This window comes from Antedon mediterranea, chromosome 8, assembly GCF_964355755.1.
Source record: "Antedon mediterranea chromosome 8, ecAntMedi1.1, whole genome shotgun sequence".
NCBI classification, from domain to species: domain Eukaryota; kingdom Metazoa; phylum Echinodermata; class Crinoidea; order Comatulida; family Antedonidae; genus Antedon; species Antedon mediterranea.
Genome location: NC_092677.1, coordinates 2039733 through 2161628, shown reverse-complemented (window position 1 = coordinate 2161628; position 121896 = coordinate 2039733). Strand labels below are relative to the sequence as shown.

Here is a 121896-nt window from a genome sequence, read left to right as displayed (position 1 = left end):
CGCAACCAACAGTGCTACAAACACCGCAGGTTTGATTTCACGCAGGCGGGGCAAACACAATTATTGGAAGGGCATTTTCTTACGTTGCATAGGTTGCGTCGCTAGTGGGAATTGAAACAAGCTTTATACGCGTTTTACATTAGCCTACTACTATTTAGTTGCAGAGATGCTTAGATTTCAGCTGTGTTGTACTTACAATTTATTATAGATTATGGCTAACCGAACACAAACAGATACAACTTTCTTTGCAATTTATTTTATTTCACGATAATTTTAATCATTAAAGTTATAAATAGCATAAATATGTCTCTTTGTGCAAAAACCCTATCACATGAATATGAACAAATATTTTATAATAAAATGTCATTAACAAATTAAATAATTTATACCATTTATAAAACTGTTTTAATTGAATGCAGTAAATGTTTGCTGTCTAATTAAAAAAAATCTTCATTTCAAATTAGCAAATGTAAAATCCGTAATAAAATTCAAAATGTTTTACTTTCAATCAATTAAGTATATGTAAAATGGCTAATAAATATTGTGTTTTAATCAAGTTTGACTTTTACATAAAGCAATACATTAAATATATATAAGTGTTTACATTTATAAAATTATAATGACTAATTAACTTGTATCTTTTTAGTTGCAGTATTCAATTCTATTGCACTGACTTGTAGTGGCCACATTCCCCCTATAATCCCAGCTTGTATAGCTACACCATATGTCACTGCCAACTCAGGATCTACTGAAACATTTGGTTCTTTACCAAAAAACTCTGCTATAAGAGATCTAACCTTTGGTATACGAGTTGACCCACCGACCAGTACAATTTCGTCCACTTCTTCCAAGGTCAATCGTCCAGTTTCTAAAACCTTTTTAATCGGCACTAATACTTTAGCAAATAAATCCTCGTTCAGTTTTTCAAACTGTAAACGCGTGACGTTAATGTTGTAAACACTGCCCTCACCCATCGACGGTAGAGCGAGTGATGCATGGACAGATTGTTTGTTAGTAAGGTTAATCTTTGCTTCCTCTACAAGCAGTCGTAAGCGTTGTATATCTTCTGAGTTTGTTAGAGGCTTTTTAAATTTGCGTTCTATCAAATCTTGTAGATATTGATTCAAGCGATGGTTGAAGTCTTGCCCACCAAGATGGTTGTTACCTTTAAAAATGAAAGTTTATTTAAATTTGTTATTATTTACCTATGATTTTTTTTATTCAGCGGTTAAAAAGCTTTGAGCACTAAAGCTTGGTTTCCACTAGAACGTAACCCAAGGACGTAAACGCAACGCAAGCGTTTTAACCAATGAAAAGCGAAGTTATAGACAGTTAGCAATCACAAGCGAATAAGCCATCGCTTGTGATTGGTCAATTCACTTGCGTTGCGTTACGTCGCTAGTGGGAACCACGCTTAAGAGCTGTATAAGATTGACATTATTAATTGTTGACTGTTCAAGTGTTAGATGTGGATATCATAAGGGGGTAACGGTAGTTATAATGTGAGGATGCGCCCTCTATTTGTAAGTAAAAATGTGAGCATGGAACTCATACTTTGTAGGTATTATAGACTGTACAAAATAGGAAAGATATTAGGATGAGGAATACATTAGTCAGTTAACTGTGTGACCATCAGTTAACTGAGTGTAATGAACGTCAGCACTAAACAAATTTGTGTTGTGACAGCTTCAGTTACCTACCTGCCATAGCTATTGTTAAGAACATTCCACCTTGCACATTTAACAAGGACACATCAAGTGTGCCGCCACCAAGATCCACCACTAACACATTCTCAACGCCTTCCTTGCCGTGCAGGCCGTAAGCTAAAGCCGCCGCAGTTGGCTCATTGATAAGTCTCATTACCTCTATACCTACAGCAAAACATTTACATTATGATATATTATAGTGTGTGAACTGAAATGTATATAATTTATGATTATATAACAGGAATAGAGATATTCTGTTAGTACCTGCAAGTTTGGCTGCTTGTATAGTATAGTTTCTCTGCATCTCATTGAACTCTGCCGGCACTGACATCACAGCTTTCGTGACGCTACTTGTAAGATTCGCTTCAGCAGTTTTGCGCAATTCTGTCAAAATTCTAGAGCCGATGTACTCAGGACTGACTTCAGTCGCATTCTTACTTGAACCAACTATGAATCGAATTAATCCATTATCTTCTTTCAACTAAAATGAATTAAAAAAAATCATTTTAAGCATGATACCATAGTTAAGCATGATACCATAGTTGATACATGGTTAAGCGTGGCACCATGGTTGAGCGTAGTACCATGGTTAAATGTGATACCATAGTTAAGCATGATAGCATGGTTGAGTGTGGCACCATGGTTGAGTGTGGCACCATGGTTGAACGCGGTAGCATGGTTGAGCGTGGTACCATGGTTGAACGTGGTAGCATGGTTGAACGTGGTAGCATGGTTGAGCGTGGTACCATGGTTGAGCGTGGTACCATGGTTGAACGTGGCACCATGGTTGAACGTGGCAGCATGGTTGAACGTGGTAGCATGGTTGAGCGTGGTAGCATGGTTGAGCGTGGTACCATGGTTAAATGTGATACTGTGGTTAAGCACAGTGACAATGTCATCGTCAATTTCTCACCTTAAAATTATATCTCTCTGCTTCTTTTATAAATTCTTCTGGTGAGAACTTCTTACCAATAAATCGTTTAGCATCATAGATTGTGTTGGCCGGATTATGTTCCGCTTGGGCTAGGGCTGCATAGCCCACAAGCTCAGTGACCCCAGTGAAGGCTACCATACTTGGTATTGTCTTGTGTTGAGCAGAATCTAATATTACCTGAAGAAAATAACAATATACCATGAACTCTCATGCTTTATGAGATGAAGTTCCAAAAATGATTTCATTAAAATTTGAAATCCAACTTACCTCTACATCACCTGTAACAGCATGGTACACTCCAATACACGAGAAGGTCGTTCCAAGGTCGATGCCAACTATCCTAGGCTTTGGTGGCGGTAGGTATTGCTGGCCCAGGTAACCAGCTAATAATAAAGCTAAAACAGATGCCCCTAAAAACATAATAATGTAATGTGAAATTAGAAATACTTCAATTGTGGTGGATAATCTTAAATTAAAACACAGTCACAAGTGACAAAAAGGGAATTGCGTCAATAGAATTTAAAATTACAATTATTAATATTACCTACTACTCTATCCAAGTAAAATATAAGTATGTTCCAATCATGGAGCTTTAATATGAATTTTGTACCTCCGTGTTCAAATACACCAAGCAAACTCAGCAATCACCATTCAGCGGGAAAACGGATTATTCCCGTTGGCTATTTTCCGTCGGAGGACGGCCTAGCCTAGCTAGGCTACTATAATAAGACTTCTTTCCGTCGGGTTTTTAGACTTTCAAATGGAAAAAAATCCAGCTTACAGAGAATACTTACCAAGAATAGATACTGAAGTACTCATTTTGTTTTTAATTCATTATTTTTATAAAAACATACGGTTGTCTTGCTAGTGTTTCCGGGATGTTGATTGTGTGTCGTCGTAGATCGAGTGTTGTGAGAAGGCGTTTTGGATTTATTTGAGAGTGCGCCACCATACGATGTGTTGACTCTAAAAAAAGAATGTGTGTTTTTGTTTTCACATCACGTGTTGGTGGCGGTGGTGCACGTGGTGGGGAAATTTAAAATGTACACAAAACTTATCTTTGTGCACAAGATGATATATGCAAGTATGATATATTTATCTTCATGTTTTCAACGGTTAGATTTCGGTAGACCAACGTATGCTGGTAAGTAGGCTAATAAGTACTCTTTCTAAGCTTGGATATTTTTTACACCAGCCAGGCCCAGGCCCACATCGACAGGCGACATCGCGAGAGGAAGTTTAGGTATGGAGGAGGGCGGCCCGGAGGGCGGGACATTTGAACAGTATACGCAGCTTGTGCCACACCGCCCATCATGATGATTGAGCAATATTTAAGTTTAAAAAGTTATACCTTCATGAGTGAATGATATAGAATGGCAAAATGCGGTTCATGTGACAGTTTGAGCTAAAGTGGGACATTTTTAAAAATTGAATTCAGTCCAATCGATAGATGGGCCATATTCCCTTCCCTAGACCCGACTGCGATTTTTTTTTTCGTACATAAGTTGGGGACCCCCTCATGAAACGTCACAAAATAAACATGAATAATTCATCAGTTAAATTTGTTGTTCCGTGTGCACCCAAGCGTATAGCAACAAGAAGTGATTACACAACTGCGATACGATACTTTCTACAGTAGGCCTAGGATAAGTAAATTCACGTGATTGCCTTCGCGCACTCTTCTTCACACAAAATGTGTCGAGTCGAGGCTAATCGACAGCTAGGCAAGACATTAAACTAAGTAGTAATTCATTGGACATAGCCCAAAGAAAGCTTAGACCCACAAGAATAAAGAATGTGTAGCCTATAATTTGTGTACTGTATTTTTTTAATTCTGCTATTTTATTATCAAACAATATGCATGATGTACTCAAAGGAACTTTAAAAATGCGCGTATATGAACACATGAGATGGGAAGATTTCACCCACGAGAATAAAAAATGTATTTTTGTGTAATTTATTGTTTAATTTTGCTGACTTATTACTCGGATTGTATCATACCAAAGATAACTATCTTTGGTCATACCTAACACACACGTCACACACACCCACAGCTACTACTAGAATAGACATGGGTTTAGAGATCTATCTTCTATGAAATCGCACGTCGCAACAACAGCGGAGATAGGCCTAGAATCGTACCGCACTTGTGTAATCACTTCTTGTTGCTATACGCTTGGGTGCACACGGAACAAGAAAATTTAACTAATGAATTATTCATGTTTATTTTGTGACGTTTCATGAGGGGGTCCCCAACTTATGTACGAAAAAAAAAATCGCGACCCGGCTAGGCTATTATCTAGTATTGAATCCCGTATTGAATACTCAAGGCGTCATATAATATCAAAACTAGATTTCTCTGTATGGTTTGCTGAGTAGGCCTAGCTAGTCCTGGCCAGTGGTCCAGGCCTAGCTAGCTGAACCTGGACCCTAGTTTGCTGCAGTTCACTGTGACTGTTGCAGTCAATGAAACAAAAACTCCTTGCTAGGCCTATTGTACAGAAGCAAAGGTATAAAATTGATTGATTTACAACACACAACTTTTAATGCTTTTCAGTATTTTCTTTTTTGTATCAATACAGTAGAATGTTTATAATATTAATAAATACAATACAATTTATAATTATATAATTACAGAAACAGGTATTCTTATATTGTTATATTGTTTACCATCTTTGGCGAAAAAATCCGTCAACGTCTGCGGCAGTTGAAAAATGATGAATATTCATACAGTATTTAAATATTAAAATAACTCCAATAACATGATTAGCCTAACGTTGTCCATGGCAGAAGAAATGGCAAAAATAGTGGAAAGTAATATTATTATAAATGACAAGGATCTACTTTTGTAAAGACACCGCCCTCTATCTTTCAAGACATTATCTCGTATAATAACAATCATACGTATGTGGAATTCATTTTGCCGGTGGATCTCATCATTTCAATTTTGACAATTTTTGGTACTTCATGAATTTGTGGTGGGATTAAATGGTCTTGTTGAGGTGCAATATATCGCGGCAATTTTAGCTTTCTGGATACTGAAGACGAGCGACTTTTATCTGTAAAATCAGACGCAAAACTCGCAATGGAACGAAAACTCGAATGTCTACTCGTACGACTAGTATAATAACTACTCCCACTAAGGCGAAAATCACTGCCTCTCATAAACACTGGGTTGTCGTATGTAAAAACACTACCTGAGCTTATTACGGATAAAACGTCCTCATTTTCAAAATTATAGCTTTGCTGAAACGCATGCGCAATGTCTCTTTCAGTGCTTGCTATCTCGTGATACATAGGCCGTTTTCGGCACGAGTTTAACTCCTCGGCTATTGAACTTCTGAGCGTAGAAGATAACGTATGCGCGACGTGTAGATTTTTCGCAATTGAATGTTTTAATTCTGCAAAATTGTTCGTGGTGTTATTGTTATTACCGCTTACCGCACTATTAATACTCCTCAAACTGTTCCTATCATGTGACACCCGTTTTTTTACGTTGCTAAACCTATCTAAACTTTCAGTTCTTGCAAGTCCATTTAATATTAACGATGAACCTGGTTCAGGTTGATCACGGTGCTGGTTTTCATGACCACCAGTGCCAGTCTGCCCTATTACGTCATCGTTTCCAGTTGAAGATGACGACATATCTACGTCACATCCGCTGTCTTGGCGAACGTCATCAACCTGTAGTTGTTTTAGTTTATCTCGAGCGTTCTCTACGTGTTCTTGCATCATTTTTATCCTTTCTTCTTTCTGTTAAAGAAAAATCCATTTTATCATTATTAATTATCTGAGGATCGACGTCATCTATTTGTTTCATATATGACGTCATCATCACCTATTCTAGTCACCCACCCACAATAGTGCACTATTTTGACGACACGGGCGCATAAAGGATAAGAAAGATAGATAACATTTTGGCGTAATCGATTGGTGATTTTAACGTTAGTTAACAAACTGTTCTGAACGTTAAACTTGCTTTAACGTATTTTCAGCATAAAGTTTACTCAATCGAACACCAATTATTTTCAATCTTTTTTTTCTTCCTCGTATCAATAATTCTGTAACTGACCTCAGATAAAGACTTTTTAAGCGCAACATTTTCAGCCGAAAGTAAAAATAGCTCTTCCTCGATTTGGTTGAACGATGCATTCCCTGAGCACGCCAGGTATGATGCTGTAATCGCCCTTGATAGGTTAGCTTGAGGGTTCTCTTTCCATGCCTTCATCTGTAAGAAAGCAATCGTATCTTAAAATTGTATCATGTGAAAGTCCGTGATACAATAACACATGCTCGTCACATATTTCAGATGTATTGAAGGGATTGGTGGAGATAAGGTAAACACATTTATTAGGGATGTTGCCTGGATACTATATAATAATTGAAGCCGTATTGAGACAATATGTGCAGTGCAGCAGCTAGTTAAGCCTTTTCTACACTATCAAACTTTATGTGACAAAAAAATGTGATGTGCCTATATATGGACATGATGATGTTATATCTACCATATTTGGGGACATCACACTTTTTTTTAAACAAGTTTGATAGACTGTAGACAGAGCTTTACACACTTCGGCAGACCAGCATCGCAGGTCAAATGGAGTTAGGAAAAATCGTTATAATGTAACAAAACATAGGCCTACCTTTGGAACATTTTGTAGTAAGAGTACTTCAGTTGTACACGTAAATATGACAGTTGTTACAACACTAAACCAGATGTTAGGCCACATCCACACAACCGTTGATATCCCCATTGCCAAGGCAACCAGTACCACGCAAGTGTATATGCTAATTACGATACACCTGGCTTCATTCATAGAGGGCAGCACAACGTTTCGTGTAGACCATGATAAAAACGTACCAAATATTAATGTAACGGATTTGTATGTAAAGAAAAGGAGAAGCCAAATTGCACTGAATTCTGATTGGCATTGGTTTACTGCTAAATTGTTCGATGGAACTCCATGCAATGTTGCCTGCAATAAAAAGTAGGCATAATAAATCAATTATTACTACGCCGGCGGCCGTACGCGATTTTTTTCTCGAGGTAAGTGATGTCGAAATTATGGAAAGCGTTTGTATTAGCGAATGGTAGTCAGTTCAATTCATACTTCACACACCTTATGCATCCAACAAGTTGGCGAAATATAACTAATGAATAATACATGTTTTCTGCATCGCTTACCTACGAAAAGTGGCATTATTTGATATCCACAAGCAGAAACTATGAATGAATTACAGTATATGGAATTAATTAGGACATAATAGGAGGCGCAATATAAGCATGGCATAGATCAAATATGTTTTCCACGGTTTGGCTCAGTGGTTGTGGACTTTTTAATAGTTGAGATAGTTGAGAGAGAATATGTAAGAGGTTATGTTTAGTTATAAATTATTAGGAAATAGGTCGGCTATCTTGTCATTATTTTAAAAACATAATTAGGCTTATCAGTATCGTCACCGTCATCATCAAAATCATCAACATCATCATTGATATCATTATGAGATCTTTTAGAATGTTTTTTTATTGTACGATGCTTACCTGAGATGAAATGGGTACTAATGTGTGTGTAAGCGGGTCAAGTAAGGTCCACATGGACAGAATGCCGATGTCAATCAGTAACATCACCAGAATTATGAGTAGGAGTTTCTCGTCTCGAATCACCTCAATCAAACAAAATTAAATAACCGTTTAAATTCACGTTTACTCATATTGAGAAATTATGGATTGTTATACAGTGTTAAATAATTACGTTTAAAATTACGTTTAAAACTAAAGTTTGATTCCCACTGGACGCAATGCAAGGACACATGTAATTTGACCAATCACAAGCAACGAAAGCAATTCGACCAATCACAAGCAGCGAAAGCAATTTGACCAATCACAAGCAGCGGAAGTAATGTGACCAATCCCAAGCAACGAATGTGATTTGACCAATCACAAGCAGCGAAAGAAATTTAATCAATCACAAGCAACGAAAGTGATTTGACCAATCACCATCAAGCTGATTCGAACTGTCGCTTGTAATTGGTCTAATTACGTGCATTGCGCGTGCGTCTTTGCATTGCGTTTTGTATCGTGGAAACGAAACTTTAACTAGGCCATCATAAAGAAAGAACAAACTACTGCCTTTAATTTGAAAAAAACATTGACAACTATGAAAATTGAATATTTATTTTTTGTTGAAAATTCTAAAATTTACCTACGTCTCATTATTTGATTACCCAATATATTATTTGGGATAAATTTGAATGATTAAAACAGTGCTTACCTGTTTAAATGCGAAAATTCATCAGCAATACAGCGATGCAAATTTAAAAATAAATATCGTGAGCATTACGCATAGCCTAGCAACAATGACGTAGAATGCTTTGAGATCATATTAAGGTCAGAGTTGCAACACATAACTAGGTCATCATTAATTAGTAAAAACAGGTTTTGTTTACCTTTTTAATTGATACCGTAATACGTAATTTTAAACACAAAATAGATTATTTCTTAGTCCTGTAAATACAGTATTGTTTTATTACAATACCATTTATACATAATATCCTACGGACTAGCAAAATCACACGGTTTCACTAATGATGTTTAAGAACATTTAAAGCACATCGTAATTACATTTCGTATCATGGGTTTAAACATATGAACATGTCATAATGTAGGCCTTATAAACTGACAGACAACAACAGTCATGTTGACCCACTTATGTATAAGGTTAATATAAGTTTATGTTTTAATTCAAAATTCAAAACAACACGTCACCGTCGAAGATGATCTTAAAGGGTAGCTCTGATTTAATTTCTAATGCTATTATAAAATGTGCGCAAGAGTTTTAAAAAGAAGGCTTATATAACGAAAAATAATTAGTTATTATCAATGTTGTTGCAATGGTTTATTTAGGATGATAAACACTACATTTTATACTCGGGCCGGAGCGACCCTTTAAGACCTAATTGATGAGAAGAACCTATTGTCATTGATAAGATGGTAAAATCCATGTTTATAATTACACATCAAGGCCTATAATGACGTCCCATGCTATAAGCTACATTCACTCGTGTTTCACGGAACGGAAGACGGAACCGTTTATTGTTTATAACATTTTCTATTGGTTAACAAGGTGCCGTCATCCGTTCTGTGAAACGAAACTAATGTGAATGTAGCCATATTGTCTACAAAGTGCATTGAAAAATAAGTTTTTACCGTTCTTTTTACACCTGCGCTTTTGAATATGGTGTGAACTCGCCATGATTTGCTGAATATTGTGCCATAGACTAAGGTGAATCCGATCGCAAGACACCACACGCGTGCCTATAACAACAGTTATGTAAGATTAACATGTAGTATCAATGACATTTTTATATTAATTGTTTGATATTCGAAACAATTTTTTTTTACAATTGTTTAAACATAAATTCATGAACCGTCGTCGTTCGCCACAACGGTCTCTGTAATTGCCGTCGTCGTTGGCCACAACTGTCTCCATAATTGCCGTCGTCGTTGGCCACAACGGTCTCCATAATTGCCGTCGTCGTTGGCCACAACGGTCTCCACAATTGCCGTCGTCGTTGGCCACAACAGTCCCGACAATTGACGTCGTCGTTGGCCACAACGGTCTCGACAATTGCCGTCGTCGTTGGCTGCAACGGTCTCCATTATCACCGTCGTCGTTAGTCACAGCAATTTTAATAACCACCAATCATATGTTTGTTGTCGGCCTAGGGAGGAGCGGTGAGTTGACATGTTGGTGAGAACCCTGCATCACAAGCATCATTGTTATCATAATCATCGTCGTCTTACCTGACAAAATCCAGCCAATACGTTGTCCGATGCTCTTCCAACTCCTTCTATACCAAACAGAACTGGGCATGCGTAGAGAACGATGGCGCCAAATTGCATAATGACGTTCAAATTCGGGCTTGACATCTTGACAATTCTGTAGAAATAAAATGTAAAATTTCTGAAACAAATCAGTTATAATTATTTACGTCATTCCGTTGCGTCCTAGAAGTGGAAACAAGGCTTTACTCCCATTTTGCGTTTGTATGATCAAAATGATGTCATGCAATACATAAACTGTATTTTGATTTTTAATTTTATGTAGTTAAGTTCTTCTGGGGCCCAAGACATTTCATTTTATGGTGACTCTGTTGGTTTTGGGTTCCCAGGACATAATGTCGAATAAATAAATGAAATGACGTCATATTTTATCTCTTTCAATGGAGTCAATAATGTATTGCCGGGAATTGTTTAACCAAGTATAAAAACATCCTTCTGGTTTTACAGAATATTGGACACTTTCAAAACATTATCCACAAAGCTAATCTATTTAAAGTTGTTTTTATATTATTTTTCGATATTTTATTTAGGCTTACCTGTTGCGGCGGTACCTGATGTTAAATGTCATGAAGAAGATCGCTAGGCCGATACCAGCTACGGACAATGAGCAGACGATACCGAACAGAATCAGTGACACCGTCACCTCGTCGACGTCATCCGAAGACGACACGTGTGTCGTATTCCAAGTCATCATTGCCCCGTCGTACTTCTCATAGTAAGTTTATCTAAAAAAAAAAAAAAAATTAGAGTTAGTTTAGAGCTCGCTACTTTCAGTGTCATTCACCAGTGACCAATGAATGCCCGACCAGAATGGACCCCTATCAATGCCCCAACAGGAGTGACCCCATGAATGTCCGACCAGGAATCACACCAGGAGTGACCCTGAATGAATGCCGTGGAGTGACCCTATTAATGACCTACCAGGAGTGACCCCAACGAATGCCCGACGAGGAGTGACCCCAACAATATCAGTCTGTTAGTGGTGATGATTCGCTGTTGGTCTGGAATGAAATAAAATAAATGACCCAACAGAGGTGTATAATTCACACCATTTAAACTTATCAGTGTTCTTAAGTACACTTAGCGGTTCAAGTGTGATGCTTAAGTTACAAGATTGCCGCTCAAAGTTCGAATCGCTTTATTATGAATGGTTGATATTAGTAACGCATTCATATTGTAAGCCATGTTTTAGTGTATCAAATATAGCAGCCGTCCTTTTATTTCCGCTCGAGTTCGTTGAGTAAATGATAATAATATGAAATTCTGTTCCCACGCAAACACAACATAAAATATTATGCTAGCCTATCAGTTATACTTTGCCATATGTAAATATTAATATCAGTACATATATCACATTTTTATACAACACATACATTACCCGATACACGAACGGTATCATGTCTAGCGACGTTAAACATTCTGGAGTATCGCGTCTTCTGCAACCTTCATCCCATGTGGGATACTAGATATAAGCAGGGAGATTATTAGAGGGTTAGTAATAGTTAATATATAAATTATAAGAATTAGATGCTATGGTATGGGCCTGTTGCCGTCAGCAGACGCGATACAGCAAGATGTTTAACGTCACTAAATACCGTACGAGAATCGGCTGTTTTTAGAATCACTAAATGTTGCATGGATGGTGACGACCCAGACACGTATAGGAGGATGACCCCTGATTAACAACGGGGAAAACAACAAGTCCACCTCTGTCTGATGTGATTGACAACGGTCAAAATAATAATAGGCCCCCCATTCTTAGATGTCAAAACTATAAAATATATCACCGAAAGGTTGTTTCTACGATTGATGAATATAATTCTTCGTGTAAACAGGTGTTTTATTAACCAGTCTATATACCATTGAATGCTTCATTGCAAAAGTGTTGGTACATGATATCTTCAGTTAAAATTTTAACATTTTTAAGTAGTTTTCTGTCGTTTTGGTCGCATTCCTTACCCCCATTTTAATATATGGGTCACGACCTAGCCCTGCTTGTGCCTTCCTAGCAAGGTTCATAAATCAAAACCAACAACTGACACAATTTATTAAGAACACAACTTTTATTTAAGGAGAAAGTTAAGGTTTTTTTGTACAATTTTAAATATAACGTTATATAAAGAAGTTTTGAACTACCTTTGACCGAAAGGTCAATACACTTTGCTCAAGTTTTTTAAAGTTTTATTAACGCTAATATTACATGGTGACATCACGGCGACCATTTTGTAATGATACTCAATATATTGAGCATCATTATTGTAAACGAGAAACTCACAATCTATAAACGAACGAAACGGAGATTTTCGAAAATGACATACAGGATTATGATAGGGCCCCATCGTACAAGAGCACACACATATATACGTATTAAGCTCTGTCTACACCATCAAACTTACGTATGTGACAAAGAAATGTGATGTGCCCATAAATTATATGGACATGATGATGTCATATAACTACCATATTTTGGCATATCACTACCATATTTTGGGCATATCACACTTTTTTTTTGTCAAACTAGATTGATAGTGTAGAAAGAGCTTTAGTTTATAGTGCGATTATTAAAGATGTATTGTCCCCCAAAAATATGAAAAATGAAGATTAATAAAATCAGATAATATAGGCCATATTGTAGTTTTGATAAAGTTAATGCTAGTCATCAGTATAAAGTATTTTTGTGTTGGTCTATATGGTGTAACTCACAAACGTTTTATTCCACGAAAGTATTATAACATAATTGTTTACGTCAAAGCGGACGATTTTTCTTTGACGTGCGTTAGCAAAAGCTCAACACAAGTAACTAATTTCCATGAGCACATTTTACGTACCATGGATACGGTATTTTTTACGCGTACATTTACGTGCCGAGCGACGCGAGTAGGCCTACCGTAATTTTCACGTACAATACGACTACAATACAATATCTGTCATAACGTTTAATTGTAAAAAAACACGTATGGAAATACAACAATCATTTGATTTCTACTTTGTTAATGATTATACACACAGCTCCAATAAAAAGTTTAATTACGTACAGAAATTGTTCATTTTGAGGCATAAATAAAAGGTGAATTAAATGTAAACACGAGGTTATATTTGAAGCAAGATGATGCATACTTCATACATCATCTTCTTTGTATGTCATACAATAGAATCTACTAGTTATGTGTTTGATAAAAAAACACCGGCCTACATCAAATAAGAAAATATGCTGCTGTACTTTGAAGGTAAACTGGACCGTTTACAATGATCACCCATGTATGGCGCGCCAAGCTCTCATTATGCCTACTACGCTAGCTGATTGTCGCTTGCCATTGGTCGATTCACTTGCGTTGTGCGTCGTTGCGTTGCGTCCACATGGCAACCAAAAGATTACGTTATTTCGTAATGATCCACACTGCATATAAATAATATGACGATAACAAATGAAAATGTATCATTTGCAATCAATGTTGTTATTTTAAATTATAATAGAATAAATCCTACCTTTGGTGTATAGGCCTACGATTAGAAGTGTTTATTCTTGCTTTTTTTCTTTCGCAATATGTGTAACTGTAAGTCTATCAAAGACACAACTACAAATGGTCAACATTCTCAATGAGTTGTTAAGATAAAGTGATTTCCGTCACGGTTCAATAATTTCGCGGTCTGTTTACAGTGTGCAGAAAGTCAATCATGCAACAAGCAATGACAAAAATATCATAATATGAATAAGTTATTAAAAACCTTCTTCTTTAATACCACTCCAGGGAGCAGAGATTAAAATATATAATTTAGGAATTTAATTATATTTGTTGTTAGACATTACTGCGGTGATGTTTGGCAACAATTTTATCGTGTTTTCGATGTCAATTTTTTTCATCGGAATCTTGGTTTCTACATTTGTGACGTAACGTAAATACGAACGTTATTTCAATCGACACAAGCGACAGATTGATAATACAGTGTCCTTCTGATGTATTATACTGTATTTATTTCTGTATTTGAAGGTTAATAACATTGAATATTGTGAGTAAGAATTTAAAATTAAATCAAAGTACCCACTAGGACGCAACGATGCAATCGCGGTGGCGCGTTGGGTCATCCAACCTGTCGCTTGTGGTTGGTGTTCGCTTGCTACTTGCGTCCTTGAATGCGTCCAAGTGGGAACGAAGCTTAAGGCCTGCTTCTGTTATGGTTGAATTCCAGCGCTTCGTTATGTGCTTGCATTGCGACCAAGTGGGAACGAAGCTTAAGGCCTGCTTCTGTTATGGTTGAATTCCAGCGCTTCGTTATGTGCTTGCATTGCGACCAAGTGGGAACGGAGCTTAAGGCCTGCTTCTGTTATGGTTGAATTCCAACGCCTCGTTATGTGCTTGCATTGCGACCAAGTGGGAACGAAGCTTAAGGCCTGCTTCTGTTATGGTTGAATTCCAGCGCTTCGTTATGTGCTTGCATTGCGACCAAGTGGGAACGGAGCTTAAGGCCTGCTTCTGTTATGGTTGAATTCCAGCGCCTCGTTATTAGGCCTAAACTACAAATTTCGAACTTTTCTACTGTTTCACGTGTACGTAAACAAAACAAATCGCGCGTCATTAATGGCGTCAGAGGTTTTATGTGATACGCCTTAATAACATGTCGTTTCAGATGATCAGTAAACCGGAATATTATATCACAGATAAATAAATATTACGATGATTATAATTTATGAACGTATGGAACATGATGTATCGTTTTGTTTTTAAATATTTTATTACAGTAGTGGTAAGGTATTTTCTAGAGGTGTTTTTTTTTGTATAGTTGGAATTTAATTTCTTTGGGTTTGATATTCTGGGAATCGTTTACGTCATAAAAAGTGAGCTTCAATAACAAAAGTGTAATTGGTAACAAACTACCTGGGCTGCGTGTTGCTGCTTTGGACGAACACATTCTATGAACGAAGAATAAATTGGAATTTGAGATCAGTTCGGTGTCGTCGTTAATTTGTAATCTGAATAAAAGGAAAAACCTGTAATATACCCGCAAAATAAGCATAATAGGAATGAAATTAGAATGTGGCACTACAGTACTGAAGAATATTATGTAGTCTCGAAATACCATCATATCATCTCATGTCTTACCCCTTAATCGGGGTTTTTTTTTCATTTCAAAAAACAATTATTTTCCTCCATAGCAATACAATACAAAATAGTATACGTAAATGAAAGTAAAATAAGAAAGATTATGATGATTGTTGAATGGACAAAAGAAAAAAGAATTTAAAAGAAAAAGGCTATGGAGGAGGCATAATCCCGAGAAGATGTGGGTATCTTGTGCTGGTTATGCCTATGCAAAAAAAACCGGATATATGTGTATAAGAGTGGGAATTAGGAAAAACAAGCAATACAAAAAAACGCACAGACAAGAAAAAAAAAAATAAATAAAAAATAAATAAATAAAAAAGAAAAAAAAGATCAATCAGTTTGTAGTATCAGTAAATAAAACTCAAAAGAAGATCAAAGTACAGCAGCAAAAATCAAATTGCGACATTCAATTGTTATTTTTTCGTTTCCTACCCTTCGTATCATCTCCCCCTTTCCTTTCTTACCCTTCGTATCATTTCATTTCTTACCCCTCGCCGTATCCCTTCGCTTCCTTCCATTATCATTGTTTTCATCAATATTCTTTATTATCTCGCATACTTTCGTATTTATTCGGTTCCTGGGATAGTTCCTGGCGCTTTCTCTCATGTATTTCTCTCGGTTTATTTATTAAGCTGAAGTAACTTTTCGACTTGATAGACGCGTAGTGTAATTGCGTGTCGTGAAAACGAAAGAGTATAGTTATAACAGTAGTTGTTGGTGTTCAACACCTACTCGCTGTATTGTTGATTGATTTAATTATCTGATATGTTTATCATATTTAAACCATTTACAATTCATTATAGACAATTTAAGATTCACTTATGTTTAATTATAAATAAAATAACAACGTTTATGATCCATGAGACAGGTTTGCAAAATTCCATACAGACTTCTCCTTTTCAACGTTTATTTTTTGAGCGTGGTTCCCACTAGCGACGCAATTCAACGACGTAACGCAACGTAAAGGATTTGACCAATCACAAAAGATGAATTATCCAAACTGTCGCTTGTCATTGGTCAATTTGCTTGCGTTGCGTCTACGTCGTTGCGTCCTAGTGGGAAAGATGTGTAATAATTGACTATGCTATTACGTTTTTTTTTGACAATGTATTTGTTTCCAAAGCATTATAGTAGGCCCATGTCAAGGACGATCGAACATAAAAAGTACAAAAGTATCCCATAAGCCTGTGATGGTCCACCAGGTGGTTGATTTGCGCCGCAAAATGTGACTTTTATTTCGTTTAGGTAAAAAGTCAAAGATCCACATACAAGTTATACATTCTTCTGCTGCTATAAATATATATAGCAAATTCAAAGACTCAGAAACGGCTAAACCTTTAGAGGATACTTGACTGGGTGAGAAGGATATTTACACTACAAGATAGGATATATAGAGTTGCATCAGGATGAGACTTAATCAATAATAAGGCTATTCACTCGTATATCTTGGAAGTATTAGTGTGTGGTTGCGTAATCTTCGCTGACTGTGATGCTACAAACAATAATAAAATGTGTACATCGTATGTTCAGACTCATGGAGTTACGGTGGAGTTATGTAAGCGGCGTACATATTTTTGTGTCTGAACCATGCCGTGGATTAGCGTTAGGAAGCTGTTACTCCGCGTCAGTGGCGTTAATAACTCTAGCGGGAGGCGTAATTTTTTTTTCCAGGACGAACGTGGGCAGAAATCATGAATAATTCATGATTAATTATGACATAATAGGGAACATTATAGAACAGGGTAGATTTCATAACGCTAATCCAGTGATGCATCAGTGATTTTAACCTTAACCAATGAAAATACACGACCACGATTAGCAGACAGCAACTACATACCCGTACCCATGATACGACAGCGAAATAGCTATGTCAAATGTATTTTCAGGTTCAGATTTTAAAGAATAGTAAAGGTGGCGTCAGTAATATGATATTTTCATAAATTAAATCAATTAATCAGATAATTGTCCATGTAACAATTACGTTTTAAATTATTTTGAATTAAAATGCAATTCTACAAGTAGTAAGAACAAATCAGTATATTTGAAGGTAAACATTATATGAATAAAAATTAAAAAAAAACAATGTAAACGATGTAAACTTTCATGCATTGTCATGAATGTATACATATAGTTCTATCTGCTTTGACCTGATCAGAGTGTTTTAAACGCAAGGCATTGGAATGTTGATCGTTGTGTCTGAACACCTTGGCTTTTAACGCCACGGATTACCGTACGCCTTGCGTAGATAACTCCACCGTAACTCCGTGAGTCTGAACATACCCTTATAAAAATAGTCCCTAGACGATGGAAATAAACACAGGAAATGGTAAAGATTTATATTTAATAAAACTGATGTCTGAGTCGAGTGAGTGTGAAAGATGGTGAGACATCCGGGACCTAAGCTTCAAGAGGTAACATTAGTTGAAGTTTTATTAAAAATAGTAAATTACATAAGGTTCTGATGTTTGTTATTAAATGTGGTACGAGATCCTCACGTGAGTGTTGCTCCCATTAACTAAACATATGACTGATAGTATTGAGCGCAGCGTCAATGTTTGCACGTGTCTAACTCGTTGGCCCACGTGTACAAGTGTTCTAACAATGTTTCTTGTGTCGTCATTTACTGATTCCTATACCGGTCCTCCTCGATTCCCGGGTTGCGGAAAAAGATTCTGTTTTTAAAAAGGGCATAAGGCCTAGTCGGCTTCTTACTGGATATGATTCATCCGCAATGAACATGTTAAAGACACAGTGCTCCGGTTAGTACAGGTCTTAAGGGAATAATCAGTTTAGCTTGTGTTCCCGACGCGATTACAGATACACCCGGACGACAAACTGGGTTTACAAGTCTGATAATTAAATGAAATATGGACACACGATGGATAATCTTTGTATATTTAATACGCTCCTGCACGCATCCCCCACCCCCACCACCACACCATCACACAATCCAATACTGTATTTTAATTTATAATCATTGGTTTTTATATTACGTCGAGAAATTAAAACAAAGTTTACTTAATTACGTGGGATAAATTATTACGTATGAAAACACCGACGTATCGGTAGTGGTCAACCGTCCCGTTGGCTACTGTAAACGTGTATTGTATTCCATTACATCCAACTTTTACTGGACATCAAAGGGACATCTCATCAAAACAGAGGACCGCTTTTAAGGGGACTTCTCATCAATACAGAGGACCGCTATTAAGGGGACGTCTCATCAAAACAGAGGGCCGCTATTAAGGGGACGTCTCATCAAAACAGAGCGCCGCTATTAAGGGAACGTCTCGTCAATACAGAGGATCGCTATATTAAAGGGACGTCTCATCAATACAGAGGACCGCTATTAAGGGGACGTCTCATCAAAACAAAAGACCGCTATTAAGGGGACATCTCATCAAAACAAAAGACCGCTATTAAAGGGACGTCTCATCAATACAGAGGACCGCTGTTAAGGAGACGTCTCATCAAAACAGATTAGTAAGGGTACCATCCCCACTACTGCACGCAGAAAATGCCTAAACAACGTTTGCTAAAGGCAAAACATAGTAAAAATGCAGAAGTTGTATGGAATCTTTTTCCTCATTTAACCCCAGGCAATCAATATTGAATATAAAATCAAACTTACCAGTAGCGTAATATTTATCCACAAAGCGCATTTAGCCTGCAATAAGAAAAATACTTAAGTAGTGATCTTTATATTAGTCTCAATATATGTAATATTAATGGAAAGTTGCATTCATATACAAGTATGTATAAAGTAGAACACAACTGCAATGACACACAATATTGGTTGAGTTTGTGTCACACGCGCCCTGTATCGTTGACGACTTTAGTCACGTGATATCCGATGATCATAATGCATTAGGGTATTGCGTATATTATATATAGTATATAGGAAATAAGCTTTACCAATCAAAATATGCAATCACACGTAGCGCGCGCTACGTAGAACGCGTTAGACAGAAAACGAGAGAATTATGTAAGTGACCGGTCGTGGAGATATACGCTTTTTTAAGCAAGTGATAAATCATACAAAAAAGTCATTCACCGAATGCAGCAACATTGCATTATGTAATCATTATTATGAGTTTGATTAATAAAGGCAATAACAAAAATACTATCGTATAATCTCAAGAATGACGTAATGAGTGTTGTTGACGACGCTTGCTTGTGCTCACCATACACGGTGGTTAATCTATCATCAAGCTAATAATACATTAATATAAGATTAGCTCAATTTAGAAATCATGCGACTGACGTGCGTAAATGTAATAGACATGAAATTGACAATGTTTTGATACATCATTTATGTTGTAGAACAAGTGTGAATGCGTTTCCTTTGTGCGCTGCTGAACGCGTTTAGTTTGATTGAGCATACTGCCAGTGGCGCTCCACTAACCCCGTGACCACATCCATAAGTGGCGATAAAATCAAATAATAATTATGTTATAATTGTACTACTCTTTGACCTATATCCAACGCACACTTAATCCACCGGTTTAAAAATAGACATACAGGCACAAGTAAGGCAACATATTACCTTATCGTTATATACACACGATATGCGGCGGGGACTATTTTAAACGACTGACTTATACGACGCGTTATAAGATAAGGTTTGCATCGGAGGAAACGGAACACGTTTTCTTGACCACCTGGAGTTGTGACCACCTGTGATTATTCACCAGCAAAGGGTCAATTTTTGAAAATTTGTTTAAATTACTGTTCATACACACACTACAAATCGTTGCAAATTATAATGCAAATTTGATACTCTTTTATTAATTTCAATAGATGATGAACTACTAACATTGCGCGCTGCGTCCGCGTCACAAATCTGTTAACGCGGCCATCTTTTAACCACGCACCACTCATATTGTATCTATGATAAATTGTTTATTCTTTCTTCATCAATATTCAAAGTATGGTGTGTTGGCTAACTATTTTTGTCTTCTGATCGTAATTATTGTTTTAAAAACGAAAAATATCTTGTTTTAAAAAACGAAACACCATACCGAGAGTGAATAATTAATAATAATAATAATATCCAGGATTTATATAGCGCCTAATGTTGTTAGACATCTAAGCGCCGAGTATTATTACCCCAGTTATTTTTTGTGGATCATATTGAAGGAATACTAATTTTATTATAACATTTTTACAAAGATCAGATTGTAAAAGGAACTTTGATAGAGCTATAATAAAACTTATTTTCCCCCAACATATTATTATTATTATTATTCTTTTTCTTTTGCCTAAACCCAAGTAGGCCTAAACTCTGGAGACTACAATAATATAATTATTCAGTGATACATAATGACAAAACAATTATCATAAATTTGTTTTTCCAAATCCGATTGAGTCACCATAATACATGCCTGTAAGTTGTTTACAATACCGTTTTAAAAGTTCTTTTGTAGAGAAATTACTCAGATTGTTCAAAATATCGGTGATATCGCGAGCATTGAGACTTACATACGCTCTACGGTCTCGACTCCACTATCAAACTTTATGTGACAGCAAAAATGTGATGTGCCCAAATATGGACATGATGTCATTTCCATTACCATATGTGTGCATATCACTTCCATATTTGGGCACATCACATTTTGTTGTCACATAAAGTGTGATGATGTATAGACAGAGCTTAGGTTAGCCAGAATAAAGACACGTACGGTAAGGTTTATAATAAGGGTTTTTATTTGACATACATTGCGACGAGCCTTTTGTACCGGTTACGAATGATGACGTCATCAGAAGTTTGTGAATAAGAATTGATATATTTGTTTGTATAGTTTGGTGACGTCATATTAATACCATATCATCTCCTTAAGTTCTGTTTACACTATCAAACTAGTTTGACAAATTTGGGCACATCATACTTTTTTGTCAAACTAGTTTGATAGTGTAAACAGCTTTATTCCTGGCCCTGCACACGATCATTTCATCATCTATGCTTTATCATCATTCATTTTCCAACTATTGTTGGTATTGTTACGTATATGATATTGTTGCTAATTATTTGCCGCAGCTTTTAACATTTTAATCAACCCCTAGAGAGGAAACACAGTTTTCTTATCAATGTAACAAACATTATAATCAGAGATCGGCAGCATAACTTGAACATTTTCCAAATTTTAACATTCTGAAGGTATTTTTCTTCACTAGGCCTCATTTCATAATCTTTTTAATACATTCTAATTAGGCTTAATTATTATTAAGGTCAAATATACAGTAAATTGTATTCTGGCGTTCCCTCAATAGAAAGGTATAAAGGAAGGTAATGTGTGTATTTCACTAACCGGTTTTACCTCCTTCGATAGGATTACAACAATTTAGTTTCTTTATTGTAATAATGCTAAATTATAATCCGTATTCCGGTAATCATCAGCACAATTTGTATCCACCCATGATTAGACCCATTACACTCGAAGTTATTAAACTTTTCCTAAATAGTTTTGTTTATTAAGCAATTGGAAATGAGGGTGATAACCGGTTAAAACAAAGTACATGTTTACAATACGGAGGCGTATTTTTAAATTTGTTAACGGGCGTGGTCATCACGTAGGCGATGTGCCTCGTCGTTTTTCACGAGGTTAACCGTGTTCTTTGTCTCATATACAAACCAGGCCTCTGATGATATTTTAATGTATACCCGTCTTGTTATGGTATAATATAATAAACTAATAATTGGGCCTATTGGTACTGTTAAATGTTCCTGTTTGGCCACAGAGAGAAGGCCAATGATACGGTCCGTTTGCGAGAGTAACGCTAAAGTTATTAGCTATACACTTGAACATGTTTATGTCACAGTAGGCCATTGTGATATGAAAATAGGGCAGTATTACTATATACAAAAGAAAATGTTTAAAAAAAAATGTTTTCGCAACACTGTATTTACACTGCAACTTCTTATCTGTATTTTAAAAACATTTTTTGTTCATTTATCGCAGTTAGCATGGTGGGAAGTATGTAATTCAGATATCCGCTCGTTTGACACGCTACGTGTTTGCAATTCAGAATGGGGTCGAGAGTTGAGTTTTAATCCTAAGTGGTACCGTACCCAGTAATTAGTGAATCTAATTTCTTCATACACATTTTGATAATGGCCATCAATGGTTATAGTCTGACCAAGAATACAATCTAGAGTTTGTAAGATGTCTTTCTTCACACATGCACAACGCAAGACTAATTTGACCAATCACAAGCGGCTGTTCATCCAATTTGTCAGATCACTTGTGATGTGCGTGCGCGTACGTTGCGCGTCCTACTAGCGAGAACACATCTTTAAAATGTGTACACAATAAATAAATAAAATTGAGATGCAGTAAGAAATATACGAGAGAAAGCAAAATTGTGTCAATTGTAAATTAGCAAAGCAATACAACGATTTCGTACCATAATTATATTTTGATAGGCCTAGTACTAAAAACATCATTAAGCTGAATAAGTAACCCGGGTTCATGTGGGGTGTTGATTCAGTGGCTGTAAGGTCAAACAGTCAAACAGCTCGGCCTATAATATATTCTCTATATAATTTCACTTTCGTATGACTACACTAAATAATGTTGTGTATCTCCAATATCCGCTAAAACATTTTAAAGTTAAAATATGCCTACATGGTAAAAACAAAACTGTAGGCCTTTATGAATAACATGAGGATTGTTAATGTTATAAGCAACGGCGAAATACTGGTAAACTTTCCTTTAATTCTCACAATGCAACAATGATATAAATTCAACTAGAGCTAGCCAATTCTTTTTCCTTGTCTACACATAAATCCCTATCTCGTTATACGAGCACCCCAGTCGATTATGAAGTGGCCTTGACGGCCACTTCACGCTTCTTGTATGTAGTCTACCCCGTTTAACGAAGAAGTAGGGGTAAAGGTTATGTTCAGGGACGCTAATCCCTTGGAGAAACGTGGCTGGCTAAGCCGGATGAGAAAGTTTAGGCTAGCCTACTTATTGTGAACCATAAAGTAAATGTACCGGCTAATATAAATCGCTGTACCTTCTCAATATAAATCAAATGCTAAGCCTAAGCTTTTTATATAATTTGAATTCATTTTCAAGGTTTAAGGCTGGCAAAATTTTTTGTTACGAGATTATATTTAAGTATATTAACATGACACGGATTAAAACACTTCCTGATTCGCCTGATGTACCGTATGTGATAGATCATGGAAACGGTTAATGACATATCTGTTTAACGTCACTGTATCTCTTTTAGATCCCCCACCACATCCCCTCCCCACCACACCCCCTCCCCACCACACCCCCTCCCCACCACACCCCCTCCCCACCAAAAAAAAATCCCCTAGCAAAAATGTATGCTACTTAAACCTAAATACAAAAAATATTATACCTATAATGAAATTATTTAAAAAAATCGCAAGTACAAGGATCCTACACAGTTGACGCGCGTGTTAAAAATGTTTCGGGTTTGAGCACGCGCGTCCAAACGCTGATTAAAATAATGCTGTTCTTATACGCGCGCGTGCAAACGCTGATTGAAATATTACTGATTTTATACGCGCGCGTTCAAACGCTGATTAAAATATTCCGTCTTTTGTACGCGCACATATCTGTTGTCTTGAGTGGTTTAAACTTTAAACATACTGGGAGATTTGAAACTTGAGAATGTACTCGAAAGAAAAAAAATCAAATTAACCTTTAAAAATATATACATAGCTAAATGTAACTTGTCAATATTGCCGGTGAGTTAATATATAAACCATTAATACCGCCTTGTAGACGTCGACTGTCTGTTACGAACGTGCTCTATGTCATAAGTATATGCTTAGTATCAATTAAAATTAAATACACATATAAAGCATAGCGTGTATCGGAAATGCAGTGCTCATCCCGACACTCCCATGCATGCACACCACCCGGCCGGAGTCATCATAGATAACATGTGGTCATGTTCACTGTCATGTTATCATTGATGATATTGAAGTTTAAGTCACGTGCTTTTATCAATTTAGACAGTACTTATATAGTGTATAATAGCACTAAGCCAAAATGTGTTCCTACATCTCCAACTAAACCGCAAGTCCGATACTTGCACCGTTCGAGCTGGGTCACTTGTTATTTATAATAGTAAGCGTCTTTAATTTAACATGGTGTTCACTCGCCGCGTACACTGTACGCTCAGGCATGCGCATTGCTGGTAATTGTAAATTATTCAACAAAGCCCGTAGAAAATCTCAATATACGATCAAACCTAACCCAATAAATGTCAGAATAGGATTTCTACTTGATTTTTAATATACTTTATGAGATGCATGTTATACAATTCGTGTTATTGACTTTGTATATTGAAATGTGATTCGTTCCTGAAAAATATTCCTGATTAAATATCGAATGACTTCTGAAAACTTGTCAATACATATCTAGCGAACGTATTAAATCTTCTTAGACCTAATCGCCGCTTAGGTTTTAAAGTATAACGATATAAATAATGATAACTAATGCATTTAAACCTGACTTACATGTGTAATCTTAAAATAAGTTCATTTAATGCAACATCATATCATATTACTCCACCCTATTTGTAATACATTACACATGATAAACACAAATATCCATGCTTCTATAACAGTATTATTCGTGGCAATGGTTAGTCGTATCCGATCATTTGGAACACACCTCCCCGCTAGCGATTTTTTTTTTCTTATGTAAGTTGGGGACCCCTTATGTGAAAGATCCCCGTCCGTCCCCACTTCCAAATCAACGTTATTACCCATTCAAATAATTTTTTAGAGTTCCCCTTACTAGTCCATGGATGTAGGTACCAGAACGACCCGCCGCGCGCCCGTCCTCTATCCCAGCTGCTGCCTATCCCAACAACGTGACTTATACTGACTCAGATCACATACAAGCCACACCGGATGGATTCCACCCCTAGGGAGGTAAACCTTAAGCCACACAGTCATTGTATTCGAGCCGGTCCACTGGCGAACTTCCATAATTTTATTATTTTAATATGTGTCAGAATATTGATATAACGCTGATATTGATATAACGCTGCTGATTTCCATAAAACATATTGGTATTAGTTCAGAAAAATGTTGCAAATACGTTTTTTTTTTAAATATTTTTTTTACCATAGTGATGAAATTTACTGTCCTCAAAGGTGGCAATATCCTTCATATGACAAGCATCATAAAGATGTATAAACAAAGTATATATATTGCAAGTCTTTGAGAGTGGAGTTTGTCATGAGAAAAATCATCGGCCAGGACTTCAACCCAGGACCCTAGGATTGGTAACCGAGTTTACGGAAAAAAAGCTTAAATTTTAATATCTGATTGACTCCTGCATGTATGCCGTTGGAAAGTGCTTTTGGCACGTTGATGTGCACTGATTCGGTTTATACATTTCGTACGAAATAACCGATTTCATTCACGATTGAAGAAGATATATTAACATAAAATGTGACTAAAATCACAATCTTGTCGTCAATGAAGTGGTCATTATATCAACTGGTTGTTACGTATGACGTCATCATATGTAGGTTTATTTATCATAAATTGAGTTAATTAAGAAGGCATTTAATGAACTCATAATTAAAATAGGCCTTTGAAAACATTTCCTGAAGCAGCTTAGTGCACTAAAGCTCTGTCTACACTATTAAACTGGTGACAAACAAATGTGTTGTGCCCATTATATGGACAACATGATGATGTCATATCACTACTTGTGTTCAGACACAGCAACAATTCTGACCGGAAACACGTTGACAACTGTTAAATAAATATTATTACGAATTATAATTTGTAATCAAATGTTTCTTTTTATAGGTTGTAAGCATTTTTCGTTTAGTCATGTTTTTGGTGACGAAATAAGTGATTTCATTTCGTTTCACGTGTGAATAGGCTTTACATAGACCACATCAGTTTGTCTTATCGGACGCATCTATTGAATTAGTAAAATTTACTGCGTTTTCTCATTAGAACCGGTGTTGGTATTGAGTGATATAATCCAATTCTTAATTCTATTTGGAAATTGACTCAGAATAATTGTTAATCATGAACTTCTATACCGAGTTCTGTCCAGACATCAATTTGGTTTTTATTTAGGAAAAAACGCCCAGAAACACCGACTAATAAAAACACGCTGAGCGAAACTACAAGGGTGTTTCCGATATATTGCACACGATCGACTGTCTAAAAAGCTGGTGTCATCACGTGACGATAGTATCATAACTCCACAAAATGTCGCAACCACCCATCAATAAACGGGTCAGATATTATCGTGGTCTGGACAAGCAAGTCTAGCAATCCCAGCTACTCACTTCCCATGAGTCAACAATGCAACCAGTTTATTTCTTATTGAACAATTACTACCAAAGTTATTGAATTATTTTTAAACAAAATGTTTGTATCATCCTCTAAATTCGCACGATATTATCTGATGACAGTTATTTAGTGAGTCACCGTCTTAAATATTTCTTAAATGTTGTTATTTTAGATTTATTTTGTTCGGCGGTTCACTCTCCCGCTTTCTGCTTATTTATTTTGTAGATCAAGCCACTGTAAACCACGGTATTAATGTATTTGATTTGCCAGTAGATGTATATATTACAAAAATAGATATATTTTCAACTCTACACAGAATTGAGTTAACGATAATGATTAAAACAAGCCAGAACGGGAAGAATATAAATATTTATTCTAACATACCCTTCTCAGCCAAATAAAGAATTAATTTGACACTTTACATGCGAAACTATCATTTCAATGAACCGTTCCTTATACACTAAACACGACAAATATACACTACCACACGATATCCACATACCACACAACACGTCCGCCGAAGGTACATTTAAAACTCAAAAGGGGAATATTTTAGGAGTGTGTGTTGTTCAGCATAGGACGTGTTATAACCCACCTAAGAGCATGAAAGCCGTTAGTCTGAGAAAGGCACTATTTTAAACGTGGGTGTTGATTGAAAAAAACATCACATTCCGAAAGTAAACTTTTAGTCCTCGAATTTAACTCGAATAATACACGTGGACGATATTTGGTAAAGAAATGTGGTATTGGAGTATTTTTATATACTATTAAAATAGTATCGCATCAGCAAAATCGAAACATTCAATAAGAAAAATTATATACCTTGCACATTTTTCAATTTGATTCCATCTGGCATAGTTAACAGTATTTGCTTCTTAGGTGGCGGCGATAAGGATACAATATAATATTTTGCAATTGCTTACAATACAAAGAAAAAACGAATTACCTTGTTCCAACGGCTTTTCGTATACACTAGTTGATAGCAAGTAATATGGTCGATATAATGCCAAACGATTTAGAACAAAATATAATATAAATGAAAATCACACAAAAATGACGATTTCACAGGTCTACTCAGATATCTAGTTACTCAAACATCTAATTACGTCGAATTTTCGACAAATATCCAAGAGACGCGTTGCTACGGCTACACAGCACGCTACCGAATGATTTCGTTCAGTAAATGAACAGCGGTCACAATACAGCACACTCCTCAACGAATAATTACCCAAGACAACTTTGAAAGAAACTTTTCCCGAGGGATAGTGTCGTAGGTTATTTATACGGATTCATTGACTTCGTGATTTTGAGCCGTAGGCACCGTGTAAACACAATGCATACAAACCATCATAGGTTGTGTTTACATGAGATTGAAGTCTCAATGGTATTGGTTCAATGTTATTTAGATGTTTTCCGGGATGGCGTGTTGTTTACTTGATATGTGTTGAATTTAACGGCAATATGTTGTCAGTTGTTCCAATTTGTGATATATTTGACACCTGCACCATTTTGATTGCATTTAGTGTAAATAAAAGGGTTTCAAAGAAGGTATGATGACGGATATACGATATGTGAATCTGATCCTTTGTAAAGATCTGTCACATTATCAAATTTTATGTGACAAAAAAATGTGCCCACATATGGACATGATGATGTCATATCACTACCACATTAGGGCATATCACTACCATATTTGGGAACATCACACTTTTTTTGTCAAACTAGTTTGACAGTAAAGAACAGAGTTTTAGAGAAAATATGCTTGATTCCCATTGAATGATGCAACTCAAGGACGTAAACGCAACGCAAGCGTTTCAACCACTGACAAGCGAAGTTATAGACAGTTAGCAATCACAACCGAATAAGCCATCGCTTGTGATTGGTCAATTCACTTGCGTTGCGTTACGTCCTTGTGTTGCGTCGCTAGTGGGAACCACCTTTTATTCGGTTCTGATTGGTAAAATTGCCTGCGTTGCGTCGTGTTCGTCATTGGACGCAACGTCCAATGGGAACTAAGCTTTTAAGAGTCTTTATTAATAAATGATAATTAATAACAGATTTCTATGGTATAATAAAGAAATAATAATTAAATCGAAAATCGTTTTCTTAATGTTTCGTTGTGGTTGGTAGGTTGTCCACAGAGGTTTATGATCGGTTTTTTTTGGACTCGTCACAGTATGTTTAACATCATTAATTTTATGTTCTCATTTAAAATGAATATTCTACTTATTATGCAGTCACTAGGCTTACATTTATTTATACAATATTTGTACAAAAAAATTGTTTCCGCGACCGTTCGAAACAGGTGGGTGACGCGACGTTTTACCTGACAGAGCATGCGTGTCAGGATGTCCGGTGGCGCGCTTTTCGATTGTCTGCCACTCACACACGAAGAAGCTAATTATCTGTTAACACAATTGTGATTTATCACTTCTACGCTGATGACAAAATACTGCATCTGCTGTTTTATGTCAAAATATTTCACTTTGATTGGACACAAATCAATATTTTGTCTAATAATAAAAGCAGCACAAAAATAATGAAGATAGATTTGGAAAATGATACCGTAACTTCTTTTAAACGTTTTTTTGTGTGCAATTTTCAATATAGATGTAAGCTCGTCGCCATAATAGGTGATCCATATTAGTTAATAATTAATATACAGGAGCTCTTTTAAGATACCCCTATCTATTTCGTAAGGTAATTTTTCAATTCAGTCAATATTAGACAAGTAGCAAGAGTAATTACATGCGGATATCTAATTTAAAAAAAAACCAAATTCATTAAAAATTACTCTGTTTTATTAACAAATCATTTTGTTTCAGTTTTTATATAAAAAAGATGAATACATTTATAAATGTATGTTCTAGGCAACATTAATTATGTTAAAATATTATAAATAGACTTATCTTAAATAGTGTTTATTATATTATGTACAATATTTCAACTGCTTGCAAAAACACGTAACAGTAACACGCAGGAATCGTATTATTGGTATTAAAGCGTGGTTCCCACTAGAGACGCAACGCGAGGACGTACGAGCAACGCAAGCGAGTTAACCAATGACAAGCCACTGTTCGAATAATCCATCGCTTGTGATTGGACAAATCATTTACGTTGCGTTACGTCCTTGCGTTGCGTCGCTAGTGAGAACCAAGCTTAACTAGCGTATGGATTACAGATTGTAGGCCTAAATATGGCAGGGTTGATGTCGGAGGAACGAGTTTGAAGAAACCCTTGCCGTGGATCGAATTCATCGACTGTCCAGAGGAGACTAAGGAGAGGAGATTGTGTTTATTATAGTTTGCGTATTTATATGCAGCGTAAACTACAGGCCCAGTAGAAGTTGTGAGCTGAAGATGCGGGTGTAAGTTGGGAGTAAGTGGAGTACATCAGTAGGAGAGTGGCCGTGGAACAAGCGGTACCGTTACGTCACAGAGAGATTTGGTCTGGCCGAACGAACCACTTATTGTTATCGTCGATAAGGAGGGAACAAGAGGATTCAGAGAGGGTGGGGAGGGGGGAACTCCGCATTCGACGACGACGAAACAGTATGTTCATCATCGTGCCATTTCTTTTACATGGTTTTGCATGTAATGTCTCTCTGGTTTCTTTAATGTATTTCATCTGCTTACGATGTGACAATATTCCAATGCATTATCATATTAAAGGGATGGCTGGTGATGACCTGTGACATTTGAAAACACGTGACATCAAGGTTTACAACGTCCAATATAGTCTAATCCAATATTGCGATTGTCACCCCAACAGCTATCAAACCTAAGTGCGCATTCGTCCTGATACGTGGTACCAACATCGGAACAAACCTCACCAGCTAACGCCAACTCGATTGGACAATGAAATGTAGATAAACACTCGATCATTGAGAACTCTGAAGGAAGACAATACGACAGTTTAGTGTACATGTAGTAAAAATGGATCGAATCATTAATTTAGGCGGACAAGTCAATATTCACTAGGTACAATAAGTATATTAGCTCGTATAATGTAGCGTCTGACTACATCACATGCGTCCGGGTATAGTGTGCACGCATGCGTTTTGAAGAATACTACAACAATACGCGCGTGTGTGCCCTGTAAACACGACGTACATACTGTGTGTGGTGTGGAATATCTGCTCGTGCATGTTCGTACTCTGTGCTTAACAGCCTTGTGTGCACCTAAGCTTGGTTCCCACTATGACGCAACGCAAGGACGTATACGCAACGCAAGGGTGTTGACCAATGATATGCGAAAGTCGAATAAATCCATCGCTTGTGATTGGTCAAATCCCTTACGCTGCGTTACGTCCTTGCGTTGCGTCTCTAGTGGGAACCAAGCATAATGTCATGTCTGCTGTGTACCGAATAGACTTTATGGCTTCGTGATAATCGTTACGCATTTGCGGCGTTAAAAAATGTACACATTGGAACACTTACTCATTTTGGTTGTTTGTGGTTGGTCAGGTGGACACGGTCCCTCGTTTAATTGTTGCAAATTATAATCAAGGGACCGACACGCTTCACGGAACAGGTCACATTGATTACTGTAACTTTTTCCGTCACTTCCGCAAACTGTTCCCGAGTTCCGTAAACTTTTGTGACATTTCTTCATCATCATGCAGCAATTTCTACCATCATCTGTATAACATGAATGTACAACATGAATGCATTGCACCCACCTCGGCGCGATTAAGAACACTGACACTCAAAATGTATGAGGGTCAATATGTTTTAACCCTATTTAGACACTTTGTTGGGTCCCGAAACTTAATCCCGATTATAGGGTTGTTCTCTGTATGCCTGCAGGACTAGCACAGCACTAGAAGAACACTAGACTTGCCCTAAGTCTGTATTTATTGTCCTTTAAGTCCACAAGCTGAAGTAGTATACGTATGAAACGCCATATGTGCCAAAATATTTATCTTTTTACTAATATTAATTCAAAACTCCATCTGAAACCCAGCAGACTAGGGGAGCACTAGTCTTTTCTTTCTATATAACATCATTCTAATACGTATGTCGAGATCAGCATTAAGACAACGTTATCTGGATAATAATTGTTTGGAAATAGCATGTGCCTTCTCGTGTTCTCTCGTGTGCCATGCAAATCAAATGTCGACATTCAATTCGCCCAGGCACACGTACGCCTGAAGAATCGCATTTTGCTCAGCGTTATACCCCCATCGACGCTTTTCCTTTGGGCGCTGTTCAGTTCCGTTACTGATACCATACACACTTACCAAGCCTACAGCGTGCGTCGCATAACTGACGTATTGATGGCCGTTTACACTGGATCTTCTTCAGTTCACAAGCGTTTTTATACGTCACCATGTTGCTACCACAAACCGGGCTGTCCCATGATGGACAGTCCACTTCACAGGGATCTACAAGATTTATAGTTTTATTTATTATTATGGTAATATTTTTTATGTATGAGCTGATTTAGCACACAAAAAAATTACACGTTATATACTGTATTATCTCAATCTCGTTTTCTCGGGTTGTTTTTGTTGGAAACGTGACGATAATATAGTCCAAAAAAAAAGTGTGCAGTAACAGTAGACCTATCTTATTTATGAGTATCGTAGGCAGTTCTTGTTCCTGAGGGCGCGCGCCTCATTTATGAATGAAAATCATACTTCATCGTTGCAAGTACTGTACATTGGTCTACTATTAAATCTTGGTTCCCACTCCAGAACTTAACGAAAGAGTTGACCAACCACAGGCGTTGGAATAATCCATCGGTTGTGATTGGTCAATTTACTTTGCGCTTAAGTGTATATTTACTCCCGGAGAAACCTTACCTTCTTCGATTCGATCTCTTTGAATTGATAAGTCTGTGATGAGAAAAGGTGGCATCGTCATATCGCCTTCTCCTGGTAGATTATTATCGTAGCGATTGGCCGCGACGACGTCGGGAAACAGCTTTCTTGGATTTGTAGGCCTTTTTTCTGACGCTTTCTTACAAGAACCTTTGTGTGCCATATGTAGAGGCGATCCATGCTCACGGCAAGACTTCCGTGCAAGCGCACACTGGTTCCCGTATGTGCGACCATCACTGCCGCAGACTGAGCCAGTTTTCTTTAACTTATTTGGGCATCTTCTTCTGATGTCACAACAATGTTGGCCGTTAACTAAAACAAACAAACCAAATGATTACATGTAAGCCTGCTTTACTTACTGCTGACGTACCAACTAAGCTATCGCAAATCGTTGTTATATTAATATCCTTATTTCTTGTGGAAAAAACAACAAATACGCATGTACTTTTCTAAGCGACTCAGTTCATCCATAAAATAACTTAAATCTATATAACTATACTCACCAACTTTACATTCACCGTCGCATGTTTTCCCGCGCTTTTCATCAACACAGACGATCTTTTTCTTGGTTTCTTGTTTTTTTATTACTGGAGAAGATTCGTCACACTTGCCATATCTAACCTTGACCAATGTCGAGCCTGCTGTCTGACATGACATGCGCGCCAATACGCACAAATTATCATAGCTTAAACCGTCTGATCCACATACGTGACCACTCGTTGAAAAAGTTTGAGGACAACCAGAATCGATGATGTCACAGCAATGTACACCGCTTACTGTATAAATTATAAATTTAACAAAAAGTTATTTGGGCCTAGGGTAATAACTCTTCGTGAATTGATAATTTAATTAATTGTTTTTTTTTTAATGCATTGTGGGATATTTAGTCACTCTATAGAGTCGTTAAAAAGTAGATGGAAATATAAATACGCATGCGCATAAAACAAATAAATGACTAAACTAATGGAAACAGTTTTCAAATGAGTATCATAAATGTCTTACCAAATTTACACTCGGCCATGCAGTCTTTTCCTAAAACTGTATCTTGACAATGTGATATGTTATTAATATTATTATTTATAGAAAGTGTTGTCCCCATAACTGTTGTATTTACTGTCATTTCAGATATATTTTGTGTACTCGTCGTTGGTGACGTCAGTTGTCTGATCGTAGATGTAGTGGAGACAGCAGATCCTTCAGTAGATATTGTTGGCGATGATGAAGTTGATTCTAGTCGAAGAAACACCGGTGATTGAGTAGAATTGTTCCCAAGTTTGATGACGTAAGAAGAGTCTTCTTCGCATGCACCGTTGGTGAGTTTTTGAAGTGTTGACCAAATAGTCCTACATATTTTCCTAGCAAGTTCACACATATTTATGTAAGTTTGCAAGTCTGTCCCACAAACCGGTCCAGTTTCTTTCAATTCGTCAGGACATCGTTGTCGGATGTCGCAGCAGTGAACGCCACTAACTAAAAGATAACATTTGTAAATATTTGTAAATATTTGTAAATATTCAATAATGAAATAAGAGGTTACTGTGTATAAAACACAGAGTGGTTCTATGCCCCCGGGGCGGGGACGCACGGGATGTAGACGTAATGCACGGGACGAAAATGCAACTCAATTACAATTGGAAGGACAGCGGGCGTAACTTACAGCTCGATCCGTCGCTTGTGATTGGACATTATTCTGAAGTTTGTTGTTGCGGTACACTATGTATGTTTTACTGCTTTATCTATGTTCACTTTAATATCTTTTTTCTATTTTGTATATATTCATTCATTATTATCTAAATAAATATTATCTGAATTATCTGAAATGTTTAGTTCTGAGGAGGACAATCAAAGTATATTGATAGAAACATCAAGAAACTCAACAGTTATTTTCAGAACTAAATATACGTGGTGTACCGCAAACTTGATAACAACATAGTGATTTCGCCATGCAAACCTTCAACCAATATGTTTTTTAAACATTTTTACCTGATTTGCATTCTCCCGGGCAGTATTTACCACTTATCGGATCGTTACAGTAAACTCGCGCGTCAGTCGTTAGAGGTAACGATACTTCTTCTGTTCTAGAATATACTGGACTCGTAGTTCGATATGCACTTTGACTTTTAATTGTATATTGCACTCTAGCTTTAGTTCTAAGCATTCTATAAACTGTTGTAGACGATGCTGTTGTTGTGATATCAGTAAATCCTCCTAACGGTGTCTGTTGCTGTGTAAGGGTCGTCCGATCTGTTTGAGGTAAAGTCTCAAGATTCGTTTCTTCGTTTCGCGTTTTACAAGCACCCATGTAGGAATGTCTTAATTCAGATTCTAGAGTTCGACATGCTTTTCGCGAAAGCGTGCAAAGATTGGAATATGTTATGTTATCACTGCCGCAAACTGGGCCACTTTCTATCAAAGACGAGAGGCATGCTTCTTGCATTATGTTACAACAATCAACACCATGGACTGTAATAACAAGAAGAACATGCACAGAATTGAAACGAAGCAAGTTTTGAATTTTAAAAAAATATAATGCTTAACGCAGTGAAAAGTTAGTACAAACATCATGCTGAAAAATACTGATACTGTAGGCGCGCCTACTCGGTAATTTAAATAGCGCCCTCTATATATTGTGAAAAGTTTTTTGTCTGTTTTTCATAGTACAGTACTTACCAAATTTGCATTCGCCAGAACACTTCTTCCCGAGTTCCGGGTCGTAACAATATATCTTTTCGGTGACGGATTCTTCATTTCCCGTTGGACTCGTCTGTTTCACTGACATAGACGTAGGCCTAGCCCCCTGTGACTTGCATTTTCCGTCGTAATCCTTTTCAATGAGCAAACCTGCTGTTCGACAAGTTTTCTTAGCAAGTTCACATTGGTTGACGTATGACACGCCATCAGTGCCACAAACGTAACCACTGTCTTTAAACACTCGTGGACATCTTGTACGTATGTCGCAGCAGTGAACGTCATTTACTGAATAAAACATTTTGGGAGAAAAATATGACCTTATTTGAAACTGAATACACATAGAAAATGACGTCAGTAGTCCCATCATAGTCACCATATATGATTACATATTTTATTCAATTCATAACATTGTAACATTGGAGGACTGAAACTTGCAACAAAAGTAACTCGATAAATCGTAAGCGATGGATTATTCAATTTTACGCTGCATCCTAGTTTACCTCACCATATGCTTTACTATGAGCCATGCGCTTTGGATTGTCACCGTGATTGGTCAATCAATTACTCACCTGTTTTGCATTCACCGGAACATTGCTTCCCAAGTTTCTCGTCTATACAAAACGCTTCTTCTGACGTCACTGGTCTAGGAAGTTGTGTTGTTACCTCCAGATCACTACATTTACTTTCTCCTCTACGACAGATAAAACATTTAACATAAAAGTTTAGTCAACATTTATTATTTTTATCCAGTATGAGTACATCTTTGGTTATAACTGTGATGGCGCTAGTTACACTCCGTTATGCGTGAGTGATTTCCGAATGACGTAATGCATAAACGGGCGAATAGAGAGCAAGATTGTATTCGTGGTCCACTGCGAAAGGAGCCTGGTAAAATGCTTCATAGCTGTAATATAAAGTACGAATACATTTAGCTGTTGTCGTTGTTTTGTACTTGTCGTCCGAGAGTATATAACCGGGTCCACACCTTAGTGGGTGAGTGGCCGAGCGGTTAAGACAGTGGAACCGTAATTACGTAGCCATAACATTGGCAAGGGTTCGAGGCTCACTCACTCCATGGTTCTGGTGGTAAACCGTAGGTCCAGTGTACACAACTAGCTCGTGTGCACTTTAAAGAACCTAGTACATCTTTCGAGACGAGTAGGGGGTTACCCCGGTGTATTAGTACATCACAGCCACTGATCACCAACTAGGCCCTCTGGGAGATCAGTCTTTGACTGAAGAGGTCACCCAGTATAAAAATGAACAAACAAACAAACCTTCCTCTTCAACGTACGTGTGAAATAGGCCTACAATCATCATCAAATCGCCATTGTCAGTTACCTTGTCTGTCTTGTCTTACCTTATTAAAATATCTCACAGAAATTATGTGATAGTTTTACTCACTTAATCTTCAGTCCTTTCTCTTTACATATTGCAATCGCCAATAGACATAGGTTTGGATATGTGACGCCGTTCGTGCCGCAAACCGGTCCTGACGATCTAAATCGCTTTGGACATTTTCTTTTAATATTGCAGCAACTGTGTCCTTTCACTAGAAAAGGGGAAAATGATAATTACTTGGATTGGGTATAAATAAATGAAGCATGACAGGAATGCTTTCAGTCCTGACTGACACAAAATTGCCTTGAAATCATAATTAAAAACATTAATTTGATTGGTGTTGAAAGAAAGATTGAAAATTCTGCTACTATGAACGTTGGCTTGGCTTCCTGAATATTACTACTTGGCAACGGAAACCCGTATAAGTTTTTAATAAAATAAAACTATGCTATTTATTTAAAAAAAGTTGTTGAATCATTTATAGGAATTGCAATTCATCATTGATCAATTTGTCTATTCCGTGGCTCATGGGAACAATTCAGAAATGTTAAATTTGTATAAAATTAGGTTAGAAGAAACCGGATAAAATCTAAATTAATCATGCATACCTTTTTTACACGGTCCATTGCACTCTTTCACCAAGTCCTTAACGACGCATGCGCGTTTCTTCAAATGACATTCACTGGGGTAAGTTCTTTTGTCACTTCCACATACGGGTTTACTTCTAGCTACGCAGTTACGCGTACACTTTTCTGAAAATTACATCAATATTTTAATTTATAACATAATTCAACTTTAACTTCTCTATAAAAATATAGGCCTAAATGAAATAAAAATAAGAATTACTCTTCAATCGGAGATGATTGAAGATTGCACAGTAAAATAAAAATTGTATTTCGTTAAGTAGGCTGTCGGCTACCACTGCTAAATCGTGATTATTTTCTACCAACTTATATTTCGCAAAGAAACGAGTTAGTACCCATGTACATTCATTCATTCATAATGGTATATTTATTAAAATTATCTTCACAGAAAAATTGAATTGTGACAATTTTTCACATTATTAAAAGGTACTTAAAATATTTAAAATGTATTAAAAAGATAGCATAAAATAACATCAAAAATGTTTCCAAAACGGATCACCCTCAACACTGCAACACTGTACGCTATATTAACCCAATCACGTCTAATATTAATTCGTTAATTTACGAAAATAAATAAAATACATGCTAGGGATTAAAGTGAAGTGGCAATTGTACGTGACAATTTGTACGCGCGCGTGCGTGCCAGCAGCAGTATGAGTAGCTCTCTTGATCATCTGACACTTGAGCACTAAATGTACCAGCTTCTTCTGACATCAATCGATATAACCTATCCTAGTTTAAAGCTTAATACATGAAATTACACTACACACACGTTTGATGAAGCAACATATTCATAGTAATGATTGAGGCTTTACTGCCAAATCCACGCCTGTCAAATACATTAGGCAAAATACAATATTAAATTTCATGCTCCAGTGCGTCTGGATGTAACTCCAAAAACCATAGAATAATTCAAACCAAACCTTTCACACAGAATGCAGTCTATTCATTTAATCGAATTAGGTTTCAATTTATTTTATGTGATGTTGGTCTTTATTTTAAAGATTTGTATATAGGGTACATTGCTGGCATGTTTTAAGGTTGTTTTAAAGTGTTTCTGCTACACAGTGACGTAGCATCTATGATGAACGCTCACACTGTCTAAAGCAAGCATACACAGTAATACATTTGTCTTTCATACACATCATACAATGTATGATCAGACAAGTCTGATCGTGTATGCCTAAATCAGACTTTGTCTGATTGCCATTTTATGTGTCTGTTAGTGTCTGTGAGAGTAGAACAATGCTCTACTCATAATACATGTATTATGAATGTCTGAAGACAATATTCACTATTGACCAATCAGAGCACAGAGATTTTGACAGACTATTATTTATTTTTGCAAAAAGATCAAGATGGTTGAGCGCGAGGATTTTGACACAAACAATTTAATTGATCTCTTTTGAAGAGAACCCATGTTTATGGGATGTCAAATCCCATGAATATCACAATAAAACTCTCAAAACTCTCACCTACAGTAACATTGCTGAACGGTTGGAATCAGAAGATATGTTTAAAGCTAGGCCTATACTATGTCAGAAGTGCTTCAGTCCACTTAAAAGCAAACGAAACCCAAGTGTAAGGCTATCCTAGTCTTGGCCAAAATGCTTATTGTTCTTACACAATTCAGCCAATATTATTTTTATAAAAATCAGTAGGCCTAGGCCTAGCCTAGTAGGCCATCGTGGGTCAAATTAGATTTTTTTAACATTTTTTGTTTAACATTAGGCCCTAGCTAGGCTAGGCTGGGCCTAGCCTAGCTAGGCCTAACTAGGTGGTAGGGCCTAGGCCCTAGGCCTACCTAGCCTGCCCTGGCCTAGACCTAGGCTACTTCATGATGCTTTTTTTATGCTAGTAGTAGGCCTAGGTAGGCCTAGCTAGGGCAGGGCCGCCTAGGCCTAGTAGTAGTAGGCTGGGCAAGGCCTACCTACTTAGGTTAGGCCTAGGAAGGAGGCTTTCTCCTACTCTATTGTCTAGAAGGCATAGTAGGCCTAGACCTAGTCTGCATGCTAGGTGGGTAGGGCTTACAACTAGCCTAGCTATGCAGGCCTATATTAGGCTATAATTTAAATATCATGTCATCCAGAGGACCAACACACGTTACGTAATGATCTCAGTTCTATTATTTCCTCTAACTCTGACAAAAATAAATATGCTAAATATCGTAATAAATTAACCAATTTAATTCATATTTCTACCAAAAATCATTACAAAACTAAATTCAACCTTTATAAAACAAATCTTAAAAAAACATGGAATACCATTTTTCTGTACTTGGAAAAAAAACCTCAACTCCAATTCCCTCTTATTTTATTCAAAATAATTGCAACATAATTGACCCACATATTATTTCCCAATCCTTTAATGATTACTTTACAGATATTGGTTCAAATCTTGCAAACAGTATTGTTACACCCGTCGGAGATGAAACCTGTAAAACTTTTCTTCCTGACCCCGTCTTCTGTATTTGGGACCTGCAAGATTAATGAAGTAAAACTTTATAGCCATGAATCAAATATTTTAACTCATTCTATAATAACATCTATTTTTTAGACACCACTTGAAGATGCTGATTGTATGCTAGAGGACATGGAGGAAGAAACAGCAACAGAAGATAAAGAAAATATTGATATTGCAGAAACATCATTCTCTACAAAGCGACCCCTACAAAGTGAGGTTGATGAGCAGAAGCTTCTGGAAAAGGCCATCACTTGCTTGGATATGGCTACAAACAAACCGGCTGCAAAAGATGATCCAGATATAAATTATGCATATTAAATTGTTGATGAACTGAAAGCAATTAAATAAATTGCCTTTTGTTTGAAGCTCAAAATGATTGACTTACTATGGACACTTTTTAAATAAATTTTTAATCAATCAATCAATTTATATCTCACCTTAAGATACTTGTCTGCTAAAACGTCATAAATAGCCTTGCATGTTTCCGGAACAATTTTACCAATTGTCTGGGCTCCTGAAATTCTGTATGTATACTCCAAACTTTTATATGAATCTCCTATAAGAAAAGCAGTTTTACAACCTTTATTAATGACAACGTTTCAATTCAGTACCTATGTGGGCAACATTTGAGTAATGTTCATGCTTGAGAAAATAAATATTTCCACTGTACAAATTTAATCTTTAATATACTTTAGGTAAAACATAATAAATATACTATAAAATTAACTAAAATCTCAAAAAATGTCAGATTATAATAATCACTGGTGATTATCGACTGGTAATATAATATATTGTAGTTTAAAGTAGTATAGGTAAAGATAATTTATATTGTAAATTTAATATATCATAATCAATTGATTAATAAATATTGAGTACAATGTTGGCATTGATTGTATTGACTTTTAAGTAGTTTACTATGCCTAGTAATCAATTAGTTAATTTATATAAAGTGATTCAACAACAAACAAAAACTAACCGGTTGCCAAGAATCTTAGAGTAACAGCTAATCTTTCCTTGTGATGAATTGCCTCTCTCATCGTAGTGTTTTGCTTGCTTATCAATGGAGCCACTAAATTTGCAAGCTCATCAAAGGTGGCCTTATCCCTGCGCAGGAAGTTTTTAAAATCGTTTTGATTTTCTAAGCACAATTATTTAACTAAAGTATGGTAAGCGCCTAAATGTTGTCTCCTGGCAATCCATGTCCGCACTCATACGTTCACTTAATTCCATGACTCAATAACTATGTTATCTACATTGCTACATTAAGTAAATTGAAAAGAGGAGGGGGTTGGTGGGTTTCGTAATAACCTGTGTTTAGTCAGGTGATATTATTTATAACACTTTTACTATATTTTGTTTTGTATTCATTTGTGTAAAGTAATGATCTACTGTATATATCGATTACAATTAGGGATGGGGGTGGGGTAGGATAGGGGTTGCTAGTTGTTTTTGCCTTTATACTTTTCTCTATCTAATTCATTAATTGTTATTGTGAAGGATGCACCTTTGTACTAAGTGTGCCACCGATCTAAAGGTGTAATTCCAAATAAATAAATAAATAGAAACGTTTCCGCCGTCTTTGTTTTCGTAAAATTAAAGAAATTATGAGGCCACAAGCAGCCAGATGTTTTCATTTTTTTTTTCATTTAGCATCCATTCAACAATACATTTAAAATACAAAAAAAGAAAAAATAAAAACAATTGGAATATTAAAATTGAATAAAACCAAAGTGAATGGATGCAAGGACGACCCATAAAATCATTTTGACTATTGTCTGCCATTGTGTTTCCAGCGTAATTGGAGGACCACTTGGGCTCTCCTAAACCAGGGGCCTCAGGCCTCTGCTTTACGCCACTGTTACGATAAAAGTGTCTATATGCCTACATTACCATGATTTTTTGCCAAAATATACTGGAAAAAATGTTTTTGTAATTTGCCAATTACAACCTATTTTGAATGCACTTTCCATGCCATTTTTATATAATTTTTTTTTTCTTTCGTGAGGGAAACTCAATAACTTTTATTTCACTTCAAATCTGCATTATAGATACAATTACAATATCTCCATTGAGATCATCCAGCCACTGATACCCACAGAATTGTTCAGTATTTTGCCTTTGGATTATATAAATATTTGAAAATAAAAGTACAAATACAAATCAAATCTGTCAACCTAAATGTCTAAGATATTCAACAACAACTTTTCACGAAACATGGACAGTGAATTAAAAAAAAAGGTTGTTTAAAGTGTTGTTACAAGAAAAGTGTGTCTACAATATTTTTATTTTATTCAATTTACAACCAACAGAGATATGATACAACCTCCACTAACAGGCTGATAAAGAGAACACAATAAACATTAAACAACTTGCAATTTTAGATTTTAAAATTGATAAACTATTTAAAAAATATCAATATCAAGTATATGGGCCCACGTCATTGCCTTGGGTGTTTGTCAAAATATACTGGAAACACATTATTTTGTATAAATGACCGATTACAACCTATTGGATCACTTTTGATGCAAATATTGATTACAGTTATATTGATTGATCGATTAATGTTTGGTCTATTATTTTAGTTATTATGTTAAGTTACTAGATAACCATCCCAAGTTTGTATACAACAGACACGGTGAAATAATTATGTATGTATGTACGTATGTATCGTCTTTTTTTTTCTCTTGCGTGAAACCCACTTACTTCATCTCAAACTTAAAGCATTACAAATAAAGTTAAAATACGTCAGACATTCAATGTCAATGATATTATGTTAAGTATTAATTGTGTTATCATCCCGATGGAATGAGATAGGAATTAATATTAATATTATTTTATAATTCACTGACGCATAACAAGGTTAATATCTCACCACAGATCATCGCAATAATCATTATGTAACAACCTCGATAATCCAGCTGTCTGCTATATCATGTGAACCACTTTCTACTGTGAACCACAAAGTTAGTCAGATGTATAAGACTTAAGTTCGCGCTCATTAAATGAATCACATTAATGTCAGCTGCCGGTCCCAAGTTTATTTTTATTAGTTGATTGCATGGGTATGGGCATGCCTACTTTGGTGGAATTTATCTGGAAAGGCGATGCTAAATCGGAAGTAACTTGTGAAAGTTGAAGTAATCAGAACATAGCGACAGGTCTTGACAAAATTGACCTATGCACGATTGAAATGCAAAAAAAAAGTAATTGAAGAAAAGATTTTAATAAATCAATTGCTGCTAAGAAAGTATTTACAAAATGTTTGCTCTTTGAAGGAATTTACTATATCTGTGCGAAAAGTGAGAAGAACCAAATTTTATTTGGGTATCGGTTATAGTAATCCGGGTTTTCATAATAATACTCGCATTATATTCGGTATGACTTCCTACATCGTCAGCAGTATATGTTCCAATCGGTCGAGTGTGTGCGTACGTCGCTGTACAGATGTTATTACTACTAGGCGTCATATATTTTTCTTCCTTTATATTTATAATAATGTAGACACTAATTTGTTTTTGAGCTATGGAGAATTATTTTTTTCGAAATAAAAGATGAATGAATAATTTCCGATTGTAATGTAATGTGAAGTTAGCTAGGATTGGTTGTCAACATAAAAAATTATACTCAAATTGTATTGACAAGTTGCGTTCATCGCGAATGGGTTGATACAATGTTGATAGACACACTTGTGGGAGTGCTTCGACGTGGATATTATTGTGAGCGTAAGCAGTAATACAATCATCCTTGTCCTAAATATGTTGCCGGGACGCATTCACATCTGATTGGGAAAACGTGATGGAGAGAGTTACCACATGCCATCACAACATCCTACCACACCAGCCAGAAGGTAACCCCCCCCCCCCCACCCCACCTCATCTCATGTAACTCGCGTTTCTGGACGATCGGGGCAGAAAACAAACTGCTAATTTTTGTGTGTTGCATCACTGTCCTTAACTTCCGGTATACCTTTTCAATTTGTCATGATCAACATCGAGTATTATAGCTTAATCATGGTTCGCAATATTGAGGGCACGCACGGGTACGTCCAATTGAACGGTCATAGCCCTATTATGGTACCCTAGTACGACTTGGTATTACCATCTCATGAACAAATTATTGGAATCAATTTAGCCTTTCTACACTATCAAACTTTATGTGACAAAAAATGTGATGTGCCCATATGATATGATGTCATATCACTACCATATTTAAGCATATCATTACCATATTTGGGCACATCACACATTTTTTGTCAAACTAGTTTCATAGTGTAGATAGAGCTTTAGGCTTGGTTGCCACTAAACACGCAACGCAAGCGACCAATGACAAGCGACTGTACGAATCAGAAACATGCGCAATGACGTTTCAACTTGATAGCTGCGTAGTCGTCGTGTGTTGCGGCGCGTCTTGAAAACGATAGGTCGTCATGATGTTTAACTGCTACTCATTCCCTTTAACTCCTGTACACTATCACATTGTGTACAGCTGTCGATATATCTACAATTGTCCTAACATTGTGGTTCGTTTAGTGTTATATTTTAATTTGATTTTATAAATAGTCATATTGTATTTCCCTTTGTGTAACCTTTCGATATTTTCAAGGTAACATTAATATATTCGAATACATAATAATTTCAGCGTTAAAAAACTGGCGATTTCAAATGTACGTACCGCAGGACAATAATACATGTCGTTTACAGGAACGAATAAATAGACACTGTGATTTATGTACTGAACTAAAATTAGTACCCTGGGAATTACTTCCGAAAGAGAAACTTGTCACAAAATGAGACCAATTGTTTAAGTCAAATTTAAACAAACTTAATTTGTGTTTTGTATGTAACATTAGGGTTGAGGGATAGGAAAGAGGATGGGTGCAAAGAGGAACAATTTTTAAATATATTCTTTATCAATGTAGTAACGAAATATTAATTGTTTTCATGTTTTACAAATAATATACCACTAAACACAGTAAAACATTGCGATGTAATACTTTGTTGAAACTATCACCGTCCTAGTCGATTGAAATAGTACAGTACATGTAATGATACATCACTACGACGTGTATATGTTTATATAATGTAAAACAATTAGTGAAAACCACCTATTCGTGGCAAATCATACATTCGATTTAATCGTCAATAAATATTAAATTATCTAACTCAACTTAATTAGTAGGCCTAATGGTTTCCAATTGTTTCTTAGAGCCAATTCATACTTAAGTTGGTTCCTACCCTACCCACCAAAGTTGTTCTGCGTTTAGGGCATGTGATGCACCGTAGGCCTATCCTCTACTGGCTTTACAACGCTACTCATGCCAGTGTAGTGAGGGAAGGATGATGATGTCACGTGGGTGGTTTAATTGCAATAATAATGATTTGTACATAATATACGGCGACTGAAAACGCTAGCTCATTATCCGTTTAAAAAAAAAATCTATATCCAACCTCTGCAGCACAAATTGAAAAAAAAATGGATCAAATTTCTGTTATGAGTATACAGTACTTGCCTTTACGACACCTGAAGGAATAGACACTTGTGGAACAGAGATTGTAATGTTCCATTCATTTCAAATCAATACATTTGAATAAACGTATATTAAATCTATCAAAATAGTGTTTTTAAAAGAAAATCGGCCTGTCTTCAACATTATGATGCTGTACTCGAGCTGATCAACCGGTTTTCAGCCATTAAAAACAATTATCGTAGGAGGAGATAGGAAAATGCGAAGCATCCTCGTATTATTGTCTGCGGGTATTTTTCAAGATGGATATACATTAGACAGTGTATACCACGATCGGAAAACACCCCTATTTGGGGCAAATCGTTGAACCTAAATTCGTTTTAATCGTCAATAACTAATTATCGAACTCAATTTAATTAGTAAACAGGGTTACATCAGGTGGTTAAAATCAGTACCGAAAGTACGAACCAACTTTACATACCATCGAGTAAACATTCTAGAAATTACGCGCGATTTACCGAATTTTGCCCTTACGTAAATTTATATATAGATATAACTGTACAGCAGTGCTTTAGGGATAGGCTTCACTTCACACAACAGCTAGTGTTATAATTAATCAATGACAAAAACCATTACTTTCAAATGTAATGTAATGCCTTGCCTCATCACATTTTATAGCCGCGAGATTTAATTTTCTATTTTTTCAAAACGAAATGGTCGCAAAATTGTAAAAAAAAAATTGAACGAATCGTTGATCAATTTATCAAAAACAATGCCTGATATTAATGTTTGTCATTTTAAGTTTTTTATGCTAAAATGTTTAACCAACGAACGTAGCATAATAATATGTTTCAATGCTGGTTCCGACCACTAAAGCTCTGTTTAAAAAAGTTTGATATGCCCAAATATGGTAGTGATATGCCCAAATATGGTAGTGATATGCCCAAATATGGCAGTGATATGCCCAAATATGGTAGTGATATGCCCAAATATGGTAGTGTTATGACATCATAATGTCAATCACATTTTTTTGTCACATAATGTTTGACGGTGTAGACAGAGCTTAAGACTATCAAATGGTACCGTTTTGTATAGGTTGTTATAGTAATGGCTAACCTAACCTCTTTATTTTTATTCATTAAGAGCTGCCGGCCAAACGTCCTTCCTCCTTCTCTCATGTCACTTTCCTTTTCTTTCTTTTTTACATGGATGAATAATTCGGCGTCACTAACCTCCACACACGCCGAAATACTAACCCGCGTTTACATCCCCCAGTAATGGAACGGCGTTTACGCAACATACCCCAGTGTGATACGGCTAACAACTATCAATGGGAGTTTATAATATAAAAATAAACTGCTGTTAACCACATGTTTGTTCATAATCGTATGTTTTCTATTAATAAATGAAAAAAAATGGTTTCTTTGTAAAGAAAATATAAAATAAAATTCCACTGAATTCGAATATTTCAATAACTCACCGATAACGGTAAGCAGGATGATAATAACTCACCGATAACGGTAGGCAGGATGATAATAACTCACCGATAACGGTAAGCAGGATGATAATAACTCACCGATAACGGTAGGCAGGATGATAATAACTCACCGATAACGGTAGGCAGGATGATAATAATTGTAAAATAAGGTTATATGCATGATAATGCATATAACCTAATTAGGTGCTGAACAGAGTATCCTATTTTTGCATTGTAAATTTTGAGTGGGTGTGGGCCATCCTCCCGCGTGCACCATCCCCTCGCGTGTGCCATCCCCTCGCGTGCACGAAGTATAACGAATACATTAAATAAAAGTAAAATGTTTTGTCTTTCTGCGAATCAAAACCGAAGATCCTCGAGGATGTCTTGACGGAATAAAGTTACTAATATTACATATAAGTATATATGTGTATATATGTATAATACAGTATATATATAAGTTATTAATATTTATTATTAAGTACATCTGTGTAATATACAACAGCCAGTGTGACCTTTCAAGAACCCAGACTAGACCACAGCCGTAAGCCAGTTCAAAATGTGTTTTAGGAATTAGTGAGGAAACAATAAATTAACCTGACACTGCTAAATTTATATATCCATGGTAATCTTAGATTGTTTGTAGTAATATAAGTATACCTACCGGTTAAGGCTGCGTTTACACTGGTCGTACCACCCATACTAGTCAGCATTACAGAAATAAATAAAAGACCGCTGAAAAGTAACACCATTTTGTGACAACTGCATTCGCTATGTATCATAATATGAATAATTGCCTTACAGACAAACGGTACACAAACGGATATCCTGTAGTACAATATATAAATCCTATATTTAAGACATAGAGTAACAAGGCCTTTATACGCTCTGACATCAACTGGTCTCCTTTCGCTCTGCGGTTTCTTATTATAGGTATAAACAGCGCCATCAACGAAATTTTTAACTTCTTTGAGTACGGTAGTTTAGTTAGGCTTCACCAGATGCTGCTAAAATTAATCTAATATTTAGGTAAGTACATTGAGGTTAAACTTGGTGTTAAATTTACATGGTAAAGTTCAGATTTGATATAATTATATTGTCTGTGAATATACTGTATTTCCCAACGGAAGTTGTCTTGAGAGCGAAACAGCTGTGTGACCATTATCATCTGTAGTATAGTTTCCTAGGATTGACCGGAACTAATATAAGTCCCTGGCCCCTCTTCGCTCTTTAGCGACTTATCGTTTTCGCAATGGTCGCTTTCAAAACTACGCAAATACTATCGAGTTTAAAAGTAATTTTGCACACGCTCAGAAACATAATGGGTTCATGACTTTTGAACTCAATAGCTGCTAGTCGTGTGACGCGTCATAAAAAATAAAGGTCATTATGCTTCAGGACGGTCGAAACCTATTTGTGACGTCCCTGTATGACCATGCCAGTTGCAATTGAACCACATTGAATTAATCGTCCAACAGCTTATTATGTGGATTTCTTTGCCGTAGCTCTGAGGATTATTCGTTAAGCTGGTCATCTTCCTTTTGTTTACGTATGACGAAGTGTCCCCTTGTGGTTTGGTCCGCATTGTGTGCGTACTAGTGTGAAAACAAACGTGTGCCACCAGCTGAATTGAATAGTATTAAGCTCTGGAGCTGTCAACACTATCAAACTTCATGTGACAAAAAAAGTGTAATGTGCCATAATATGGTGGTGGTATGACATCATCATGTCCATATAAGCACATCATTTTTTTTGTCACATAAAGTTTGGTACAATAGTGTAAACGGAGCTTAATTAAGAAGAAGTTTGCTGAAGTCTTATATGAATATTACTCAAATAAATATTTATTATGTACAGTAGGCTTCTTACCCTTCAAAGATAATAAATTGCGCACGTTCGTAGCGGACAGTAAAAATGTAAAACATGTAAATCTAAATTAAAATACACAATTTGCTGATCAGTTAAATGAAGTTGAAACACATCTCTGAGAGCAATGTGAAATACACAGCACCGTATTGAAAGTAAATGATAAAGGATATCGATACGATACGAAATAGGCATACACACTAATAATAAGTACGGGGCGCCGTATATAATTGTGTTTACAGAATGGTTCTGTTGTAACATTGTTCCAAACGGCGCCCCGTATTATGAATGTTATTACTTTTTTCCGGACCTTTCGAATTATAATTGGTATTATAATGTAGTAAAACCAGTTAAATGAATCTGTACATTAATTCACACCCTTGCACATATTACATGATGTTTACCTAATGGTTTTATATTATTAATGTTGTTCTATGTTCATAATAATTGGCACAACATACATTAACATGTATATTACATTATTCCCCAGGAAGTATGTTAGATGTATGTTGGCTTGGGAATGAATGTTATTTAGACATCATGGAACGACTGTTGGCAAGTCAAGAGTGAACACAGAATATCTGGAAACGTGCATGTACGTACCCATGTATTAGTAAATATGTATATTCTATCTATTTTAAACAATTGTATAATTATTTAAGTGGGTCTAATAATCTCCATGACAGTTCTCAAGGCTACAAAACTTCTGCTAACAACTTTTCAAAATGACTCATTTGACAAGAAGGACAAAAATGACATTAAGTAGAATTGGAGTCGCTTAACTTAACCACAAATGAAAAAAAAATATTGTTATCGAATTATGTTACAAACATATTTTTTATAGTCGTTTTTAATGTATGACTGTGATTTGTGGACTGAGAACAAAGACAAATCATAAAATGGCGGCTGGTTTTCGAACTTGGAAAACTGGTTGGAGAGACGTGGTAATGCTTACTTTTTATATAATACTTAGTACGTGCTGATCGATAATGTAATTTAAGGTAATATTTTCAATTCCGGTGACAAGTTCAACGGGAATTCATTTTCTTAATTAAGTTATGAAAAGGTCAGCCTTAAAATGAATATTTTTTCTGAATATAATTTTTTTAAAAGACAACCAACTGGTTTTGACAGTTTTAGTCCAAAAGTACGCACCAAGGGATCGGAACCCGTCTTGGTACCGTTTTTGGTTCCACTAAGTTACCGCCAAACCGTCCTTTCGTTTTTCGACATAATCGCCAAGTGTCTGTTTGTTAGGCATGTTTTTTAGCCCCTTGCGTGTTTTCAGCTGTTGTTGTAGTAGGTATGCTTGTGCCTTACATAACTGTGGTCGTGTACCCTTGTACGTGTCTTGATGCACTGTCATAAAGTCAAACTGCCCCGAGTGTTCAATGGGTGCCGGGTCTGGCTTGAAATTCTCTACTGGCTCCGATTTCTTCGGAGTGAACGTAGCCCCAGTCCATGACTGTATCTCCATGCTGCCCTGCGGCTTCACGTACGATGAGGTAGTTTCGTGGAAGTCTCCGTATCGTACTCTTGGCTTAACTTTCCAATCTTTGTAGAATTTCTTGTTTATTGTCTGATCGTGGAAGGTCGCAGAGCGCGGTTTCTGTTTGGTGTGCGGTCGGCGGTGAGACGGTGGAATGTGGGCTGCTTTCAAATCGATTGGTTTATACGTCATCTGAAAACAAAAATAATATTTTAATACAATATTATAGAGAACCCCTCATTTGGGTCACCCCCTATTCCAGTGAAACGAACGAGTTTTGTCACTGCAAGCTGGGACGTCCCATCGATAATTGAATTGAAGAGGGAAAACATTGTAGACTGGTATGTTTCAACACTGTCGAAACCTACTCGTGTCTTTGTCTCAAATTGCGCCCCGTATTAACGTGATACGCAACACGTTATCATTGTGTGTACGCACCTTGTTGGTTGTATTTGTTTCAAAGCTGACGTTTGGCGGTTTATACTCGTCCAAATCATGTCTGATTAATTCTCGTTTTGGGTTGGTTTTCACATCGTGCCCTCCAAACTCCATTTGCTGCTCCGTCTTAAATTCTAATCTAAAATTAGAATAATAAAATACAATGTTAACATTTGCATGTGAAATAAGTAGGCTTAAATAACACGGTGACGTCATTGATGTATACAATCACGTAACTAATGTTCAGATCAATGCACTTAATATTAAGTACAGACGATTCACGAGTCATGTGACAGGATGGTTGGTTTGAATTCTGAATGTAGCGCCTACTCGGAAGTTTTTGAGAAACACTCTACGGAGAATTGTTCTATCTTTCAATGTTATTAATCACGTACATTTAGTATTGATGTATTACCATTAGACATGATTTAAAAAAGAAAGAAGAATGAATAACATATAGGCCTACTGCAGCTACGACTGGTACTACCTTGAGTCCATGCTCAGACGTATCGTGGAAGGTGGTGGCGTAATTGGCTTTGCTGGAAGAGGTTGACTACGATACGTGGGGAAGTCGTACATGTGCTGCGTCTTGCCGTGGAAGTGGCCTTGCGTTTTGATCGTGGGGTTGCGTTTCACACGTTCTGCTCGATGACCAGTACCATTATCAAGGTACGTAGCCTGGTTAACAGTTAAATGATCGTGGTGTCCTGCAATGAAATATATATGTGATGGGTTGCCATTATCGTAAACTAAGCACATAGTGGCCAAACACATTCTGGTATTTGAACGTGTGACGCTCATCATCTGGTTGACGCGAATCTGCAATAATCTGACGCAAACATGTGGTTTATTTGAATTCTTTTGCATTATTCATAATGTATTCTGTTGGAAAGAGTATGAGGCTAGACCGAATAACAATATTATTAACACAAAAAGTGATCATATACCTTCTAATGATAAATTGCCTTCGGCAATTTTAACCATTTTAACTGGTTCAGCAATAGCGCCCGGGAAATCGTGTTGGGTCGTTGATTTCATTTGTTCCATTTTTCCAGGGTAAATAATCGAACCTGAAATTAATTCAAAACAACGTTTTACTATCACGACATAAATAGGTGGTCTGCACAGACTTTGCTTCGAAATAGATATCACTGTAGGGTTTAGACGTTCCGTTAGAGTGGACGTGAACAATAAGTGTCTTTGATGGTAGGTGCCATTAAAGCACTTTCGCGTGAATGTTCGCATCATTTGAATTAGGTTCATCAACCTATAATATACCAATATTGAATAATCTTTGGTGAATAAGTTATAAGTTACCTGTAAAAGAAGGATATTCACTAAATGAGGGAGCTGGGTTACTGTTCCAATGTTTAAACTGCTCCTTGTTTGTTGTTCGGGAATCGAACTTCGCCGAAGTGTTTCCTCGTCCGTGTTTCGTCATTGGTCGGCGCATTTGGATATTCGGAAAAGCAACGTGACCCGGGTACGTCATTTTATACACCGTGTTTCCGTCCAATGGAACGTTAGATGGTTCGTAAGTTTGTTTCTGTCATAAAAAAATATTCTAAATGTTAAGTTAGATATAATTATTTTCTGACCCAATATTGACGTCTATGGTGGTGTGTGACATTGGTATTATCTATGACGTAATATAACGTCATTACAAAGGCCGCTTACCTGTGTAATTCTTTCCGGTTTTACTACAGGGCAATTGACGAAGTCTGTGCGTTGGATTGTGTTCAAGTCCATCGGAGGTCGGTTACGATCACGTGGTGTTGCAGGGGGAATGATGGGTAATCTTCTGCGGTTGCCAGGATACGCTACGTACGTTCGTTGGTAATCGCTAAGTGTGCAATCTTTGTCAACTGGTTTGGTTGGTTTAGCGCGTTTTTTACAATCCTTGTGGTGAACATGACGACTGAAAAAGTACGTACAATTATGAAAGAATTGTAAATTAAGTTATTGCTTATTTAATGCTAAAGCATAGATAGTTGATGATGAGGGAAGGTAATGGTTAGATTAGAAGACTTTTCTCAAGGCGTGGGTTAAACAGTAATCGGTGACGACTTATTTTTTAGAAACACGTCATACACGTGACGCATCACGTAATGTTTAATAACTACCGTTGGTAATTATAGATTTAGCGCACATTAATGAAAAAATGATAGTCGTACGTGCATTTGAATTTGGTAGATAATTGATAGAATGACTGAACCAACAGTTCCAAAGTCTACAGAGTGCCTGTCATCTTTCACTTGACGTCGTCTGAACATTTGTTTGTGTTTGTTTTGTTTTTTTCTTTTTTGTCCGGCGGCCTTGGATATATTAAGAATCATAACAATTGCTCAATTATTGCCATGTTCGCTGTTGAGCTAACATTATTTTCGTAAGTGTATATAGCCAAATGTTACAGAACGTCAACCTTAATTATTGCTAGGCATGTTTATCAAATGCTATAGCAAAAAAATGCTGGAATGCCACAAGTGTTTTTTTACTCCGAATTCAGATTGAAAATCATAATGAGGGTCCATATATGGACATGATGATATCGTATCACTGTCATATTTGGGCATATCACTACCATATTTGGCACATCACACTTTTTTTTGGTCAAACCAGATAGACAGAGCTTACAAATACATTTTGTTTTAAACAGGGAAGTTTCTCTTCGCTAGTTTTAAAACAAGAAAATAGTTACGTATATATATTTCAGGTACCAAACTATAAGTGAGTGTCAACTCATGTACAGGTGCTGGTGATCAAGTATTCATGGCTTTTTCAAATTATATTAATAAGGATCTACTATTTATTTCGTATCACATTATTTTACTTAGCGGTACCTGTAGGTCTAATTGACTTAAGTTAAGGCATATGCGTGCGTCAACGAAGAACTTGGTAGTCACAAACGTTTTAGGTGATATGACCGGTTTAAGTTGAAATGAATTAATATTAATTGAACGTCGTTGAAAACTTACCCGCAGTCACAAAGTTCACAAATGCAAGTGAAGTTCGGAAATTGTTCATTCAGCAATTCAATTTCTTGGCTGGTCAGAGAGCCTGCGGTGGCTGGTTGCTGTTCAAATGCACTCGGCATGTTGAAGCCTCCTCAGCGATCGTCTACGAGTTAAATGTGTAGTGTACTGTCCTATCAAATTAACAACAGCGTCATGTGTGTTGTTTTAATACAACCAAATAAAAGCACGGAATATTTATTATTTCAAATTATCATTAACGAATATTTAAATTTGTAAAAAAAGCAGAGGAAATTAGCTCTAGGCCTATCGGTCGTCAGACTACTACGGGACTACTACTATCTTTGTTGTATGCAGCTCGCAGCACGACAGATTTTGACCCGATTGGCACTCCGCTTGGTTACCTAACAACAACATTAAGTATCTATTGTGACCCCTCATAGCAACAAACATCAGTGTATAATAATTAGTATCGTTGAGGCTTTCAACAGGTTCGTTTGTACGTTTGTATAAACAGTAAACTCTTTTCAACATTAAAATCACTAATGCGTAATACGTGTGACGTAGTAACAATCTCGTTATGGGGCGACGACTTTGAAAAGGTCATTTTGCAGTTTTAGTAAAGTTAATAACTTCCGTAGAAAAAAAAAATTAAATAAATAAATGTGTTAAAAGGCAAACTAAATCCTTAAAGATTTATTTTCCCCCAAAAACATGAAAAATTAATAAAATCAGACTTTCATAAAGTTTTATTAAATTTATTTACAAAAAAAAAAAATTATTAAAATGACAAAAACCATTGTATGACAGACAATTTAAGTGGTTTTTTTTAAAATTACATTTTTTCAGGTAAATAATTTTGTTTTGATCTAGTTTTTGGCCAAAGTGAATAACTATTATATGACATTAAAATTACATATTAAAAACATTGTTTATGGGACAATCTATATATAAATTATGGTTAATTCTGACATAGGCGAGCACAATGCAAAAACTTCGGTACAAATCTCCGCCCTGGATACGTACCTTATCTATCTCAGGTGTACCGCGAAACGTAGATTTGATAACATTAGTGTTCAGTTCGACGCTATTTTTCCATATTTCTATCTTGGGAAGATATTATAAAGAGTTTTTTAACAACATTATGATTTCAACAGTAGATTTTCTACTCAATTTCAATTTTTGGCGGTCAAGTAATTTCCGGGTTTATGATAAGTTCACCTTGCAGCAACATGGTTTCAACTATTTTCTCTCTTTTATACACAAGGGAGCAGTTAAAATAATAGATTTGACCCTAAAGGTGACTGGAAACAGGCACTTTCCATCAATCAATACAGTGTCCCTTTGGAAGACGGAAGAAAAAAACAGATAGTAAGACTGGAGCTTAAGTTGGCCATTAGTCATAGCCATTTTAGTTTTTTGTTTATTTTAGGAATGGACCGCGCGTGTGAAAGATACAGTAGTTAAAAAATAAAAATTATACTGCAAATTAATAAAGATCAAATTAAATATACGCCATAAAGAATCGGAATATATTGTGGGGAATAGTATTATAAAATTACATAGGGAGATTTGATGATAAGACATTAATCGAGTGAAATCCCGATAGCTGAGTTTTATTAAGTAAGCTGGCAGGAATAACTGTAGGCTATCTGTGTCCCGTTAGGACCGAGATGTCTGCCCATGTTGCAAGCCGTAATGTCTTCTTTCTTGGGCCGAAACGGCCCACTCTGTCACGGCAGTTAGTTTCAAAAGATGTTTAAATTAAATAATGTATTACTACTTATTAGGATGTTATTTATTTGAATAAACGCCTCTCCAATATTAAACATCACTTTGAATAATAATCCCCCCCCCCCAACCCAACTATCTAATAAACGTCCATCCCATCCACATTTATAATAAAAACACAATTATACTATTTGTAGTAGAATTCATCGCACTGTTATCTACAATTTACCAAGCATTTGTTATTCTTTTTTACCACTTTTCATATCTATTAGAGGATTTCATTTGATTATAAATGTTACCATTATTAAAACTAAAAAAATTAACATATATCACTCGAATAAGCACCTCCCTCAAATGAACTCCGCCACCCCACCTCCGCCCTATAAGGGCCCTACCAAATAATAAAGACTATACTTTAAAATGTTATTAATCATCTAAGACACTGTGAAACAGAATAGTTTAGTTTTACGAATGTCAAGCATTTTCAATAATGGTAACCGACAGAAAACATACAAGAAGAACATTATCATTCCGAGAACCATCGTCTACACTTCCTAGAGAGGGGAGCGAGCGAAGCGAGCTCACCCTCTAGTATCTTTAAATTCAACCAAAAACCCACTGACTTCCAGTCAATTTTATTATTTTATGCTTTAAATTACCGTGTACAAGTACAGGAAAACCTTTTTTTTTTCAAATTTTTGGTAAAAGTGAACAACTATTATTTTTATGTGACATTAAAATTGCATATTAAACAAAACAACAATTATTTTCAGTGGGAAGATTTGAATAAAAATTCTAAAAGAAATATATAAATAGCGCCATCAACAATTAACTTTAAAAGCACTGCATGAAACCCGACAGTTTGCGGACAGTTAGCTCTACCATTCAAAATGGCGACAAGTGAAAGTGCCGAAGATTCTCTCTACCCAATTGCTGTTTTAATTGATGAACTTCGAAATGAAGATGTTCAGGTAATATTTGTTTTGTTACATATGTTTTTAAGTGTATGTGTATAGTAAAATATAATTGATATTTTAAGTCTGACACCGATAAATTCAAGGTTTACAGAATGCAGGAAGACGGTCCGTCGTCGACGACATATCAAACGGGAGGTTGGAATGAAACTTGAGCTTCCGTAAAATGTCAAGTCGTACATTTTGCTTATGAACTCTTATACTAATTGCTTCTCTAAAATATGCGCTAACTGATTTTGTTTGTCGATCAATTTGGCTTTTAAACACACCTACAGTAGCCCAGAATACGGGTAAACATAAAAAACCCAGACCTGGTATTTTTCCAAACGAAGAGGTTGTGCTGCTGCTAGGCTAGGCTTACCTAGCTGCAGATGTTACTAGGCATAATCCCCGGCGCAAGTCCGGCGCGTGGTGTACTGCGTACTTTTTACGCATCCAATTTTAGCTTGCCTGGGCCTTCTTCTTCTTGGCCTGTTAAATAAAGAGTGTATCGGTATTAACTATTACATACAGTACTGATGAACTGTGTAGTTGTAGTAAAGAAGACATTTTTAGGCCTAAAACCTAGGCCTACTAGGAATAATATAGCCTATAGGTCTAAAAGGTGGTGTGTATGCCTATCCAGTATTAACTAATTTTAATGAAATGACTTTTATTTGATTTTTAGCTTCGTCTAAATAGTATAAAGAAGTTGTCTACCATTGCACTTGCCCTTGGAGTAGAGCGAACCAGGAGTGAACTCATCCCTTTTCTAACTGGTAAATAAAATCAATCAATCATTTGTTTTTTTTACAAAAGTTATATAACATTGTTATTTAAATATTCAATTAGGCCTACGATAATTAATATCTAAAACAACATTGCAATGTAATAATATATGTCATTCTCTGTGCAGTATAACAATTGTCCTATTCGATTTAGACTTTCACCGTTGAGTACAGTTTTTCCGTTGAGTACTTCTTTAACGAAGTATTTTGAGCGTTGAGATTGTTCTTAACGAAAAAGCTTTCGTTGTCAACGTTTTCTATTCGAATGACTTTCTGTTGAGCACAAATTTACAATTCGAATACAAAAAGTATTCAACGAATCTTTACGTTGACAACGAAAGTTCCCAATCGAATACGACAAATGACTAAAATAATAGGAGAAACCTTTACCCTTTTGTATGCTTGTTTTTTTAAATTGGTCTGTAGTGAATTAGTTTTGTCAGTTGTACTTTGAAATTTGCCTTTATGACTCATCGTTTGTTTTGTTATCTACACTCTACCTGTTCATGGCACGAATACCAATAATTATATTTACCATTGTATTGTTGCATCAACCTACTTATAAAGTATTAATTACTTTGTTGATAATGTAGTTCTCCCATAATCCTCAGCTCTACTATAATGCTCTAGTTAATGTACAGTACAGGACAGAATTATTGCAAAAATCCCAACGCATTCAACACGTTGTCGTTGCGTTGTGTTTGCGTTGCGTTGAACGGCTTTCAACGTTTAGTTGTTTATTCAACGAAAGTCATTATCAGCATGTCAAGTAAACAATTAGTTATTTCAACGCTAGCTGCTGCAGCGCTAGACTGGCCGATTGCACGCCTGAACGATCAGTAACAACAACAGGCAAAATACCTATCGGCAGTCACTACCAGATATTTTAATATAAATAAAAAATATATATGAAGCTTAGATATATTTTTAAGTATTGAACGGACAGTTACCAAGTAAAACACAGTGATATTTCCCAGTGTTTAGTGAAGGAAAACATCGAATAATAAGGTCGATGCCAAGTCTAACAGTTAACACTGTACTGTAGGCCTTCCGGGGGAAAACACGATCTCACGTCGTAAAATCAAACAACGTGACATCAACACACGAGGCCGCCACCCTGGTTTCCTCAAGAAAAACACCACGTGTGTTATGACGTATTTAACGATCGTTAATGACGACGAAGTAATTAATTTTATTTAGGCCTACATTTTTTAGCTGTTCGAGATTCAAGAGATAAAGTGAAAATATTGTTTCTCTATTTTGGTTTTTATTTTATAATTGTCCCATTGTTTGTTGTAATGTAATTTGAAAGAACTAAAAAATTTGACGTGTCCGACACCCATGAACCAATTTAAATCTTTATAAATCGGACAACATTACATTTTTAAGTACAAAAAGCGTTTTGAATACGTTAACAATAGAGCGTGTTGAATGTGTTGAACCCGTTGACCGTTCATTGACGACGTTAAACAATTGAATCCCATAGCGTTGAACGCGTTGAAAACGTTGCGCGTTTTGAAAAGCATCACACTGTAAACTGATTTAAATGTTGGCTGTTCGCTCGCATATTCTCGCAACTCCCATCCCATTCATACAGTTTCAGGAGGAGGCCAATATAATTATATTAAGAAACAAAACAATAGTATGTTACAGAGAAAACGCCTAAACCTCGCCTGTAATAATATATTGTCTTGCATCAGAATAAAGTGGTTCTTTATTCTGAATTGTTTGGTTATTCAAATATTTGTGGGTTACACCTTGGCGTGAATAATATGGTATGGCACAGGTTTTGATTTTAAAGAAAACGCCTAAAATTGCCTATTGTCATCAAATTGGTCATTCCTATTTCTTGGTTATTATATTTAACGCTTTTCTCTGCATGGGTTACGTTAGGCATCACAATAATTAATTTATAATATAATACATGATAATGATATATTTATGGATAATAATAAAACTAAACGATTTTTTCCCTTTTAATTACGCGTTATTTCATAATGAATGAACTCTTCACCTTTCGATCAGTTCGTCCCTCACGTCACGAAAAGCATGCGTGAAAAAGACGACGACCATGCTGGATCGTTATGTTGGTGGTGTATTGTTGCCTTCCATGGCGGCGGGTGTAGGCTACGTTGTTTTTATAAATAATCGAGAAAAATGTAGTACAGTACTGCGAAGTTTTTAGTTTGGAAATAATTAATTACGATGTGACCTAGCCTCCAAGATTCACCGCCGCCTTAACTTTGGTATTTAATACTCCAGTTAATATAGGCACACAGTAATTAAGGACATGACCACTACTTTTAACTGCGATGGCAGACGCGGCTCATATACACACGGGGCCTACTCGTTAGTAGTAGGCCTAGCCTAGTGTAATATATTAAGCTAGGTTTCCGCGGAAAAATACACATTATGTTTGTTTTCTTAAATATTTGTAATACTGTATTTTATACTATTACTACTACTACTAATACACACTGGCAATCTGTAAATACCATACGAATCCGATTGTTTGTTATTTCAACGCAAACTCAACGCAACACATTGTGTTAGTTGAATAAACAGTTCAACGAACTCAACACTTTCAACGCCAACGGACAACGCAGTTTCAACGCGTTGTCAACACTTTAACAATGCGTTGAATGCGTTCAAAATCTGCAATAATTCTGTCCGGTACTGTAGCTTTCTCACTAACTGTCACTAGAACCATTTGTCAAACTAAGAACATAATGTTTGACTGTGAGTGGCCTCATTGTTAACATGACATATATTATTAATGATGCACAATCAGTTCTATACTATAGTATCATGCATCAATAAAATATTTTTGTGTTGATTTTAAATACTCAATTGGCTATACAGTGTACTGTAGTATAAGATGTGTTTGTTGAAAGAAAAAAATCGTGTGGGGGTGGGGGACTATATTATTTATAGTATTATATTGCCATGCTCATGTTGTGGTTTGCTTTCACAGTTATTTATTTTATAGAAATTATATTGTTTTTTGTTTGGTCATCAGATACCATATATGATGAGGATGAGGTGTTATTGGCATTGGCAGAGCAGCTTGGTACATTCACCCAGCTTGTTGGTGGACCTGAGTTTGTTGCGTGTCTCTTGGTAAGTCTAATTGATTTACAGCTATTTATGTCATATTACCCACCCACACATTTTCTGTGAAATAGTTTTACAATTTATATCCTTATTTAAAAAAAAAAAATCAAAGTCTGAAATAGTTTTATTGCTAAATAAACAGATGATATCAAGAACAGACATTGGATAAAAAAAAGGTTTCTGTAGATGAGGCTAAATGCAATTGAAAGAAAATGTAGTATTACCCATGGACTGCTCTTAACATTTGATGTACATGTTGTATTCAATTTAGCCACCGTTGGAAAGCCTTGCAACTGTTGAGGAAACAGTAGTGAGAGACAAAGCTGTAGAGTCATTGCGCAAACTGTCGGAAGAACATTCTAAAGAGGACATGGAGAATCTGTTTGTTGCCATGGTAAAGCGTCTAGCCGCAGGTGATTGGTTCACTTCACGAACGTCAGCTTGTGGATTGTTCAGCGTCAGTTACCCCAAGTCTTCTGCTGCTGTCAGACAAGACCTTAGAAAGTAATTTAACACTCTTTTATTAAGCTGTGTCCACACTATCAAACTTTATGTTACATAAAAATGTGATGTGCCTATATATGGACATATCACTACCATGTTTAAGCATATCACTACCATATTTGGGCACACTTTTTTGTCATAGTTTGATAGACTTTAACTAAAACTTCCCAATGTTCTAATGATGTACATACTTCATTCATTGTGTAAAGTGTTTATTTATTGTATTTGAAACCTTATAAAATAAATAAAAAAACAATGTGATTCATAAGATTACAATCATTAAAAAAAACATTATGTTAAAATTGTGTTTAATTTCCAATTGCTTCTGCATTTTTTATTTGCAGTCATTTCCGTAACCTGTGTAGCGATGACACGCCGATGGTTAGACGAGCAGCAGCCGGCAAACTAGGCGAGCTAGTTAAGGTTACAGAGATTGAACACGTTAAAGGCGACTTTATACCAATGTTTATCAACTTAGTTAGTGATGAACAGGTACGGTTATGCCAACATTATAACTTGTAGTAGTAGAGTTATGTAACACCCCTTTCACACTGAGGTATCAACACTGGCTTTTTGTATGCTGTACACTCCTGTGTGAAACCAGAGTATGCTTGGCAATGTGAAAGGTGTCTTAGATTTAACTTGTGATTTTTTATAAAAAAATAAAATCTCAAATTTAATTTTCACCATAATGCAAGTTCACCTTCCACTTACCTGTACCACTGTATAACAATCATATTATTAAATTCTGTTGATCTTCACCCATTGCTAACACTTTACACGAAAATAAATTAAAGTTAAAGCCTTGTCCCCTTACCCATCCTCCTTACGTTATTTCTGTAAACCTTAATGTTTTGTGCGTGTTCTTTATAGGATTCAGTGAGGTTGTTAGCAGTAGAGGCATGTGTAGCAATTGCTAACCTTAATGTTTTGTGCGTGTTCTTTATAGGATTCAATGAGGTTGTTAGCAGTTGAGGCATGTGTAGCAATTGCTAACCTCAATGTTTTGTGCGTGTTCTTTATAGGATTCAGTGAGGTTGTTAGCAGTAGAGGCATGTGTAGCAATTGCTAACCTTAATGTTTTGTGCGTGTTCTTTATAGGATTCAGTGAGGTTGTTAGCAGTTGAGGCATGTGTAGCAATTGCTAACCTCAATGTTTTGTGCGTGTTCTTTATAGGATTCAGTGAGGTTGTTAGGCATGTGTAGCAATTGCTAACCTTGATGTTTTGTGCGTGTTCTTTATAGGATTCAGTGAGGTTGTTAGCACTGGACCACTCAGCAACATCATTGATTCCCACCCGGAAGTTCGTCATATGATCTATGCCGATGACACTCAACTATATTTAATCATGAAACCTACACATCACTCTGAATCTGTTAACAGCCTTGAATCATGCATTGCAGATGTTCGCTCATGGGCCATTCAAAATAAACTCATGCTCAACGACTCCAAGACTGAAATGATCCATTTTCATTCAAAGTTCCGTGAGGCATCATCATTTCCTTTGGTCCATATCGGAGATACTAGTGTCTCTACCTCCAGCTCAGCCAGAAATCTAGGCGTCCAACTAGACAACAGCCTCGGTTTAAAAGAACACATTCGTAATGTTTGCCGTGGTGCTTCCTTTGGAATTTACCAGATCGGCCAGATTCGTAAGTACCTTGACAAAACATCAACTGAACGTCTTGTTCATGCTTTTGTTTCATCTCGTCTGGACTGTAATAACTCGCTTCTGTACGGCCTACCAACTTCTTATCTGTCTCCTCTTCAACGAATCCAAAATTCCGCCGCAAGACTTATCACTGGCACTAAACGACATGAACATATTTCTCCCGTTTTACGTGACTTACACTGGTTGCCTGTTGATCAGCGCATTCGTTTTAAAATCCTGTTGCTGACATATAAGGCCATCAACGGATGTGCTCCAGCCTACATATGTGACATCATTACTCCGTCAACCAACTCTTCGCTTCGTTCATCCAGCAGACTTCTTCTAAAACCTGGACCCCGTTCCAGAACTCGGTTTTACGGTGATCGTGCTTTCGCTGTCGCAGCCCCAAAACTCTGGAACACTCTACCACTCGAAATACGCTCATCAAAATCTGTTTTCACATTTAAAACTAAACTCAAAACTCATCTCTTCAGAGAAGCATAATCGCACGCTACTACTTGCACTGATCTTGGAAAACACAGCGCTTTGAAACCTTTGTCTCTTGCGCTTTATAAATGTTATTTATTATTATTATTATTATTGAGGCATGTGTAGCAATTGCTAACCTTAATGTTTTGTGCGTGTTCTTTATAGGATTCAGTGAGGTTGTTAGCAGTTGAGGCATGTTTAGCAATTGCTAACCTTAATGTTTTGTGCATGTTCTTTATAGGATTCAGTGAGGTTGTTAGCAGTTGAGGCATGTGTAGCCATTGCTACACTACTGTCAGATGAGGATACAGAAGCATTGATTATGCCAACACTTAGAAATTGTGCAGAGGACAAATCATGGAGGGTACGATACATGGTTGCCGACAAGTTTACAGATGTAAGTCAACAAATGCTTTCTTCCTAATTGAGTTTTTATCTTATAGCAACAGTAATCTCCTCTTATTTCTGATCAATATATTGATGGTTTTTAAATTTATTTTTAAAATAAATTTGTCAATTGTTTTCGTAGCTGCAAGAAGCAGTAGGTCCAGAGCTGACCAGCCGAGACTTAGTTCCAGCTTTTCAAAGTCTTCTCAAAGATTGTGAAGCAGAGGTTCGAGCAGCTGCTTCACATAAAGTAAAAGTATTTTGTGAGAATCTAAAACCTGAGGACAGTAGAGAACAACTTATTATGGTTAATATATTACCATGTGTCAAGGTAAATAAGAGTAATTTATCAATCTCTTTACTTAAGTCAAGATATAAGTGATGTTTTGTTTATTGAACCATTTCTTACAAGTTGATTTTCAGCTAGCAATCGTTGCTTAGTACTTGCATATTGTATTCTACATTGATTTTGATAAAAATTAAAGTTTTTGAACTTGTTTCGTTGTAGGATCTTGTGATAGATGCCAACCAACACGTCAAAAGTGCATTGGCCTCGGTCATTATGGGACTGTCACCAATATTAGGCAAGGACAAGTAAGTAATATCTCATAAACTTAACAGCAAGTAAGGCCAATTACATACACTTATACTCTCCTATATGAGAGCTCGCCAGAACAATTGCAAATAAAAATGACTAATTCAATTCAATTCAAAGCAACATTTATTTTCTCCTTTCATATACAAAATAGATTTCAGTGATCAATAAATATGTAAACAAAATTTGAAAGAAGAAGGTACACGCCTAATAAATTGGTTTTGTTTTTGAACAGAACAATAGAGCACATGTTGCCACTATTTCTAACACAATTGAAGGATGAATGTCCTGAGGTACGACTCAACATCATCAGTAATCTTGACTGTGTAAACACAGTAATTGGCATACAGCAGTTATCACAGTCTCTGCTACCGGCAATAGTTGAACTGGCGGAAGACAGCAAGTGGAGAGTAAGGCTGGCTATAATAGAGTACATGCCCCTGCTAGCTGGCCAACTAGGCGTTGACTTCTTTGATGAAAAACTGAATGGTCTCTGTATGACGTGGCTTATAGATCATGGTGAGAACACGTTTTACCGTTCTTTTGTAAAATACTGAGTGAATATTCTGCTAGTCATTTAGAAATATGTTGTATTGTTTTCATATCAACTCGTATCCTTTCTTGCTAAGTAAAATATCGTTGTGGACAGACAAACGGGTGCAAGTAGACTGCAAGTCGCAGATTATTCCCCATTTACATCAAATAATTTGTAAAGTACAATTTTGTGTTTTTGTAAATAAGTAATGTTGTTTTTTTGCAGTTTTTGCCATCCGTGAGGCAGCTACTAATAACTTAAAAAAGTTAGTTGAGAAGTTTGGTAAAGATTGGGCTAATACTCAAGTCATTCCGAAGATTCTGGCAATGTCCCGTGACTCCAATTACCTACATCGTATGACGTGCTTATTCTGCATCAACGTGTTGGCAGGTGTGTGCGGTCCAGAAATCACGACAAGGTCACTCATGCCTGTCATTGTCAGTCTAGCCAAGGATAATGTTGCCAATGTACGATTTAATGTCGCAAAAACAATTTCAATCGTATTACCTTTAATTGAACCGAGGTCAGTTATTATTCATTCCTATCGTATTTCAATCATATTTGATTTATTATATGTAGCCCTCAACCTCCCCAAAAAGGGTTCCCCTAAAAGATGCTAGGTAAGTCTGTATAATTTAATGTTGGCAAAATAATTGCAAACATTACTCCCATGCAAAGTAGGTCAAAATGATGTGAACGAATGAATTCATGTTGTTACTCCAAATGTTCCTTTTTCTTTTAATAGCATTGTGCAAGCTCAAATCAAACCTGTTCCTTTTTCTTTTGGTAGCATTGTGCAAGCTCAAATCAAACCTGTTCCTTTTTCTTTTTGTAGCATTGTGCAAGCTGAAATCAACCCTGTTCCTTTTTCTTTTGATAGCATTGTGCAAGCTCAAATCAAACCTGTTCCTTTTTCTTTTGATAGCATTGTGCAAGCTCAAATCAAACCTTTTTCTTTTGGTAGCATTGTTCAAGCTCAAATCAAACCTGTTCCTTTTTCTTTTGATAGCATTGTGCAAGCTCAAATCAAACCTTTTTCTTTTGGTAGCGTTGTGCAAGCTCAAATCAAACCTGTTCCTTTTTCTTTTGATAGCATTGTGCAAGCTCAAATCAAACCTTTTTCTTTTGGTAGCATTGTGCAAGCTCAAATCAAACCTGTTCCTTTTTCTTTTGGTAGCATTGTGCAAGCTCAAATCAAACCTGTTCCTTTTTCTTTTGGTAGCATTGTGCAAGCTCAAATCAAACCTTTTTCTTTTGGTAGCATTGTGCAAGCTCAAATCAAACCTGTTCCTTTTTCTTTTGGTAGCATTGTGCAAGCTCAAATCAAACCTGTTCCTTTTTCTTTTGATAGCATTGTGCAAGCTCAAATCAAACCTTTTTCTTTTGATAGCATTGTGCAAGCTCAAATCAAACCTGTTCCTTTTTCTTTTGGTAGCATTGTGCAAGCTCAAATCAAACCTGTTCCTTTTTCTTTTGGTAGCATTGTGCAAGCTCAAATCAAACCTGTTCCTTTTTGTTTTGGTAGCATTGTTCAAGCTCAAATCAAACCTGTTCCTTTTTCTTTTGATAGCATTGTGCAAGCTCAAATCAAACCTTTTTCTTTTGGTAGCATTGTGCAAGCTCAAATCAAACCTGTTCCTTTTTCTTTTGGTAGCATTGTGCAAGCTCAAATCAAACCTGTTCCTTTTTCTTTTGGTAGCATTGTGCAAGCTCAAATCAAACCTGTTCCTTTTTCTTTTGGTAGCATTGTGCAAGCTCATATCAAACCTTTTTCTTTTGGTAGCATTGTGCAAGCTCAAATCAAACCTGTTCCTTTTTCTTTTGATAGCATTGTGAAAGCTGAAATCAAACCTTGTCTGGTAGAAATGGAAACGGACACAGACATCGATGTGAAGTTTTACGCAAAAGAAGCTCTCGCATGTAAGTGTACATTTATAAACAAATTCTTAATCTTTAATTGGTTATAAGAGAATGGAAATTTGCATTTAAAAAAAATTCTGAATTGTAGTAGTGAAATGAATTGCTGAACGTAAAAATGAAAATAATTTTTTGTGTCTCTTTCTCTTTTCAGCGGCCGATGGAATAATAAATAAATAAACTTACAGAAGTAACATAAGATCTGTGTTCTTTGTGATCATGTGTTATTATCCATACAAAAATAATTATATATAAATTATTATATATAATACTAGCTAATCAACCTAGATGGATTTCAGCTTCAGTAAAAACTGATTATTCTTAAGACAACCAATGAACATAGTTTTAAGATACAGAGATTGGAGGGTCATGACCTCTACTACAATAGACTAGAGCGTTTACAACCTCTAATATGATTGGTCAATTTGGGTTCTCACTATAAAATATTTGACATGGTTGTATAGTATGTATCGATGAGCTCAAAATAAATTTCTTTTGTATTGAAAGAAATTAATTTAACCGTCTTTAAACTATGAAATGTAAATCGTTTTTTTTTTTATAGAAATATCTGTATAGACACTATTATTATTAAACAAGCTTGTCGCGTACCTAGGGTGTTGATGCGTTAACCATTACAAACAGAAAAGTTTCCACAGCTGTACAAAGATTTTTTGAATGTTTGTCGGTAATTCCTTATGTACACATTGTGTGTTGCTGTCGGTTTGTCTTGGTGTGAGGTAATCTAATTGGCCAATAGCGAGCTCTCGTTTCGGAACGGAAGACAATGGTGATTTAACGATTGTCGCGAGTGGAATGATTATTGCGTCCATGTTACAACCGTTAAATTGCTGTCCCAAAACGAAAGCTCACTTGATTTTTTTTGTGCGTAACCTTTAAGCAATTCTTTATATATCTGTACATTTGCACTTTTAAATTCAGTTCCATAAAATGTGTTATTTAGAGGATACACTTTATCATATTACAGTTTTTGAGTTTGATTTAAATCTTCCATATAGTAAAAAGTGGGTTTATATAGGAATAATAAAGGGTTATAACTCTTCTAAATATGGACAGGCATACAAGGACACAAAATGTATGTCTTACCCTCCTCAAAATGTGAATTTAGCAACTGAATCGGAGTTGGTCTTGGTGTTAAAACATTTTTCCCTCGTTGAGCGAGATTTTCTAGGGTTTACCTGAAGGATATGTTCTACCGTATATGCTGAATCATTCAAATAACTAATTCTCAACATTCTGTCAGTCTGTGATGGGTGATTTATTGCCAATAGGGCAGGGGCACATTAGTGGATGTAACATGCTTGTGTATAAGATGATGTAATATGAAAACATGAATAGAATTCAATAAAAACTAAAATGTGTAAATACATTATTTAGTATTACTGTTTAGCTCTAGCCGCTGTTTTGATATTGTTTCTTCACCTATTATAGATTTACACCTACGTTCTTGAGTGTTAGTACAAATTACAATCTGAAATGAGCCAACCAACTGTGAGGAGGCATGTATCATTATATTGTGGTGCAATCGTACTTTTGTACCTATTGAGATTTAGGGTTGAGTACAGGTCACCGCAATACTAGTTATTCGTTGAAGCCTGAAGATAATATCAGTACAGTATATGTAATATTAATAAGGTCATTCATCTATAAAATCTTTTCTTAACCTCTTCTTTCCTCCCTCCCAAATTACAATCATGTCATTTTAGGGTTTAAAAAAAATAATCTGTAAAGGTTAAACAATAGCAGTTTGTATCATAAATTCATATTCTTACTAGAGTAATATATTTGATAATTCTGTTAATGAATTTAAACTGGGATTTTAATGGTTACAATGTGATAAATACAAATGTTATATATTATTATTATTGTTGAGACAGGTATAATGAGATGCAACTATATTTAAAATAGTTGTTTTCTCACAGCGTATAATTGTACATCTGATAGTTTTCTTCCCAAGTTTTTTTTTTACCGTTTTTGAATTGTGAGTGTTTGCATATTCTGTATGTGGACATGATCCAGTAAAACAAATTAAATGTTATGTACAAGACTGAAACTACTCTATACATTTGTTTGGTATGTATGTCACATAGCTGGCGGCTTGGCTTTAGCCATCAAAATCTGCTCTTGTAAAAGGTCACAGTAATCGTTCATTATTGTTCAGCAAGATGACCTAAAATATTGATGGACGTATAAGCTGTTAGCTTGCGTGTGTATACAAGCAAGTAAACAAGAATCTTTCATCAATTTGGATTCACAGCCAATGTATAGTTGAGCTTTTTTTAATGCTCAAATAACAGCTACTTTTGTTATTTTTGTTTTATTTCAACCACATCCCAACAGCGAACAATCACCAATTACAGCATGCCTCAGAGATTGAGAAATAATAACACAAAAAACAACATAAACAATAGGTTGCTATGACATTTGGTATCTTTATCCATAAATTAAGCCTGCTACTTGAATACCATGCAAGTTCTTGTGGCAGGTTTCACGTTTATAATCAAAATAACAAAAGTTTAAAAAAAATCCTAAATACACTTTATAAAAATCACTTCAATAATGCATTGATGATAGCCTACAGTACAATGAACAAAATAAGTTATATAAAATTAACAATTTTAATTAGAGGGAAATTATTTGTACCTGGCATACACTTATGGTAGACATGTCAATTTCAGTACAAAACTTTTTTCTCATTTACATTTTTACCCACCGAAATTTCTACTGGCTTAGTTTCATGTAGACCAATGGATTAGACTTTTTGGAATTCTTATTTAATCGTGCATTAAAAACAAAACTGTACTGATGAAAAATTAATATTTTAATTTGACAAATCATCAATCTATACTGCCATAGTATTACAGTTGATGAGAAAGTGGAATAGCAAGCCATTTAATGCGGGAAATTATGCAAGACAGTATTTTATAACTCTAACATTGAGAATATTATCTGTCTGCAAGATAGCTAGTTCATAAGATAAAGTAGTAAACACAGAACCTATACATTAATAGGTTGTATCAATGTGTATGATTTTGGATATCACGATCCCTTTGCAACTAGAATGCTCTGAGATCCGCCGGTTTTAGCTGCTGGTTCCTTTTCCTTGTCGTCCGTCTCTTCGCCACGAATCCGTATGTTGTGTTTTTCCCGATATGCTTGTAAGTCTTTCCCTTTCAATTCTAACTGTTGTTTTAAGGTTTCAAGCAGTTTTGTTAACTGAAATTGAAAAAAAAAAAGTTTAAGGAAAATTAATTATACAGCGCACATATTTATACTATTAAGTAGTATTACTTTAATGAGAAACATAATGGTACATTAGCACATATACAAATTCTTATGTTTTGTTTATTTTCTGCACACAAAGGAAAACTATCTAGCCCAGCTAGGGCCTATACTCACCCCATCTTTATTGTGTTTGAGTGCAGGCAGTACATCTTTGACCGTCCTTTCAACTAGTACTCCTCCAACTAACCGGAAACATTTTCTTTCTCCATCGACAACTCCAAGAGTTTTAATTACTAAACTGAAAAAAATTAAGAAACACATTTAAACTAAAATATTAATGCAGAGGAGTAAAAAGAATAATTAATCTCAAGTGAGTGCATATTATTTTACTTTAAATAACATCTGTCTCACTGCACCATGTGTGGGTAATTAATCGCAACAGTGAACAAGCTAGCCTAGGCCTAAGTAGCAGGTACCCACATCTCCACTCGCCTGGCGGGGTGGACATCTACTAGGCCTAGTCGAGCAAGCTCTAGTATAAGGCCTAACAAAAATTCATATTTAAACAGATTCGATAAATACCTATGTTCATTTGCTTCTGTCTCTAGTTCGTTCATTTTACTAGCTAACGCTCTCTGCTCCTGACGAAGCTGATTGAATTCTTGAACAATCTGTTCATTTGATTTTTTAGATGAAGAATTCGCCGCGGCCACGGTCTTTTTGTCAGCCATGATTACTATTCGTTGCCAGATCATCGATCAAAAAATCCCAATTCATGAGGCAGAGTGTTATAAAAAAAAACAGAGACGCGGCGCGTCTGTTTAAAACGACATGTGAACTGCGCAGCACTTGAATCATTATTCGATAATTACTATCAGTTTTTATATATCGTTGACAAGTATATAATTTGGAATTATGAGCTAATTAACCAATATTATAATACATTAAATTGTGTCGTTTTCTGTATAATGAATACGTTTCCATGGGATATGTGGATAATGGTTTGGAATGCACTGTAAACACGGTGTTGTTGTACTAACACAACAGAACAATGGCAAACAACGTTGATGTTGCCATTCACACAGACGAAGGCAGACGAGATTTTAAATGGGGTTTTAAAAGCAATACCAGCAATATACGACTAAAAGTAAAAGTAAGTATCTAGGTCTGTCGTATTAGGTACGTTGGTTTTTTACATGGCCGTAGTGGTGGATTGAAGGTTTAATTTAGTATAGAACTATGGAGTTTACTCATTAGGACTATGAACTAATTATTTTCGGCGGTAGCGATTGAGGACAAACCTAACTTGCGATGGTTGTTATGTATTTCATGTATTATTTTCATGTATTTTTAACTTACTGTTCATATGTTAATTTAAGTACAGTTTGTTCTAATATTTCGGGTCGATATGCTGGCCCCCGATGTGGAATAATATATACTTCAACAGCATATTCGTGAGGCATCAAATTAAAATCATTAAGTTAAAACAAACACAAAATTTAATTTGTTGATAAGGTGCAATATAATGGTGTATGCATGGAGGTGCAATATAATGGTGTATGCATGGAGGTGCAATATAATGGTGTATGCATGGAGGTGCAATATAATGGTGTGTGCATGGAGGTGCAATATAATGGTGTGTGCATAGAGGTGCAATATAATGGTGTATGCATGGAGGTGCAATATAATGGTGTATGCATGGAGGTGCAATATAATGGTGTATGCATGGAGGTGCAATATAATGGTGTTTGCATGGAGATGTACCTCCATTGTGTATGTATGAATGTTTGTTATTGGTTATGTATCTTTTTTGTTTGTTCATATGTTGGCCTAATTATGGTGTAATTGTGAATTTTTTACTCATTAAGAACATCAATTCATAAAGTAAACGTGCATTTTATCTTTATAACTGTATAGAGCAATAATGACGTCAGACTCGGAACATCAACAGGTGTTTGAAGTATGTAGAGAAATAGGTGAACACCTGTGTAATTTGCATAACGTCGTCAAGGTTAGACTTCCGGTTTCGGCTGGTGACGTAGAAGTTGTTGGCCAGCAACTCGGTCTCATATTTAAAACCGAGTTTACAGTAACAAGTATTAAAGGTAAAATATTGGGAAGGGTGTAGTATTGAACGTGTACTATAGTGGATTCAATTATTTTGATCTACTGTATTACGTCATGATTTTCTTTTAGATTATGTTGGTATTTTGACGCGATATTGTGACGTCATGACGGAATTGGGAAGGTTACTATACGCTATGGGAACTAGTTATGCAACCAACACATTGTACACGTGGCATGATGATTTAAAGACGAAAATACATGAAGCAAAGAATGTTCACAAAGTTAGTATATTGACTATGTAATTCATATAAGGTTGATAGGATATTGATAGAATGTTGATAGAATGTTGATAGGATATTGATAGAATGTTGATAGGATATTGATAAAATGTTGATAGGATATTGATAGAAGGTTGATAGGATATTGATAGAATGTTGATAGGATATTGATAGAAGGTTGATAGGATATTGATAGAATGTTGATAGGATATTGATAGAATGTTGATAGGATATTGATAGAAGGTTGATAGGATATTGATAGAATGTTGATAGGATATTGATAGAAGGTTGATAGGATATTGATATAATGTTGATAGCATATTGATAGAATGTTGATAGGATATTTAATGTTGATAGGATATTGATAGAATGTTGACAGGATATTGATAGAATGTTGACAGAATATTGATAGCATGTTGACAGATATTGATAGCATGTTGACAGGATATTGATAGAATGTTGACAGGATATTGATAGCATGTTGACAGGATATTGATAAAATGTTAATAGGATATGGACAGAATGTTGAGCATATTTTTAGAATGTTGATAGGATATTGATAGCATGTTGATAGGATATTGATAGGATATTGATAGCATGTTGATCGGATATTGATAAAATGTCGATAGGATATTGATAAGATATTGCGATGATATTGTGATTACATTGCAATAGGATGGTTGATAGGATATTGATAGCATGTTGATCGGATATTGATAAAATGTCGATAGGATATTGATAAGATATTGCGATGATATTGCGATTATATTGCGATAGGAAGGTTGTGATCTGGCGACGTACTGTCGTTTGCTTGTTGGTCCACCGGACAGAGAACAGTGGCGGTTCATAAATATGCCTGATTGATTATTTGTTTACGGAATTTCAGATTCTTAAAGAGGAGGTAGCCATAGACTCAAACGTTGATGGTAATGACATCTCAGAGTACGTATGGACTTATTGGTTCAAAGATACACTACAGGTACGTTAGCTAAACCCATTTATATCAACTATACCAAAGAACTTATAAGTTCTTTGACTATACGTATATGAGACATCGTAAATGACGACTGTCTACTACAAAGACGACGTTTACTCCAAATAAACGGTATTCGATCGCTATTTTGGGATAGAATTATTTTGCTATTTTAGCTACAAATTATTAATGAAATTGACTGTATCCTTCAAAATGAGGTAACAAGATGTTACTGTTATATAAAAATAAATGAATAACTACCCTAGGTCTATTAATATTATTTACAATATTTTCAGGCAAGACGGATTTCTCTTATACAACACTTTACAAAATCTACTGGTCATCCCAAGCAGAGAACCGAAGATGCACTAAAGTCCTTTTTCTCCAGTAAGTGAAAATTGATTGTTTGTGACGACTAATAAAACATTTAAATTGAATTTCCATTCTAAAAGACAATAATAACAATATTCTATGTTTCAGCTAATATCATCGATAAACAAGATTTCAAGCGATTTTTTCACTGGATGAGCGCAAAATTCGTAACATCTGCAACTGATAAACTCTTACGTGACTCAGGAACGTCAGTCGTGAACTTCTTGAGCCGACAACGTCGTACAGGTTGCCTACGAGACCCTTTACGTAATCCGGCTGCTGTTGACGTCAAGTCAGACGCCAAGGATGACAGCGTTCACAGTAAATTTGGACTGGACCTGAACCGAGAGGTATTCCCTCCTGTACAGTTAAAAAGCGACCGGTCAGACTTACCCGAACACATTAAGGCAGAGTTACAAAATATTATTCAACAGGTAAAACGAGGGAAGCAGTAACATTTTATACTCTTCCCTGATAAAAATCCTGACATATTATCTTTTGAAAGATGTGTTTGGCAATAATTAATATGTTTTTAAAATGGTTTGAATGAAGTTTCAAGTAAGTAAAATAAAAGGCATCGTATCGTAATCACAATAAAAATTTTCAATCAAATGGTTGATTTTATTTTGTTTTGGCAGGCAGAAGCAATTGAAAGGTAAACGATAATATACTTTAAACACTTGTACAACGAACTTGGTGTTCTTTTACAATCAATATATCAATTTTATACTAAAGAGATGTAGGCTTATATAATTATAATCAAAGACATTCCTATAGCTATACTACTCCAACTCATATAGGCCTACTTTTTTAGTTGTTATTATGGAAACATCGCTCAAAAGGACGTTGAAAGTTTACTTACGTCACAACAGAGGGGCGTTTTTCTAATACGACAGAGTTCAAAGAACCCAGATAGGTTGTGCGTTTCGTTCCTCCACACTGTGCCAGTGAGGTCAAGAAATAGTTGGACAGAAATGGTGAGGTCACGAAATGTTGTGCTTCATCATGACCTGTTGTGTCACGGTAATGTCAGCTTGGAATTAGAGACAACTACGTCGAGCATACAGTATGTCAAAGATTTATAATTTACCAATCTAATTTTTGTTTTTATCTTGAAAACTTTGTTTTTTAGAAGTTAAGGAGGAGCAAACGCCATCAAAGAAACTCGACTGGACACGTACATCCTGTCAAAATCACGTCGAATTGCCAAACAACGAAATTCGCCAGAAAGGTAAGACACCCCTAACAATAAAATGGACGAGTCTCACGCGCATTATAGAAATGTATGTATTGTGAATGTATTTATATTGATAAACTATTCAGTTTCTACTGTATGGTAACTTTGTTTTGCTTGTTTTTTTTTGTCAGCATATACTGCACTCAACTCCCTCGTGGAAGCGCAGACAAAGCTGCTTACTCTCTTAAAATTTCATCAGAAATAAAGTGATTGTTGCTTGATTTTTTTCTGAATATTTTGATGATTGACATTATTGTAATAATCGATCAGCAATGTAACATATAATTGCAGTATATCATCACTGAGCTTCTGTTCAACATTTATATAAATAATATGTACTCACATTTATTCTCGTTTACAGTTTCTATAAGATTGAAATCAAATAAAAAAACACACATTAAGTACTTTTTGTAAAAATATTTATATTTTTCACCATTATTTACTCATTTAATTATAATATTAAACCCTGGGTTATTTAAGGTATTAACTCTCCAAATTTCATGTTTATTTCAATAATTAATTGATTATGTATTTGCTTAACATTATTGCATATTACTCGGATGCCTGATTTTCGTTTTTCATAAATTGAGTGTAAATTAAGTTGTATTTTATGTAACACTTGTGTCTGTATTTTGTAGCATACTGATCCTCTCTTCCATGTCGTGTACTGTTTCACTATCCACCATTGTCGTACTAGTTGGTTGTTTGTTTGTTGTTCTATTCTCCACATCATCAATACTCTCTGGTGACGTCATGCCAAATGTTTCAGGCAGTTTCAGGTTTAAAACACCGCTGATTACCGACGTGAAACCAAATAATGCATACATGTTGAAAAACCCCTGTGTCAAAAAATAAAAAAACAATTATATTGCAGCCACAATATTATATAACTATGAATAAACTATTTTTTTTTAGTATGGAAAAATATTTAAAATTATGCTTAAATTTGTCAAAATTGGAGGAGCTTATAAATATTCAAATGAAAGTATGAATATTTAAATGAGTTTATGAATATTCATACCAGTGAAGTTGCCATTGGTGCTAATATCCCAGCAATCCTTGCACATATTGAACAAAATCCAATTCCACTATTTCTATGCAAGAAAAATGTTAAAAGAAAATCAGTGAAATGTACTATTATTCATCATCACACATGTCACACCCATTACGCATGTCACACCCATTACGCATGGCACTCAAACACCACTGCACCTAACAGCAGATAGTATAGGATTGTACAACATTATTTACGTACCTTACTACAGTGGGTATCAGTTCACAAGAGTAGATATAAACCACACTGAATGCAGCTGATAACCCCATTTTACCAATTAAAGCAAATACTACAGACACACTCTTACCAAATTCTCCTGAAAAAAAAAATAATAATAGGAGTGTGCTTAAATTAATAAGAAACATGAAATCACGAATAGACTTTATAAACTTGATTGGTTGTCACAGAGTTTTCTTACCAGATTGTGAGAAAGCGATAACAAGAAAGCAGGAGAAACCACCTGTAATCATTGACAGACACATGCATTTTCTACGGCCAAGACTAGAAAAAGGCAAATATGTAAATTAGATCAACAAATATGTAAATTAGATCAACAAATAAATATTGTAACACTTATATAGTGCACCTTTCTATAAGATTAATCAATAATAGACAATGTTCAGATATGTTTAGCACACCATATTTGATGGTGATTCTGTAAACATTGTTGATCACGATAGTTAAGCCTATATACTGCCCGCATTTATTTGATTAAAACCTGACACAGGTGAACAAGACAAGACAAGACTCTTATTACTTTCACTGCAAATAGCACACACACAGAAAATGGTAGTATAACCAGGGAAGAGTTAAATTGGTATAACACAATACATGTCATAGTCAATGTTTTTTATTCAGAGTCAACATCAATACTTATATTTTGTACTAGATAGACTTCCTACTTATTAGGCTCAATCGAATGGTCACTCAAAAACACAAAACACAACTACTCATATTGCTTGCATATAAACAGTGAGGAGTTTGAAAGCTAAATCTGTTGATATTGGCTATCAGACATTATGCAAGCATCTTACCTATCCATGCACCAGACGCAGAAAAATATACCAGGAATTTCCACCAATCCGGATAGAGCGACACTTATGTATGCATTACTTGCTATGTCACCTGCACTCAAAGTAAGACCATAGTAAACTAGACTACAAGTAAACCTAATCAGATACAGTATTCATATCATTAAATTGTATATTGTAGGTAAATCAAAATGTAAACCAACCAAATTTCATTTGTACCTCGTTGTTAAAATGACAATAAACAATATCGTATTAAAAGTACAAAACACATGAGTTTACCAGCTTATTGTAAAAATCAAATATTGAAAACTGAACTGTTGTCCACACAACCAGGCAGTATGGACTATTAGACGAAGAAGAAGTGGATTGTACCATTTCTGAAATAGGTAAGTGTTTGATATACTGTACCATGAAAATGCCTGTATTAACATTTCTTTCCTCAACACAGGAGTCTTAAGTAAGTCCGTATAGCCATATGATTTAGTTGACGATATTGTTTTACTTGGCACTACTAATTCTATCGCCGATTTCTTTACTTCATTTCCATTTTTGTGAGCTATATAAAGAAGGATGTCTTCTGCTTCTGATATCCTGCCCTGTGAGGCAAGCCATCTGGAAGATTCTGGAACAATCCTGTAAAAGTAATGATACGCTAGTAAGGGACCACTAAGGACCGTGGTAATGAAGGATAATATGAAGGGAGAACTGCTGTAAGTAATGCTTTATCTAAAACAGTAAAACCTCTATTAAGGAGACACCTTAAAGGACCATTTTGTCCCCATTTAACAAAAGTGTCCCCTTCATGGCGTTCCCTTAAAGTGGATTCCACTGCAGTAGTATAGAAAGCAAGTAATCTTCAAGAAATCTATATTTGTTTATATAATATCATTTAGTAAAGATATTTACCAATAAATGAAAATGAAGAAACAAAATGGAAATGATGATGCAACAACCAGGTATCTCCAATCACGTAAAAAATTTGCCATTAATGCAAAACCCTGGAAAAAATAAATAGTAATTAGTCTTTAACACAATTTTACATATGAAAATATGTTTAATCTAATATATTTTAAAAATAAATAAAAAATTGATTGTATAGTTGTCTTACCATAATGCCAATTGAAAAGACCCCTTGGAACATACTGCCAGCAAATACCTTTTGAGACGAACCTACACACTCGTTGATTGTCACGTAAGCTACCATACCTACTCCGCCTACAAAAAAACCTATGCAAATTCTGAAGAAAATCAAAATGAGAACATTTAAGTATTTAAGTATTTAAGTATTTAAGTATTTAAGTATTTAAGTATTTAAGTATTTAAGTATTTCAGTATTTCAGTATTTCAGTATTTCAGTATTTCAGTATTTCAGTATTTCAGTATTTCAGTATTTCAGTATTTCAGTATTTCAGCATTTCAGCATTTCAGCATTTCAGCATTTCAGCATTTCAGCATTTCAGCATTTCAGCATTTCAGCATTTCAGCATTTCAGCATTTCAGCATTTCAGCATTTCAGCATTTAAGCATTTAAGCATTTAAGCATTTAAGTATTTAAGCATTTAAGTATTTAAGTATTAAAGTATTTAAGCATTTAAGTATTTAAGCATTTTAGCATTTTAGCATTTCAGCATTTTAGCATTTTAGCATTTTAGTATTTTAGTATTTTAGTATTTAGCATTTTAGTATTTATCTAATCATGAACTTCTACATATTGATAATTTATAATGTGATAATTGTCGTATTCAATTGGGTCTTTTACTGTAGAGTATAGTTTTTCTTTTGAGAACTTAACAGAGAAAAAGCTTGCATTGTTAACATCTTCTATTCAGATGATTTTTTGTTGATCACAATCCGTTTACAATTTACCATTCCAAATAAAAGGTACTCGACGAATCTTTATGTTGACTATGAAAGTTTTCAACATGCATTATAATTTGGCTGTGTACAAATATTGATACTGAATAAAATAATAATTTTGAATTATTTTAATTATGATTCAAAACAATTACCTTAAAAAACAAAAGAAAAACAAGGAATGTGTAAAAGCTGACAAGTTTGCAACCACTGCTAAGCCAATCAGAGCAAAGATGAAGGAGCTTCGGCGTCCGATGTAGTCCGACATGCCACCAAACACAAAATTGCCCAGAAGCACTCCAACCATTAAGTATGATTGAAGTTGAGAAACTTTATATGATTTATCACAAACAAGATCCCACTACAAAAATAAACACACATTTTCAAATATTTAAAAAAAAAACCATCCAAAAAAAACTGAAAAAAAAATTAGCAAACCATCACCTATCACAATTTTAAAGATGAACATTGAAATAACAGATCTGACTCGGAACAATAATAAAAAAAAAATTGCCTCCTCCAATACAAGATATTAAAATTACATGCAGACACTTAGTGGCAGTTAACCACAATTGTAGACTGTTTCAGTACGGTGTTCTTACCTCCGACACAATGGATGTGAACTCGTTTCCATATATATACTTGTTACAAACATCAGTAGAAGAACATGCAGATTCACTGTGAGGATTCTGACAAGTAACTGGAGGCTCTCTTCCGATGAACACAAGGCCGATAATTTGCATCGGTATGAAGAAATTGAGCAATGAGAATGCATAGAGGTATTTCTTTTGCTCTGATCCATATTCACCAACAACTTTTAGAGCAGAATCGAAGTCCATAACTGAACCGTTCACCAGTGCCTCGGGCAGTGCCTACATCAAACAAACCACAATAGAATTTGTGGTACAGTAGAATAAAATAATGATCATTTAAAAGATTCTTAGAGTTGCATCATATAAAATGAATTATACTGATGTGACGTACAGAGAAAAGTAAACAAAAATAGTTGTTAGAAAGCAAAATAAGTGCTATGTACAAATTGGCTAATACTATGGCTAGCCCAGCTGCTATTTATGATTAATAATTATAGCAGTCACCCCGCCCCCATCCACCACCACCACGTCGCGTGTCTACTACTACACTGGTACTCGGCGTAGCTAAATAAGCTAGTACTAGTAGTAGGGCTAGGCCTACATGTTACCTTTTTTACTGACATCTACCGTAGGAGGTTCTTGAACTATTTCTTAAACTTGGCACATTGCTTGTACTATACTATCTAATTGTATATAACAAAAAATTGATCATTGATATATAAGATAAACAAACATAAAACTATTGTTTACGTTATTAGTACTCTAGTACTACAGTTAGAAAGTAGTAGGCCTAGTAGTAATAAAAGGGTAATTCCCGAGCTGGACCATTTGCTTCTAGGGATTATAGTACAAAATTTTCTTTTAAAGTTTACACTTTCTTAAACTTACTAGGAATAAAGATACCATTTATTTGAATATTTTATTAATTTTAGTAAGATTTGTTTCTAAATTTAATTTATAACAATTTCAAAACTGCTCTTGAACATTGCTATTGTTTATATCGATTTACCCATTATATAATGGATTGTGCCCTGCTGCCACGTGCCATATAAACATCCGTCTTAAAGTGTCAATGCATTAATTATTTTGAAAAAAAGCAGTTTATTATGCGAACATATGGAACATGAGGTAAAAATAAATGGGATGTTTTTTTATTGTGAGACAAATCATCTATTTTAAAACAGTACTATAAGCTTAATTAATTCTAGATTCAATTATCGAATTTACACAAAAAAAAGAGGCCACTCGGACTCCTCCTATCTATCGGGTACCTAGGCTAGGCTACAAGCCTAGCTATATAGTTATAGCTAGGCCTAGCCCTAGTAACCATCAGGCGAAAAAGTTTCCGGTGAGAACCGACCGTGTGTGCGGGCATTGGCTGTATACTAGCAGTAGCCCTAGGCCTAACCAGTTGTGTCTGTTTAATAGGCAACTGTACTGTAGTATGTAGTTTCTAACAACTACTAGTACACTAGCATAGTAACATTGTTTATGAGATGATAAAAAATAGTTTACACATAATAGTTGATTTATTGATATTAATAATTAATGATAGAGTACTGCAATTTTAGTAAAATAAGAGATTGTACCAGGCAGTATCATCACCATTTAAATTAAACATTAATTTATTGTCCAGAAACAATGATTTGTTTTAGTATTTACAAATGAAAGACATAGGTCATAGGTGAAGAATTATCAACAACCAGGAAATACAATCTCATTTTTATTTTTCAACAATGACGTTGCTTTACTTATTTTTCAGAATAGTTAGAACGACAAGAAGATGGATTTTGACAGCGCCTTATCAAAAGTTGGTGAGTTCGGATTGGCTCAGGTCGTGCAATCTTCTTTGGTGACCTCGTTGGGCATCCTACTCGCATTCCAGCAGGTCAACTTAGCATTTGTTGCTAAGGAACCATCATTTCTATGCACTGATCCCAACATACACGGAGAAGCTGTTTGCCAGATGGAGAAGTCATGTGAGAACATTAAATTTGTTGATGAGTTCACATCAATAGTGTCTGAGGTATATGTCAATCGTCACTATTATAAGTTGTTATTAAATTGATCATTTAATTTCATTCTCATATCTCTAATTACCTGTCCTCATGATTGTAAATAAATGATTTTAACATCATTTTCACTATGATAATCAATAAAATTTATCGCAAATAGCGTGATGCATGGTGGGAAGGGTTTGGGAGCGAACATCACAACGTCGTGTAAGTATGTGATTTGTTGTTTGTATATACGCATTGTGAAATTCTCTCCCAAACCTTCCCATCCTGCAATGACGTTCCTCACCATCCAATCATTATACTATAGCTTGATACTTTGATAACCCTTCCCATCCTGCAATGACGTTCCTCACCATCCAATCATTATACTATAGCTTGATACTTTGATAACCCTTTCCATCCTGCAATGACGTTCCTCACCATCCAATCATTATGCTCCAGCTTGATACTTTGATTATCTTTCTAGTTTAAACTTATTTGTGGAGAAAACTACAAAGCAAGTTTGGTTCAATCCATGTACATGATAGGGGTGTTATTTGGAGGATTAATATGGGGTCCACAGTCAGATGCTATTGGAAGGAGGAAAACATTATTTGCTGGTATTGTTCTCTTGGCAACCACCTCTATCTTAAGTGGAACAACCCAAACTTACTTACAGTTTGCATTCCTTAAGTAGGTATTCTGTATTACACTTTGTTTTACTCTCTCTTTTTTTTATTTCTGTTTCTGCTAAAATATTCTGTTTTCTGAATTTTTTGAAATTTTGAATTACTATTTTCATTTTGTTTCAAAACTTTTGGCCAATCATAGGTTGTTTTGCTTATATCTTAGGTTCATCAATGGTGCTGCAGTAGGAGGCACAGGATTGGTTATTTTTGTATACTCAACTGAGAACGTAGGTGCTTCTTACCGAGTGCTAGCTGGAACTATGGTACAAGTAGTCTTTGCCTTAGGAATAGCAGTAAGTTTATATACTAATAAGAGTATACTGTAGGAATAGCAGTAAGTTTATATACTAATAAGAGTATACTGTAGGAATAGCAGTAAGTTTATATACTAATAAGAGTATACTGTAGGAATAGCAGTAAGTTTATACTATGAGTATACTGTAGGAATAGCAGTAAGTTTATACTATGAGTATACTGTAGGAATAGCAGTAAGTTTATACTATGAGTATACTGTAGGAATAGCAGTAAGTTTATATACTAATAAGAGTATACTGTAGGAATAGCAGTAAGTTTATATACTAATAAGAGTATACTGTAGGAATAGCAGTAAGTTTATACTTTAGTATTTCATTATGAAGAATAGAAAATAATAAAGAATTTTGAATTTCCATACAATACTGTAAGTTTGTTTTTGGCATCAATAATCAGTAATATTGTCTGCATTTTTTTTTATGTTGTTTTTTCTTGTCTTACCTTTAGGCCTGTGGTGGTTTAGCTTATCTCATACGAGACTGGAGACAGCTATCGTTTGCTTCAGGAATTCCATTTATTTTTTATCTTTCTCTTTATTGGTAAGATTTTACTTTTAGTATTGATTATATATCACACCATGATTATTGTCAGTACATCATGACAATCAGCAAAATCATTGTCAATATAATCATCCTCAGTCATCATAATCATCATTATTATCATCATTATCATCACCATTATCATCATTATCATCATTATCATCTTCATTGTCATCAATTTATCACCACTAATTTCATCCCATCTCTGATGTCACGTTATTTTCAATGTCATACTATGTTTATGTCATTTGTATTTTATATATGGTAAGTTGGTTATCTGCCTAGTGCTTTAAAAAAAATTGTATCTAGTTTTTTGGCTTTAAACAGAAACCAATTTTGTTTTTATACCATGTTATATAAGATTGTGGTGTTTGATAGCCGAGTGGTTAGGACACTTGACTGTCATACAGAAAGACCCGGGTTCAATTCCTGACAACTCCCAGTCCACTCAGCTGTAAATGAGTACCTAGTTGAAAATAATAGGGAGAAAAAAGGCGGCGTGGAAAGGAACTGGCCACCCTACCACATAATGCCGAGGCTTAGTACAATGAGCTCCTAACAGCTCATTCCCCTACGTTCAGAGAACGCGGGACTCACCTTTACCTTATATAAGATAACTTGAACTTACTTGATTATTGCGTTTTTAAGGATTTTGCCAGAATCACCTCGGTGGTTGGCTTCTAAGGGAAAGTTAACCCAAGCAGAAGCTCTACTGTTCAAAATGGCTTTAAGAAACAAGAAACAAATACTTAGAACAGATATTGCACTCGCAAGACCAACTAAAAGCAGTCAAAAAGAGAAAGTAAGCCAACCTCAATCGGTAGGATATGCTGAATTTTTCAGGACACCTAACATTCGACGGAGAATGGTTATACAAATATTTACATGGTGAGTTTATACACTAAAAGAAAGTTACATTTATATATTGACAGAACAACATTTAAATATGAATTGACTAAATTTTTAAAATTAGATTATACGGGCAATTCAGTCCTCGTACCAGACACCAAGTTTATTTATGATAACAGAGTTTTTGGTGGATTTGATATGCATCGATAAACTCCTAACTGATATACTGTACTGTAAAATAATCGATTCAGTTTTAAATGGGTAAGATGAAGAAATCTGTGATAATGAGAAAAAGCTTCCCCATGATTCGAACCCAGAATTTGTTTTTGTAGATATGTAAAAGAGTAGAACTGTATTTAAGAAAAATGTTACTAGGTATTTCCATAAAGGATAACTCAAGAATTGAATGTTTTGTGTTTGTAGGTTTGCTTGTAGTGTGGTGTATATGGGGTTAACAATGGGAGCTGGTGATATTGGTAGCAATGCCTACATCAGCCTAGCACTCTCTGGTCTCGTTGAACTTCCAGCGTATGTAGCCTGTGTATTGCTTCTTGATGTGTAAGTATGGATATATGTCGGGTAGCAACAACTTATTTGACCCATATTCTTGGGTTGTATAACTTACAATGTAGTCAAGCTTAGTGTTTAAAGTTCTTGCCCTTCCAATCTCAAGGTCCTGTGTTAAATCCTGCCCTAGTGCCAGGGATGTAACTCATGACTCTTTCAACTCCACTCCCTAAGCCTCAAATAAGACTTAGTTTATAAGCATGATAAATTATAAAATAGTTTATCCATCCTGTAATTGGCAAATTGCTCACTGTTGGATGCGTATGAAATTTAAAAAAAACTCTCTTATTCTTATAATCTGTCCGATATTCATTACTATGGACAGTTCAAGTTATTCTATGTAATTCTTAACGAACACCTTAGTAGGCTATTTGGTGCTGAATATGTTTTCGACTCCAGTTCTACGACGTAGAAGAGGAAGATCCCATATGTATGTATGTATGTAATGTTAAAAATAATAAATTCTAAAATGTTTTAAATTAATAGAATTGGTCGTCGTGCAATGTTGAGTGGCTGCAACATATTAGGTGGCCTGGCATGTCTGCTACTTATTTTTATTCCAGATAATGCAGGTTAGTCTCTCTAATATTTGATTTTAAAATGTCAAGAAAAGAAAACTATTTACTAAAGATTATTATTATTAGTTAGCAACTTTTTTAAAAAGAAAATGGTTGTGACTGTGTTTCATTTCATTTATTCATCTAAAAAAAACCAAGGACAATACAAAGGTACAACAATAAAATAACAAAAACATTTGGAAAACCAAAAGTGAACTAAATCACTGACGTCGAGTAAGAACCCTTAAACATACAAACATTACATTATAACATTAATAATAATTTAACTTTTTATTTAAAATCTTTTCAACGATAAAACTGATTATTATTATTGTTGCAAGTAACTACTGTATTCATTCTCTATAAACATGTAGAGTACATATAAGATATGTATAGATATTAGACAAATATAATATAACAAGTTTATTGTGTTTTTTGTTTGTTTTATCACACAGGCAGCAGTGCTGAGATGATGCAAACTATGTTAGCTTTGATTGGTAAAATGGGCGTGTCAGCTGGTTTTAATGTTATTTATATTTATTCAAGCGAGTTAGCTCCAACATCAGCAAGGTAAACTGAACTTAAATTCTTAGTGACAAGTTAAATTATGTTATCGAAACCAGTATTCATAGTCACTGGCAGTGTATGGATGGATAGGGTGGAAATTTAACTTGGCATATAAAGTCATGTTTTGTTCTTAAATACACAAGTATATGTATACAGTACAGATAAGATATTGCAGCCTTATGATGGGCCATGAGGCCTGGAGAGGTTAGGTGAGGTAACAGATATATAAGTTGTCTAATTTTTTCATCTACTTTCTATTTTGATTATTATTATTTAGTACATTTAAATGTAGTTTTGTTTATTTTTAGGAGTAGTGCTCTTGCTTTGTGTACCATGTCAGCAAGGATAGGGGGCGCTATTGCACCTATGGTTGCACCGTATGTAAGTATATGTCGAGCAGTCCCTTATTCCCTACTTCAATCCATTTTTTAGTTTGAAAAACTATTTCTCCTTTAAGTGTGCACAATATAGTACTCCATCCTTCGGATGAGATATTAAGCTGTGTCATGTATTACTTACTTGTACAGTATTATCATTACAGGGGAAATTGATGATGTTCCGTGTGTTTGGGTTGCTTGCGTTATCGTCTGGGATATCAGCGTCTCTGCTACCAGAGACATTGAACCAACCTCTTCCAGATACTATTGACGATATAGAAAATGACACTAAGAAGACACAATGACATGATGTGAACTCTTCCACCAACGAACAAAATGTGCAATGATTTCAAAATGAATAAAACTATGGACAAATTCGTTTTGTTGAATATTTGATAAAAAGAATAAGTAAATTTATTTACCATAATTAATTTAATATAAGAATAAGAATATCATTTGCATAATAATTTCTCATGGTATGAGGTGCACTTTTTACACAATTTTTTATGCAAAATTTATAACATTTCTTACAGAATAATTATATTCTTATTAATGCACACTTTTGGTGAAAGAGTTCTATTATGATGGTTTTTAGTATTTTTATATATTAGTTTCATGTACTTTTATAGAATAAGCAATATTTATTGTAAACAAAATTATGTGAATATGATTTTCTATTTTCATGTTGTATTTTCCACCTTTGCCACGCCTGATCTTTGTAGTTCCCTCTCTTGAAGTTGGCTTTGATATTATAAATTCTCTCGATATTTTATTTTTCTATTGATTTTTGTAATAATCAATAATTAATAGTAGTTAGTACAGTAGACACAATGATAGAAGACAACAAAATGTGCAATGATTTCAAAATGAATAAAACTATATGGACAATTTTTGCTTTATAAGTGGATTGTAATGACAGTCTTAATAATAATAATAATAAATAACATTTATAAAGCGCAAAAGACAAAGGTTTCAAAGCGCTGAGTTCTCCCAGATCTGTGCAAGTAATAGCGTGTGATTATGCTCAATGTCTTCTGGAATATGTAATTTTAGTCATAACAATTGGTCTATTCACTTGTAGATCTTTTATGGAATTAATGCTTTATTATTACCCAAACTTATAACAGTTTATTTGAGAAAAGTTTAAGATATTGTTGGATTTAATTTATTAGCAATGTACGCTTTGAGTTATTGGTGAAAGAGTTCTAATGCACAGAGTTTATTATTTTTTTTATAAACTAATTTCATATACTTTTATAAAAATAAGCAAGTTGAAGTGTATTTATCATAAACGATTGGTATAGACCAAATAAAATACTCTATTCTACAAAATTCATTCATATGTATCTTTCTAAAAATATCAAAATGTCTGTATCCCGTCCATAGGTAGGAGGCGCCCGAGTACAGCAGCTAACCAAGACACAACTGATACTAAAAGTTTAATTTAGAACGAACCCTGGTTAGTGTGTATTCCCATGCTTTGGTTAGGATTTAGATTTTTTTTTCTTAGTTTGTATGAGATGTGTTAGTCTGGGTTCCAGATGGAGTTTTGACTAAATATTAGTAAAAATATAAATATCTATTAATAAATAATTTATTTATTCAGGTATATAAAAAACATTACAAAAAGCAGAACAAGTCTTAAATTATTGTAGTACATAATATAGAAACAAATTAAACATTACAGGAAAAAAATACAGAAAAATTTACAATATGCATAAAAAATAAATATACTGTACATTAATCATTATAATTTATCCAATAGAACAATATTGCAATGTCATTAAAAAAAAATAGATCATTTTTCATTCATTTTATCAGTACAAAGTATCATTAATTAGGTTCACTAGTATTTAAAAAATATTTATCAAAGTTTTAATTTATTTTAGCAATAATATATACATTAGTATTAATTTAAATTGAGCTTGTAAACTGTATTTTCAGACAAAAATCGACACGTCGACTGGTGGAATAACATAAAAAAAGACAATAAATACAGACTTGGGGCAAGTCTAGAGATGTCTTATCGCTAATAAACATTATCCTATGAGATCTCGAGAATTATAATTTTTTTTTAAATTGTGTTCGTGTATACGGCCGTATTTAATTGTACGTATGCATATAGGAAATTGATGACTCTATTCTATTGAATAGCAACCTCCAACCCTGCACATCATTTCTTCGACTTCACCAGATATATTGGATTCGAAAATATTGGTGGTATATTTTCATTTCACCTTATCAACAAGGTTCCAGTCGAGTTCTATGCCTGTTAATTATGATCAGAAACTACGATATGCAGTCATGATCATCATTGGCTTGCATCGAGAATCTATAATTGTTTCTAACATCTGTCTCACTATGAGGAGGATGAGCTGTTGGAGCATTCGTATGTCTTTTTCTCTTTGATTTTTTTGCATTGCAAAAGTGTTTGTTTTCCATTATGAGAAAATATCTCCAGATACAGCAATCAGTTGTGAGGTTTCTCCGAAAGCGATTGGAATCTAGAAAGAAGCAAAGTCTCTTTTCAAATAGTGTAGTTTTTGGAAACGTTTTCATCCTCTAACCACCTACAAACATGCTTTGTCCAGCAGAAATGGTGTACATTTGCGCCTGTAATTTCCATTATTTTTAGTATTTTACGTATCTTTCGGTCCCATATGTATGAAGAATAGAGCGGAGGCAGCTAAAGTTGAAAGCATGAGTCTGTGTTTCATTTTACGTGTGCTGAGTGCTGGTCCACATCTCACTTCAATACAACAGAATAGAATGTAAGCATTGTAGATCTACACTCTTTAGGATGAACATTCAGATTTTTGTTGTTATCGATGCGGCACGGTCTATCTCAGCATCTAATTGTTGTTATTTAATATTGCTTTTCTGGCAGATGTCATTGCCTGGCATAACTAATTAACAGTACTGTAACTTGCCTAGTTAGGACTACTGTATACTGGACCTAGCACTTTTCAAGAAAAAAAATAATCAAAGCTCTTTTAGTTTATAGTTTATAGTTTGTTCTATTTCGAGCAGTCCGCAATCGCCTTCCAGATCTTAACCATTGATACTATATGGAGTGGATGGGCCTTGTCTTTCATTATGCTACTAACTGTATCATAAGCTTTAACATTACAAACATCATCGATTAAAATGGTCTGATTAATAATTTTACACGTCTTATTTACTCAAGTATCAAGTATAATCTTTATTCGTTCCCCCACAAGGAGAAAATTACATTGCTCGTCTTAAAATACATCATAATTACAATTTACAATTAAAACAACACGAAACAATACCAATTTTAAAAACTCACAACAAGAATATATAAATACTACATACTAAACATTGAGACATTCTTTATCTTTAGGTGATTTCCTTAAGCTACTGAACTGAACCAAGGCTCCAAACAGCCATATATCAAAACACGTATAAAAAAGACATAGAAAAGACGGAAATTCAAATTAGTTAGGCCTACTAGTTTTTTAGGAAATTGTTTAATTGTCGGTATTATATTGCGTCAATTGACCGGACGTTTATGTTATTTTTTTGTACAGCGCTTAGAGTTTGTTTCTGTCATTATTAAGCGCTTTATAAATTTATTATTATTTATTATTATACTACTGTACTTATCTTCACTGTTTGTGTCATCGATTCACGTAATTAGATTCATCATTGAATGATTGCATAAATGGCGTTCCATACCATGTTACTATTCTTTTAGTAGCAAGCTTTTTTAAAAGCTTAAAGTTTAAAAACATTCTTTTTTTCGTCACGACGACGATCGAGTCCCTTTTTAATTTAATTAGGCCTAATATGAATTGCTTAAATTTTAAAATTGCAGCTTTAGGCCTAAGCCTAAGTGTAATGTTACAGTACTACTCCAAAGCGTTAACTCAATCCAAAGAAGGTATGGTATACTTTGTTCTGTCTGTTATTTTAATTAGGCTAGGCCTAGTACTACCACAGAATAATAATTCTTTGGTACTCTACCACCTTTTTTTAGCAGCGGCCGTGCGCGAGAGAATGTGCTGTGTCACATTCAATGCGTATTGCGTCAATAGTGTAGGTATTGCGTCAACACTGTAGGTATTGCGTCAACACTGTAGGTATTGCGTTGACCTATGACGCCAAATAAAAATTCAATTAACACTCTAATAATATGTCCTTTTTCGTATAGTTTACACTTTTTACTGGTGGTACTGTAGATTTTCCATAATTTTTGGTGTTTAATTATAGGGCCTAATAATTAATGTAGTGATTATTCGTCGTGTCAACAAACATTGATTATCGCCTAATAATAATAATATAGGCCCTAGTGTAAACAAATATACCTTCAATCATTATTTTATCTTAAATCTAAGATTTTATATAATGTTGTTTAATAGGAAAAAAGCTTTATCCTTCCCAATATAAACAAGAAATATTTCTTACAAAAAACCCTGCTCGCTTGTTGACATAACAGTTTTAAAGATATTATATTGTCCCCCTGAAAAATATTTTCTATTTCAAATTTGTTTTTAAATGTGTCATTTTATTGTCACATAATAGTTATTCACATTAACCACACAATTACCGGTATTTACTTTAAAAAAATGTAATTTAAAGCAAAAAATACTTAAATTGTCTGTCAGACAATGGTTTTTGGGTTATAATTAACGTTTCTTTTCTGTTTTTATACATGAATAAATATTATTTTTTGTTACAGAAGTGAATAAGTTTTGTATTTGAAGTAAAATACAACAAAAATTCATACTTTGATATGTCATAATTGTGCAATTGAAATAAAAAAATAAAAAATACTGAATGTGTAAAGATGATGTGCTTATTAAATAATAATGTCTAAATAATATTACTTTACTATACTAAACAGACTAATTTTCTGTCACTTTAGTTTATTTTATTGCTAATGTCAAGTCTGAGGGTCACTTCATCAAGCCTATAGATGCTTCAAGTGTCAACAAATTGTATCCTATTGCAACCAAAAACTTTACTGTTATATGGACTGTTTTGATAATTCAATGATTATCTGACAGCGAATTACAGTATTATAATATCCGTCTAGATTGACAGTCAAATGGGACTCATTGTAAATACCAGAAATAATGTTTTGGTCATTTGACAGTGAATTATTATAATACTGGCCTATGTTGACAGCAAGAACAAAGTCATTATTTATTGAACAATATTTTACAGATTACTGTGTCTACATGCATCTTTAATACTGCATTATCAGCAAATTTTTTCACAGACTCTCTTCTCCCAGACGTACTTCGGGTTTGTAATTTTAGCATGACCCGTTCTAGTTTACAAAGTACCAAAAACGTCGGCCTCTAGAACTATAAATGCTGCTTACTTTAGCTTCTGAATGAGTAGTCCTCATGGGACGTAGCTGGCTAGAGCAGCAGTGTGAAAACAAGTATGGAATGTTATAAACTTACATAATACTGAATAGACAGATTGGATGATGCATCTCTATTATTACACTAGTTGTAAATAGGTCTATGAGAAAAATCTTACTGGAAAATTTAAGCAAAGTATACTATGCCACAAAAACAAGATAGATGGTGTCGTATACTTATAAGCATAAACTTGGGTGTGACTAAGTATTGATATAAAATTATAAAAACATTTTTTTTCTGATTTTAGTATATGAGAAAACGTGTACTGAAGCAGAAATATGCACAGTCAGTATTCAAGTTAAAAATGCTGAAATAACAGCTAACCAAACCTGGTTTGCATGGTGTAAATTTATGAACGGAACAGAAACTTTACAAACAATAACAAGTACAGACCCTACATCGCATTATTCTGTGACCTACAACATGTCAGCGTATGTATCACTAATTATTGATAAACCGTCAATGCTGGATGAAGGTGATGTGGTTTTTGGATTGACACAAATCTTCCAGGGTATTCATATACCACATTCAGAGAATATCAAGTTAATAATTAAAGGTAAGTATACACATGGAGGAATTAGTCCATGAATAATAACAATGGTCATTATTCTTTCAAATAGTAGTGATAACATGTTTGGTATTGCTGTTTACATAGTAGTTACTGTACCAACCTGAGAGATTTGAAAAGCATAGGAGCCTACACCATTTTTTGGGTGGGGAGGAGTGTGAGTTCGGACACAAAGTATTTGAGCCACAGCCCTTCCCCCTCCCCATGGTAGGGCCTGTTGCGGAGCAAATTTAGTTCACTGACACCCCTAGATGGCCTGAAATGGTACTAGCACGTAAAATTCATGATAAATAGCGCCTCTAGTTAGCCGGAAAAGACACTCCCATTGCGAACGTCAGGGGGAAGTCACCGATAATAAGGTACTTCTGGTACGGTACACATATTTTTGTTGATATGTGTGGTGTTTATTAACAAATACTTGCATAACTGTTTTATACTTTTAAAATTATACCAATAAATTTGAATGCATTTTCCTCTCAAATGGTGATAAAAGATGATCACGCATACCTGTACTTCTGCTAAATGTGTGACAAATACAGTATGTGGTCATGCATGTGTTTGTTCAAAATGCGTGTTTCATTAAAAATCACTTTGAAATGCGGGACCTGATGACGATGACAATGTGATATGGTTGGTAACTATGTGTTTATTGTATAACAATTATTCAGTTACATAAATTATCATAGAGGAATTGGACATGGTTATGTTATGCACCTTGAACTGCTGATTTGTGTAATATAATCAATAATCAAAAACAATTATACAGTAATATTTTAAATGAACTAGTGATAAATAATTTGTTGGTATGATTATGAAGCAATTGGTTTTTGATAATTAATGGTGTCATGATAAATTATTTGATTAATCAAGGTATTTACAGTATTTAACAATGACTGTAGTAATTACTATTGATCTATATAAAGAAATTTGAATCAATTGAATTTAATTAACAGTAATTAAAAAGTTATATCTGAAACACAAAACATGTTGTCCACGTTTCTATTTGGTACTGTACAGGTCCACTGGGTCCACTAGCTGCGTAATTGAAACTGCAGCCCCAGTTAACTGTCTTAAACAAGGTTTGTGTTAAAACAATATGACCAGTAAATTTAAATTTCAGCCAATGTGAACACTGATTTTCTTACCCAATGTATCAGTTAATACCATAGCATGTATTATTTTTCTTACAATGTTTCTTGTATTTTCAGAAGCAGAAGATGATGATACAAATGAAATATCCCTTACACACAGCACAGGTAATACTAAATGTTTCAAAATTTGCAGTTGAATATTGTGTGAATGAAATATAAATCTGTTATTTTCAAATTTTGCTTAAATATACTTAAAAATTTTACTGGGTTCTGACCACAATTTGATATTTATGACCACAACTACTTTGCTGCTGACCAAAAACAAACAATTATTTTTCTTAAAATGTTTCTTGTATTTTCAGAAGCAGAAGAAAATGATACAAATGAAATATCCCTTACACACAGCACAGGTATTACTAAATGTTTCAAAATTATAGCAATGAATTACTTTAATGAAGTACAATTTTCTGCATTCAGAACAACTTTTCAGTTAAATATTGTGTGAATGAAATATAAATCTGTTCTCGGCCACCACATGGATTGGTGCTGACCACAATTTGAAATTTATTACCACTACTAACTACTTTACTGTGAACCAAAAACAAAAAAATTATTTTATATGCACTCATTCATATGTCTTCTTAACTAATCCATCTAATAAACCTCAGATCATGTTATTCCATGTTGCATTTTAGGTATACTGTACTGTACATAAAAAAGATTAGATTGTGAAAAAGATATTTTGTAACTTTTCATGTTTCTCTTTGAGCCTTTTGTAAAATTCTTTTTGCATGCACAGCCCTTCCTACAGTAATTGTTACTGAACTTACTGTATATCCTATGACCTGGTCTAAAAGTGAATAAACATTTTTTGGTTGTGCCCACAGACACCACCAATGAAACAAGTAATTTTGACTCCATTGCCATTGTTGCTCCTACTTTTCTTGTTTTGCTAATCGGTATTGCATATATGATATACAATTATCATAACAAGATTCAGTAAGTATTAAAATCTATTTTAACTTATAGTTATTAATTAATTTATAGTAATAGCCAGTTATTCTTTATAGCATTGCTATCTTTAACTCTTCATACCTGTATAAATCAAAATAATAATAGAAGTAAAATTGTTAACGTAGTTACACTTACAGTAATTGTATTCATCATCGCAATGCAAATGTATTGTCACATTGCACACTTAACAATGAATAATTCTGTTTAAAAACCTGTTTTCACATTGTGCTCGGATTCAGTCCTGTCTGAGAAAAATATTGTGGAATGGGTTCAGGGGTAAAGCATACAGTGTAGGATCATTCACACCAAATTTTTTTTTGGAATCCGTACTAATTGCTTCTGACTCCGAATTTGGTGCGATGGATCAAGAAGCCATTTGTTTGCTGAAATCGTACAATTTTTTTTGTGACCAATCAACAGTGAGCATGAATGACCTCGCTTGTAAAAGCATGCTCAAATTTTCCTCAAGGCGCCGGACCAAATCCGGGTGCGATGTAAAAGCAGTATAAATGGTGTCTTCTTATTTACATGTCATGATTTATTGAATGCAAGGATGGCAAGCTTTTTGTGTTATCTATGTCACTCCTTGTCTCAAGTTTACTGCCTAAAAACATTTTCTCCATCCCTTTTCTTTTCATCATAATGTAATTGGATTATCCTTATTAATTTCACTTACTTACTGGTGAGACGAACGATGTCAGTGGTTTGTATCACCAAAATAACCTGTAATGTTTTGTAATATTAATCTTTTTCCAATTATAAGTTAATGGTTGATATAACTGCTGCCTCACTGGCCCGTCACTTCTTTGAGTTGAGATAATACATAAGAACATGGAAGGCACAATTTTTCAGTTGATATTGACAAATATCTATTTGTGTTTTTTTTTTTTTAGACTAAATGAACTACAAAATATGGAAAATAATATTATACAATTGAATAAGTTAAATGGTATATTTTTTTTCATTTATTTCAGTTTTAGTAATAGTTTATTAGAGGTGAATTATTGTTAATTAAAAAATTACTACTATTAGAGCAGCGTTCAGGGTGTCTCTACTCTGGCCTCCTGCTATTTTGCTGTTCCTTCATTTGTTGCTGGTTATTTGAGCAGTAATCATTCTCTTTTTTGTTCTTGAAATGAAATGAAAGGTTATCAGATAATATGACCATGGATAATTGGCTCACCCATACATACTGAACCTAGGCTAGCTAAGCTTAACTTCTTTTTTCTTATTTGTGGGCCCAAACACACATTTATTTCAAAATTCAATAATGTCTAAAAAGATAATACAATATTTTACCTTTGTAATTTAATCAACATACAAATGTAAAGTAACACCTCAAAATCATTAATAATAATACAATTCAAAATATAAATTACTTAATTAGATAAATCATTTGTTTAAGCTAAATAACCAACCTATACATAATGTTTCTTTTCTAATTCTCTTTGTTTTGTTTTCACATGGACAGTTCTGCAATATTGTGCAACATGTAGGCTTGAAATTTCTGACTTTAACATTTCTGTCAGGTGAGGATTCATTACAGATAACTAATAGAATGTTGCTAATATTGATGCTAATGGCACATAAAACTAGCTAGGTCACCATACTAATATTTGTATTACATGAATTTTCTTATATTTAAAATGGTACACTCAATAAGGATCTTTCTTCAAACATTAAATAGTGTCACCATTATGCAGTCTTTTTTTTTCAGGAGCAAAGCTATTGCACATGTGCATATAAAAGAAACCATGATGGCTATTAGGCTTGTGAATGTGTACAGCCCTATATTTTCAGAACAACATTTAGTGGTTTTCAAAGATGGAAAATGTAAGATTGCCAAAGCAAGTTTCAAGAAATTGAGATCCTTAGGTGATTTTACTTCTGTAAAATTTGGTAAGTTTTGTAAGCTACTTTTATCTGAAAAGGTTACAGTATATTTCCTCTAAAAAGTGTGCAGTGTACTGTAAATGTTTTTTTTAAATTTATTTTATAGATTGTGTCAGTGGTAAAAAGATAAAATATGGTTGGCTTGTGTTTGGAGGTTTTTTTAAGAAGTGTAAGAAGAATGAAACTACAGGTAAGGATATTGTATACGTACTAAAAGAAAGCAAGTTTTGATTTTTTTGTAGTTCTACTTTAAAGACTAATAATTATTCAGACAAAGGGGGTATGGATAACCTCTCTTGTTATTGTATCCAATTTAATTTAAGCTTGCATTTATTTAGAAAAATCATGGATCTAAATAAAATAGCGTTGTTTTGTTTATAGGACGATTCAAGAGAAAAAACAAAGTTGACTACGCCATAATAGAAATGGAAGGTTAGTAGACTAGAGATCAGAAGGCGCAACATTTTATTTCATGTCAGTCCATTGAATTCAAAGTCTTCATTTAAGCGTGTGGATACTTTTCGTTTTTTTTAATGACAGAATCTTTCTTTAAATATTTGCTTAATGTCTTCTTAAGCCATAAAAGTAATTTAACAACTTCTTGACTTAAACTTGTATAATATTATACCAAATAGAATCAACAATGTAGAGTTGTTTTAATACAGTCGACATGAGACTGAAGAACAACTATTCCTACTCCAACCCCAATTTTTAATAAAAATAATGATAATAAATGCTTTAGATGAATACCACGCCGAGAATATTAATATATATATATATATATAAATCCAAAGGCAAATTACAAAAAAAAAAAAGCTATAATATATATAATAATATATATATATAATATTTTATAAAAAAGCGATAATATATATATATATATATATAAATCCAAAGGCAAATTACTGAAAAAAATGACAATGCTGTGGGTATCAGTGGCTGGATCTCAATGGAGATACAAAAATAAAAAGCGAAAAGCTAAATCAAAACGATAAAGTAAACAGCCAGAAAAGTTAGCAGAGCTTTCGGGCAACACTAGCCCTTCATCAGTGCAAGTGAAGGAATTTGGATAACATCATAGTATAAAGCTGGCAAGTGCTGCCTGGGTGGACAGGAATAAAAGAAATATAACAAAGGGAGCCAGGGTGGAGTCTGAATAAGAGTAGAAAACAAAGAAGGTAGCTTGGTAGAGATATAAACAATTTTGGAATGAGACTAAAAAAACAGCTTAAATGGTGGTTAATATTGAAACTTAAATTTTGGTAGTCAATGGAATAATTTTACCGATCTGGGAGTATGTTCTTTGCCTGATTTGTTTATATATATAAATTAATTAATTTGAAACAATAAAGATGAGGAAATCTGTGAGAATGAGAAAAAGTCGCCCCAACAGAGACTCGAACTCGGACCGCCTGCTTGATATGCAGATGTCTTAACCATTAGACCACTGGGGCTTTCATGGTATTGTTCGAACTCGATTGGATAGCGATTCTTTAACATTCTCGGCGTGGTACGGCGGAACAGCACTAGACTTTTTCTCATTCTCACAGATTTCCTCATCTTTATCGTTTCAAATTAATTAATTAAATTTCAGTATATCACCGGGCGGTTTAGAATTAATGTTCTGTGCCTGATTTGTTTATATATATATATATATATATAAATCCAAAGGCAGATTACTGAAAAAAATGACAATGCTGTGGGTATCAGTGGCTGAATCTCAATGGAGATACAAAAAAAAAGCGAAAAGCTAAATCAAAACGATAAAGTAAACAGCCAGAAAAGTTAGCAGAGCTTTCGTCATATTATTAAAGCTGGCAAGTGCTGCCATATATTATATATATATATAATTTACACAGTGCTACGCAACACAATTGATTTACATTATACACAATATTATTTTAAAAACCGTTGCGTATTAAAGTTGGAATTTATTCTGACTAGTTGAGAGAATGTATCTGGTGGGCGAAAATCTGTGATAATACCATATATGGTGCTGTGGTCTAGTGGTATGATACCCGCCCTTGTAATGTCGCAGGTTCGAATCCCGCCAGACATTTTTTCATACAACTAAAAAATACGGAACTTTCGCCAGAGCTATGCTCGACGCGATTATGAGATCATGTTTAGAATATGAGCACTGTTTCTATAATTTGACAGTATGATTATAACACAGTGCTATGCAACACAATTGATTTATATGTACTGTATATATATTATAAGATTTGACATCCCCGAGGGAAAGATAGTACGTTTAAGGGAATATATTTCCTGAAGCGCTAGCTAAGGGAAATATATTTCTCGAGAACATAATACCATTCCCGAGTGGATGTAAAATCTTATATTTTACTGATATAAAAGGCGATATCTTTTATATTACATAGCCAACAACAAGTTGAATATCTACTGCTGGGTCGGGTGTAGCTAGGCCAGGCCTCCTTTGTAATAAGCCTGCCTAGTTAGGCGTTGCCTTCACCTTACCTTGTGACGAATAATATACAGATAATTACTAATTAATGATTCCTTGGCAATAAAATATTTACTTAGGCCTAGATCGTTTAACGCGTAACAGGTTACTACCGTGAGTATTAACCAATCACTAACGAGCAAGTTCCGTGGCTCAGCGGATGAAGCGGTAGTCATGTGATGCAGTTTCAACCAATCATGTTGACGTATTTACGTAGGCTATCTAATATATATATATATATATATATAAACATCACAGGCACAGAATAAATTCTAAACCGCCCGATAACATACTGAAATTTAATTAATTAATTTGAAACGATAAAGATGAGGAAATCTGTGAGAATGAGAAAAAGTCACCCCAACCGAGACACGTACCCGGAACCTTCTGCTTGATATGCAGATGTCCTAACAATTAGACCACTGGGTCTCTCATGGTATTAATCAAACTCAATTGGATAGCAACTCTTTAACATTCTATATATGTATAATTTTTTAAATTCCTTTTAAATTAGACGAAAGTGATTGTGAAATATTTGTGGTTTTGTCGAAAGATGAAGTCAAATGGGATGTCTGGACATGTTCAGGAAGTGGTCAGGAGTATGCAATAAAGGTATTATCTTCTACTAATCTACTACAAAATTATAATGTTTGCGAAAAAAAGTCCTACTTAGGAAACAAGTTTTGAGGTGTTTCTTAAAAACATGAGAACTAGGGGATAGGCCTACTGTTCCATAGTATAGGACCATGGACAGAAAACGCAAAGTTGGCAAACCTAATAAAAACTACAATTCTGGTATTTGGTGATCCATTTACTTAAAGAACCCATAAAATCAATACAATTTAATTCTTCAATTTACTTATTTTATTTATACTTATTGATATAACATACAAATGTATATAATGTGTTTTTAAGTTTGCAGAAAGTGATGGTAAATATGAAATTTTCAATCAAGGTTCATCAATACATAAGGGTAGTATAAGACTGCCTAGTAAAAATAAAAACTCAGAACAATCGCAGCCCACATCGGCAAGAAGAAGAAGAAGCAGTAAGCGGTATAAAACACACCCACTTGACTAAATTAAGATTTTATTTTATTTTTTCTTCCTAGGAACTATCTTTCTCATTTTCCTCAATAACAAGTTATGGACAAATTTCTACATGATTAAATTAGGTAAAGGACTCGTAAACCGTACATCCTAGAAACACGAAAATAATGGCAAATGATGCAGAAGTACTACTTTCTATTCACATTTAATAGAAACATATGTATTTAACTCAATACTATAGGAGTTATTTAAAAAAAAATAACAGATCTGGACCTACTGTACAGTATATGACATTTTACCGCGTTGACATTTAGTATTGTTGTTAATATGTAAAAGAAATAAGAGGGAAATCATTCTTTTTTTTTTATTAACTGCTTGTATCTTAATTCAACATTATACTTGGATCAGATTATAAACCAGCCCTCCAGTAATGGTATGTTGCTTTTTGGTGAATCAAGCGTCATCCACTTTGTTGTATACACAACATATGAAATATTCAATCTGGTCTAAGTCCATCGCAATACCGTGTTGCCCTTTCTCAGTCTTGAACGTATCAGAATTCTGAGGGGATCATTCCATATGTTTGACGCTAATCTTTTCTAATAAAATCAGCAATCATATAAAGATATACCACCAACTAAAGAAGCCCTGAACAACATTAAACCCTATTTCACTCTTCCCGGTCTGCCTATCATCAAGCTGGTTGTGTTTGGGCCAATGTTCTAATCAATTCCCTAAACATATAAGTCCATCTGTTAAAGTCCATTTAAACATTGTTCTGGGGATGATTCCCATTATTTTCAATGTTTTATTATATTTGCTGTAATATTGATTACGAGTGCAATTTTTATGTTCAATGTTGTTGATTATACAAAACATTTAAACATTGTAGGAATGTAATTGTTATCTTCACACATAACTTTGTAGGCTACATTATACAGTGTGCGTAATAAAAGGGAACCCCAATCTACATGACAAGGAGCTATTTTTAATCCTCTGAAAAACATTATACCGGTATCATTAAGAGTGAATTTTCCAGGTCTATATTCCTAAAAGTTTGTCAAAGAAGTAACAATCCTTACAATAACACCATTAGTTAATGCATCATTACAGTATGTTCTTTGCCGTAGTCTTATTTCAAACCTTCTGAAGATTGTCCGGGACAGAGATTTTTAGTGACTAAAAGAGTGGTGGGCTACTAAAAGTTAAATTTTTTTTACCTCGGTCCAAACCATGGTGAGGCTGAGGTAGTAAAGTCCATCAATCCCAAAACACAGTAACTAAGTACAAGTAATTCTAAAGTAACTGAAGTTATTTGTTCGTAACTATCAGTTGTTTAATTTTCTGATAAACTGTGGACACGTACAATATAGTTTATAATCATTAAGTTTCCTATCAATTAAATTCTTTGACATGACTATAATGATGTGTAAACCGATAAAAACATGGTCGGTGCAAGTGCTCTTTAAGTCAAAGTTACCATGTAGTAATTTGTGCAGATTTTGCTCATCCATGGTCTAGAGTACCAGCTACCAACAAAAATATACTGTAACATTAAATGTAATGATATCTAGAATGGTTTGAGCAATTAGCTTGCACAATGCAAGTAGTATAAAGCATTTTGATTATGGATTGTTAACTAAATAGCTTCACTGGTCAAATAAGGATGGAACTTTTACAAATAACTTTACTAAACTAAACAGTATTCATGGGTCTCGCCACTTATACTTGACAAAAAACATAAGAAGATGCCAGGTTTGGAAATGATATAGGCCTATATTATGGCATTGTTTTGTCATTTTCTTTGATTGTAACATCTTTCTTCAGTTGGTAAAATTGTTTCACTTTTGTACCGACTAAACCGAGCAGGGCTTTAGATTTTTTAGAAAACAGCTTTCTGCAACTGCATTTGCATTTAAAGTAAATCTATGTGAGAGGGTTGGATTACAGTTATTTTTTAACAAACAGCATAATAATGAAAAGGAATGACTTCTATTTTTACATGAATTACTGTAGGGATGATGTTAAATCACCAATACTAAAGAAGGTTTTGCCGTATAGGTCCAGATCTATTATTTTTAAATATCTCCTATAGTAGTACTTCTGCATCATTTGCCATTTTCGTGTTTATAGGATGTACGGTTTACGAGTTCTGAGATCAAAGAGTTCAAAGATCAAATTTTTAAATGGCCTAAAATCTTAAAAGTTGCGAAATTTCGACAGTACTGATTTTTTATACGAGTTGCCATACCAAATGTCATGCTTCTAACCAAATTTGAAGTATCGATCCTTTTTTTAGAACTAAGGAACCCCACTAAATGTCTTTCATTAATTATTCTTGCCATATACTATGTCCAAAGAAATTATTTCAGGTTAATTATGACGAAGTTGAATAGACAAGATTATTTTCTTATGTTAAATGCAGACATGACCAACTTAATGTTTGATATTAGAATTAACTAAAATGATTTTAAGAAAATATTAAATGACAAAAATTAAAGCTCCATTTGTTCCATTTTGCGAGAAAAAAAAGTAGACGACGTCGTTTTGTTAAGTGAGTAGTAATACAATTAATGATGATGTAATGAACATAGCAAGTAAAATAATAGTATTTTTATTATATATAGATTTATAATGTAGATATTAGTGACAGGTAACGCAAAAACATTTCATTTCAGTATAAAATATATAGGGTCTAGATTATTTCACCTATAGGCCTAGGCCTACTTGTCTAATTTATTTATGCATTTCTTTCAAAATATAGACCTATAGCAATCATTTGTATGCAATTTAATTATGAACAGTATCATAAAATAAATTATTGTATAATCTAATTGTTACTTACTACATTTCTAAAGAAACACAAATAAGTGTTTTTACTTTGAATTTTCTTCCAATTTCATTATTTTATTTGATTAGTGATGAATGATTTTGTTTTGTATTTATCTTCAGTATTTTATAAGGTGTATTATTATTATTATTATTATTATTATTATTATTATTATTATTATTATTAGTATAATACCTGGCCAGACGATGAAAAGAGCATGACACTGTTAAAATTATACATATTATGTTAGATACGGTAATGAAAAACGGTTGCCTATGGATACCATTTTAAACTTTGTAGTAATTGATGCAAATCTCCAATACCGCTTTCGTAGAGCGGGCGAAAACAGGCGGCACATTTGCGGCAAGTTTACCGGGTCCGAAAAGCAAAAACCGAAATATTGATGCCGTCGATTACCTCCATGGGAAATTGTGCACTTATAACCATGGATTAAGGAATACTATACCTTGAAAAACGCACCTTGTTAATTTTGTATATAAGAATTTAAAAATAATTTTTGTTTTTAATTTTGTCTTTTGAATGTACATGGTACATGTTGCCAAGATGTTGTTAAGATAAATAGTTAAGCGATTTATATTTACAGCACCTTTTTTAACATTTTATTCATGAAACGAGTATTTCACAATTAAAGAAGTAGGCCTATATTAAAAATACATTTTACAAAACAAAACAAAAAAAAAAGAACCAATTTATACTGTGCAAGCCCTTTTTAATTTAATTTTTGCGTTTTTCGTTAATTGTATCATGGACCTTTATAGGTCACTTTTTACCTCCATGATTGTACAGTATGTTTTTTGATAAATTTTTGTTAGTTTTGTGATTTTCTTTAATATGTTACAGTACTCGTTTTGTATCCTGCTTGACATAATTCAGGATTTGTACATTATAGTACTATAATATCTAGTAATTACTTTTGTAATGGCTTTTAACTTTCTGTACTGCCAAATGCTTTGTGTGAAATGAAACAATACTAGTTTAAGACATATCTTTATATAATATTTTTATTAAAGTAAATTTAAACATTTTACAGTCTCTGAGGCTGAATATATTAATGGTTCTATAAGATAACATTATCTGTGTGATAGTATAGAAAAATGCTTATTTAAAAAAAATCATATCACAACAATTTTAGGCAGGGTGGCGGTAAGTGTTTCCAGATCATAACCGTGTTCAAATTATTGCGTCCAATTGTGATTGATAAACTTTAATAAAATTATCTGCTGCAATAATATCGTCTATCGTCTATTTTTTATAAACACAATTATGGATTGTTTATTGTGTTGATTATTGATGTGATGAATGATCAGTACTGTAATAGATAAACATTATTATTACGATGAACCATAAACTCGAAACCAATGATGGATTGTTTTGATATTAATATATAAATTCGATATTTAAAGCCTTAGAGATGTATTGTCCCCCTGAAAAATAATTTTTATATTATTGTATAGATTATTAAGAGCCATGGTCTGTAAGAATCAAAGAAATATCAAAAAGAGTGGCACTAAAAAAAAATGGATTTCTTTCAAATTTTGCACATGGCTATATATGTGTTGAGAGAAATCAAATATGAAGTATTTTTTATTTCACACGTATATTTCCATGACAACAGCCAAATTTGTGTTTTTGACAAATTTTGTCCTTTTTTTAAGTTTTTTAAAATGGATATTGGTACTACTTTGATGAACGATATTTTCGTTTTGTTCATTTAATTATAAAAAATAATTAGTGTATGCATAATAACAATGCATCGTGTACCTGTTTCATATTTTTTATTTATTTTTTTATTTCATACTTTGGGAGATACCATTTATTTAAAAAGGGGTGTTTTTCACTTTTTTTAAATTGTTCAATGCAACTAAACTTTACTTGACCATAACGCCCAAAGTGGTGTATTTTTTTAGCTGATTAATTACAAATAGGTAGTTCTAATGTTTAATAATTGATTTCTAAAATAAAATACGGAGGTAATTTAAAAATCTACAAGCAGTGTTGCGAGAAACAGGCATTTTTATAAAAAAAAAACATGGTATATTAGTAAAAACATTTTATTTTTCTTTGATTATTTGATTTTAAACTCATTGGTCAGAAAGATTCTTAATGTTTTATATAGTTCTAGTTGTGTTGTGAGAAAAAAAACCAATATTTTTAATTATAGATTCTGTAATTCCCAGTTTTAATGTCATTTATAGGTTATATCCTCTGGAAATTTGAATAAATTATCAGATCGTTGTGAATTTTAATCTTTGCAACAGATTACTCCTCTCTTATTTTGAAGCTCCTCTTTCATTTGTTTACTTCTTTTATTTGCTAACCTAAGCAGATCCCACATGCCCATCCACCACCACTTTCGACTTACAATTATAACTTAGTTATGCATAGCAACAGTTACTATGGTAACTAAAATTGAGATATTTAGATTTTGCATATTTATCTTATACAAATTTAAATTTGTAGATTATTAGCAGGCATGCCTTATTTGCATTTTCAAATTACCGTTTCACAAGGTCATATTCGTAACTTTCTTCTGTGATTATTTTTATTCATGAAAACCCCACATTTTATTTACAGCGGGCACCTCCCGTAAGCCGCCACCTCCCTTAACGGACGCACTTTGAAAAGCCTGTTTGTTCTTCCTATCTAATTAGTGCATTTGGTGCCTACCGTAAGCAGCTGCGGGCACCTTTTTATACTATAAAAATGAGATTTTTTGTAAGCGGCCAATCGAAAAATGTGATACTTATTGCATGGACCTATGAATTAGAGGTGCATGTTTATTGTATTTCTTTATATATTAGCTTTATTTTGAAGAGGTTTTAAAAACATTACTGTGAAGAGTTGAGAAAACTACACAGATTTTGACCGACCTTTTTTAGTCGCGTGGACGCTACTCTATAGTTCACTATGTCGGTCTGTCGGTCCCGAGGGTGGCAACTTACGGGAGGTTCAACTGCATTAAAAAAAAAACAATTATCCTTAGTTACGCATAGAAACAGGTTCTAAGATAACAATTGACCCAACAAATGACCCTTTCACAAGGTCAGAAATTTTCTGGGATTCAGTGGATAAGTAAATTTGGGAAAAAGTAGTAAAGCTATGTAATCAATTGTTTGTAGTCATGAAACCCCATATTAAAAATATTGTACTTAGTTACGTATAGAAACAGTTGCTACAATACACTATAGGTAAAATGTTGACCTCATTTGACCTCAAAATGAATGAATTTACAAGGTCAAGTTTGTCATCACTTTAAGATTAATAGAATGCAGTAGAAGTAAAATTGAGAAAAATTACAAATGCAACCAATTCTTTGTATTGATAAAAACGCCATTTTTTTACGTTTTTTTTTTTTTTTCCTTAGTTACACATAGAAATGGTTGCTAAGGTAACACTATAGGTAAAAAATTGTTGTGAATTTTTATGAACTATCTTGTAAATTGTGATCAAACACTAAATAGTTGTAGTAAAGTGGGGACCTGTCCTGTTTTGCATTCTGACCCCTTTTGACCTCAAATGACCTATTTACAAGGTCAAGTTTTTTTGGGAGGTCTTTCTGTATCTCTTTACACAAAATAGATTTAAAAATTTATAAAAACCATTGACGCAATTATTTCAAAGTTTAACAATATTTTCCATCGACTAAATATTTCAATGCAAAATACTGTTTTTCTGGCAATTAATTGAAATTAACCTGGCAACACATTCTCATATTTTATCTAAACTATTCGTATGACTCTAGTAGCATTATGACAAGCCACATATACATTTTATTATTGGATTAGCCATATTTAAATTGTGTTTCATGTGTTTTGTTTATTGATATTTTGTTTGTATTTTTTGGTATTTTTTGGTATTTTTCTGGCAACACAAAACATATACGAAATTTACCCCAGTGTTTTTTTCGTGATTATTGTTGACAAACCTATTGACTATCAAATCAAAAAACCTCATTGATTTAAAAACACCACTTTGGAAGTTATAGGTATTTATTAGGTATACTTATAAAAAAACACCCCTTTTAAAATAATGATAATAATTTCATTTCATTTCATTTCATTTTGGTCTATTTAAGTATATACAAAACAAAAAAAAACTGAAATTGGGGAGACCAGGGTCAACCTAAGTGAACTTAATCACTGTAGCTGAGCCGGTTGACCCAACCCCAAAGTCAGTTTACACATATAAGACATAAAGACAAAAAACAGTTACAGCGAACCAAAATGAATATGAACTTTTCTAATGAAGGCTGATGGGCTTTCTAGGACTGCAGCATCTGTCAACGGTCTGGGAAGCTGGTCCCAGACACAGGGTAACCTGATTGCTATAGAATGAAAAAAAGCCTGTGTCCTTGATGCCTGAAGCACAAGCGATCATTGTGACGAGTATTTATTAAAACGCCGTTGCTAAAGATACGGTACCGTATCCATGCTTTTAAAAACTAAAGATACGGTAATTATAGAGGGCGCTTCCGTTTGCTAAAAGTACGGTAAAATTGCATTCCTAAAACTCGTACCTAAATATAAAACTCGTTCCTAAATATAAAACTCGTTCCTAAATATAAAACTCGTTCCTAAATATAAAACTCGTTCCTAAATATTAAACTCGTTCCTAAATATTAAACTCGTTCCTAAATATTAAACTCGTTCCTAAATATTAAACTCGTTTCTAAATATTAAACTCGTTCCTAAATATTAAACTCGTTCCTAAATATTAAACTCGTTCCTAAATATTAAACTCGTTCCTAAATATTAAACTCGTTCCTAAATATTACTCCTTCCTAAATATTAAACTCGTTCCTAAATATTAAACTCCTTCCTAAATATTAAACTCCTTCCTAAATATTAAACTCCTTCCTAAATATTAAACTCCTTCCTAAATATTAAACTCCTTCCTAAATATTAAACTCCTTCCTAAATATTAAAAACCTAACCCTCTAAATAATCTCTCTTAAATTAAAAACTAAAAAAAATAAATAAAAAAAAAGACGTCAAGAAGAATATCGAACCCCCAGCCAAAGCCTCATCACATGCCCACTAGGCTACACAGCTGGCTTGCAGAACACCAATGCAATAACCTATTTGATTAACATCCACATTACATAGCGCCCTCTATAATTACCGTACCTTTAGTTTTTAAAAGTATGGATACGGTACCGTATCTTTAGACATAACGTTATTCGCCTACAGTCATGAACTGTGCTGCAGTCCAGAAACCCCACCAGAACCTTAAAACGAAATATAATAAGGGTTCTAGGACACCTACCCCCTAGACAGTTACCCCCCGGATGTTTACCACCCGGACAACTACCCCCTTAGGACAACTACCCCCCGGACAACTACCCCCCGGACAACTACCCCCCGGACAACTACCCCCTTAGGACAACTACCCCCTTAGGATAACAACCCCCCGGACAACTACCCCCCGGACAACCACCCCCTTAGGACAACTACCCCCTTAGGATAACTACCCCCGGGTAACTACCCCCCGGTCAACTACCCCCCCGGTCAACTACCCCCCGGTCATCTACCCCCCGGTCAACTACCCCCCTCCCCATCCAAAAGTAGACAAATATATAGGACCGGTTTCTGTAAAAATGAAATCATCTGTTTTTAACGGGTGTTTCGAAACTAGAGACCCGAGACCAGAGACCTGAAACGAGACCCAATACGAAAAGGGAGACCTATATTAGGGTCTCCCTTTTCGTATAGCGTGGTCTCTCTTTTCGTATAGTGGGGTCTCCCTTTTCTTATAGTGGGTTTCCCTTTTCTTTTAGTGGGTCTCCCTTTTCGTATATTTTTGGGTCTCCCATTTTGTATATTTGGGTCTCCCTTTCGTATAATTGGGTCTCCCTTTTCGTATATTTAGGTCTCCCTTTTCGTATATTAGGGTCTCCCTTTTCGTATAGTGGGGGTCTCCCTTTTCGTATAGTGGGGTCTCCCTTTTCGTACGTGGGTCTCCCTTTTCGTATATTTAGGTCTCCCTTTTCGTATTGGGTCTCGGGTCTCTGGTCTCTGGTCTCGGGTCTCGGGACATTTATTGGAAGAAAGTTGTTTATTCAATGGGAGGGGGTATAATCTAATGGAAATAGACGCCGATTATTCCATATGATGTTTCATGGGAGTGACATGGTCACCGTTTATTTGAGGGGAATTTATTTAAAGATCGACGTTTATTCGGTGAGTGAACATTGAGGTCAAATATCAAAAGTGATATTATTCTTCAAGTGTACAAAAATACATATATGACAAATTTGAGACAAAAATTAATTCTTTTAAGACCAGTGGTTATCGAAGCATTGTCCTGACGCAAAAATTATTATTACAGTATTATTATTAGCGAACCCAGTATTTACAGTAAATACAGGGAGTACTATAATACGTTCGACTATCCTATGATCATGTGTGACAATCTTCAGTTTATACCAGGCTATATTTATGTTCAATCTTTTACTTTTGTTTACAATAATGAATAGTAATTCGTCAAAGTAACGAATTAAAATATAGTTATTAAATCCTATTATACACTGTTGCAGAGTCAGGTTGTTGAATGGTCTGGGTGGTTAGGGTGTTCTAAAGGGATAGTTTTCTGGGTGGTAATTATCCGGGTGGTAATTGTCCGGGTGGTAATTGTCCGGGGGGTAATTGTTCCTAGGGGGTAATTGTCCGGGGGGTAGTTGTCCAGGGGGTAGTTGTCCTAAGGGGGTTGTTGTCCTAAGGGGGTAGTTGTCCGGGGGGTATTTGTCCGGGGGGTAGTTGTCCTAAAGGGGTAGTTGTCCTAAGGGGGTAGTGGTCCAGGTGGTGGTTGTCCGGGGGGTAGTTGTCCGGGGGGTAAATGTCCAGGGGGTGAATATCCGGATACGTGTTTGAGAGCAAGACGAGTTGCTCTCCTATGTACCCCCTCAAGCTGATCTGACAAAGACTTCGTCCATGGAAACCAAGCAGGTTGCGCATACTCTAGACCGGGAAAAATAAGACTTTTGTACAAAGACAAAAATGCACTGGTCGAAGCATGTCCAGCCACACTCCAAACAAAGCCCAACATACGTTTAGCTTTGGAAACAATGACATGGACATGGTCATCCCAGGTCAATTTTGAGTTAAAAGTAACACCAAGTTATTTAAAAGATGTCACCGGACTAATATGAGAGCCAAACAAAAGGTATTTAGACAACTGTCTGTTACGCGAACGTGTGACATGCAGGACATTCGTCTTCATAACATTGAAAGGCATGCGATATGGTTGGCTCCACAGACCAAGTCGGTCCAGATCAGCTTGAAGGTTTAGAGAATCCTGAGGAGAGTTAATTGCATTATAAATAAGAGTATCGTCAGCAAAAATAGCAGTTTTACATTTAAGTGAACAAATAATATTGTTAATAAAAAAAGTTAAAAAGAATGGGACCGAGTACACTGCCTTGAGGTACCCCACTGGTTACCTCCACCCAGAAATTGAACCTTTTGGTATCTTTTAATTAAAAAAGACTTTAACCAGTACCATATACCACCAGTAATGTTAAATTGCTGGAAAATCTTATTGAGGAGAATGTCATAAGGCATCCGGTCAAAGGCCTTCGAGATATCTAAAAAAATGGCATCAATATGGGGTGGAGATCTTTTATCTAAAATAGAGGACCAGTCATGGATAATAGTTGCAAGTTGCGTGGTACATGATTTATTAGGTAAAAACCCATGTTCGTTTTCGATAAACAAGCAATTGTCAGTAGCATGTTTTAGAAGTGCTTGCACCACAAGCCTCTCCAGCAATTTACCCACAATATATGTTAAAGCCACCGGGCGGTAGTTGTTAAAATCGGCAGTCACTCCTTTCTTAAAGATAGATAGGGGTGACATGTGCCCTCTTCCAACCTTCTGGCACACAACCTGATGAAATAGAAATTTTAAACAACTCGTAAAGAACTGAGGCAAATGTCGGGGCACAGAGCTGGAGAAGCTTGTGAGACAAGTTGTCTGGGCCTGCAGCCTTGTTTGTTTTAAGCTTCTGCAACATGCTAGTGATTTGTGAAACAGAAAAATAAACATTAGATAAGGTTGGTAGTGGATATAAACAAGGTAAAGGAGTATCTGGAATATTCTCAGAATAATTAAAAACGGACGAAAAGACATTTTGAAAGCACTGAGCGATATCTTCCGGCTTTTCAATTTGTGTTCCATCAAGCATGAAAACACTAGCACAAGAAGATTTACGTTTCATTCTGACATGTCCCCAGAATCTACGTTTGTTGTCAGGAGATGAAAACAACTTATTTACATAATTATAATACGCTCTTTTGGTCTTGCATTTTAAATCATTTCTAATTTGTTTATATTTAGTCCAACAAATGTCCATTGATTGAGTCTTCACAAACTTTCTAAACAGAGCTCGTTTCTTGTTGGCTAGCCGTAAGATGTCGATCGTAATCCATGGTTTGTTCTTGGATTTCTTGCGTATCACCACTGGGACACTGTCTCTAACCGCGGCCTCTAGTAGGTCCAGGCAGCCTTCCCAAGATGAGTTAATGTCTTGATGGTCAATCACCATACACCACGGGGCAAGGTGCAATAACTGGTTAAGATGAATAGTGTCAGCATTCGCATAAGACAAAAACTGCCTTTACTGCTGGTTCAGGTTGAGCTTTTCGCATTTGAAATTTGTATTCGACAGCAAAGTGGTCAGATTCAAGTGGATTTTCTGCGGTTTGTATTAACGAAAGACTGTCAGACGGATTCATGTAGAAGTGATCAATAAGAGTTCCTTCTGTTGGATCATCCAATGAAGGTCGAGTGAACGTTGGGACTAATTGAACAAGTCCATATGTTTCCGTTATATCAACTAAATGACGTTTGCCAGATGTGTTCACCAACCAGTCGATGTTAAGATCTCCAAGCAGGATGATACCACTGTGACGTCGTGAATCTTGTGTTCGATGTGGGTTAATGCAACTTGGAGTTTCTCCCAGTATGCAACTGTGGATGACGGAGGACGGTATATGGTGCCAATTAGCCACTTACATTTGTGACCACTGCACATCACCCATATCAGCTCAAGATCGTCAGGTTCAAGGTCATTTAGACGAATTGGTGCAAGAGAGGTATGTACTACAGTGAGAATACCACCACCCCTGTTAGAACGATCCCTCCGAAATACGATGTGGGTTGAAGGCATACTCACGGGAAGAATAGTATCCAAGGACAACCAAGTTTTGACAATAGAGATAAAATCAAACCGTTGACTGTTGAGGAATAATAATAATAATTCAACCAAACTCCATTTTGTATTTTTTTTTTTGGAACTCAATACATGTTGTTTACATAGTCTGGGTTCCAGACGGAGTTTTGTCTTAATATTAGTAAAAAGATAAATATTTTGGCACATATAGCGTTTCATACGTATACTACTTGATTTTGGATACTCCGTGAGGTATATTCAGAGCGTCATTTCGACGATCGAGCATTCTCTACTTCTACGGAGTGCCATTTATGCCTTTATTTACTTACGAAATGTAGCTGCTCCAGTGGACCAAATTTAGCACTAGTGATATAAAATAGAAATAAGTCACTAATTTTAATATTCTTTTCGTATGTTAATACACTGTGCTCAAGTGGACACAATTTGGCGCCAGTGAGGAGCACAGTGATATAAAATAGAAATAAGTCACTGAATTTTAATATCTTTTCGTATGTTAATACACTGTGCTCAAGTGGACCCAATTTGGAGCCAGGGGAGCACAGTGATATAAAATAGAAATAAGTCACTGAATTTTAATATCTTTTCGTATGTTAAAACACTGTGCTCAAGTGGACCCAATTTGGAGCCAGTGGAGCACAGTGATATAAAATAGAAATAAGTCACTAAATTTTAATATCTTTTCGTATGTTAATACACTGTGCTCAAGTGGACACAATTTGGAGCCAGACGAGCACAGTGATATAAAATAGAAAAAAGTCACTGAATTTTAATATCTTTTTGTATGTTAATACACTGTGCTCAAGTGGACCCAATTTGGAGCCAGTGGAGCACAGTGATATAAAATAGAAAAAAGTCACTGAATTTTAATATCTTTTTGTATGTTAATACACTGTGCTCAAGTGGACCCAATTTGGCGCCAGGAGAGCACAGTGATCTAAAATAGAAATAAGTCATTGAATGTTAATATATTTTCGTATGTTAATACACTGTGCTCAAGTGGACCCAATTTGGCGCCAGTGGAGCACAGTGATATAAAATGGAAAAAGTCACTGAATTTTAATATCTTTTCGTATTTAATATACACTATGCTCAAGTGGACCCGATTTGGAGCCAGGGGAGCACTGTGATATAAAATAGAAATAAGTCACTGAATTTTAATATCTTTTCGTATGTTAATACACTGTGCTTACGTGGACCCAAGTTGGCGCGCGCGCCAGTAGTGAGCACAGTAATATAAAATAGAAAAAAGTCACTAAATTTTAATATCTTTTCGTATGTTAATACACTGTGCTCAAGTGGACCCAATTTGGAGCCAGGGGAGCACAGTAATATAAAATAGAAATAAGTCACTGAATTTTAATATCTTTTCGTATGTTAATACACTGTGCTCAAGTGGACCCAATTTGGCGCCAGTGGAGCACAGTGATATAAAATGGAAAAAGTCACTGAATTTTAATATCTTTTCGTATGTTAATACACTGTGCTCAAGTGGACCCAATTTGGAGCCAGGGGAGCACAGTGATATAAAATAGAAATAAGTCACTGAATTTTAATATCTTTTCGTATGTTAATACACTGTGCTCAAGTGGACCCAATTTGGCGCCAGTGGAGCACAGTGATATAAAATGGAAAAAGTCACTGAATTTTAATATCTTTTCGTATTTAATATACACTATGCTCAAGTGGACCCGATTTGGAGCCAGGGGAGCACTGTGATATAAAATAGAAATAAGTCACTGAATTTTAATATCTTTTCGTATGTTAATACACTGTGCTCAAGTGGACCCAATTTGGAGCCAGGGGAGCACAGTGATATAAAATAGAAATAAGTCACTGAATTTTAATATCTTTTCGTATGTTAATACACTGTGCTCAAGTGGACCCAACCCAATTTGGAGCTAGGGGAGCACAGTGATATAAAATAGAAATAAGTCACTAAATTTTAATATCTTTTCGTATGTTAATACACTGTGCTCAAGTGGACCCAATTTGGAGCCAGTGGAGCACAGTGATATGAAATAGAAATAAGTCACTAAATTTTAATATCTTTTCGTATGTTAATACACTGTGCTCAAGTGGACACAATTTGGAGGCAGGGGAGCACTGTGATATAAAATAGAAATAAGTCACTGAATTTTAATATCTTTTCGTATGTTAATACACTGTGCTTACGTGGACCCAAGTTGGCGCGCGCGCCAGTGAGCACAGTAATATAAAATAGAAAAAAAGTCACTAAATTTTAATATCTTTTCGTATGTTAATACACTGTGCTCAAGTGGACCCAATTTGGCGCCAGGAGAGCACAGTGATATAAAATAGAAATAAGTCATTGAATGTTAATATATTTTCGTATGTTAATACACTGTGCTCAAGTGGACCCAAATTGGCGCCAGTGGAGCACAGTGATATAAAATAGAAAAAGTCACTGAATTTTAATATCTTTTCGTATTTAATATACACTATGCTCAAGTGGACCCGATTTGGAGCCAGGGGAGCACTGTGATATAAAATAGAAATAAGTCACTGAATTTTAATATCTTTTCGTATGTTAATACACTGTGCTTACGTGGACCCAATTTGGCGCGCGCGCCAGTGAGCACAGTAATATAAAATAGAAAAAAAGTCACTAAATTTTAATATCTTTTCGTATGTTAATACACTGTGCTCAAGTGGACCCAATTTGGCACCAATGGGAGCACAGGGAAATAGTCACATACAAAAACATCGAGAAAAAATACTTCTGGAATTAAAAAATATTTCAAACTTGGTATATATGTTCGATATCGGTTACTCCATCCGTAAACCAAAAGAAAAAATAGTTACAAGCCACATCAGTGATTTTAATAACGTGCGTTCGCTTAAGATAATATTTATGGAAAAACATACAATTCCGACACATATTATGTTAAACTCTAATAATGATTTTGACAAAAAAAAAAAAAACGGTTAGGAATTCGATTTTTTCCCTGTAAATTGAGCAACTTAAATTAAAATATACCAAGAAATATATATTGAAATCAAGGAGTATTTTTTTTTTCAAAAGAAATGCTCGTATGTTAATACACTGTGCTCCAGTGGATCCAATTTGGCGCCAGTGGAGCACAGGGAAATAGTCACATACAAAAACTTCTAGAAAAAATATTTATCGAATTCAAAAATATTTCAAACTTGGTATATAAGTTAAATATCGGTTACTCCATCCGTAATGCAAAAGAAAAATTAGTTTCAAGCCTTATCAGTGATTTTAGTAACTTGCGTTTGTCTAAGAAAAATACTTATGAAAGAACATACAATTCCAACACATTTTTTTAAACTTTAGCGATTAAAAAAAAGACATTATGTTAAAAATATGAATTATGTAGTAACATATTGAACGTGTAGTAACCTATTGAACGTATACTACCAAATTTCAAATGTGTAGGACAATTATTTTATGACGATCAAAATTTAAAGTTTAAAAAATTTGTTGGAATTCTATGTTCTATCATAAATATACATTTTAAACGAACGAAAATTACTAAAATCACTGATATGGCTTGAAACTAATTTTTCTTTTGCATTACGGATGGAGTAACCGATATTGAACTTATATACCAAGTTTGAAATATTTTTGAAATCCAGAAGTATTTTTTCTTGATGTTTTTGTATGTGACTATTTCCCTGTGCTCCACTGGCGCCAAATTGGATCCACTGGAGCACAGTGTATTAACATACGAACATTTCTTTTGTAAACAAAAAACACTCCTTAATTTCAATATATATTTCTTGATATATTTTAAATTTAAGTTGCTCAATTTACAGGGAAAAATCGAATTCCTAACCGGGTTTTTTTTTGTTAAAATCATTATTAGAGTTTAACATATGTGTCGGAATTGTATGTTTTTTTTCGTAAGTATTATCTTAAGCAAACGCAAGTTATTAAAATCACTGATGTGGCTTGAAACTATTTTTTTCTTTTGGTTTACGGATGGAGTAACCGATATTGAACAAATATACCAAGTTTGAAATATTTTTAAATTCCAGAAGTATTTTTTCTCGATGTTTTTGTATGTGACTATTTTCCTGTGCTCCCATTGGTGCCAAATTGGGTCCACTTGAGCACAGTGTATTAAAATACGAAAAGATATTATAATTTAGTGACTTTTTTTCTATTTTATATCACTGTGTGCTCACTGGCGCGGCGCGCGCGCCAAATTGGGTCCACGTGAGCACAGTGTATTAACATACGAAAAGATATTAAAATTCAGTGACTTATTTCTATTTTATATCACTGTGCTCCACTGGCTCCAAATTGGGTCCACTTGAGCACGGTGTATTAACATACGAAAAGATATTAAAATTCAGTGACATTTTTCTATTTTATATCACTGTGCTCCACTGGCTCCAAATTGGGTCCACTTGAGCACAGTGTATTAACATACGAAAAGATATTAAAATTCAGTGACTTTTTTCTATTTTATATCACTGTGCTCCTCTGGCTCCAAATTGGGTCCACTTGAGCACAGTGTATTAACATACGAAAAGATATTCAAATTCAGTGACTTATTTATATTTTATATCACTGTGCTCCACTGGCTCCAAATTGGGTCCACTTGAGCACGGTGTATTAACATACGAAAAGATATTAAAATTCAGTGACTTTTTTCTATTTTATATCACTGTGCTCCGCTGGCTCCAAATTGGGTCCACTTGAGAACAGTGTATTAACATACGAAAAGATATTAAAATTCAGTGACTTATTTCTATTTTATATCACTCTTCCTGTGCTCCCCTGGCTCCAAATTGGGTCCACTTGAGCACAGTGTATTAACATACGAAAAGATACTAAAAATCATTGACTTATTTCTATTTTATATCACTGTGCTCTCCTGGCTCCAAATTGGGTCCACTTGAGCACAGTGTATTAACATACGAAAAGATATTAAAATTCAGTGATTTATTTCTATTATTGTGCTCCCCTGGCTCCAAATTGGGTCCACTTGAGCACAGTGTTATTAACATACGAAATAATATTAAAATTCAGTGACTTATTTCTATTTTGTATCACTGTGCTCCTCACTGGCGCCAAATTGTGTCCACTTGAGCACAGTGTATTTACATACGAAAAGATATTAAAATTAGTGACTTATTTCTATTTTATATCACTGTGCTCCACCGGTGCTGAATTTGGTCCACTGGAGCAGTTACCGTAGTACTATTTCTAATTCGGAAGTAAATAAAGGCATAAATGGCGCTCCGTAGAAGTAGAGAATGCTCGATCGTCGAAATGACGCTCTGAATATACCTCACTCCGTCCTGGGGAAACACGCACAAGTCACGTGGTTTGACACCAAGAATTCTTGGTGCATACGATTATCCGGTTGACTAGTTTCAGCTGCATGCGATTGGCTGCTCACTCGTACCATGGATTAAAGAATAGAAGGATATGCATCGACGTGAGATCAAGGGTTCCTTGACTCTCGCCGACAGACCGCGGACCGCCCACAATGTTACAGTTTAATTAACCGCATGGTAACAACGAAACGGTCGCGTGCCTAATATATTGTTTACTGCACATGTGCAACGACATTTAACCTTGTTGGCTACTACGCTTCTTTCGCGCGTTCTTTGGTGGCATGATGTTTGTAGATGGTCAACTATTGACTATGTTGGTTTCTGCCGCGATTGATCTACGCTAATGATTTTTTTATGATGATTAAAGTAGCATTTTATGACCTGTAGTAGCCCTACATCTGAGACAATAACTATTAGTTGTCTCATTTGTTGTAAAATTACAAAATCAGCAAGAATGCTAGCCTAGCTAGGCCCAGGCCTTGTACTAACTAGGCTAAACTGGGCTAGTAAACCCTATGATTTGCCGACATTGATACTGCCTAGGTAGGCCTAGGCTAATCTTAAATACTCACCGTTGTCTTACTTCTTGTGTGAATAATAATAATAGGTAGGCCTACTTCGTTTGTTCGTGATCAAGTTTGCCCTGCGTGTACTTTTCAAAACGACCGCTAGGTAACGAATCGCAACTATACATAGCCAGCCAATCCCGGATCAGGGATCGCTGTTTTCATTCAATTAGGCCCGGTGATTGGATGTGATGTGGATGACATAACCACTAGCCAATCACCAGGCACTACAGTTTAAATATAATCACATCGATAATTAAGGAGATTTATGAAGAAACCACTGCTTAGCCATATATTAAAAAACACGATTGTTGTATGTCTGAACACCGGCCACGCTAACAACATACATGGTCAAATGCATAATTTAATATTCTATAGATTAACGCAATTTTTAATGACAGAAGATGGCAGGCAAATAATGATAATTCAAATATAAAAATGGCATATTTTATTAATATTACCAACTACCTAAAATTACCAGTCGTAAGAAAGTGAACTTTTCGTAGTCCGATTGTGATGAAACTAAAACAGAATTATTCAGCAATATATGTTTGTTATCAATTAATCATCGACGCAGACATGTCAATAGAACATTCAGACTGCGCATACGATTTCTACATGGTTACGTTTTGGTCTCAAAAAATGTAACAGTTGATTCGCAGCGTTTTACAGAGGGCCGCGGTTAGAGACACGGAGTTCAATGAACGTGTTTGTTTGATTGGCAGCAGTGCTTTAGTATAGGCAAGCGCGTTGTAAAATCGTTTGATGTCACCGTCGATGCATATCCTTCTATTCTTTAATCCATGCTCGTACACAGTTAAGTTTTAATCTGGTTTTAATATTCATATTTCAGAATTTCAAAGACTCAACAACTAAGATGATGCGCATGCCCTATGTTACGGTTAGACAATGTGTACTTGTGGGTACATTTATGAAAGTTTCTGAAGGCTAGAAATTATTTTATATGCCTAGTAGTCTGGTAAACATTTGATGGGATTTTTCCCAAGAACATGGAAACTCGTCTTGATATGATAGGCTAGTTCTCCGCAAATCAAACATTGAATGGATCATTTCGCGGAGATAATTTTAATTCCCACCCAGACCCTGCCCTGTTCTGTGTGGTGGTGTAGCCCTGTTGTTGTGTGCCGCCGGTGGTGGTATGTAGGCCTACTTTATTGGCGTTTTATTTGGCAGGTCATACGTGCGAATTGAGTAGGACCTACGAAAGAGGCCTGGCCAAGGACTAAACAATTAATAAACAAAACAACTTGGCATTACGATTTTATATTTCAACAGTCTCGATCGTACATTCAGCACTGTACGTACTCGATCTTTTTCATTTTGAAACAAAATGATCATTGGTTGATTCGAAATTCATATTTACATACCGCCCGCCCCATATAGCCAAATACGGTATGATAAACTACGTCATTCTTATCGGACGTTTGCGGTCTGCAAATCGATTTCTATTCGTGTTTCACAAGTCTGTATTTTCAGACAAAAATCGCGGTCGAAATAAAAACAAATAAATAAAAAAAAAAGATAATACAGACTTGGGGCAAGTCTAGTTGTTTACACTGCATGCTATAAACACAAACTGTATACTGTAAATATTTTGGTTAAAATAAGTATACAAGTTTGTACTTTTTCACTATAGAAAATCTGTGAAAAATGGCAAAAACATCAAAATTTGGATAATTGACCGTTGTCATGGCAACGGAGGCTAAAAATTAAAATGAATGTTGTAGATATGCTTTTTATTAAAATGTCTATTCATGGTGTAAAAATTTGAGAGAAATCCATTTTTTTTCTTAATCTTTGATTTTTACAGACAATAGTCCGCCCTCTGTTTACTTTCTATTGACTATGTGTGTAATAATGTAGCCAATCTGTATTTTCTATACCTAAACGTCATAACTACTCTCGACGAAAAACCACGACGAAGCGATCGACATTTTATTCATGAATGTTCTTCTTGTCCGTCCTTTTTTTTGTAACAAGATAAATTCAGTATTTAAAATGTTCCTTCTAAGCCTACTATTAGTAGTTCTTTGCCACCACTCGACAGTGGTGTTGGCTACTGACACTGAAGGTAAAGTATCTAGGCCTAACTAATAAAATAAGGCTAGCTTACACAGTATCTCCTAACTAGCCTCTCTCTAGCCTAGTAGTAGAGGCCTAGCCTAGGCCTAGGTTTCTAATTAAGTAAGACCTAAAAACATCCCGGCCAGCCTACTAGGCATAGGCCTGTATGTATGTATTGTGATCCGCTAGACAAACATTCAAAGGTGGACATATAGGGCTAACCTTCTTGCTTGGTTGATTTGCTCTAGCTAGGCCTAGGCCTAGTAGTAGGCCTCTATCTAGACTAGGCTAGTAGGAAAGTATAGGCCTAGCTAGGCTAGTCTATATTATTATTATTATAGACTAAAGCCTTCTCCAAACTAATTTTTGATTAGCTCTCCCCTCCTCAACCTCTACTCACACATTGAGTGATACTCCAGTCCAGTTGGAGTTTATCAATTATCCAATCAAAAATCAAAAAGATAAGCTAGCCTAGAGGCTTAACTAAACTAATTACTCCTAGGCCTAGTCTAAAAAAGGGGAAGCTCGTGTAATACCAACCAAGGACATTTATTCATATGTTGATATTTATTCAAATTTATTCAAAAAGATAAAACAATAACAAATGGCAGCAAAAATGCTGAACTTCGTTTCAATTTACAAAATCTGTATAAAATAGGCCTCGGTCAAAAATAAAATTACTGATAAATGGCTCATAATAAACAAATTGAACATCAAAATACAGTAAAACTATATTTACACCGCTTCATTTGACTGGTTAGCTTGCTTAGTGGTATGGTGGTCTGGCTGGTTTACGATGAAATCGGTCGCGTCTGAAATCGGTCGCGTTTGAAATCGGTCGCGATAAAATCAACTTCCGGTATTTTGTATGGCGCGCCGCTAGAGCTATACTTTTGATGATATCGGTCGCGTTTGAAATCGGTCGCGCTATTTTGTATGGATCGAGCGGGATGCATGCTAGAGCGGGATATACATGTTTTGTTTATATAGATTTAATTGATATTTTTTAGGAACTAGATTATTTATGTGGATATTTTTTACTTAGTTAATAAATATTTATTATCAATCATTAAATTATTTTTTTTTGTATTTCACAGGTCTCGGAGAAGGACTGTGTCTTTTCAAAATGGCCATTTCTAAAACACGTTTAAATATTATATTAGGCATAATGTTATATTAGGCATATAATAATTTACCTCTATTTATATGTGCTGTAATTAATATATTATATAGAGAATATACGTCTGTCGTGTCTTTTAATATGCAAACAATTACGTAAAAGAGAACAATTTATTTAAAAACAATAATTTTTACAATATAGCCCGTAAAGCCAGTGTATCCATTTTTATACTTATGCATACTGTGGCAGATTATTTTATTTTATTCAATCAAAACCAACAGCGATAAATACCGCCACTAACAGGTTTGAAACATAAAACAATACAACATCAAAAACGGTTAACAATAAAATACAGATAAAATATATATATATATATATAAAACATAGATTGGCATGCCATAAACAATTTCAATTAAAACAGGTTATGCAGGCTGTTCAAGAAGTGAACACATCATCGTCCTCTTAAAATAACCAAGTCTATCATTAAAAATATCGATATGATTGCTATTTAGATTATTAAATGTATAAGGTAGTCTATGAAAAAGTCCCCTCTTAGTACAGTCGACACGGCTAAAAGGAATATGCAATAAATGTCTATTTCGTGTACGACCAGGAACATTTAAACTAAATAGTGATATTAATGAACAGTCATATTTAGAATTTAAAATATTATATAAAAAAACCATATCAGATATCGTTCGACGATTGCTGACAGAATCAATGGAAAAGGCAAAATTATTATATCATATCCATGTTGTTAACAACATACTATTCGATAACCTTATTTTTATTTCTATTTTATTTCTATCCGTTAGGTAGGATAATATTAAGTGTATAATGATTATAGGTCTTTTGTTATCTAAACTTTGACCCTTGGCTTGTGTTATTTAATTAGTTGTTTTTTTTAAATATTGGACTTGATAATGACTCCATGATGGAGTCGAAACATCGTTCTTTTTTTAAGCGTTATTTTTCTATTATGTATTTATAATGATTATTGTTGAGGCAAATCACGTGTATATTTTTATTTCTAATGTTTAAAATAGTTTTTAGTAAAATGATCATTATATGCGGATGGTTAAAAGGCGAGTTACTGAAATAAACCCCCGAATAAGCTATATTGTGGAGATGCGCCTTCTATGATCGTGCAGCTGTTTCCCCTAACAATACGTTATTTGGCTGACGGGGTTTCCCCTTTATAAAAAACACGCATTTAGTGTTAAATCATGGACAAAACATGTACGATCGTTGTCCATGGTGAGGTAAAGATGACGTCTATTGCTAATTACCATACGTTTGAAACGTATATAGGCCTATAGGCCTCCTACATGTGTTTTTGTGAAACGATCCAATGAGCTATAGATGCTCGACGCGATTATGAGATCATGTTCATTCATTCATTCATTCTTTATTTAACCTTTAAAATCGAAATACATTTAAAACATAGGTAACAAAATCAAGACACGTGGAAATCTAAGGAGGCAAGGATAAGCAAAAGCAATTAAAATCGCTGTAGATCACAGCTACGCCGTTCGTAAATCTAAATGTTTAAATATCAGTGCAGATTACCTCTTTGAGAATCGTGTCCACCTTTATTATCCATACATTATTATTCTCACATCTATCATTGTACATCATAGTCATACTGTTGGCCGGTAGATTGATTTAAAACGGCATATTATCTACATATTTTAATAAATTTTATTAATATCCTAAAACCATACGTAATTGTTTGCATAATAAAAGACACGACATACGTATATTCTCTATATAATATATTAATTACAGTACATAAATAGAGGAATTATTATATGCCTAATATAACATTATGCCTAATATAATATTTAAACGTGTTTAAAAATGGCCATTTTGAAAAGACACAGTCCT

General features: G+C 34.9%; 9 protein-coding genes and 1 long non-coding RNA gene across 11 annotated transcripts; 4 read left to right on the top strand and 6 right to left on the bottom strand.

Moving 5' to 3' along the window:
- Positions 1–268: 268 nt before the first annotated feature.
- On the bottom strand, positions 269–3540 carry LOC140056557 (heat shock 70 kDa protein 13-like). Its single transcript, XM_072101967.1, has 6 exons — positions 3435–3540; positions 2908–3050; positions 2620–2817; positions 1971–2187; positions 1701–1871; positions 269–1165 (listed from the first exon to the last, which is right to left on the bottom strand). The coding sequence occupies exons 1-6, from the start codon at positions 3457–3459 to the stop codon at positions 624–626; spliced, it is 1296 nt and encodes a 431-aa protein (XP_071958068.1). The 5' UTR covers positions 3460–3540; the 3' UTR covers positions 269–623.
- A 122-nt stretch (positions 3541–3662) lies between these two features.
- LOC140056063 (uncharacterized) lies at positions 3663–33986 on the top strand. Its single transcript, XR_011846718.1, has 3 exons — positions 3663–3784; positions 11014–11198; positions 33846–33986. It is a non-coding gene; the product is annotated as an uncharacterized lncRNA (long non-coding RNA).
- On the bottom strand, positions 5176–11177 carry LOC140056062 (probable G-protein coupled receptor 156). Its single transcript, XM_072101297.1, has 7 exons — positions 11020–11177; positions 10445–10580; positions 9848–9955; positions 8183–8305; positions 7284–7616; positions 6713–6868; positions 5176–6393 (listed from the first exon to the last, which is right to left on the bottom strand). The coding sequence occupies exons 1-7, from the start codon at positions 11175–11177 to the stop codon at positions 5539–5541; spliced, it is 1869 nt and encodes a 622-aa protein (XP_071957398.1). The 3' UTR covers positions 5176–5538.
- On the bottom strand, positions 29682–47677 carry LOC140056061 (ovoinhibitor-like). Of its 2 annotated transcripts, XM_072101294.1 has the most exons (12): positions 47465–47677; positions 37361–37504; positions 36816–36963; positions 35981–36102; positions 35391–35696; positions 34704–35183; positions 33723–34190; positions 33224–33496; positions 32703–33032; positions 32139–32282; positions 31336–31536; positions 29682–30788 (listed from the first exon to the last, which is right to left on the bottom strand). In XM_072101294.1, exons 1-12 carry the CDS (start codon positions 47580–47582, stop codon positions 30610–30612), a joined length of 2913 nt encoding a protein of 970 aa, XP_071957395.1. In that variant the 5' UTR covers positions 47583–47677; the 3' UTR covers positions 29682–30609. The 2 variants fall into 2 exon arrangements, with proteins under 2 accessions (XP_071957395.1, XP_071957397.1); XM_072101296.1 differs by lacking the exon at positions 34704–35183.
- Positions 47678–48659: 982 nt separating this feature from the next.
- On the bottom strand, positions 48660–53905 carry LOC140057339 (uncharacterized). The gene is made up of 7 exons (XM_072102956.1): positions 53569–53905; positions 52271–52511; positions 51911–52139; positions 51541–51663; positions 51081–51300; positions 50594–50732; positions 48660–50347 (listed from the first exon to the last, which is right to left on the bottom strand). Exons 1-7 carry the CDS (start codon positions 53685–53687, stop codon positions 49862–49864), a joined length of 1557 nt encoding a protein of 518 aa, XP_071959057.1. The 5' UTR covers positions 53688–53905; the 3' UTR covers positions 48660–49861.
- A 2242-nt stretch (positions 53906–56147) lies between these two features.
- On the top strand, positions 56148–68301 carry LOC140057338 (serine/threonine-protein phosphatase 2A 65 kDa regulatory subunit A beta isoform-like). Its single transcript, XM_072102955.1, has 12 exons — positions 56148–56267; positions 56938–57028; positions 60057–60157; positions 60423–60655; positions 61000–61147; positions 63038–63193; positions 63326–63514; positions 63692–63777; positions 64014–64297; positions 64539–64836; positions 66142–66233; positions 66385–68301. The coding sequence occupies exons 1-12, from the start codon at positions 56187–56189 to the stop codon at positions 66408–66410; spliced, it is 1785 nt and encodes a 594-aa protein (XP_071959056.1). The 5' UTR covers positions 56148–56186; the 3' UTR covers positions 66411–68301.
- A 344-nt stretch (positions 68302–68645) lies between these two features.
- Positions 68646–70217, bottom strand: LOC140057340 (prefoldin subunit 2-like). The gene is made up of 3 exons (XM_072102958.1): positions 70056–70217; positions 69648–69771; positions 68646–69464 (listed from the first exon to the last, which is right to left on the bottom strand). The coding sequence occupies exons 1-3, from the start codon at positions 70202–70204 to the stop codon at positions 69288–69290; spliced, it is 450 nt and encodes a 149-aa protein (XP_071959059.1). The 5' UTR covers positions 70205–70217; the 3' UTR covers positions 68646–69287.
- Positions 70218–70563: 346 nt separating this feature from the next.
- LOC140057110 (uncharacterized) lies at positions 70564–74836 on the top strand. Its single transcript, XM_072102652.1, has 10 exons — positions 70564–70626; positions 71391–71578; positions 71670–71821; positions 72705–72797; positions 73088–73178; positions 73272–73597; positions 73802–73818; positions 73978–74186; positions 74296–74394; positions 74532–74836. Exons 2-10 carry the CDS (start codon positions 71398–71400, stop codon positions 74603–74605), a joined length of 1242 nt encoding a protein of 413 aa, XP_071958753.1. The 5' UTR covers positions 70564–70626; positions 71391–71397; the 3' UTR covers positions 74606–74836.
- Positions 74837–74940: 104 nt separating this feature from the next.
- Positions 74941–79731, bottom strand: LOC140057108 (solute carrier family 22 member 15-like). The gene is made up of 11 exons (XM_072102651.1): positions 79541–79731; positions 78942–79211; positions 78495–78700; positions 77594–77723; positions 77392–77483; positions 76894–77118; positions 76489–76623; positions 75873–75955; positions 75656–75770; positions 75422–75494; positions 74941–75239 (listed from the first exon to the last, which is right to left on the bottom strand). The coding sequence occupies exons 1-11, from the start codon at positions 79553–79555 to the stop codon at positions 75009–75011; spliced, it is 1575 nt and encodes a 524-aa protein (XP_071958752.1). The 5' UTR covers positions 79556–79731; the 3' UTR covers positions 74941–75008.
- A 261-nt stretch (positions 79732–79992) lies between these two features.
- On the top strand, positions 79993–86783 carry LOC140056786 (solute carrier family 22 member 15-like). Its single transcript, XM_072102264.1, has 11 exons — positions 79993–80060; positions 80695–80958; positions 81417–81622; positions 81782–81911; positions 82378–82469; positions 83118–83357; positions 83742–83876; positions 84372–84457; positions 84898–85012; positions 85318–85390; positions 85551–86783. The coding sequence occupies exons 2-11, from the start codon at positions 80716–80718 to the stop codon at positions 85689–85691; spliced, it is 1461 nt and encodes a 486-aa protein (XP_071958365.1). The 5' UTR covers positions 79993–80060; positions 80695–80715; the 3' UTR covers positions 85692–86783.
- Positions 86784–121896: the final 35113 nt, after the last annotated feature.

Coding starts and splice junctions, on each gene's coding strand:
- LOC140056557 (XM_072101967.1), bottom strand. CDS start 3,459: ATGAGTACTTCAGTATCTATTCTTG. Junction 1,872..1,970: donor ACAAGCAGCCAAACTTGCAG/GTACTAACAGAA, acceptor GTTTTGCTGTAG/GTATAGAGGTAATGAGACTT. Junction 1,166..1,700: donor CTTAACAATAGCTATGGCAG/GTAGGTAACTGA, acceptor TCATTTTTAAAG/GTAACAACCATCTTGGTGGG.
- LOC140056062 (XM_072101297.1), bottom strand. CDS start 11,177: ATGATGACTTGGAATACGACACACGTGTCGTCTTCGGATGACGTCGAC. Junction 8,306..9,847: donor GCGCAGGTGTAAAAAGAACG/GTAAAAACTTAT, acceptor TGTTTGATTGAG/GTGATTCGAGACGAGAAACT. Junction 6,869..7,283: donor TACTACAAAATGTTCCAAAG/GTAGGCCTATGT, acceptor GCTTTCTTACAG/ATGAAGGCATGGAAAGAGAA.
- LOC140056061 (XM_072101294.1), bottom strand. CDS start 47,582: ATGATACATAGCGAATGCAGTTGTCACAAAATGGTGTTACTTTTCAGC. Junction 37,505..47,464: donor TGTAAACGCAGCCTTAACCG/GTAGGTATACTT, acceptor TGTAATTTTCAG/AAAAGTGTACGCGTAACTGC. Junction 35,697..35,980: donor TTCCGGTGAATGCAAAACAG/GTGAGTAATTGA, acceptor TGTTTTATTCAG/TAAATGACGTTCACTGCTGC.
- LOC140057339 (XM_072102956.1), bottom strand. CDS start 53,687: ATGCCGAGTGCATTTGAACAGCAACCAGCCACCGCAGGCTCTCTGACC. Junction 51,664..51,910: donor TGAATATCCTTCTTTTACAG/GTAACTTATAAC, acceptor AATTAATTTCAG/GTTCGATTATTTACCCTGGA. Junction 50,733..51,080: donor CGTCTGAGCATGGACTCAAG/GTAGTACCAGTC, acceptor TTCTAATTTTAG/ATTAGAATTTAAGACGGAGC.
- LOC140057338 (XM_072102955.1), top strand. CDS start 56,187: ATGGCGACAAGTGAAAGTGCCGAAGATTCTCTCTACCCAATTGCTGTT. Junction 57,029..60,056: donor ACTCATCCCTTTTCTAACTG/GTAAATAAAATC, acceptor TTTGGTCATCAG/ATACCATATATGATGAGGAT. Junction 63,194..63,325: donor TTGCCGACAAGTTTACAGAT/GTAAGTCAACAA, acceptor TTGTTTTCGTAG/CTGCAAGAAGCAGTAGGTCC.
- LOC140057340 (XM_072102958.1), bottom strand. CDS start 70,204: ATGGCTGACAAAAAGACCGTGGCCGCGGCGAATTCTTCATCTAAAAAA. Junction 69,772..70,055: donor ACAGAAGCAAATGAACATAG/GTATTTATCGAA, acceptor AATTTTTTTCAG/TTTAGTAATTAAAACTCTTG. Junction 69,465..69,647: donor TCAAACACAATAAAGATGGG/GTGAGTATAGGC, acceptor TTTCAATTTCAG/TTAACAAAACTGCTTGAAAC.
- LOC140057110 (XM_072102652.1), top strand. CDS start 71,398: ATGACGTCAGACTCGGAACATCAACAGGTGTTTGAAGTATGTAGAGAA. Junction 71,579..71,669: donor TACAGTAACAAGTATTAAAG/GTAAAATATTGG, acceptor ATTTTCTTTTAG/ATTATGTTGGTATTTTGACG. Junction 72,798..73,087: donor GGTTCAAAGATACACTACAG/GTACGTTAGCTA, acceptor CAATATTTTCAG/GCAAGACGGATTTCTCTTAT.
- LOC140057108 (XM_072102651.1), bottom strand. Junction 76,624..76,893: donor TTAATACAGGCATTTTCATG/GTACAGTATATC, acceptor GTATCTGATTAG/GTTTACTTGTAGTCTAGTTT. Junction 75,495..75,655: donor CTGATACCCACTGTAGTAAG/GTACGTAAATAA, acceptor TTTCTTGCATAG/AAATAGTGGAATTGGATTTT.
- LOC140056786 (XM_072102264.1), top strand. CDS start 80,716: ATGGATTTTGACAGCGCCTTATCAAAAGTTGGTGAGTTCGGATTGGCT. Junction 81,623..81,781: donor TTACAGTTTGCATTCCTTAA/GTAGGTATTCTG, acceptor CTTATATCTTAG/GTTCATCAATGGTGCTGCAG. Junction 85,391..85,550: donor CACCTATGGTTGCACCGTAT/GTAAGTATATGT, acceptor TTATCATTACAG/GGGAAATTGATGATGTTCCG.